Below are 144,179 nucleotides of genomic sequence, written 5' to 3' on the forward strand. Positions count from 1 at the left end.
TCAACTTGAACAGTCCTCTGAACTTATCATCCTGATCCAGAATGTCTCGCCTCAACGGTCCACTAAACGTAGCATCCACTACATCAACTACTACACCACCAAGAGTCCGGCAGTCTCCTGATGACTCGCAGAGCATACAGTTCGAAACGTCGAGTTAAACCAACTGGCTCTTCTCAGAACCACACAACTCAAAAAGAGAGTTCATTCACATAGTGTCACCGCAAACCTCCAATTCATTGAAATATAATGTTCTGTATCTTGCCAAAAGAATCATTAACATGATTTTAATCAACCCACTAGATACAAAAAAAATAGTTAGTGAAGTAACTTTCATTATTGTACTTTTTTTTTTTACATTATAATTTTAATTTTACTGAAAATTCTGCAAACAAGACAATACATACCTTCCCTCTATTTCAAAATGATTGAGAATGTCGTGTCGATAATTCGAAACTGTAATTAGACAACTTAGTTTGTTATATCTGTGCCAACGAACGGTAACAATTAATTACAATTTGGACTTATAAAACACTCAGTGCACTGTTTGTTTAGTATAATGTACATGGCTATTGTTAAGATGGAATTTTGCGTCGGGGTGATGCAAATCAAACTAGGTTTTGCCCTTCACCGACGTATAAACACTGTATACTCAGTGTCTTACCTCCATAGTGAAAGTTGGAAAAAATCACTCGGGCGGGACTCGAACCCAAGACCTCCTGCTTTCTAATGCAGGTGTTTTACCACTCGACCACCGAGCTAACGGGATCGGTTGGCTGGTTCGAATCTGATGTACATAGCAGCGGGTACCGCATAAACTATTTGTAAGATGGAATTAAGATGCAGATAAGACATCTGCAATAGAAAGCAGGAGGTCGTGGGTTCGAGTCCCACCGAGGGATTTTTTCCAACTTTCACTCGGGAGGTAAGACACTGAGTATACAGTGTTTATACGTTGGTGAAGGGCACAACCTTGTTTGATTGTTAATGTACATGGCCTTAATAACATATGTATAATCAATTTTAACCAATGTGATATGTGTACGCGGGAAATGTGTGTGAATGACACTTAAGTACAATACTACACCTATAGTAACTTGGTTCACAATTTGTTGAGAAGGGGGGTGTTGAGGCGGTAGGAAGTTTCTCTGTAATAGGCACGGGCAGTATACAAGTGATGAAAGTTTGGGTTGCGCCCGAACTACTTGGCTATACGCCCTTTTGATCTCAGGCTGTGCTTCGTGGTCAAATAGTTATGTGTCGATGTGGCTGGATGCTAGAGGTGCCTTAACATGCCAGCGGCTCGACCAGGTTGTAGCCGCGTCCTTCGCAATTCAGCATACCAGCTGCGAGTAAGTATGGATAGCCTCCCGAACTATCATTACTATTATATTACCCATAAACAAAACATTTGCCTGAATCCACTTCCCTTCAAAATATGTTTATTATTAACCTCGTTGGTGTCCTTTCAGGGCCACCATTATGAGCCTGCTATCTTGCTAGAGACAAAATACGACAACAAAATTAAAGCAGCCAAGAGCACATTGCGAAATTTCTGTTGTAAACAATTTTGACGTCAATATTTGAGGCCAGAGAGCGAGACGTGAAATTTTGTTTAACGCGTATAATGACGTCAATATTTGCGATTTGCGATGTCTTTTGTTTGATTCATGAATTTATTTGTTTAACTTAAGGTGTAATCGAATTGGTTATGATACAACAGGAAATACTTCAACGCCATGTCATCAAAATAGGTTTTCATTCTTTATTGTAAGCATTGTAAATTGCCCCGATGGCTGAGATCCCGCTAGCAAACAAATTCATCATGTCATCGGCTGTTACATCGTTATCTGCCGCGTGTTGGCGGGAATTGCTACTGGCTCTGGCATATTCGCAGGCGGGCTTCACCGCCGACAGCGCCCTCCTACATAATCGCTCTGTTTCATGAGGAGGGATTGTACCATCGCCGCGACGATTATAAGCTTCACCCCAATGGACGGCAGCCGGCACGACATTCAACAGGCTGGTGACCAGGCGTATTCCCTCCGGGGTCACCGAGTTCTTTTCGGGTGGTTTGCGGTATGGCGTTGGGTCTTGCGAGTGTGACCGATCGTCGTCCCCGGCTTCCACTAGCTCCCCATCCACGGCCATTATCTCAACACTCGCTCCTCCTCCCTGTAAGGCCTCCACCGCCACTTTCGTTTTGTATCCCTCTAAAGGCCGTAGTACCTCACAATTCCCGCTTTTTACTGTCTTAGCAGATACTATGGTCCTCGTGATACCCTCTCTGCGTCTTAATATTACTTCTGCGCCGCCACCCATCAGAGCTTCTACCGAAATGCACCTGGTTCTTCCCAATTTATATTCTAAATCTATCTCCCATAATTGCCCCCTCTCAACTCTCTGACGAAGAGTCATGTTTCGCACTCCAGCAAAGAAACAGCTTAATTTATACAATAATGACTGTACTAAAGTATTGTGGCGAACCGGAGCGAGTGGGGCAGTCCTATCAAATCCTGGCTGTGGCCGACTTGATAATGACGGTGATTTAGTTATTCCCGTAAAAGATGTTATTTGCTGTTCTTGAACGTGGGGCAACGGTGCATTATCGGAGCGTCAGAAGCTTCGGCAACCAGTGAGGCTATGAAAGAGAAAGTAACAAGACAAAATGTTCGTCTTTATCAGAGGTGGCAACAAGTCATTTTTTGCAAGTCCAAGTCAAGTCACAAGTCATTGTTTGCAAGTCCAAGTCAAGTCACAAGTCATTAGGTTGCGTCACAAGTCAAGTCACAAGTCATTTGGTCGAAACACAAGTCAAGTCACAAGTATCTTTGTCCAAGAACACGTCAAGTTGCACATTATTTTGTACAGCTGTAATAAGCTAAAAGATTTAACCTGGCGTCAACTTACGAGTTATTTTGAACATGCCTCCTTAATTCCCCTTTTTCAATGTGTTGCAATTACTATTCTTGTAGTTTATCACATATCTGTCGGATATTAGCCCTTTGTATACTTTAATAAATTTACTTTACATTGTAGAAATAAATGTTGAGATGACCGTGAAAAAAAGACTTCACTCACTGGATTAAATGAAGTATACTAACACTTTATTGTTCAATTTTCATGTATACTAAACGCCTACCAATGGGTTAGGCTATCCGGTATTTTACATGCAATTGACAAAGGCCTGCTTTCTTTTCATGAAAGGTTCCTTTCAAAGTTTGTTCAACCAATACATTAAGCAAGAGACAATTGGTCATTGCTGTAGTTTGTTGTGACAGTCTTATTGAAAACTTTTGAAACTAGTGGGAACTATTCATTTTACTGGATTTAGTCACTGAGGTCTATTTTCTGGAATGAAACAGCTAATTAAAAGTATAATAGCTTAATTCAAGTGTATTGGGTCGCTCGAGTAGCGTCTGCCTTGGGTTGGTAACAAGTCATTTTTTGCAATCCCAAGCCAAGTCACAAGTCATTGTTTGCAAGTCCAAGTCAAGTCACAAGTCAAAGCTTGTATTTACAAGTCAAGTCACAAGTCACAAAAATAGCGACTCGAGTCCGACTCGAGTCCAAGTCACATGACTCGAGCCAGCAACTCTGGTCTTTATACATATTGGATATGCATTTAAGAAGATAAAACAGAACTGTACTTCGCCAAATGACTTCATTTAAGTCAGGGGATAAAACCATTTAAGTAAGGGCATAATTATTGAATAATCCATACCAGTTGCCCCCCCCCCACCACCACCACCAACCGAAAGAAGGACCAAAACTCAACCAAAATCCAAGTCTAATCCCAAATCCGGATCCAAGCCCAACCTCAAACGATCCAAACCCTATAACCGACTCTAATCCGAACCCCAACCATTATACAAAGCCTGAACCCAAACCCAAACCCAAACCCATATCAAAACCCAACCAATTCCCGATCAGAACCCTATAACCGCGTCTGCAACCCAAAGCCAAAACAAAGCCCAAACTAATTAAAGCTCAAAATCAAAGTGAAACCAAACCAAAATCCAAACCCGACAAACGCGCAATGTATTATTAAAATATGGGAAAAAATAAGAGGCCATCATCACTTTTCGACCGTTGATTAAGCAGATTTTAGAGAGAATTAATTGACAACTTAAGCAGGTATTATATTTGCATTAGAACAGACACCTAGAGTTCCATTTGTGTTTATGAACGATGTATAAAGATAGCATTTTGTGGTCCCATAGAGCAGCCATGTATTGTCTCTATCTATCTAAATGACTGACTGGGCAGTGCTGTTATATAGGACGACCAGGTTGACCAGATGCTTGAAAAGACTATTTCATGACTAACCAGTTATTAGTCCATCAGCCAGTCACTCCCTTCTTCAACGTCCAATGGTACAAGTGTCTTGTACCACTTCGAATTGCTCTATCTGTAAAACAAAAAGAGGATAATAAAGACAGCATTATTCTCACCTGCCATATCATAACGAGGAATAACTCCCACCTTTGACTTTTCAAGCTATATACATCATGTTAAAGCACACATCTTAAGCTTTCCAGTGATACCAAATGCATTTCTGTAGCTTAGTTTAATCCAGAGATATGCCACAGGAACTTCAACAGTGTCCTGCCGAACCTCGTCGACCTCGTTTTGAAGAAAGAAACGGCTTTCAAAAAAATATGCATTGCATCGCAAACGGCAGCAGAAAAAACATTCTTCAGTTTTTTTTACTTTGGGGGGTAAATTTTTCCCCAACAAATATGCACTGTAAATCTTCGTAATCAAGAAAACAAAATGACCGAAATCGATTTTGACATGATATTTCAAGAATCTGACTTCAGGTGACGATTACTCAAAACGAGGTTTTGGGGGACATTTTTCAAATGTTGACACAGCAGATCATGTTCCAAGGATTATTGAACTCTCTTGGATAATTTTTGACCCCAATTTTTTCTGTAATGTTCAATTTTTAGGAAATGGACTCCTGTGAGTGCCATTAAACAATATCATTTTATATACCCTTTGAAACTTAATTTACGCTGCTTTTATCGCAGCTGGTGATATGGATATTTTCAATTACCGATAAAGTACCGATTTTAGATGTTTTAAAGGTTAATTGTTTTAGACTTGGTTCTCCAGGTTTAAAGCTTTGTTACGGAATGCAAACTACGCGATGTCCCCACAAATTGAACCCCGAGAGCGCCCTCTTTTCGTGCACACTAACGTTACATTCAACGAAAAAAACGTATAACGTGAGACCTTACTTTTCTCATTGAAACGGTTTCCGACTTAAATGATATTTATACATCGCACATCCTTTACCATTTTTCAGTGAAGACAAGTTTACAATTACTCGGCAAAACTGAAAAATTATCCCCTAAACTGTCGCCTGTTTTGAATTTGTGACCCAATACTTTCGTACTACACGACACGGAAAAACAAAAAAATGCATCAAATACTCTCTGTTTTTTTGCGCTAAGGTTTGCAAAAGTGACTTTGATTGCCTAAAATTCCTGTCCCCGTGGAAAGAAAAATTTATCAAAGTATTTCGAGCGTGATGTTGACCGATACTTCAGTGGGTCAAACTGCGACTGCAAACATCCATGTTTGCTGATTATCAGTATTTCATATTTTGAGTGCGCATGCGCGCAAACTAAATGAGCGGCTGAAACATACGTGTCCCAGCTGTTGTATAACAAAACACTGCATTCGAATTGACCAATCACAACGTTATTCCTGATTTTGGAATGAAATGACGTCACGATTTAGTAAAGTCGACTCCGATTGGCTGGCGCGCGGCTTGCATAAATTTGAATGTCAGGAGATGGCAATGGCAGATGTTCGATCGGAGATAGATGGGGCTCCGTGGAGAACGGGTGATACTCAGACTAATTTTGCACTCGCACTTGTTCAGATTCGAACGCATCCATAAAGACAAAAAGACTGAATTTTCGTTGAATTAAAACGGGATTGAAGACAATCGATCAATTCAGACGAAAATGAATGAACGACCTAGAAGTGTATGAACACTGTTCGAAATTGGCCAGGAAACCTAGTATGCAACCTATTAAATTAAATGTCTGAGCCTCCAGTTATCCTACATCATGCGTACGTGCGAATGTACTAGCAATGTTATATCGAAACACGTCATTATTGTTTTTTGCCAGAACACCTTTTTATGAAAACCATCGACCTGTGGCCCGAGCATTCAGGTTTCTTTTATAGCCTGGGATTTTCCAGATTTCTTTGATGCACTTCTTTGTAAACATGTTCTTTGGGGGGATTTTCCAGGATGTGACTCAAAAAAAAAACCGTTTGGGAAAACGTTATCTCCCATTTTGGTCTTGTATAAACTCTTCGAACAAATCGTTACAGTTTTCACGAAGAGACAATTTTGGCAAAAATCAATATATTTTGGAAATTCTTTTTTGGGCCGAAATCAATTAAGTGTATTGCAACGGTCATCTTGGCGAATTTATTTTCCAAAATCAGATGAAAAAAAAGATGACATCATTGAGATCATGAGAATCAATAAAGGGAAAATTTCACCCAAGTCGTATTTTCAGTTTTCACGAAAAGACAATTGTAGCAAAAATGCACGTTGTTCTATGGGGACAAAATAACGCGCGTGTGCGATTTTGAGTTTTCACGTAGAGACAATTTTCGAGCTCGCGCAAGCAAAACGACGCGTGCGGGCAAAACGAAAGGCGTGTGGGATTTTGAGTTTTCACTAAGAGACAATTTGTGCGAGTTTGCGTGGCGGAGAGTTTGAGTTTTCACGAAGAGACATTGCAAATTTCCCGGCAAAACCAATCGCCTGTGGATTTTGAGTTTTCACGAAGAGACAATTGACTATGAACGTTAATTGCTCCACAATTAATTGGTCTATTGACTCGCAATTGATACAATGTGTAAGTGTGAGATTTCAGCTTACTATCGGTATAAAACAATAATCAACATGTCCTCTAAAAGTAGGCGAAATCTTCAGTTTAAAAGGGGTTCAACTTTAAAGTCGATTTTCTCAAAACTATGTTTCAACGCCCGGTGGCCACAATTGTCTCTTCGTGAAAACTCTGACGAAATATTTACATAATAACCTGGTTTTGTTTCACTGAAAGTTCTGTTCATCAAAGTTCCAAAAGCCCTTGATTTTGTTTTCTCTTCATTTAATAGAAAGTTGAATACCCCGTGCTCCCGACAAAACAACTATTAAATTCGATTTTAGGTGTTTGCAGCACTCTGCAGAAAAAAAATGTTTTCATTTTGCGCTTAGATTAGCCCACCCTACGCTGGACCAACTATTGTCTGGCCGTCCGCCAAACAATAATTGTAATTTTGGGACGAAATAATTACATAACTAAATAACCCTTAGTGGATTTTTAAGCTCTGGCAGGAGCTTCTACGTGTCACTTGGTGGTCGGTTGGTCGGTCTGTCTGTCCCGAAAATTAACCAAAAGTATGGTGTTCCATAATGTGTCATCGGCATCGCATTTTTCGGCGTCGCATTTCCAATTTCTGGCAAAGATCAGTTTCAAAGATGTATTTCATGCCGTACGTCCAAATTTTACCAAATTGCCTACAATTCAATTTTTCAATTCAATTCACTTTATTTTCCACATAAAAAAAAGACACAACAGAGTTAAATGTATACAAAATATGTGGATGGGGATCCCTAAAAAGCAATGCTTGTCGAGTAGAGATCCCCAGTTACAATCATACAAAAATATAAAAGCTACACACAAAAACAACACATAAGGACATAACACCCGACACGAATATGGGAATAACATGCAGCTGCAACCCCGTGAAAGAAAGAATCAATTAATTACTTAAATAATTTTCCAATAATTTATTTTTGTATTTGCGCTTAAAGAGCAAGAGACTGGAGATATTTTTTTCAGGGAAAAATCAATCGAGCTCCACAGCTTGGGACCCTCATGCTTCACAGTTGCCCTAGAGATTGCAGTACGTGCGTGAGACCGATGAAATTCATTAAACTGTCTTGTAAAATAAAGGTGCGTATCATGATTTTTTGAAAAACATAGAACAAATCGATTTGGGTAAACTGTCAGTGTTAAGTTGATGCATGAATGAGCCCAGCTGAAGGGAGTAAATGTCATGAACTTTTAGAGTATAGTATGCCTACAAATATTGTTGGACAACAACAACAAAGAACTTATATAATGATGACGTCATCCAACCGGAACATATTATAAGGAGATTTGTAAATAATAAATGCTTTGCATATTTCAATTAAAAATCCATTGTTCGGTACCTATTTGGATCATCGTTGCCAAATAAAAGTAGTTTAATTCGGTTAGACGAGCAAATGCCTGTGTGGAAGGTAATTCTGTCCCCCGGTAAAAGTGTCCGGGTGGACAGAATTACCTAGGTAAAAGTGTCCTCCCTGGCCCTTTAATTCTGTCCCCCTCTAGGTAATTCTGTCCCCCAAGGTTTTTTGTCCCCCTCTTTTGAAACCCGGAAGGTTATTGTTTTCATGAATTCACTCTACAAGGTATACATTTTGGGCTTTTAGTCTGTTCTTCATGAATATAAAAATATTTAATTTGGTCTATTAGATGATACTGAACACAATGTTTCGATTTGGAGTACGGTGAAATCGATCGCGATTCTACCGCGATAGGTAAACACAGCGGTGATGCATGGCGATGGCCCTCGTCTCACTGATAGTATAGATACAACGTCTACTTTGATTGGTTTGTGTTCCCATCATAGCGCGTAACGAAATTTCCTATTGGACGAATTTCCATTGAAGAGGGAGACGCTAATTATGCACACATACATGTGATAATCACTGCCCCAATTTTGCAGCATGTACTGGCGCGTGCGACACGCTGCTGCTCTCAGTACATACTGTACGGAGACACATTTTTATATCAGGGGGACACTTTCACCGTTTGGCAGGGGGACATTTTTACCTGGAGGGGGACAAATCTACCTAGGTAAAAGTGTCCCCCGGACACATTTACCGGGTCACGAGCCGGTAAATGTGTCTGGGGGACACATTTACCAGGGGGGGGGGGGCACAGAATTACCCGTCACACCTGCATTCCTAATCACCACAATAGGACCGGACATAACACTCTTGTCATTGCACCTCTAAAAAAAAACACGTTCTTGAATCAATCCCTAAGTTCAAGTTATCTAGGTTCGGCCCAGGGCAACGTAAAGTCACCGCCATGTCTAAAGAATGATCCGCCAGTTAATGCCGAGGGTTCTCTTTGAGAAATTCAAAGGTTATTCAAAAGCTGAACATCGTGACATTGAATACTATTTTCAGGGAACCAGACGGTTCCGTAACGATAGGATAGCATCAAGTCGCGTTACGGCTGCCGTAACGATAACCAGTGCTGCGTTTTCTTTTTTCTATCCCTAATATTGTTTTGCCTCGGGAAAAAAAATAAGCGTTTGTGGACCACTAACAAACATTAAAAAAAAAAGTAAAAACCACAAAAACACCCCCCAAAGAAAATAAAAATACTTCATTAATTTCAGAACATTTTGCCCGCATGCAAAATTGCCAACTAAATATCCACTGCCAAATGAAAAACATATTTCATGCAATATGTTGAGTACGACAGAAATAACCTCAGAAGGTCAGTCTTTCACATAGTTTTGAGGGAAAGCACAGGACACTGTGAAAGTGACAGTCAGTGACACTAGGCATGCACACGAATGACAGTGATCATGGTGATGTCGACAGTCACGACAGCTCACACAGTTTCCTTATTTCTCTCTGATAATAACTAAAATTGACGACACTCGGTACGTGCTTCCTTTTTTCATTATTGTCCAACTCATCGCTTTTTTGAAAACAAATTGCCCGTGATTAAGCTTTCTCTACGAAAAGTAGGCCCTAAATGTTACTGACAACAAAACTGTTGTCTGCTTACCTTCTGCCATCTTTAGAAATACATCACCAGCCAAACAGCCCCTTGACGTCGTTCGCCGTTTTCACTAACGTTTGCCAACATCATTGGCGCAACACTGTGAAACGCACCCCATGCATTTTGTAACGAAGACAAATGTAAACCTGCTGTTCGTATCGCTCAACAGTGATCGTGTCACGGGCGATGTTATTGAACAGCTACTCTGTCATACTAAGCCCTGAGAAACTGACCAGCCATAAGTGTATATCAGATACTTACGGTTTCGACAACGATGTCTTTACGATTGCCTCGTATATCTTTACAGATGGTTCCGAGACGTATTGGAACTACACGTATTTGTGAGCAGAGATTGAAAACCGTACTATTCAAATCCACACGTACACACGACTTTCATCCTTGCGCCAGAGAAAAGGGCTCAGGGAAATATAAAATTGTGTTCGTTGTGCTAACCCATTCGATTTTTTTTATTGATACATTTCAACTCGACATGTTTTTCTCCGAGCACAACACCTGGTGTTTGTGGTTTTTTTTATTTTGTCTCTCTTTTTCATGACTTCTGCAACCCTCTGGGTGTTTGGCTTTTCCGCTTAACCCTGAAAGGGCCGGGCCGCATCTTGTGATACCAAAAACATAAAAATCGGACAACAGGTTGCCGCGCAGCGAAAAATTCACGGTTGAACGCATGTACGATGTTGCAAGACACACTTGCGTCAACGAGGGAATTTCCCACTGCATGACGCCATTGCGCATAACAAAGGTATGGTGGCTTTAAAGGGACATCACACATATATATATTGACGCCAATATTCACGCCAATATTCACGACATGGCCTCCATGTCGCAAATATTTGCGCCAATATTGACGCCAATATTCATGACATGGACCCAAGTCGCAAATGTTGACGCCAATATTGACGCCAATATTCACGACATATGTTCCAAGTTGCAAATATTGACGCCAATATTGACGCCAATATTCACGACATGGCCTCTTCTTTTCAAAAGGCCTTTTCTTTTCAAAAACCATTGCCTCGACTGTAGTCTTGTTCCCAAGACTGGATTTGGATTACGATACCCTAAAGCACAGCCGGCGTCATATGAAAATCAGACTCTTATGAAAATTGGACTCATTTTTCCAATATATTGGTAAAACCCTCTCACGTGACTGGTTCCTCTCCTAGTTATCTATGAGCATGCGCAATACCACCAAAGAGTCCATATTTCATAAAACCTAATTTCACGCTATGCAGCAAAGTCACATGGTGGAGGGCGCTATCGACAACATGTGTTTAAACGTAATGGACACCATTTGCAAACATATAAAACATAAAAATGTCAAAATATCAAAGCATATCCCACTTGCTGTCTTGTGCAGTAAAGATCCGTCTCAAGAGAGCAAAAGCATTAGTGATTTCATCTTACTGACCATCCCATCCCAAACTCCATTATATTTCCTCGCACAAACATCTTCCCTCTTTTCTTCAAACTATTTCCTGAAAAGCACGTGAAAAAATTTTTCTGATTTTCTTTTGCACAAAATCAAGGTATTAATGTAACTTTCCAAAATGTCTGCATGTTTTCTAACTAGTGACTACATGTTTGCTTGGCCGGTTTTAAAAACTATGTTTTAGACCGGCCGGTTGGAATCTAGATGATCAAAAAAATCGTAACTTTTCCGTCCAAAAGTAAAACCAAGTCAAAAATAAATTTCCAAAGATTTTCTTCAACAATTGTACTTCATGTTTCTCGAAACACCCCTCTAGCTTTTTTTTATTGTAAATTTATTATCTTCTCGTGTGTATGTCAAAAACAGCTCCTTTTATGGAGACTGGCCCGCATGTCGCGCGTACTGCGCGGTGTGGCGCAGAACGCTGTGCTGGCGTAGTGTGAATTTCGGACTATCAAACACGGTACGGACTCATTGGAGTAGTTGCGCATGCCTACGTGAGGATTGTGAACATTCAACCAATAAAAATGGTACTGGCCCGGATTTCATAGGAGTCCAGATTTTATGTGACACTGGAAAGTGTTTAAGATCAGCCAGCCGTTCTTTATCAACCGTTTAAAACCGGCCACGCGATGGGCTCTCGATCAATAGGAAACCGTAAAATGTCTTAGGTGTTTAGGAATTGCGAAAAAGACACACACTTGTTCACGTTATCTGTTTACATTTTCATTGGAAAAGCGTTGAGACATAAACCACATCCCCCATCCAATGAAATGAAAATATATCTTTGTTTGTCCCTGGTATATTCAACAGAATCTCAAGAAAAGAGAACATTTGGTAGAAAAGTTCATTCCCTCAAATTGAACCAATAACAGTGTTTTATTATGTACTGCTCATTAAAAAAAATATAATACACATTTTATGGAGCCTCAGAAACTCTCAAAAGAGATTTGACACGATTCGCAAACGGAAACTTATTCTTACTAATTTTGATAACACAAACATAACCCAATCCCTAAATTTAATAGAAATTAAATTTCAAACTAATATTTGAAGAAAAAAATTATAAAAAGAGAAAGTCAACTTGAACAGTCCTCTGAACTGGCTTGAACAGTCCTCTGAACTTATCATCCTGTTCCAGAATGTCTCGCCTCAACGGTCCACTAAACGCAGCATCCACTACTGTCACATCAACTACTACACCACCAAGAGTCCGGCAGTCTCCTGATGACTCGCAGAGCATACTGTGCGAAACGTCGAGTTAAACCAACTGGTTATTCTCAGAGCCACACAACTCGGAAAGAGATTTCATTCACATGGTGTCACCGCAAACCTCCGATTCATTGAAATATAATGTTCTGGTTCTTGTCAAAAGAAACATGTACATGATTTTAATCAACCCACTATATACAAGAAGTTAGTTAGTGAAATTACTTTCATTATTGTACTTTTTTTACAGATTTACATTTTACTGAAAATTCTGCAAACAAGACAATTCATACTTTCTATTTCTATTTCAAAATGATTTAGAATGTCGTGTCGGTAATTGAATCGCAACTGTAATTACATAACTGAGATTGTTATATATCTGTGCCAACGAACGGTAACAATAAATTACGATTTGGACTTATAAAACACTCAGAGCACTGTTTGTTTAATATAATGTACTTGGCCGTGAACAAATATGGATAATCAATTTTACCCAATGTGATACGCGAGAAATGTGTGTGAATGACACTTATGTACAATACTACACATGTAGTAACTTGATTCACATTTTGTTGAGGGGGATGTTAGGGCGATACTTGGTTTCGCAGTCAGGAGGCACGGGCATTACACCAGTGATCAAGTTCTGGGCTGCACCCGAAACTACTAGCCTACACCCTTTCGATTTCAGGCTGTGTGTCGTGGTCATTATATGGATTGATGTGGCTGGCTGCCAGAGGTGCAATAAAACATGCCAGTGGCTCGACCAAGTTGTAGCCGTGTCCTTCGCAATTCAGCTTCTCAGCTGCAAGTAAGGATGATGAGCCTCACAGATTAGTATCAGTGTTATTGTAACCCATGAAAAAGACATTAAACACATTTTTAAGGAAAATGAATTCAAATTTTGAATCCACTTCCCTTAAAAATATGTTTAATATTAACCTCGTGTGTGTCCTTTCGGGACCAACATATCAGCCTGCGACAAGAGACACCATGCGACAACAAAATAAAAGTGAATAAGAGCAAATTGCGAAATTTCTGTGGCAAACAATTTTGACGTAAGTATTTGCGATGTGCGATGTCCCTTGCTTGATTTATGAACGAAAGTGTTTAGTTTTTATTTTATTTGATTCACTTAAGGTTTAATTGCTTGTGAAACATCAGGAAATACTTGAACGCTATGCCATCAAAATGGGTTTTCATTCTTTCTTGACAGCATTGTAAATTGACACGCAGGCCGAGAACACGCTATTCACCAAATTCGCCACATCATCGGCTGTTACATCGTTGTCTGCCTTGTGTTGGCGGGGATCGCTACTGGCTCTGGCATAGTCGCAGGCGGGCTTCACCACCGACAGCGCCCTCCTACCCAATCGTTCTGTTTCATGAGGAGGGATTGTACCATCGCTGCGACGATTATAAGCTTCACCCCAATCCACGGCAGCCGGCACGACATTCAACAGGCTGGTGAGCAGGTGTAGTCCCTCCGGGGTAACCGAGTTCTTTTCGGGTGGTTTGCGGTATGGCGTTGGGTCTTGCGAGTGTGACCGATCGTCGTCCCCGGCTTCCACGAGCTCCCCATCCACGGCCATTATCTCAACACCCGCTCCTCCTCCCCGTAAGGCCTCCACCGTTACTTTCGTTTTGTATCCCCCTAAAGGCTGTAGTACCTCACGACCCCCACTTTTCACTGTCTTAGCAGATACTATGGTCCTCGTGATACCCTCTCTACGTCTTAATATTACTTCTGCGCCGCCACCCATCAGAGCTTCTACCGAAATGCACCTGGTTCTTCCCAATTTATATTCTAAATCTATCTCCCATAATTGCCCCCTCTCAACTCTCTGACGAAGAGTCATGTTTAGCACTCCAGCAAAGAAACAGCTTAATTTATACAATAATGACTATCCTAAAGTACTGTGGTAGACCGGAGCGAGTGGGGCAGTCCTATCAAATCCTGGCTGTGGCCGACTTGATAATGGCGGGGATTTAGTTATCCCGTAAAAGATGTTATTTGCTGTTCTTGAACGTGGGGCAACGGTGCTTTATCGGAGCATCTTCGGCAACCAGTGAGGCTATGAAAGAGAAAGTAACAAGACAAAATGTTCGTCTTTATACACATTAGATATGCATTTAAGAAGATAAAACAGAACTGTGCTTCGAGATACAAAATGACTTCATTTACGACAGGGGATAAAACCATTTAAGTAAGGGCATAATTATTGAATCATCCATACCAGTTGCCCCCCCCCCCCCCACCACCAACTGAAAGAAGGACCCAAACTCAACCCAAATCCAAATCTAATCCCAAACCCGGATCCAAGCCCAACCTCAAACGATCTAAACCCTATAACCGACTCTAATCCGAACCCAAACCATACCAAAGCCTGAACCTGAACCCAAACCCAAACCCAAACCTAAACCCTGGGGCCAATTTCATAGAGCTGCTTAAGCACAAAATTTGCTTAAGCACAAAAAACGTCTTGCTTAATAAAATCAGGTTACCAGCCAAAACTCCATGCGATTGTTATGCTAAGTAAACAACAGCTAAATACCAGTCACAAGCAATGTACATCACATGGAGTTTTGGCCGGTAACCTAATTTTATTAAGCAATGTTTTTCGTACTTAAACAAATTTTCTGCTTAAGCAGCTCTATGAAATTGGGCCCAGATCTAAACCCAGCCAATTCCCGATCAGAACCCTATAACTGCGTCTGCAACCCAAAGCCAAAACAAAACCCAAACTAAATAAAGCTCAAAATCAAAGTGAAACCAAACCAAAATCCAAACCCGACAAACGCGCAATGTATTATTAAAATATGGGAAAAAATACGAGGCCATCATCACTTTTCGACCATTGATTAAGCAGATTTTACAGAGAATTAATTGACAACTTAAGCAGGTATTATATTTGCATTAGAACAGACACCTAGAGTTCCATTTGTGTTTATGAACGATGTATAAAGATAGCATTTTGTGGTCCCATAGAGCAGCCATGTATTGTCTCTATCTATCTAAATGACTGACTGGGCAGCGCTGTCATATAGGATTAACAGGTTGATAAGATGCTTGAAAAGACTATTTCATGACTAACCAGTTATTAGGTCATCAATCAGTCACTCCCTCCTTCAACGTCCAACGAAAAAATTCAAGTGTCTTAAACCACTTCAAATTGCTCTGTATAAAACAAAAAGAGGATAATAAAGACAACACAATTCTTACCTGCCATATCGAAATGAGGAATAACCCCCAACTTTGACTTTTCAAGCTATATACATCATGTTAAAGCACAAATCTTAAGCTTTCCAGTGATACCAAATGTATTTCTGTAGCTTAGTTTAATCCAAAGATATGCAACAGGAACTTCAACAGTGTCCTGCCGAACCTCGTCGACCTCGTTTTGAAAAAAGAAACGGCTTTGAAAAAAATATGCATTGCACTGCCAACGGCAGCCAAAAAAAACCATTCTTCCGTTTTTTTAACTTTTTTCGGTATATTTTTCCCCAACAAAAATGCACATTGTAAATCTTCGATACCTTGGCTAATCAAGAAAACAAAATAACCAAAATCTATTTTTAACATGATTTTTCACGAGTCGGACTTCAGGTACCTATCACTCAAAGCGAGGTTTTGGGGAGACATTCCTCAATTTTTGACACAAGCAGATCATGTTCCAAGGATTACTGAACTCTTTGGATTATTTTTGACCCCAATTTTTTCTGTAATGTTTTTATAGGAAATATAGGCTCCTGTCAGTGCCATTAAACAAATATCATTTTACATGCCCTTTGAAACTCAATTCACGCTGCTTTTATCGCACCTGGTGATATGGATATTTTCAATTACCGATAAGGTACCGATTTTACATTTTTTAAAGGTTAATTGTTTTAGACTTGGTTCTCCAGGTTTAAAGCTTTGTTACGGAATGCAAACCACACGGTGTCCCAAAAAACCTGAACCTCAAAGCGTCTCTTTTCACAGCTGTTAAAAAGGGAATAGCAAACATTTATACATATTTTCACAAGTGTATTTCATTAGAGTTTCAACAACGAGAAGAGAAAAAAACGTCACTCAATATTTATTTAGGTGTTGCCAATTAAGAAACCCCAGTTTTTATTTTGCCACAGTCTTAATTGTAATTTTGCAATGATGGTATTTTTTTCCTTTGGTAAGAAATGGTGGTCCTGAAACAGACGTTTACAGTGACGATCTGCCCTCTACTTGGTTGCCTCTTCATTGATGCAAGTTTTAGCCCTTGTTTGTTTTTGGTTTTTGGGTTTTTTCGCGACAGTCAAGTTATAACTCAACAAGTCTTGAACAGAGTAACTTATGTTTTCGGTATGTTTACGCTTAATCATAATGTTTTATAAAGTTGTGAAATAGAGGAATACTTGGAGACACAAAAAATACCTTGATTTCCAGAACTATGTTGATTGGTTTGGGTTTCAGATACCGATGGCAGACATTGGAACCTAGTTGATATCAGGGTCCCGGAAAACATGGGGATAAATGAAGTTATTGCATTGGAAACAATTGTAATGTTTGTAAGACTTTTTGTTCCATCAAACACAAGAACGAACGCAGAGCTTGTGAAGATGTGAAGATAGCTAAACAAGTTAAAAATGTAGAAACCATGTTTTTTATTCTGCGTTCCAAGGCAATTTCAGGATAAACTATTGGTGAGGCATTCTGGCATAATAAGATGGAACTGGGCCTTAGTAGAGAAAAATGCAAAATAAATGGAGGTGATTGTTTTTTCGATTTTCAGATTTCTTCATATTTGGAATATTTGATAACTCTACCACATATACTTTATAGAAATAGTATACAAATCGTGGAATAAAACATAATTTTAAAGAAAGCAATTTGCATCTGTCATATTCACAAACAAAACTTGAAATGCCTTTTTTTTTCAGTCGTTTAGTTTTGGACATGTCGAAAAATGTGACATATAAACAGCCATAACTTGTCAACTGACGTTCGATTGAAGTGCAACAAACAGTATTGTAAAGAGAATATAATTATCTGTCCTAACACCTGCAAACTGTTGTTTCGACCTCTGCCCAGTTCTGTGTCCTTTTACCAGAGCGTCTGACGTTTATTCAATTGTATTATTTTTGACTCAATTAACTAGCATAAGATCCGCTACTGTTGTGCTGTATCAAGGTGTATACAAACACAGTGAAGGTTGCTTACCTGAGTTGATGATGATATTTTGAGACGGAGTTTGATGTCTAAATGTCTACAGTGCTCGGTCGTAACATTCAATAGACGTACCAGTTTGTGTTGTCTCCTGGTATTCGTGATCACAGCACATAATTATTGTCGATTTGCTATTGAACAGCAATGGGTAATGATAAAAAACGCAGTTAAAACGCAAACACTCACTGCAAAATGTATTAGTTCAAAGTCGAAAGTGCATGTGATAAGGTAGCCTTGACCAATGCTGTCAAGCCAAGCTTTTTCCCTGAACTGTCCGTCAGCCGTTGCTGTCAAGCCAAGCTTTCAGTTTCAGTTCCCTGAACTGTCCGGCAGCCGTTTTACCCTACTTGTCACGGCAACGTACGCCGCTCGCAGCCCCCGGCCCCTGGCTAGCTAGCTCCGCTTGCGAATTGCCTGTACTGCGCGCGCGATATGCTCCTAACACAAATCCGCACACGGACGTACGTACACGTACATGTACAGAACATGTACATGTACAGTATACAGTAACCATGCCGTGGGAGTCACACGGAAGACAGCCTTGACGCAACCGTTTCTGCTCATTATGATAATAAGTATGCGCTATGGTAAATAGTCTTCTCTCATTGGATAATGGCTGACGATAAAATAAATATTCATCACTACTGCGTGAAGTCGAAGGGTCAATAAACTTTGTACACGTGCGTGTGGTTTGTGTTGTTTGCGCAGTAAAAGCTAGCTCAGTAGCTGTCAAACTTGTACTGTACATTTAGTTGTGGGTGTATCCTTGGTTAAAGCAGTGGCCTTGATTCCTTTGCGACTTAGGGAGTCCAACTGATCTTTCATTAAGGCGGTGAGGGGTGAAATTACGAGGGCTATGCAAAAACTACTCTCGTCCACGTTCGCTCCTCCTTGTCGTGCTTGTTGCAGGCCGAGCTGCCAAAGAAATTCACAGCAGTACGGCGCTGCTTGAAAAATCGCTGATTTACCGAACCCGGTCGGCAAATTGACGAAGACATCGTGTCCTTGAAGAAAGTATTGAAGTGCAGTCCGTTGTTCAGGACGAAAATCGTCAATTTGTAGCTTATCGGCCGCAGAATTGAGACATCCATTTAGGCTTACTTCTGAAACCTCCATTTTGTTCGGTTACTGCAGCACGACAATGTGTACACACGTACACATGTACATGTACTGTACATTATGTACAGTATGTACATGTATAATACAACGCATCACACACACATCGTTCGTTCAACACGCGCACGCACAAGACGAAGCGAAGTAACATGAATATGCATGTTTGGGTCAAAGTGCACGGGCTGTGATTGGCTATCGTGTAAAATATGTGCATCAGAAATTTTCGGCCGATATTGGCCGAAAACGTAAAGAAACACATAAGAAATTGGCGACGGTTGCGTCAAGGCTGTCTTTCGCCTCGACTGCGACTGCGTATTGGTTACTGCATGGGGTGCACGTAGTACGTACGTACGTAGGTACTGTATACGTACCGGCAAAGCGCGCGGCGTACGTGTGCCGTGACAAGTACAGTACAGGCAAGCGGAGCTAGCCAGGGGGCTGCTAGCGGCGTACGTTGCCGTGACAAGTAGGGTAAAACGGCTGCCGGACAGTTCAGGGAAAAAGCTTGGCTTGACAGCATTGGTCAAGGCTAGTGATAAGGCCAAGTACCAAAACAAAAACAAATTGTCTTTTGCCACTCATCTGGACTTTTTAGAAAATAAAATAAGGCGGGCGGTGTTTCCCTTATTTCTAAGGTGTCTGATTTTCCAAGATGGCGGATAAATTCTTCCATTTTCTCGACTTTTATCATGTTTTATATTTGAATGTGAAAGTTACTTGACCTATACGCTCTATCTTGAAACGTCAGAATCGTCCGGGGTAGGAACAATACTAACAATAAGGGGGACGTCCCATTGGTCCGAAGCCCCATTGGTCCGACGTCCGATTGGTCCGACGTCCCATTGGTCCGACGAAACATAATACTGTGTAGTTCCACTAGTTCAGGTTGACTGACCCTAACCCTAACCCTAACCCTCACTCTAACCATAACCCTAATCCTACGGGGCGTCGGACTAATGGGACTTCGGACAATTGGACTTCGGACCAATGGGACTTCGGACCAATTGGACTTGGAACCAATGGGACGTCGGACCAATGAGACGTCGGACCACTGAGACGTCGGACCAATGGGACGTCGGACCAATGGGACGTCGGACCTATGGGACGTCGGACCAATGGGACGTCGGACCTATGGGACGTCGGACCAATGGGACGTCGGACCAATGGAACGTCGGACCTATGGGACGTCGGACCAATGGGACGTCGGACCAATGGGACGTCGGACAATGGTACTTCGGACTATAGAGACGTCTCCGACCAAAATAACCACCTTTTTCCTAACAATATAATTACGCCTCAAAGCACGAACTGTATGCATACACAGCCGTGTGGTTTGCTTGTTTCCCAGCAATAATAATAATAGTATTTGGGAATCATAATATGTGCCCCGGCGTGCCTGACATTAACCCAGAACCTGGTGCCTTGCCTTATTTGACATTTTTATTTCCAGATCAATAACTTATAAGAGAAAAAGACTTAGTGTACATTGTACCTCATATTTTCCGATATATATTTCGGTGACTCGCTGCTCGGTCTCAAAATTAACCCTTTGACTCGTGACTTTGACTCGGACTCGACCTGCATGACTCGGGCCCCGGACTCGCACTCGGACTCGCACTCGACGTTCGGTGACTCGAATACAAGTCTGACATAGCCTAACGCCAGAACGCAGTTAGATTTTGTTCATGGTAAGTTGATTGCTATTTTTATTGAGTACAGAAGATGGTACGGAAATTTTTCGTGTCTGCTACGACAAGAAAGCCCCGATAGGAAGTGGAATTTGCCACCAACATTCGGATGGGTCTGTGCATCGACACCGTCTTCTCGGCGATAACTGTGCCGCCTGAGTGCAGTCGACCCATCGCGACCATGGATTTCCATGAAGGAAACGAAAAGGTCCGAGGAATGGAAGTGCTGATGTGCATACAGCCTATAGTAAAAATTTTAATAGGCAATAAGTTTTTGCTCATATTTTTTTTATTTAAAGCTTTAAGAAATTCGTATATTCCATGATATAATTGAATGTAAGCCTAAATCTTTCTTCAATTTTCCTTCACGGGGGGGGGGGGCAATTTATTCTTTCATACAACCTATCATTAACTCATCATAATGCGCATTGGTGCAACGTATCGTGTGAAGATTAATCAGAAATAGAGCATTTTGGTCTGGGAACAAATTAGGCAGTATTAGATTAGTGATATCTTAGCATTTCTTTCTTCGGCTATGCGGCTTGTCCTGTCAACTGGCGGTAGGGGCACTGTACCTACTTCTCTGCCTGACGTCAACACGGCCGCCTTCTTTTAAAGGGATCCTGCGATTTCAGGACGTAGTGCCCCTTTAACTGCGGCGCTTCGGTGATGACCACTTATCCGTTCACTAAATCCTGTAAAGAAAACGCAGACGTAACACAGAATTCTGCTTCTTACTCGACAGCTGTATTGAAAAAAATGGTAACATACGCGTTGGCCGTTTTTCATTTAATGTCCCATTGGAAACTGTTACAATTCTAACAAAATTATAATTCGATTTAAAAATTCATTTCTTAGGATGCCAAACTCACTGCCTCTTTTGCTGTTTAACTTTTTCAACTATGAAAATTAATCAGATAGTCGTCGTTTTCCGTTGCAGTAAATTACTGAGCCGGCTGGCCTGCTCCGGCCCCCTCCGTACCCGTTTGTCTTGTCGGGGGACCACAAAAATAAATAGTAACTGAGCTGAAAGTTCAACTGATTAATTGTTATGCACCCTACTTCAGATTTTGAGCAGTTGTGTTGCTTCAAACGAAAACAAAACACATAAAGCAAATTAGTGATCCTATGTACCTTGAAGGTTATAGTGTCATTCTGAAGGGTGTTGAGTTGCAGGTATTTAACCACTGAGTGCAGACGACTTTGACGCATGAATCAACTTTCAACCAATGCACTAATTAGGTTCTAGAGGTCAAATTGAATACGCGTCCAAATCGAAACTACCAATCGAGTTTATGGTCGAGTTCTTCCGGCAAACAAACGTCATTCGGTCAAACGTCACAAGCAATTTTGTAAAATATTAGGGGGGAAATAACATTTTCTCGAGAAGCCTTCTTATTGTGAAAGCAATACATTTTATGTTTGGGTGTCATGTTAAAAAAATTACCGAATGGCGCCCGAATGGGCGTGATCTTTTATGCAAAAATATGCAAGTGTTTTCAAATAGTGCAATGCTAAAATACTCGAGTTGCATGAATACAAAATATGCCCGTGTTAACTGTCCACGAACCAACGCACCCACCCACCAACCAACATAACCAGCTCAACCCCACGGCGTGTTTCACACCCACTGTGGAGGGAAGAAAAATAAGTTAAGAACAATCTTCCGGTCCCCCCCCCCTCCATTTGTTTCCTTTGTTATTGATTTCATGAATCCTTCAAGAGAATTAGATAAGTATCCGATACAGTACATCATCGATTTACAAATATAATCGGGGGGGGGGGGCGGGGGAGCTTCTATCTCCCCACCTCCAACTCTCATTTCGGTTGGTTTTACTTTATCGTACTGAATATAAATAGCAGGATACTGGATATCACTCCGACCGTTGTTTTTTCTTCCCAGCGAAATCGGGTAAAAGACTGAACTTAATATGCCCTCCATACACAAGATAACGGGTACTTGAATGCACAGCGTGGCCTCATTAGGGAGATAAAGTTGGAAGGTTACTGGTAGTTCTTTTTTTAAGAGTCCCGCACTGAATACAGACCCTAGCACAACAAAAATAATCCTGAAATTGAGGTTGGATTTGAGCGAGAATCATGTTTACTTGCTTTTGTTATGTCCATGCCCATTGCAAAGCAACAAACTGTTTTTCTTTTCACTGATATATCGTCAAAGGAGAAAATAAATTTAAGTCGCTCAGTTTTTCAAGAAAAATGTTGAAGCTTAAAAGGGACAAGCAATGATACTTTACCAAAGAAAAAAATAATATGACTGCATGGCGTATACGGAATTTTGGCTTCTGACTAGCGCCCCATAAACAAAGACATTGACAACACCTGGAACATCCAACATAGGGCATGACAGCTCAGTTAGTAGAGCACCGGAACGGTAATCCAGAGGTCGCAGCTTCAAACCCTCTCTGGTTAATTTCGTTGCTGAGTTTTTTTTAAATTAAATCAAAAATATAAAGTTAAGAAACATTTCAAAAGTCGAGTTCATGTTTCCCTATTCATAGCCTGCATGGTAAATTAAAGCGTATGAAAGCAAATTACAAACCTGTTTTATGTTTAAATACTGTTGAGTGCATTTTGCACTATTTACAATACAATGTACTCACAACCCTCGTAGGTGATCAGAACATACATCACATCAATGCTTGAGTGACCCTCTGTCACTTTCTGTTCAATGTTTTAGAGGTTAACCATTGACTCTATGTGATTTTTTTCTCCAAAGGTTATCACCCTAAAAGCAGTCCCGAAGACAATTTGGAGCAACAATCCTTCCATTCCGTTGCAAACAGAGTGACTTTCTGTTCCAATTTCATCCCAAATTTCGCAGAAATATAAGTTCATAGACCTTTTAAAGCTGAAACTCTTCATTTCTACCACCCCTTATGGTGCAAGGGCATCAAAAGTCCCTAATAGGAAAAGACATTACAAATCGTCGTGTAATACCAATATCGGACATTTTGGGGGTAGCCACATCATAAAAAGTGGCGGTGAATGTTTAAGGACTAGTCTACATCGCATTTATACAGGGATTATTATCTTCAGTCCTTCCAGGCGGTGTCAAGCAGCTCCAGGTCCAAGTTAGCTTCATCCTGTCCGGACTTCCGGAAGCTAATCACTGCAGATGGAACCGGAGATTTGTCGCGACCTCCTCTCTTCCTCTGAAATGTTGGCGTCAGCGAATGACGGATCTTCCAGAGGTTCCCTCCGCCGCTCTTTCCGTCGACAGAAACGGTCGGCGTAGTCACTCGAAGTGCTACGCTCGCGGAGGCTTCTTTTGTCCGTTGACTGGGCCGGGGCCGGTCGACCGCTTTTTGCTTCCCTCCAGTGATTGCTCCCGCCATTGGGTCGTTTTTTGCTGGGATGCATGCAGCTGGCTCCTTCAGATTTCCTTCGGTTTCTTTCCCTTCTCTAACCTTACTCGCTTGAGCCTTTAAGGTGACAATTCCTTGCGTGTCATCAGCCTCAGCATTCTTATCGCTTTTTGTGTTCTCTTTCGACCGAAGAGCAATCTTAGTCTCCTCACGTAAAGTAACCTTCTGGCCCCGAACCCCACTTAAATCTCCCTCAGATGTTGAGACAAGAGTTTGGTTCCCAGCTTCGGTTTTCTCTCGACGTTCTCCCCTGTTGCTTGCGGGACTTGTCACTGCTTTCTGAAACCTGTCCTCTGGATGCTTCTCCAATGAGTCCTCTGCTTGAGCTTCTGAGCTAGCACGACTTTCTGCCTTATCATCCGAACTTGAACCTTTGCCAAGCTTTAGAGTGCATCCTGACGTCTTACCCACGTCTGTTTTCCCCTCCGATTCCGCTTCCAACTCTCCTTCCTCTTCAAAATGAGCCGACGTTACTCTGATCTGAATTCCCTCATCCACGGAAAACTGCACCGGGGCCAGGTCCTGGCCAGCATGCAGAGACTTCCTTACAGATTTCAGAATTTGGACTACGCCTTTCTTCATCATCGTCTGCGCGGCCACATTGAGACCAACTTTGGCCTTGGACATCGAGGCGTCGCCCATTCCGCCCTTGAGGTAGTCGGTGATGAAGGATTGCAAACCCTCCTCCGTGGCAGCTTTGCCGACCTCCTTCAGCGCCTCGGCCAGCTGCTCTTTGGTGGACTGGGGCACTGATTTCTCCTCGTCCAGCGCCTTCAGCACGGCGTCCGTCCACGCCTTCAAGGCTGCCTTCTTCCCGCGAGTTTCCATGTCCTTCTTGACGTCGTCAACCGTTGAGGCTTCGACAATCTCTTTGCAGACCTCCGCCGCGGCGGTAATGCCGACCTCGGCCAACGAATCGATTAAGTCGACCAACATTTTGACCTCGATAGATTCCCCGAATAAAGGTTATGAAATCGGTTTGTGTAGATCTGTTTCACACAATCTGCGGAATGCCAGGCAAAACAAAACGGGGAAAAAAAATATTTTCAAACTGTTGGCGAGGTATACGTGTGCCGTGGCAAAGTACACTCATGCTATCATTATGAATGGTTAATAACCAAGCTAACCTATTCCCGACGAAAAAGTTTTGGGTAAAAAGGTCGGATACTTTTTTACCTGCCAAATTTAGATTGTCAGGGATTTGCATGAAATTTCAAAGCAGAATATCTCGAGTATGTCTCCTTGGAAAGCAAAGTAACACGTGTCTGAAACGTTAGTTATCTATTCTTCCATAGTGTATTAATGTATAGGATACCGGCATACCCCTCTCTTGGTTTAATCCAACAAGCAAACTCTGAACTTACCGTCGAGAACTCTCCTGCTCTGCGATGAACGTTCCTGGTCTGCATTTAACGACAGTCGAGATTACTTGAGAGTCAAAAGTGATGGTAATAATCAGACGATTCCAATATATCAACAACCTATTTGACAAACATGAAACCAACAATTGAATGGGATGATACAGGTTCTTTTACGTCATGCCAGATACAATTGAGCTCGAGTCATCAACAGCACTTGACAGCGTACCTTGAACTCGCGACATTTACGGATCTATCTCTTGGATACCTGTATTTCGAAATACTACAACGGGGAGAAACAGTTAACTGAGATCAAAAGTGTCAACATGGTTCAGACTTAATAGGCCTACCTTGTTTTAAAGAAAAGAACATAGAAAACCTTTTCTGAACTTCAGCCTATTCTTGATGAAATATGACTCCTTTTTAAGTTTAAACTTGCCGGCATTAGACAAAGCGGCGAAAACGGGAGGCGACTGGAGTGGGAGACCACACATGCAAGTGGCAAAGCCACGAGCAAGGGCGGATCCAGAACACAATTTTTTTTGGGGGGCCCCAATTTCTTTTTGGATTCTAGATGCTCTGTGGTGCGATCTGAGGCAATTTCTGACCACTTTAACCAATGTTTTTTTGAGGAAAAGATGGTGGTGTACTCATTGCCTGCCTTTATTGCGATGTCACATAAAAAAATTAAAAAATGGTTTCGTTTTTTTTGGGGGGGGGGGGCATGGCCCCCTTTGGCCCCCCCCCCCCCTGGATCCGCCCTTGGCCACGAGGGCCTTTTCCAACTTGTCAAGAAATACTTATGTTTTTTCTTTACCAAAGGTAGCAAAATTCCAACCAATCATCAGCCTTTTACCCGGACGCGTCAACGCGCCCAGATGCTTGCACAAAATTTAAAAACAAGAAATGCGAGTCCCGTTTTCCACGATCGCGAGATCGTGACCGCGTAATCGTTCTAACATTATTTTACTTATAAAAGTATTTCAAGAAATTATTTGAGTGTATGAACTTATTTTTCATCTGAACTTACAGTTAGTTGCTCACGTTTTTCTTACTCATCCTTCTTTCACAAATGGAAGCGACTAGGCAAAATCCGCGTTGTGATTGGTTAACCATTCAGCACTCTTCTTATGTGCATAAAATATGTATAATTCAACAAAATCAAGTTGGAAAAGGCCTCGTGGCTTCGCCACTCATGCGTGCTGACTCGTAATATTTGCTCCAGTCGCTTCGGGTTTTCGCAGCTCCGCCGCTCTAAGCCACGATGGCCTTGGCGAAAGGCTAGCTATATCGGGAAAAGGAGGCCCTCTTTAAATACCCTCCCCCTCTCCCGCAAATTGAGCCCCACACGTCACTGCTCAACATGCATATGCATGCACACAAAATTTGTGTGCATGCATATGCATGTTGAGCAGTGACGTGTGGGGCTCAATTTGCGGGAGAGGGGGAGGGTATTTAAAGAGGGCCTCCACAAATCAGTGTTGGAGCAAAGGCTTTGACCCTCAAGGCCAAGGCCAAGGCCAAGGCTTTGACCCTCAAGGCCAAGGCCAAGGCCAAGGCTTTGACCCTCAAGCCTCGAGGCCAAGGCCAAGGCTTAACCCTCAAGGCCAAGGCCAAGGCCAAGGCCCTGTTTTATGAAATGACCACTGATATAGAACTAATTATAGTCACATGAGTGACACATCATCACGCAAGGGCGGATCCAGAACACAATTTGGGGGGGGGGGGGGGCAGCAAAGAAATTTTGGTTCCCCCAAACAAAGTGGGTCAAAAATTACGGCTTGGGCTTCTAGGCCCGCTTAAGGGCCCCCAAAAAATTTTGGATTCGAGATGCTCTGTGGTGCGATTTGAGGCAATTTCTGACCATTTTAACCGATGTTTTTTTAGGAAAAGATGGTGATGTACTCATTGCCTCCCTTTATTACGACGTCATATTAAAAAAAATGGTTTCGGTTTTTTTTTTTGGGGGGGGGGGGGGGACATGGCCCCTTTTGGCCCCCCTGGATCCGCCCTTATCATCACGAATTGCTCGTTACGAAGAACAACATTTCTTTAATTGCAATCAACATGCTCGCATAGGCCTACGCCGTTTTATGACTTCACTGTATCTATTAAAGTATAAGTTCAGGTCTTCAATATGGTTCAACTAAACAAAATAATGATTTACTTCTATATTGACACACAATTTTCCCAAGTGTAACAAAAGGGGGATCCAAGAAACTGATTTGGGAAATTTTTATTTGCTGGCCCAACATGGTCAGAAATATCAGCATTATCTCAAACAGATACATGCAAATCTTTAGCACTTATCAGGGAGACATATACAACCAATCAGATCTATTCCATAGTTATATGCAATTAAAGTGATCATCTCATTAGCCCCACAAGGGTACGGAATATTGTTGCAGCAAATCTACTACAATGGTAACAACATGTGATGCTATAAAAGTGGAAGTGTGCCCAACACACAAATCTATTTGGTGCTTCCCTCCTCCATCGTAATACGATTAAAATGGTAACAGCAAAATTTCGAACAGATTTATCTGGAAAATGCAAAAATCTTTGGGCCTTGAAGAGCCTTGACTCAAAATTGCAAGGCCCTGAACCCTCAAGGCCAAGGCCAAGGCCAAGGCTTTTGCCCTCAAGCCTCGAGGCCAAGGCCAAGGCCCTAAAATCCACCCTTAAGGCAGCCTTAAAGCCAAGGCCCAGCATCAAGGCACTACATCACTGACACAAATATTGTGGTCAGAAAACGTAAACAACAATTGATGCACAGTAAGGCACTATCTTAAAATGTCATCTTAATCATATGAAAAAGTGAACAAATATAACTGAAATTTAGTGGTTTTAAAACCTACAAGCTCTACCTGTACTCGATGGGCCAATTGCTAAACGGCAACGGAGCATACAAACTTGCAACAAATTTCACAGAGCTGCTGCAAACACAAAATTTACTTACACTATAGCGGGATCGCGGGGCACCGCTAGCTGGTCAGTGCGCCCTCAATTGACGTATTTTTGAGAAGGGTCTCATACTCTCATTGCATGCACTACAGTCAGATTTCGAAATGCAAACATCATTTGCAGTGTTTTCATAGAAATAATGTAATATTGAACTATTGAAAGTCTCAAAGAAACAAATTCGCCAAAAAAAAAGCAAAACTAAAAACAAAACAAAAACCTTCATTTTCCCGTGCCAACTGTGAATTCAGAGGACAGTGAAAACGGTGCATATATGCCAATTAAGGACCTCCGATCGCCATTCTCTGAACGACCGCATTAATTTTTAGGCCTTTTACAAAACCAGTGACACAGACAGAGGACAGAGACAGCCAGCGTGGGATCTTTTAATATAGGGTAAGCACGGTTGTCTGGTGGAACAAGGTAACCAGCTAAAAAGTAATGTGATGAATTTACTCACGACTAGCTGGCGCTCAGCTGTTTTTCTTTCATAGAAGATCAATTACTTAATATTTGTGCTCATGCATCAATACTAGGCCATTTACTAGTCTTGAAAAAATCATATCAAATCATATCATTCCACACTAAAACACAGGCAAACCTTTAACACAAATTACATGGGAAACATGAGTTGTAGTACTGGAAAATTAAATGCAGAGCAAACTTTATTATGCACGTACATGACTGTCTGATCATTCTTCAATTTACTCTAATTTAAGGCTAAAATGCATAAATCTTCGGAATGTGACTATGTACATACAACTTCCTTGTTAAAAATATACCACTTGTTAATTAAACTGATTGAATACACCGATAGCAAAATTCAAACATTAAAGCAATTCCGTTACAAATACCCAATCACCTTAACAAATAACAATACATTCAAGTACTAAATTCATGGCTGCACTCAACAACAATACAGTTATTATTAATGGACACTATTTTTTTTTAACAACTTCCAATTAATTACCGATACTTGCTATTGTACTGTACATAATTACTTAGTGGTTATACTTTTAAAATTAATACATGGGTCACAGTAAAGCTATTATACGGTACAGCCTGCATTGTAATTCAAAAATATAGGTCTAACTAATGTACTTCTTTTCTGTGGAAAGGCGGCGCAATTCTGATAATGGGAGTTTTTTAGTATCTTGAAATATCTCGATCCATTAAGCCCCGCCCACTGCTCACGTGGGCGAACCCAGTTCGTTAGTGTGACGTCAGTTCAGTTTAAACCACACCCACTGGCCATTAAGTAGCAATGGAACCACTGGAACCGGAAGCTAACGCAACTTGAGTGTTTATCCAATGAGCGCTAGTAATCAGTGGTGCGCGCGCGTGTATGACGTTTTTACTAACGAAAAAAAAAACCCAGATGCAGCAACTCTCCACTACATGTACCCGGTTCGTTAATGTGACGTAACGTCAGTTTAAACCACGCCCACTGCTCGTTAAGTAGCAATGGAACCACTGGAACCGGAAGTTAACGCAATTTGAGCGTTTATCCAATGGGCGCTAGTATCCAGTGGTGCGCGCGCGTGTACGTGTATGACGAAAGTCACGAAGTCACTAACGAACCGGACAGCACCGCATATTCCACGCAGGCGAACACCACGGGGCGGCTGCGGCTTAGAATAAATCGGTCTAAATATGCTCTTGAGCTGAACCAAACTGTATGTGTTGAAGAACTGAAATGAGGTGAGCAGATTATCTTACACCGTTAAGAATATTGTTGGCTTATTTTCCCTAACGAAATGAAAATGTTTTTAAAATGGCTTTATTTTGAAAACGAAGATGCCCAATGTGGTACAATTAATCCACAAAATAATTACACAACAGTTGTATAAATACACACTTGAATCATTTTTGAAATTGGAATACAAATTAATATCCAGTCACAGTACATTGTAATATCTAAAACAAACAAAAATCTAAGATAATATCAACATTAGTAGCTCGATCAGCTTATAAAACCTATATCAACGCCAAAACAACCTACATATACAGTATACACTCTTTGGGTTAAAGCTACAATATATACGGAGGAGTAGTATGTGGCAGCATTATACAGAATATTAGCATAATAATTATAGATTAAACGAATACACAGTTTAGTACTTTCCTAAACAAAATCAAGCACTAAGAATTCTACACTACACAAGTTCAGCTGAATGTTTGTAAAGTAATCACTTGAACAATTTCTTGCCAAAAGAACCAATCACATAAAAAAAAAAAAAAAAAAAAAATGATTTCCACAGGATTTGAAGCTGTGATCTCTATATTACGATACCGTGGATTTTAAGAAGTAACTAGTTAATACAAAGCTACAAACTGTAATATCTAACTTTACTGTATTTCATGAAACAGATATACACTGCAGCTTTTTTGACATTAGCTTCGAAAAAAAAAAAGATAACTGAAGCAAATCTAATATGTAAAACGCATTTCCACAAAAATATGTGATTACAAAAAAATAACGTGGAATGCTGTTAAACACTGTACATCTCGCCACATTTTTCCTATATGGCATATTCATTTTCCTTTTCCAATTCATCACTTTGTTGAACACCACTGAATTAAATGACGAGAATTTCGCTCATTTGTCCAAATAACTCCTGTTGTTTTTTTCTGACTGACATCAACGATACGGTAAACACAAAAGGGGCATGTGGGCCATGTCTCAATATGGTAAAAGCTGTCTTGGAGACAAAGTACATGTAGCTGAATTTTGCAGGACTTCTTCATATTTTTTTTAACTTCAAATCATATGGGTTCCTACAATGTCCAATAACAATTCTCACCTAATGCCTACAGAATATTTACTTTGGATAATGTAGAATGAGAATTCCATTTTAAGCATCCGTGTATACATTCAAGAATAAACACCTGACTTATGAAGATAATGGGAACCACAAGATTCTGTGATCAATACTGTAGTGCATACGTGGACACATACAAATGGAAACATATTGGTGTACATTTTTTACGCCCCAATTTGGTCATCGGTCTCGCCATTATGTTGGACCTGTCCCAGCTTGGACCAAAGTAGATCGTTCAAGTAGGGCAGGCCTAACTTGGGTTGGGCACTGCCAAGAATAGGAGTTTGCTCGTAAATGTCTTAAACCCCAGTACATTATTTGCCAGACTTGTTTGCATGGAATGTGAGATAAAAACAGATTGAGACCAAACAGTGCAGTTGACAGGTGGTCATGATGACGATGGTGGTGATGATGATGATAGTGATGATGACGATGATTATGATAACGATATTGATAATACAAGTTTTAATCATGACGATTTGTTTTTTGGGTGTGCAAAGCAAAGAAATCCGCGTGTTGGATCTCATAATATTCAATCACTCATTCCTCCTCCATTGCTACCCGAAAAAAATCCCAGAAACACAATGCCCATTCAAGAGAAGTATTGCAGCTGCATCCAGTCCCCAGAAGTCCAGTCACGTGTCAATCAAAAGGCATCAGGTCCCAAGTCGAGCTTTTGAAATGAACAAGCTATTCAAAGGAACTATGATTAAGGCAGTCCTTTCTTACCCTCCATTCCTTGTCACTTGTGACTAGACTTGTGAGTGGACTAGACTCTATGACACCTTTATAGGTGCAAAGAGTCCTGCATTAAGCTTTGCAAACAAATCATTTCCTACATTGCCTCTAAGATGCGGCACCTCTACGGGAGCCATATTTTCCTTATTATCGGCACCAACTGTGCGTATTTTAGACAATAGACATGGATCGATTACTGGTCTGCGGTATGCGATTCGTAGGTCTGCCTAAAATTGACTGGCCTTTGTCCAGGGGTGCTAAATGTTCTTGAATATGTACATGCCATTGTTGGATAAATCAAAAGCCTTTGACTCCCAAAATGGGGGGATTGTGTTGGCTCTGTAATTAACAGAGCCACAGGTCTATGCAGTAGAACACCTCTCTGAGGAACAACCAAGGAATTAATCCATATTAATATTTTTTTCTACACTGGATCCACATTGAACTGTAGGCTATATGAGCAAGGATATTACTCATTATTCATTCTTGCATTGAGACACACTCTGTGTAATATAAGGCTCTACCTTAAAGATATAGTCCATCATTTGTAATTTGTGCATTTTGTTCGTTTGAAGCAACAAAAGTGTTCAAAATCTAATGAAGGATACTGAACAACTAACCTGATGAAGTTTCAGCTCAGCTTCAGCTGTATATTCCGAGAAAAACAGCATTCTAGGATCTCAATTTCAAATCAAAAGTTGCTGAATCATGTTTTGAATTGTTTTGAATTGCAGCTATACACGATGTTGCGCACTGATCCGACAAATTATAGCAACCGCGCGCGTGTGCTTCGCCGAATAACAAAACAAACTACTAATTTAAATTTCCTAGGGTGCGTCTTAAGACGCACCGTTGGAAAGGCCTTTCGTTGATTACTCTAAAATGACAGCTTACCAGAAAGAATAATTTCACAGTGAGTTTAGTCCACTTACCATCTTTCAACCAAGTATGTTTTTCAACAATAATTACGCCAGTTACTTTTCGGATGGCGGCAAATGATGGACTATAGCTTTAAGGAACCCACTCGAGTGGCTACATACAGCTTGTGAGTGCAGCATCTCTTTCAACCAAACTATGCAAAGTGGAAATGACTAAATATAACCGGTAAAGTGGTGTTCCTAGTTTCTTACAGTGGGGTTCTACTGCATGTGTGACCCTTCTATCCTTCACAGCCTAAGCCATGCTGAAGACCCTGACCGAGTGGTAGTTGGCCATGACCATCATGCCCTTGTTGTTGAAGCCGATGCCCTGGGGCATGTATTGCTTGTCGGAGACGCACTTGATGTGCTTGCCCCGGTTGGTGAAGTGGTGGATCTGGCCGGTGTTGATGTAGCCAAGGTAGCCCGACACGTAGATCTCGTCGCTGGCGTGGTCCACGGCCACACCAGCAGGCTTCATCTTCTCGCCGTCGAAGGTGGTGTCGATGGCAAAGGCCTCGTTGCCCTTGACGCCGAAGGGGTCCACGGCTATCACACGGCCTTCGTCAGCATTGGTGATCAGAACCAGGTTCTTGTTGGTGACGGCGATAAACTCGGGCTTGATGCTGATCTGGACCAGTCGCTCCACCTTGCCATCGTTGGGGCTGTGGATGCTGACAACCTGACGGGTGAAGTCACCTGGAGAAAGTACGGGGAAGCAAAACAAAGAGTTGGATGATGGATTTTATCTCAATAGATTTGAGCAAGCCTATTCACATCGGCTCTACTGTCACAGAGAATTGTTTTAATTCCATCTAACTAAGCCAATTGATTCCATACTCATTTAGAGTTCAAATCATTCATAATGAACAAAGAAAGCCTATGTGAATACTGTCGGGTAGAAGGGGGGAATTGGGTCTTCCACAGTGTCTGTCCCGACAGTATACGGCTTATGATGGAAGTAAGCCAGATGATCTACCTTTGTGGTGTTAGTGAGAATCATGTTGGTTCAGACCAAAACACTGGACAAAGACTTCGGATACACTCTGTCATATTGACGGCCAGATTAAATATGGGAATCCCCATGCGACAAGGAAGCCTATAGTTAATTGCCTTTGCCAGAAGGAGCAGGGGTTTACTCTGACATACAATAACTGCAACTATATAACGACTTGTCAGGTAAAGGAGACTTTTAATGTGCAAAAGGCAAATCCCAAGTTGAGTAGATAAACAACTGAACAGAGACAGACTAAAAAGAGACAGAGTGAACAGACCGCGACTCGAGAAGACGCAATCATCATTACTGGCGCTCAAGTAAAATTGCTGATGTGAGTGACATCGATTTTTCAGGTGCATTGTCAAAGTCAAATCCCATCACTGTAGATACCTGAACCACACATATTTTGGCCCAGTTGAAGTTAGAGTTTCATCATTTTGCCACAAAGCCAGGTCCTATCCAGTCTGTTGGAGTTCGCTCTCAGATGGCGTCAACTTTTTTTGCTGATAAATTTCTGTTTAACATCAGGAATATAATGTTGATATCATTTGTGGGCACCCCTACATGTGGAAGCCTAGCTGGACCTAGACAGTGGTGTATCCAGCGGGGGGTGGGGGGGGGGGGAGATAGCTTGCTAAAAAGTTTGATACTACTTGACTTAGACCTGCTGGCTCCCATGCATTAATTCTTGGAGAATGGAATATATTTTCCTAATTAAATGGACTAAAAACAAAGAGCTATGATACATGTATTGAGCCAATATATCAATTCAATGTCTCCAGCGGGTGCACTGGCCATCAAGTTTTTCCGCTACTGCTCACTTACCAATGTAGATCCTGTCTTCCTTGTCAATGGCCACACAGCGTGGATCCACCACAACTCCTGTGTCAGTAGGAGCCACGGGGAACTGCAAGACCTGCTTGCGGTCAGCATTGTACACGGTGCCGAAGCCAGAACGGTCGATAACCACCAGGCGGTTCTTGGAGTCCGAAGCGACATTGCGTGCTAGAATGAGAGATTGGGAATGTCAACTGATCACGTACAGTAAAAGTTTTGCAGAAGGGTAAATATGCTGGTTTTCACATCATCCCCGCTGAACAAGGCAGCATTCCGAAACTAGGATCCAATGACAAAATACAGGAGCATGTAGTTGGCAAGCTAACAAACTTTCACCATCCCTTCTATGTTAAATATGAACATATTAAACTGGAAAAATTCCAATAATTTCATTTTCTAAATTGTGATACTTGTGATTTGACTCGACCACAACTTGGATATCCTTTCAGGTCCTGGACAGTGGTGATTTTGGAGGATTCAGGAAGGTTCCTTGCAACTGTTGATGCATTTAAATGCCATTAAGATAGAGCTTTAAAGACCCCAGAGACACTCACCACTGGAGGCCGGGATGCTGATTTTGGGCTTTCCCTCTGCTGAGAAGACGGCCACACGGTTGTTGTTACGATCAGCCACGGCAATATCCCCGTTCGGGCAGGCGGCGATGCCACGGGCCCACTTGAACTCCCCTTCCCCGGTGCCCTCCTTGCCAAACTGCATGTGCAGGTCCCACTCGCCCTTCTTGACCACCTGACCCAGGGTGACCTGGTCGGTGGCCTCTTTTGCCATGCCGGTGAACTTCAGGAAGGACAGCTTCTGGTGCACCTGTTAAGTTTCCAAAATGTGAGTTGAACCGTTAGTCCCTGTACCACTCAAAACTTCCCCCAAACTGCCCTCCCTGAAGCACCCAAAATCCAGAGTTTATTGTAACAAATCACTGAATTTTGTGACTCGAGTTGAGTCATATTGGGTCAAAAATTCAAGTTGAGTCGAGTCACAGTGTGTGGTCGAGTCGAGTCAAATTTATACTCCAGTCAATTGTAAGGTCACTGATATTTGAACACCATCTAATAAATTAAGGAATGGAAGAAGGAACACAAGGCACCAGTTTATTATGAAGATCCAAAGACTTAAAATGCTGCGTGGTACCCAATGGACAGCTTCTGTCGGACATTTCTTCCAAAGATCTACTAACAGCTAGTTCACAAGAAGTGAAACTTCGGTTTCCTGTCTGGTTTGCCTTCGGGGCTGGAATAATTTATACCTGACAACTTCAAAACCAAATTGCAACATACGAAACTGCTCCTTTATAGAAACATATCTAATTATTTTTGAATGCAGGACATAAATTTCAAGTGTGCGCCACATTATAAAACAACGAGGTGGGAATCCATGATGCTGTGTATATTTGTAGGTGATAAGCGGCCACAACTTGATGGTAACACAAAGTACACAAACATGAATAACTTTTTACCTTAAGTCACTGCAAATATATTTCGCACGTACAGTTTTGGGACTCGAGGGTTATTAGCCTTCTACTCAAGTCGAGTCGAGTCTTCTGATGAGGGACTCGAGTCAAGTCGAGTGCTTGCAGTGACTCAAATCGAGTCGAGGTCCGTTGGGACTCAAGTCGAGTCACCAAAAGTTGTGACTCGAGTCGAGTCATTACAACTCTGCCCAAATCACCTCAGCACTTAATGGCTCTTTATGGATTCGTCAGGGGATAAATACAATGCAATACAATGTTGCACAGCTCCTAATGTGTTCACCCTAACATTCATGACATTGCCAGATGCAACAGACTGCAACAGGTGTAAAAAAAGTCTTTCGGACCTTATTGCATTGAGCCATTAACACTGATGCATCAACTGCGAATTCTGAGACAATGGGAGCTGGTCCAATTAATCAATGATTTGAAACTGATTTTGAAGGTGTGGACGAAACAGGAACACTTTCACCCCTTTATACATGTAGGGGTAGGGATGGAGGTCATTTGCTGAGATGTTGCAACGGCAGCTCTTACGAAAAAAAGTTGAAAAGGATCTTTATTGGATCCTTACAGGATCCTACCAGGGGCGTCAATCGCTTCTCAAATGTGCGTGTGGGGGGGGGGTCATACCTTGATCAGAACTAATGCGAGTGCAAAGTGCGAAGCCCTAATGGCGGGGGCTTCAGGGCCCGCTTACTAAAATTGATTCTAGACACTCTCTGTGGTGTGATCTGAGGCAATTTCTGAGGATTTTGTAGGATTTTTCTGATAGAATTCCTGAAAGACTTCTTGTACATGGGGTAGGTGGGCCCTAAGGTTACATGTACCTGAGGAGGTGACTTCTCGGTCAAATTCTGCAGGTCCCTCTCCACCGTGGGGTGCAGGGAGAGGAAGTCCGGGTCAGTGGCCGTCTCAATGGCGTTGCGGGCAACCTCCAGGGAGTGACGGGCTTTGCCGATGAAGCTGGACACGTGCTGCTCGCTCTGCTGCATGGTCTGGGCCCGCTGCTTCTCAATGTGGTCAATCTCATCCAGCAGCATCTGCAGGGAGGCAAGGCATGAGACCGTTGCTCTTTCATAGGATTGCCAGAATTTTAGACGTTTTACTATTTAAACCCTAGGCATAAGTGGTTCATAAGAGTTAACTGCCAGGAGGGTAACATTGGACTGGAATCAATAATGACTAACGACTCTCTTTTTTTGAAGACCAGAATTTTATACCCAAGGTTCCTTTTCTGCATTAATACGATCTCATTTTAATACCTTTTCCTTTCGTTTCAGCTCAGAAATCTTGGAAGCCACCAACTCCTGGACACTCTTCCTTGCATCGCCGGCGTTGATCTTCAGATCATTCTTCACAGTGTTCAAGGACTTCTGAACCTGTTGGAATTCTGCTACCACCTACAAATCAGCAAGTAAATAATTCATTCAGATTAAAAAGAATCAATTCCATCTCTTCAATATTTGTTATATTAGATTTTGCTTTCAACAACTTACATATAATGGTACATTCACAGTTCACACTAGAGCTGTCCGTTTCTTACTAATTTAGTGCGGTATTCGATTATTCGAACTGTTTTTAACCAAATATTTGATATATTCAAACCAGATTGATAGTCAAGTTAACATTTGCCAGCTGCCTCTGCATGCCACACCTGCACGTCAAATTTTGCACGCAAAACGTGCAATCGATGTTATGGGCCACAGGAGTGTTTCGTAGTAAGTTTTCAACCTTCTAAAAGCATGGGAACAATGACCCAATGTAGACAATGTCATAAAAATGTTGCATCTGACAATAAAATGCAGCAACTGTACAGTTACAATAACATCACAGTCATGTGTGTGTACAACTGTACATGCGTAATTTTTATCTTTGACTGTTCGAACATGTTGAACCAGCCATATGAACATTCGGTTGATCAAATATTTGAGTATTTCGTATATATTTTCGGGACAGCCCTACATGTAGTTCACTGCACACAGTGCAATGTGCTCTCCAATAGCTTGCGAGAAAAAGTCTTGAGACTGCTTGATCAAAACTCACACCATGTACATAGGAGTCCTACATAACATGTAAGGACCCAGCCTGTACTAGGAAGAATATATCATTACGAAATAGCAAGATATACATGAATTACAAAAACCCTGCATACAATCACATCATTGTCAAAATCAACAAGTCACTACATCTGTTTAGCATGTTTGATCCTCCAACATCCACCACTTGTTGCAGAAAACAATTACAGCACACTCTATTTTAAGGTCTCCCGCAACCGCCCTGCCTATTGCTCACTGTTGCTGCCTGAAACCTCCCTGCCTATTGATCATCGAGCACACTACGGCTTAATTAATTCTTCAGTGAATAAACACAATTTTATGCAATGTAGGCTGGATAAAAATACAGTGACTGGCCTCTTGTCCACCTCTGCAAAATACTCATAAACCTGTGGATGGATTCTGAGAGATCTGGGCGCATTCAGGCCATATACATTGTATACGGTTCACACCTCTGAATTGTTTACTCACCTCCTCAGTCTTGGGCAAAAAGTCCCTCATGCTCTGCCTGCGTCGGTTAGCCGCCTCCCTGATGCTCACAGATTCGTGCTGGGGACGAGCGTGGCCCAAGAAGGCACACTCCAGGCAGATCAGCTCGCTGCAGGTCTCGCAGAAGCAGCGAATCTTCTCCCCGGGATGGCTGTCACACTCGGGGGCCTTCTTGCGGGCGGGGCTCTTCAGCTCAATCTTGCCCGTGCGTAGCTCATCCAGGGATGCGATGACGTGGTTCTTGATCATGGCGAAGCGCTTGTGGGCCTCTACGCAACCTTGGCAGAGGAAGTGGTCGCAATCCATGCAGCGGGCCACAGATTCCTTGTTCTCGTCGCAGCCGCCACACTCCAGCTTCTTCCCCTTGGCGCCCAGGAGCTGGTCATGGAGGACCATCTCCTCTACCACGCCGCTCAGATGGAAGTTGGACTTGAGTCCAGCAATGCCGCCGATGGGAAGCTCCGTCTCATCGCCGCAGACCGGGCAGGGGATGCGGGTGTTCTTGGGGTACTTCATGTTGCGGTACTTGAGCAGGCAGTCCTCGCAGAAGGTGTGGACGCAGTCCATGATCTTGGGCTTGAAGTAGAAGTTCTGGCACAGGCCGCATTTCAGCGACTCCTTGCTGATCTTGTTCAGCACGGTGCTGGCGGCGTTCTTGAACAAGGAAGTCATGTTGGCAGTAATGTCTTCCTCAGACTTTCACGACAATCTGTCAAGTCAGAAAAAAGTAATGGGCTTGTCACGTTTGAATGATTATTGCATGACAACAAAGCAAGCTCGAAAAGGTCTCGGAAGCTGCGGCCCAACTGTAGACCTGCTGTAGCCTATAAGTCATGTGTAAAGTCTGTTCTTGTATGCACAACCACTCATGTGGTTGTGACTGTCAATTGAAAAGGATTTCCATTATTTTGTTGAACGTCAGTTGGTGCATTGAGCGTTTTATAGCATATGTTTAGCACCCAATTTGTGTGCAGTACAGTGCTAGCCCAAATGTGAAATGAGTGACCTCGTGACCCAATTTTCCAGGACTGCAATAAATTGGTAGCTGGTCAGTAGTGGAGACATTTGTTACTAACCATGCTAACCAACGGAGAAACGTGATCATTTCTAGAGGCGGAGCTGCTTTCCGCAGCTAAAAATTGTGATTAAAACTCTAGAATTTCCTAAATTCGTGTACAATTTGACAGCAAAAATGTTTTATTACAATTTACAGGAATTCGCTCTTTTCACACTCTGCCATTGGGCATGCACAGCCTCGATCTGGCAACTTTACACAATAAAAATAGCCGGTTTAGTGATCTGAACCCCGACACGGGAATCACTAAACCTGCTATATTTAATGTATAAAGCTGCCAGATCGAGGCTCTGCATGCCCATGGCGGAAGTGTGAAAAGAGCGAATACCATAGAGGGATGAGCCAAATACATGTACAAATGGCTTGGGTAGAAAGAGGACAAATAGCGAAACCTCCCCATTTATAACTTTATAAAAAAAAATACTGGACTCAAGGTTTTAGTACAGAAAAGGCTCTTGTCCTTTTTTATGTGTAAAAGAAGTACATACATCAATGCACCATTCTACATGTGCAATTGCCACAATCAACATTACATCTTAAGTTGACACAAATGTATTTTTTTTATGTGTAACTCAGACTCTGGGGGGGGGGGGGGGCTGGCTGACAGTTCACCAGAAACTGTTTCTTGAATATACAAAGGTCTGAATTGGAACTCAAAATGCACAATGGTAATAACACACAACATAACAGACCACTCTAACAATGACTAAAGCAGTACATACATGTACATGTAGCACAACTACAAAAATGCTTTAGTAGTTTTTCATAAACGGCTTGGGCTGCTCCTAGTCCAAGGCACGTCACGTACACGTACATTGTACGTGACCCTCATGGAGTTGCCAAAATGTAACAAGAGGCTGCATTCATATCCTGCCTGTGTCATGCTCCTTTTGGGCAATTTGTGAAAAATGCTCTCCACAAGCTCCTCAACATATTCAAATATCTTCTGCCAACAAATTTCAATTTTTGAAAAAGACACGCACTTCTTTTTTCTATTTTGGACGGTTTCAACCAAAATGCGCTTTTATTTTGGTTCGATTTAATGCCCATCACTAAAAAGATATGTCTGACGTATGATCGGGCAGCAAATATTTTAACATTTGTAGAGTAATTATTCCATAACTAAATGTGGGTGGATTTTTGTTTTTGTTCAATGACTAATTCAAAAATGAATAATTTTTGTATTGCTAGAAAAAAACTTGGGATGAAACCCAAATGTAGTATGGAGAGAGTAACTCTAAACTGAACTCGAGGAAAGACACGAAACTTCAACACATGCCTCCACACTCCATAGAGTACCATAAATTAAACCTCAGACATATGATGTAAGGAGCTACTCCAGGAAACCACAGGTAAACAACAGGTGTTTATAACAGAGCAAGACGCAGGGGTCAAATACATGAAACTATAAATCACAATTATAATGCTTGTATGTCAGCAGCTCTTAAGGGATAGGAAAGGGCTCATATTCAATTTCCTTGTTAAGTTCGCAAAGTGCAGACTCGGCAAGAACTCAACACCTGCGTGCTCATGAATTTTTTTCATATGAATGCAGTTTGAAACATGATGTTTTATGCACTGGCAACACACTGGCGACAGATTTACATGCGAGTTAAAAGGAAGATAGGCCTATACATGTACAACATTTGCAAATATCAAAAAACAAAATGATCCAATTATGCCCGACTGGATTGTTAGGGAATGACAGTCTTAGGCATCCTGTAAAATAATGGCTACTGTTGCGCTGACATTTTCAAGAAAAATATCTTTTTTCTAACGCTGGTCGGCCGACCAGCTTTGGAGAAAAATGGCTTTAAAAAAATGCTCCTAATTTGTCACATTTAGTTATTCCGCATTTTCTTTGCAATTGATTACACACCTGTGAAGGGGTACAAGCCTGTTAGACCGATTCTCTGACCTTACAATTCCCCAAAGTCTATAAAACGCTCTGTTTCATCTTAAGTGGGGTCAGGGAACCAGACTACAAGAACATGTTTTTTGGGTTTTTTTTATTTTCCAGCATCTCCAAACCCGAAATGTGAAGCAAGTCATTTCAACAATATTTGCTATAACATACTAATCCTCCAAATCCATTTATTTCTGAAAACTGCAGCAAAAGCAAATGTTGTACATTAATTCCCTTAAGTCTTTTAAACTTTACTGGCAAATAAATGTCCGAGACATCACTTTTCATTTATAAGGGGGGGGGGGGGGCATTCAATACCCACCACCTTACACCATGGAAAGGATTGATGCAGGAAAATAAATTTATCAACAGGTACATGTACATGTATAGATACATGTTAAAAATTACATCCCCAAATCACAAGATTATTGTCAAATTTTAAAAAGCACATGCAGACATAAACGCTTTTAATGAACCTGCAATTCCATTAGACAGATCTACACGAGTGCTCTTGACAAGACATTGCATGATTAGTAACAAAATTATCCAGGCAAGATCAAGTACATCTTCATAAATAATGCAAAACCACTTTCAGATGATGATTTTATCATGGATGGACATACATGTATGATGTTGATCATGGGCGTTATTCACAAGTCAGCCATATTGAATTGAAAGTGAGGTGAAATTTAAACTTTGGCACTTGCGAAGAGAAATTAAACCAACTTAATTTCTAATAAATTCCAGTCTGCTTCAATGAATAATTTTAAAATTTCAAATTAAACATTCCTAATGTTTAAGCCAGATTAAAAAAGATGACAGTAAAATGAGGCTGCGTTGTGCCTGCATAAACAGTCTGGCACCATTCCATTCAACAGTTAACAATTAATGAAATACATTCAGGGAACTTGAAAAAAAAATGGCCAACTCGTGAACAAGGCCCATCATCTGTCATCTAGCTGTCTAGTCTGGCTAGTTTAGGCTAAGCAAGTGGGTAAGGAATTGTTACAGGGACAGGAAAAAAGGCACTGTACATTTACTTAGATTTGTTTAAGAATGGTTAGATTTTTACTTGTTGCTTTTAAACTAAATTAAAGAGTGCAACAAGCAGTTGAATGGGACAACTGAAAAACCTACATGTATTAATTAATAAAAAAGACAGGCATCGTATCATTATATGGTTCATCATCAAAAATTCAACATGGCATCCCCTAGGCCTTATACACTAAACTTGCATGTACAGGCAGGCCTACATTCTTTCTGATTTACTCATCATCTGGTTTACATTGGTGTGGTTACCACCCAAAAGGATGACTGATTTCTTTTGCTTAATTACAATAATGACAATTTACTAGTACAGATAGTATGAATCATCGGATCATCATGATCATCATCATCCACGTAAATGCAATTCTGGTTCAAGAAAAGAACAGCGCACTGTACATTTTCCTCTAAACACTTCCACTCAGCATGGCAGGGGCTACTAGTACCAGTACTGGTATTAAAACATACTACTCATTAACTATAGGAATTATTTTCCTCCACCATGTCCACGGTCTTGCCTTCGATCTCCACACACATGACATTTTTTTCTAGGCATGCTAGGGCTATCTTTTTGTCTTTGCTTGTTATGGGTTTATAATGTTGTAACGTAAGTGTATCTAGTCATGTGGAGAGAAATGAAATAATAATAATAACTGCATTTTATAGTCACGTCATGGAGTGTTTATTTTTTTTATAGTGCCTAATCATTCATACATGATGAACATGCCACTGATTGCCACAGCATAATCTGATTGTGATCTCCCGATTCTAAACTTAAAAATTACATACCACCAAATTCTTCAGCGTATTCCCTCTCGATGGTTAACAGTTAAACAATCTGCATAACAATTGCCTCAGAACAAGCTCAGAGAATGGTAATATCACCTGGGAGAAGAACGCTAAGCTTTCGTCTATTTTAACAAGATGTCGGCGGCACTGTGTGTGGTGCGCCGGTGTGCCACGATAATACACGTACACCTGTTCGTCTCTCTCCGATACCTCTCTTCTGATTGGCCAAGCGCTTAAGTGCCAAGCGCCCAAACAGTAAACGGCCGTCGGTTTTGGATAAAGCATTTTTTTGCGCTGAATGAATGGAATGTGCGGAATGCACGCGCTAAAGTCTGTTCAATGAATGACCTTTGAACGCCCACCGACTTACTGAAATAATATTACTGACAATAGACAGACAGTTCATAAAATTACGGTTTTAAAATACAAATGTAGTATCAGATTTTTTTAATATATAAACAATACGCTGAGCTTTCTTCATTTTCATTCATGATTTTATCTGCAGTACAGGCGAGGACTCAAGGGCTTAACGTGCTCACTCGACAAAGTGTAAAATGGTCTGTGGTGCGTTTATTAAAAGAGCAAACTATTGCTTCAGTTATTTGGGCAAAACGTAAAATCATCGGTCCACGGTACGACAGCACAAGCCAACTCCTCGGACCATGCGAAAAAAGCAAATCCAACTCCAACAATTTATAAAGATCTAAAATGAAGATTTCATCAGGCAAATGTGACTTTTTTTTTGGTCAGCTGACGGCACAAAAGTTTACCGTTTTTGTGGAACAAAAGTACACAACTTTCAAAGATTGTGTATTTTTATAGGGCCTATAATTTCCGTAGACGGATAGGCTCAAAAAAAAGCGACCAAATACATGACGAATTTCGAGCTTAATTCCCTCTAGCTCTGCTGGCCTTGGACAAGTTTCAGTATGCGCGACTGAGGGGACGTCCCCCTCCTTCTCCCTCTTTTGTTCCCGGACTTTTGAGATGTCTTTAGGGACATCGATCGATCGTGCACGGGTGGGAGACAGATCTGGCCCATTCCCGTCAACGGACGATGACAAGTGACCCAAAAGCCCGCCAAATCATCCTATATAGTCATCGGAAGTGACCCTGGGATGTACCCGCCCGTCCCAGGTACCGTCGTCTATTCCCTTTTGTCAAATGTATTGACTTTAGTCCTATACAATTGTTTATTCTACAAGAAGCATTGCCGACTTCTATTCAACCTTTGAACGAATGTATCAGAGTACATGAACATTATACGATTTGAGGCTTTGCATGGTGGGGTATCGGTATCGTTTCGGTTTGCGGTAACACCATGTGGTAATAACTACTGCTTAGAAGATATTAGTTCCGAGAAGAACTTGTCCTGCTTATTATCAACTTTGCTAAGTATTTTTTGTTCTGTTTAGAACAGTCCTGCTGTAAGTTCTAAAAGAACTTGTCTTTGGTCTCAACGTTTCGACTAGCCTGCTCTAGTCATCGTCAGGAGACTAGCCTGCTCTAGTCAGGAGACTAGCCTGCTCTCTCTCTCGTCAGGAGACTAGCCTGCTCTAGTCATCGTCAGTCTCCTGACGATGACTAGAGCAGGCTAGTCGAAACGTTGAGACCAAAGACAAGTTCGTTTAGAACTTACAGCAGGACTGTTCTAAACAGAACAAAAACTACTTAGCAAAGTTGATAATAAGCAGGACAAATTCTTCTCAGAACTAATATCTTCTAAGCAGTAGTTATTACCACATGGTGTTACCGCAAACCGAAACGATACGTGTACATTCATTTCACACGATCGATTTGTTCATGCTTGTGTAATTACAATGCATAGCAGAGATCGGCTGGTTTTGTGTACGATCTACTTCGTAAATCGTATTCCATTTCATGGCAACTACGCGTGTGCGAAACAATTGTTTGCGATGATCAAAACATTCTATAAAGGAATTATTCTTAGTATTGTGCAGAGTTTCGGGTAGGTTCATGAAAGTTGAATTCCAACCAGCTACGGTACAATTTTTTCCTATCATCACAATTTACACAATATTGTGAGAAAAGTCAAGTTACATGCAAGTCGTAATCAACAGTAAAGGCATTGATGATGAGACTGAGTTGGCAACAGTCAAACCGCGTTTAATACAAGTCTGCCAATTAATTCTCCTGTTAGCACGAACGGCTTTTTATTTCTGTACCGTGGTACGTTCCGACTTCCTAAAATTCGGGGGAAAAATCTAGACAAAAGAGTGAAACTAGGGACTCCATAATTCCAAACAAATGTATGTCTTCACTTTTAAGTATGCCTAGTAGTTTCTCTTTGAAAAAAATATATCAGCCGAATAAAAAAATAATATATCGATCTGAAACCGCGATGGGATGGGCCTTGAATAGGAAATCACGAACAACTTCCTGAACAGTTCAAAGGAAGTAATACAGTGTGCTGGAATGGCATGCACGGTTATCAATCATTGTTTCAAGTTGCTATTCGAGTTTCCCCAGGGAAAAAAATATTTCGTTTTTCATTTTTTTTTTTTTAAGATTGTACACTTTTTTTAAACGCATTGGGTAGACATGACATAGGCATCTCACAAAAAGCCTCCCACGATTAGTTATGGGATAATTAGTTTACAAATTAATTACCAATTAGGCTTCCTTTTTGGAGGCCGCCTGGATTTTTTTTATTATTTTTTTTTTTGAAAAATGCAGTAAAAAAACACCGAACAAGTCCACAAATTCATGGAAAAAAATTGTAGACCAATACAAGTCTAAATATGTTCAGTTCTCTTGTCCAACTTGTCTTTCATTTTAAAAGCGTTTTTGAACAGTGGAAACACCAACAATTGCAGGAAATTTTTAAATGGCAGCCATCTTGAAACAAATAAAAAAATAAAAAATAAAAAGCCCCGCTTCCTCCTTTTTTTTTTCGAAAACCCGGACGAGAAACATGTGTTTTTTTTATTCGGCCTAATAATGCGGCCTGACAACAAATCCAGAGATATCTCTGAATACATGTAAACCTGGTTTGGGGGGGGGGGGTTATTCATTGGTATACATGTACATGTATACAGATTTACGGTAGCACTGCCGTCCATGGGACAAATATCTTTTATGGGTATGTGAGTGTGAGGTTCTAAAAAGAACCCGGGCTCTTATCTTTTCGGACAGTATGCTCTGCCCGTCGTCATGAGACTGAAGGGATTCCAACGGTGAAGGGGTGAGTGTTATGTATAGTGAGACTGGAAGCAATGAAGCCAGTTTTTTCCCCGGTTCTTTTCAGAACCTCATAAACTTATACAATTAAAAGAGATTTATCACATCATCTTAGTGCTACTTTCACCATGCTAACCTTTAAAGGGAAGATACAACATTTGCAAACATCAAAAAACGAAATGATCAAATTATCACGAAATATCTTATTGGATTGTTAGGGAATGACAGTCTAAAAGCATCCTGTAAAGTTGTGGCTCCTGGTGTGCTGACGTTTTCAAGAAAAACTGTATTTTTCCAACGCTGGTCGGCCGACCAGCGTTGGAGAAAACTGGCCTTTTTCAAAAAGTGCTCCTACTTTTTTATATTTAGTTCGTCTGCATTTTCTTTGCAATTGAAAATACACACATGTGAAGACTAAAACCCTGCTAGACTGATTCTCTGATCTTACAATTCCCCAAAGTCTATAAATTTGTCCGTTTTATCGTAAGTGGGCTCAGGGAACCAGACTACAATAATATGATTGGTTTTCCCAGCATCTACGAACCGAAAACGTGAAACAAGTCAGTGTAACAATATTTTCTATAACATACTAATCCTCCAAATCCATGTATTTCTGAAAATTGCAGCAAAAGCAAATGTTGTACATTTTTTTAATCTTATCTTCATAAAGTATCATCAGTATTGAGTCGATGAGTCCTAGTATGATGAAACTTATGCTCGCACTATATTTTCACGCAATATAATATAACTGCGATTGTAGTGTTCACATCAGATCAACTTTACTATATAAATCCGATTCTTTATATTGCCTTTAATAGCTGCAAAGTAATTGAAGAGAAATACGCAAGCTCATAGTACATGGACTTTGATCGAAGCACAGTAGGGCCTATACATGCGAAAAACATGTACTGCTGCATATCATTTTGGAAGTAGCATTTGCAAGATTGTCATTAGCAAATCACGGTTGACACCTTTTTTCAGAGATACAAACTTTACAAAGTGGAGTTTAGACCTACCCATTGTTTCCTTTTGTTTTATAATATGGTATAACCATAGAGTGACTTTCAGCAAAAATCCACTACATGAACAAGTCAGAAATACGCTTTTAGACGAAACATTGGCTGGAAACCCGTTTCTAGCCACTTGTACATGTAGCACTCAGCGCTAGGTTATTGGCCCCCTGGCCCCTCGATGTTATTCGCGGGAAAAGTTGTTATTGCTTGTTCACTGGACAAAAACACGGCTGTTCGTGCACGTAGGTCGTCCCGTACGATTGAATTGAAACCTGGGGGAGCTCTCAGTCATTGTCGCTGCATGATATCCCATTCAAAGATACAGGACAAAGCACAATGCGCAAACCAAAGGATTAAAAGTTCAGATGTTACCGATTGCATGCCGTGAGTAGGCCTACCATTTGCTATCATAGTGTGCTTCACGACAACAGGTCTTTGTACAATATCAGTCTCATGTTAAAAGTCAGTAAAGGCTGCCAATATGGTTTATCAGGCCGGTGTTTATCCCCAGTTTCAGCAGCATGAAACGACTGGTTTTTTTTTTGTATTCTCCCTGGACAGGATGCTATCCATCGCAGGTTACTTCCCAGCTAATGCCGGTACCGTACTCCTGGGTGGAAAGGCAGCAGGCTTGCCTAAGGACACAACCGATCAAGTCGACTCTCGTCGGACTGCAACAAATCATTCCAGTCTCCCATGGCTGTCCTGATCTCGGCTGAGGAGGCTAGCCCAGTATCACGACGCAGCTGGTCCACGTAGGTTAGCGTCTGCCCACCTTGAGAGGCTACTCCATGAGTGGTTCCCACAAGATGAGTTGGCTTGCAGCTATCTCTGGATGCCGAACGCAGTGACCAGCCAATCGCAGACGCCTAGTTCTGATAGTTGTAAGACTAAGAGATTCTTGGCAGGTTGCCATAGAGCACCTCATTCCCGACTTTGTCTCTCCAACTCGGTCTATAGAGCCATCCTCAGCATGCGAGTATAGCAGCCATCGAGTCGAGCATCTTGCTTTGTGTTCTATGGCCAGCAGCGAATCCAAACCCCTGACCCTCTGATCACGAGTCACAAACCTTAACCACTAGGCGCAGGCCACACTCCCCACACACTTTAAAACCCTCCACTTAGTCGTGAAGATACTAAATGAACGTACAGTGGGACTTTTTTCCTGGTTACAACGGGACCTCAAACATTATGTGTGTAATGTAAACAAACAATAGGAAGTTATTAAAGACCAGATGAAAGATTTCGAAAGAAAAAAAACATACTGAAGGATCTGAGAGAAAAAAAATACTGCCGATTTTTTTAAAACCATTTCCTTGTCAAGGCATTGTGCGGCGCTGACCCAATAGCAGTCACAGAACTACTTTCGTTGTCTTCGTATCACCATCAACAGCGCAAATTTATTGAGGTCAAGTCCACAGAAGCACAGGTCACACCATCCATTGAAGTGTGTTTATTTTATTTTTTCTGGCTATATCCCCAAAGTGGTTTTGGAGGGGGAAACTATGCCGCGAACGTGCGACAGTACAGTGCAACCTGCAAGCAAAGTCAAGGCCACGTACGCATGGTATGCGAAGCCTCTACATGGGTAGCCCTATTTGACGAGAAACACAACTCTGTATTAAGTGACGAGTGACAGGTTGTAGGCCTATATTACTATTGTATTTGTCATGGTATATTATTACCAAGTACTGGTTATTGTGTTGTTTCTTCACGGCTGAGATAGAGTACAGTATTTGAATGACTAAACCTATGATTTAATAACTCGTCATTTTGACAGGTCATGGGAATGGAATGCGAGGCTCATTGTGTTTTGTCAAATTTGTGGACAAGCTCTGAAGACTCCGTGGTTTGTGCAGTAAAATGCTTCAGGCTAAGTTCAGCTAAGTGGGCGGGACTTCAAATTTAATATATAGGCCTATGTTGTGTTAATAATGATATACTTCAAGTGTTATTTTTGCACAATAATTTAATGTAATGATCTGAATTGGATGTGCCTGTCTCACTGGGTTTTTTTTCTTTACTGCACAGTTTTCTGTTGCAGTGACATTTAATGCTTTCACGATATGGAAAGAGGTCTTTTTGTATTGTCAAGGTTTCCTTTACGGCCGGGGTGGTATAAAAAAGGTCTAATTTTGTCATGAACATAATCGATTTCTTCAATTGACTGCACTTTTAAGCAAAAAATATTCAGACGTGAAATAGTTTGATTTCCAGCAATCAATATCAAACAAATAAAACTTACGTGATTTAAAATGTTTTATCGATATTTGTTTCAAAATAATATACAATGTACTAAACAATAATGGAAAATAATCCGTCGAATATCTTAATGGATTTAAGCATCATTTTGCTCAGAACATTTTTGGCCAACGGTAATGCCCCTATATCTTATAAAACTCATAATACATGTATATAATTATTACATGTCTGTTATTTACATTAAATACAGATCCCAGTATGATCCGTGGCCGTTTTTCATTACCGTTCTCTAAAATATGTATAAAGTGGAAGGCCTATGATCACCGTGAGACACGAGTTCGGAAACTGGGAATCGACCCCAGCTTTTTCAAAGAATTGATCAAAATAGTTATTTGCATAAAAGTAATACAATTATTGATTTAAACTCTATGATCATGCCGACTTAACAAGACAAGATAATGTAACATTTCTGTATTGAAAGAAACTTCAATTTACTTTGATTCGCCGACTAAAGAAGATTGTAAAGAAATGCACCACCGTCTTCAGAACATTTATTCAGATAGGCGAAATTGCGTAAAACAATTGACAAAATTTGGATGGAATTTATAAACAAATACGTGATAGAACAAATTGAAGCACGGTTTTGTGAATAGGAATGTCAAATGACAGAATCATTCACAAAAACATATCTGCTTTATGGAGACGATAGAAGTGCATATTATTTAGGGGTACGACCGAAACAAAAACATCCTACGTCGATCTTTATTTATGGCTCTTCGATCATAAACCAGTCTTCAAGTTGACCAAAGCTCAAACTGCAATTGCGGAGAGCGCAAGTTGTTCCACTGGCTGTGTACGCGCATGGAGGAATAAGTCCTCCACGGTACGGGTATGTACACATTTTGTACATGTACTGTACATGTACATTTGTGTACACTACCCTCACGACATGCATCCCGGGCCACAGATGGGTGCAGCACGGGCTGCATGAGCGTCCTAGCTTTCAGACCCTGACGACCGGAACCTACATGTACTTCTCTACCTCACTGCAAAATTACCCATCTTCCTAACATCCGCCCCCAATTTGACCGATACCCAAATACTCCAATCTGCAGTACTTACCCGGTAAAAGGTCCCACGGAAAGCTGATTTTGACTTCAAAGTAAGCAGAGCAATTCAGTATTTCCACCTACCCAGTACAATATCTGCAACGATAGCCCTCCCCTTGATGCACAAACGGACAAATATCTATACAAGAGTATAATCCCCTTTTCAAATGACGCGACCGGAATGAATGGGCGTTTTCAAAAGCTTTAACGGCAGTGTGGAGACTGGTTCCGCGACACGGGGTTTTCGTAATAAGATGCACAAACACCGAGGATGAGGCCTAGACCTTGAGTAGACGCGTGGTGCCTATCGGACCGTGGTCGATGTCCAAAGTACATGTACATGATTGTACATGATATGCAGGCTACACGCATACAGCGTTAGTAAATGCATTATTCATAAACCTTACTCTCAAATAAAATATGTTGTAAAAGAACTACTTTGTATAATGTTGTATACGTTGGCCTTTGTTGGAAGGGATCATGGCTATAATAATTATTGCACATCAAAATTCAGAGTAAGAGAAATCTGGACAGCATTAGGCGCGCGCATGATTACGTACGTAATACCGAATGCAAACACGCTACCGGCAGAAATTAAGTTGATACCGGCATGTTACCGGTAACAAAAATGAATGTATAGGTGCGTACAAGGCACGGTACGAGTCTAATTTAGCTGTTAATATGGAATTGTAATCGATGATGGCGCCTTCAAACAAAATTTAAAATGAAAAAAAAGAAGAATGTGACATTATGCAAATATGGGTGGCATAGGTATAAATGATCTGCTGTTAACCCAACCGTTTTCGATACATGAAACAGTCGTTAAGGTCGAGGGAAAGTTTCGAAACCCGCTGATGATTGTCATCACTAATAATTCTGCATGGGGTGGGTGATTGCATTAGATGTTGTTTTGAAGACTAACTGCAAAAAGGATTTCTTTTGTTACTCGGTACGTTTTTTTTAATTTTCGTTTCGATTCATGATTCATCGATCCCAAAAACAATTTAGTCAAAGACATTATACGACTGCAGTTTTAGTCCAGTGATTGCAATTATATTAGTCTCATGATAATAACAAGAACTTAATACGAAAAAAAGTTCAAAACTATCATGATTAATTATTTTTAGGTATACGACAGGGGAGCGAAAGTTGTATTTCCCAAACGGTTCCGGCGGGATCGAAAGAGCGCCCCCTCTGCGACATGCGTCAACTTTCACGAACGCACTAAATGAATAAACACTACATGATGTCATTTCTTTCTGGTCATAGCGCCTGAGTCCAACTGAAATTTCAAACAGAGTAGCCCTACAGCGCCACCAAGTGTCAGATAATATAGCACAGGTAATGTGGGGGGGGGGGGGGAGTTCTTCGACTTGTACTGATACGTTCCACCGCACCATTCAAGGGCAGTGGTGAAATAAGGAACCGCATATGCCTTGCAAACACTTCGAAACATAGCCTACACTTCAAAATTTAGCTTGCTACACTTCCACACTGACCGCCAAATGGAGGCGATTGCACAGTATTGAGTGAGCAGAAGAAGCAGAAAACCTTCAGCCTCGATTACGCCCGTCTTCACTGTCACCAACATATCATTGGGCGCGGTGACCTCTTCTGTGAGGTCATTGGATACATTTTGTGTGGGCGGGACTACGTCACGTGCGGTCCACATTACTGTTTATGTATAGATCCGTGAACGAGACGCCACAATATTTACAATGTACATGTATTCATACACAGCAACGTTCCGTCATTATTATCTCTGAAAACAAATTACAGTATAGACGTTCGTATTTTTCCATCGATTTCTTCCAATTTCGATATTGTAAGTGGAAGGACTCCAACCAGGATTTCGAACACGTCGAAAGACCAGAGAATATAAACGAACCGTGGCTATATATGTACATTTACATGTATATAGCCACGTTCATGGGTCGAGTTTATATGGCCAGTGCTAGTGACGCCTGTGGTCCCTTCCTAAGTTGTTGTGAAAGAGATTACACGTCAGCATCACCGGACGAGTGAATTAAGTTAGATTACGTTAAAGTAATTGAAACCTTACCCAGGTGTTACTGGTTAAAATAATACTCTGGTAAGAGAGAAGATTCCAAGTAAGAATGAACAGATACAGTTCATCTATACAAAAAATGTTTTAATATGATAATTGAAGTCATTTACTTGCCGCCCCTTTGTGATGTGGTAATAAAAGGTGAATGGGGGAGCCATTAAATGGACTTCCTATTAGGTCAGTTGATTTCCGACTGGTGCACAAGCCTTCTTGGAGATATGACGGACACAATAGGATAACTCCATTTCGAATTGGGAAATGTTATCTGCTCAAAATGATGCGATGCGATGCGAGGGTGCAGCCTAGCCTACACCAACTCGGGACTTGATCGCGGCCCTCCACTCGACCCTCTCCAGCATTAGGGTCCTCAGATCCCCTGTGTCACTGAGACCAACGTCCCGTCGCAGCGTGTCGATATATGTGGCTCGTCTCCGCCCCCTCCTGGCAGTTCCATGAGTCAGCTCCCACAGGATGGTGTTGTGGGCTGCTAGCTCCGGGTGGCGGATGCAATGGCCTGCCAGAGCCATCCTCCTCTCCCTGATCTTGTCTGAGATGTGTGGAAGGCCTCCATAAAGGTCGATGTTCCTGATGTGGTCTCTCCAGGAGACATTCAGAGCCATGCGCAGCATCCTGGTGTAGACGCCATCAAGCGATTTCTCCTGCTCAAAATAGCGCCCACTGCATCTAAAAAGGCCGATTAACCATGTCGCACTTGTCTACAAATGTTAATGTTGCGGTCACATGATGTGGACTTTCAGCAAACTGTCCTATTCCACATGGTATGTGGATATGTACCTGTGCATCTCTTGAAACTTTGGTGGTTTAGAGTTGTCGCTAATTACTCTAGATGGTCAAAAACCACGAGAAAGATGCTTGGGAGCTTTTGAAACATGCGAGCTGTAGATCGTGGGACACTTGACGGAAAACTCATCAGGATAATGTTGCGACAAAAAAAAACACAACCCTGCGATTCTTGCTAAAAATACCATGCTACCAAACAATCCAATCTACACAATACCCATTGCAAGAAAAGGTTTATATCTCGAAAACCATATCTCGAAAAGGTTTACTAACCAAAACTTCCTAGGCATTTTTTTGCTAGGATGCAAACTCAATCCTGCAAAATCGTCAAACTGCCTCCGTTTAAAAATTGCACACAGCCTAAATCCTGTAAAATCCTCTGTTATTTCTTGAATGTGGTCCTGCCTCAATCCTGCACAATCCTCCAGCAATCACTGTTAATATGTTGAACAATCACTGTCAATATGTTGAGGCAGAGCCAGTGACATCCTGGAGCAGTGCAGAGGATTTCAAGTACAATATAGGCCTACATTTATGCACGGCTGAGCATATAAACAACACAAGGTTCAGCCCAAGTCCTTGATGCAGGCATCCTGCAAAATCAGCCACACATTTGTGCCATATAGCCTCAATCCTGAAAAATCCTCCATTTTGGAAAGAGGATTTTTCAGGATTTGAAAAGGTTAGGGTTAATGTTGAACCATGGGAGGTTTGAACGCTCGTACCTTGGGAAACTCGTACATTGACAACTCCTACCTTGGACAACTCATGTCTTGATCAACTCGTATCTTCATTTAAGACAACTCATACCATATAAAATATATGGAAAGTACAGAATGTGCGTGACTTCTTTGTATGTGACGGTTCGACTTGACTTACGCGTGACGGTACAAATCGTCTTAACTGAAGGTATGACTAGGTGAAGGTTTGAGCTGTCCAAGGTACGAGTTGGTATAATGAAGTCGAGTTGAAGGTACCAGTTGTCCAAGGTACGAGTTGGCATAATGAAGTCAAGTTGAAGGTACGAGTTGTCCAAGGTATGAGATGTCCAAGGTACGAGTTGCCCAAGGTACGAGATAACCTGTTTCCGTTTGAACCAATCCGCCATATCACCCACAAATGCTGTTATGAAATGGAGACAGTTGCATGATTGATTATTTTATTTGAAGGGCCCTGCAATCTTAACCTCCCACTAACAAATAAAATTAAGAGTAAAAATACACAATTCATGGCATTAAAAGTGTACAGATTCTCGATCTCCCTGATTGTAAAACTGTAGCCCCAGGAGACCGCTACAGATTTGAAGTCTTTTGTCCAATGTTCAGACATCGTATTCATTAAGATGGTTCAGGGATGAAGTCCAGCCCACCACCAGTCAAAAGTGAATGGCAAGTCCAGGAATAGGTAACAGTGGATGAACAATAACAAAGGAATGCCTTCGTCAAAGCTTATTTTAACCCTAACTTCCTGGCATGATTTACTAGGAACCATACCCATCCTGGCAAATTCTAACACCATATGGGAAACTGCACACATATGTTTCTGACTTTGTTTCTGGAGGTGTGCCAACCCAATGTAAAAGACTGTCAGTTTAGGGGTACTGTACCCATCCTGACAGATTCCAACATTGCCTTCCGTTGGGGTTTGATGGGTTGAGTTCTGTTAGGGTTAATAGCTTTTGAACTGAATTGGGACTGGAGGACTTATGATGGACTTGCAGGGTCTTGTGATGGACTCGACAACATCCCTGGGATGGTCCTGGAATCCTGGCATCCACACACAGCTCTCAGGTACCGTCAAATTCAACAATTATTAAATGGTAGAGCTGGCATTCAAACTGGCACTAATATTCTGAGATGTATGGTAAAGAGAGTTTTTTGCCAGATCAGGATATCCAAAGATCATCACTTGGAAAGTAGGATGTAACTCCTCGAAGCAAATATGTCAATACTAATTTATCAACCCCAAAGCTCTTTTCTTCTCTTCGTAACAGGGAAAAGACTCCTTGATAATCACAGCACTATGGTGATCAGATCCTCGTCTAGAAAAACTGTCTGGCAACGCTATCCCAGAATGGAGGTGAAATCCCATTGTTTTTCTGGATCTGTCAGCTCTTTTAGAAAGGACGTCAGTTTTTTAGAGGTAGTTTCACTGAACATCAGTCCAACCGATATCAGCGCTTTCCCAAGGTATTATATGCGGTACAACTCCACATGAATACAGTATTTCAGTTGCTCATCACTGGAAACATCAGGGTTTAGCATAAAGGCCCGTCATGACTTTTTCAATGAAGTATTTCTGCGAGTCGGGGTCGCTGGGGTTCCGCGGGATGGGCAGCATCTTGGCTTTGCTCTTGCTGCACTGCGTCACCCGCGCCGACAGCTCCTCCGCGCTGTAGCCCAAGAGGTGCTTGAGGTCGCAGACAAACTTATAGACGAAGCGCTTGCCATGGACTTTGGCAATCATGTCTCCGTCATAGTAATACCTGCGAAGAGACATTAAAGGTATCACTATTAACCTCCGAAGATGTGAATTTGATATTGAGTTTTGTTTCCCCCGCAGACGTTATTTCGTAAGAGTGCTGTTTTGGGGGTTTGCGAGAAATGCTTCACAAGCTTACTCAGGTGGGACTCGAACCCAAGAACTCCTGCTGGAAGAACGTCGCAGCCTGACACCACTTTATTCTTCATATACTAGCGCAATAAAGGTAAGTCAATGCAAAAATGTGGAAAAGACATCAATGTGAGACTAAGAATGTGGGACATTTCCAAGTTTGTTAACAAATACTTAGCAAGTTTTTTTTTGGACTCTCCACAGACTTTAAACACAACTGCTGAAGTGGCGTTTGGATACTTCATTCTTTCCCTCCTGCTTTAGTGCAGACTTCTTACCAGTTGGCCACTGAGCTTGCCAGGGTCAGCTGGTCATTTCGAATCTGATATAGCAATAGGTACCGCAATCTATCACTTATTTCCCATGAGGGAGCTCTGCGTGCATCTCCGTATTGTACAAGATTTAAAATTGGAATCTCGCTAGCACATTTGTGTCTGCGCGTTGTGGTAGCACCGTATTCATTGACTATTTTTCTAACTTTTGATTAGCTCAACTGAGGGTGCAACAGTGCGATTGCGAACTTTCACTGACGGTGTTATTTCCCGCAGTATTATTTGTTGGTGGAGGTAGGTGGTGGTTGGGGGTGGGGGTGGAGGGCAAAGTCCTGTTCCATGTGTTTACCTGAGGGCCCTGCTTAACTTCTCGTAGTTCATTTGGGGTTTGTTCTTCCGTTCTCCCCATTTCTGAGCCACAAGCTCCGAGTCCAGCAGCTTGAACTCCCCCTGGGTGCCCACCCAGGAGATGCAGTGGATCATATTGGGATCTGTCAGCATCTCCAACAGGAACTGCCATAACTGAATCTGACCGTTATTCCCTGCAAATAGAGAAAGGGTGTGCTGAAGTGACCATTCAGTCTAACTCCCAATATTGTTGATGTACCCTAACGTGGCGCGGCCCCTAACGTGGCGCACTTTTATTTTTCCCCTGTAGCGTCTAGCTAGAGCAAAAGTTTTAACTGAAATTTCACAGAAAGTGAAAATTCATCAAGTTCTAAACACTCCCGTTCATAAATCGCGAGTTTATTTACCCATTACAAAGTTAAAAGAAAAAATTATTTTGGCTTGATTTTCCGATTTTATTTTCAAGTGCAAAGTGAACCTTTTGAAGATGCCCTGAAAAATAAGAAAATAATTTTCTGACAAACATCTGGCTGGGTTTGTAAGTAAAGATAATAATGATTTATCAGAATTTATCAAGTTTACAGAAATTCTTAAATGTTAATTTGGAATTTTCTGAGATTTATTCAAGTGCGCCACGTTAGGGAACACTCCGCCAATTTGTGCCCAATTTCCGGACGCGACCGTTTTTGCATTTCGGATTAAATTTTATGAAACCAAAATTGTTCACAGAGGTTAAATAGCAAGTATTAAAAAGGTAAAAGTACCAGTATTTCACTGCATGAATTTGAGGTTTATCAACAAAGAGGTTTGGCAACACTACACGAGGAAAGTTGGGTAGGCTTCGAAGTGCGCCACATTAGGGAACACGACTATACCTTTTTTTTTCGCAAGGAATCTTCATCATGTGTTTTCAAAATGCTGGGGCTGTGCATCGGAACCGGGTACCTGGGCACCTGACCGCTGGTGTCCAGATTTGTGGATCGGGTACCCTTAAGGCCAAAAAAAAAAGTCTCCGGTTTCTGGTATGCGCGCGCGTCGCCGTAGCCATGCGCGTCGGCAAAATGAAAAAGTTTTTTTTTTAATGAAAGATGATGTCTCAAAACCGTTTAAGTCACTGGTTTGACTGGAATCCTGCTGCAGCACAATTTTAACGTGTTTTTAGATTGGGTTCTGGTCGAGAATAAGCTTTATGTGGCCTCTTTGGACTCCCATATTTATTTGCACTAAGTTTAGTCGGGCACCATTTGCAGTCATCATCAGACATTTGAAGCAAAAAAATCAGGTAAAAAAAAAAAAAAGCCGCATCGCCGCACCACTTTTTGGGCAAGCTCCACACCAGAAACCGGAGACTTTTTTTTTTGGCCTAACCAACTTTATCAATTACCACCTTAGCAGTTACTTCTCAGACAATGGAAAAGAATGGTTTTGATTGTCATTCCTGGGGAATTTTCAGTGAAAACCACGCTACATGGGAAAACATAGTTCACCACTGTCAGGGTTCAGAGCACTGTATGAAACGTAACTCCTAGAGTTTTCCCCAATGTTTCCCTGAGAAATTTCCAGAGTTCCCTGAGATATATATTTTTTTCTCTTGAACGAGGTTGCTGGGAAGTCAAGGGGTGGTTGCAGCAAAGCAACTAAGATTCTGATAATTCACAGGTAACTTGTCAACAAGCAATGGCCTCCTTCCTCCCCTTTATAGCCATCCTGTCCCAACCAAGTTTTCCCTAATTTCGTTTGTGGTTTTCTAAAATTCCCTGAGTTTTCCCCCCGACTGGAAAAATGGAAACTCATTTTCAAGGTTTTCTCTGCTTTACAGAGTGGCTGGAAAAGCTGTAGTGCAGAGATCCAAGAAATCCACATGTTTTATACTGATCTCTGATAAATGGAGGATCCTGCAAAACCCTCCCAAACCTCCTGGGGGAATGTAGGAGGACCTGTAAGGGTGATGGTTGATGACTGACCTGTTCTGTTCCCGTGTGAGTTCAGCTTGTCCTCGGAGCCAAACGCCGTGATGCGCAGATCCCGTTCGGGTACCTTCATACCACAAGTGTCCTGGTCTGCATTGAAAGAGGTATGAGCATGACAATATCAGTTTCTCTACACACAAAATATGTGTGTGCTGGTAGACTACGTTTAAGACCAGCAGTGGGTCTGGATGTCTACTGAAAAGATATGAAGGTTTGCGTAGTGACCATAAACGTAACGATCCTCGCCAATGTCACTGAAGAGTCCCAGACAGCAATACTTTGTCTGTGATATCTGAGATGTTAGGGATCATGATTGTGTCAGCGCGCTGATGGTTGTGAAGTTTCCAAATCTTTTTTTCCCCTGCACTGTTGACTCGTTTGTGCATTGAGTCCACTTTAAGTAGCATCTGCTAACTCTAATCCTAACACTCGTCGGCTACTGCCACCGAGGCATTTCCTTTTTGCTTTAGGATCTTTGTAATCCCTACAGGATGTGTCGGAAATTGACTGACACTTCTATATATGCATTCCATTAGTGCTTTCAGTAGCAATTATATAACCGACATACAGATCCTTGTCATTTGATTGGCGGAACTCGCATCACGTGACATTTGTTATTGCTCCCATTCACGCCACCGCTCAAAAAGTACTATCCGCCCATGGGGAATGGGAAATACTATTCAACAGTTAGGATCATGACGCGGTATTTGTGTGCAAATGTATGCTGGTATGCGCGTTCAGCGTTGCGCGTAGCGTGAATTGTTCCAAAGAGGGGGCGCTACAGCGCTGGGGTGGTTTCAAAGACAGAAATACATTTTCCTCCAGTTTTTTATTGAAATAAAAGTTCAAATATATATCAAATGACAAGGATCTATATGTCAGTTATATAAAACAAATATTGAGTGGCTTTGAATTGCTCGGTAAAATCTGGCCTTTTCCATTTCACTCGGCTTCGCCTCGTGAAATGGAAAAGTCCAGATTTTACCTTGCGATAATATTCCTCCCATTCCACGCTGAGCCACTCAATATTTGTATACTGTTTCACACCTGGCATCTGCCATCTTGAGCATAATACCAGTTTTGCATTACAATAGTGTGACTGATTTGAGCAGGGTGCAATATTTTGCAGTACATCGTTGGACTGATTTTCTACACAAACATGTTTCCATTCCACGGTGTGATTGGCAAAATTGAATCTGGTTCATTTTTTTTTGACAAATAAACCACAAACACAATGCCAATCGTATGGTCATATGGGAGGTAGTTTGCATCATCTTTGATATCTCCAGATAACATGTTTCCGTATGTTTGCAGTTTGGGTCTCATCAGCAATGCTCTCTTTGTCTCTTGCGACGAAAATGGAAACTAGGCCTAGATGTTGGGGTTGCACTGCATGAAAGGAAATCTCAGTTGTGGGTTGCAGAGGTTGTAAGAAGAACTGGCGGGAAACCGAAAGTCCTCAGCCTCGTGACAATGAGCAAAAGCATACCGTCCCGAAAACTTCATGTTTCACAGTCCTCCTGATTTGAAAATCACAGGCGTGTGGAAAAGGCCACACCTGGATTTTTCTAGATGTGTGATTTTTCTAGGCATGTGATTTTTCTAGGCGTGGTATTCTGTGGTCCTAGTTGGGACTAAACAATCTGGTATTTTTTTTATAATAGTCCTCTTGGTTTTTTTTAAATTTATTTACCAACATACTTTTTTTCTCCCAAATGATGAAGTATAAAGGCCTAATTATGCCATAAAGGTGTGCGGTATAGAAGGATTCAGGTGTGCGATTATTCCCACTTCTCGGGAAGCTTTTAGGCGTGCCATAGCATGGGGGTGCGATCGCAGGCCTCAAATCAGAAGCACTGGTTTCAGAAAGTATCCTCTGCCTATCTCCTCGGCAGAGCATGCACTCTGAAACTTTAAGTTTGCAAACCAGTCTTCTCAGAACCACACAGAAGAGATTCCTCTCATATGACGCAACTGCAAACTTGCTTTTATTAGATGTTGACTGGATACTCTGCAAATTGACAGGCAATGTCCCCAACGTACGATGCCCTAGAGTTAGCCATGTCACCCTGGACATAAAAGGACTGACTCACTGAAACTAACAGATCAACGGACTTCGTGCACAAGCAGCAGGTGGAGCTCTGTAAGGTACTAGTACACGTGCACATATGTGAAGCACACATGACTTAATTGATTTGGAAGGTGCACACACCTATAGCATCTTCACATGAGCATCAGGCGCTATCGCCCATGGGTTTAAATGTCCCTCCTTGTTGTCTCCCCCCCCCCCAAAAAAAAATCCCTTTATAACTGCTGAGGGGGTACTAGTGCATGGAATCCATATAAAAAAAAAAACTCACTCTTTTTCAGAAGGCCCAAATGAAACCACATGAGCTCCCCTAACTGCCTGGGCAAGCCAGAGACGAATTCTTGCTTGGTCAATGAGCATAGCTTATGCCCGTCGATGTGCAGGTGTAACGGCAGGGTCGAGTGGTCCCTCTTGAACTCCTGGCACACCCAGTCCAGCCAGTGCAGGGTTTGGTCTTTGCTCCAGTTTTTGGGCTCTGCACAGGTATGATACGAACTGCATGACATCTGTGGCAATGTCAACCACAATCTTCGGAATTTTGGCGTAGGACTGTGCATTGGAACTGGGGTACCCGAGCTGGGGTCCGGGTACCCGATAGCCCAGGTTGGAGTCACTGATCTCTATATAAAGACTGGATAGCTAATAAAGAGCCGCACAATGAATGAATTTGACGCCATATTGGTGAGACCGGCTGGTGATCTACAAAGGACAAGTTGCCGTCTTTATAGACAGCATGATTTCTTTTGTTACGTCAAGGTTCACTTGACTTATATTTTGACCACCCCCACTGACCAAGGTTTACTACAATTTTTCTAACGTCGTGGTTACTTTTAAAATGCCGCAAATTACTTTTTCGGCGTTTTTGAAATAATAATCACTACGGAAATGTGTCCCTTTTAGAACATCATATGTGGACGTGACCAAAATGCGCGTAAATTGTTGATATAGAACGTTCGTATTATACGCGGCCATCTTCGTGAGACCGGGGGCGAATTGGTCAATATGCAAAGTCTACTGTGTGAATGTTGTATGCATATCCGCTATCCAGTGTTTATATAGAGATCAGTGGTTGGAGTCCGTTGTGTACACGTAACGGAGTCCAGGGTATGAATCCCTCCTGCCATAGCGAAAAAAATTATAACACATTTTTTGTATATTTTTACCTGACGAAGGAAGCTGAAATTTCGCTTACATATTCCTTGTGTCCATAATTGTGCCTGCGCTGGGTTTAAAAAAGGCAAATATGTCCGTGGGTGGCGTGTTTACCGAAAATATACCGTAATTCCACGCTTTCGTTGAAAACATTTTCAGTACGAACTCCCCGTGTGAAGATTACGCATGCGCATGCACACCTAGCACGCTGCCGCCATGGCAGCAAACGGCACGCGCGTGTACGTCTTCACGCAGAGAGTTCGTACTGAAAATGTTTTCAACGAAAGCGTAGAACTTGCGGCTTATTTTCGGTAAACACAAGCTGCCCGCGGACATATTTGCCTTTTCTAAACCCAGCGCAGGCACGATTCTGGACGCAAGGAACATGTAAGTGAAATTTCAGCTTCCTCCATCAGGTAAAAATATGAAAAAAATGTGTTATAATTTTTTTGCGCAATGGTGGAAGAATTTATACCCTGGACGTCAGTCGTGTAATGCAATAAAGACGTCGTCCAACCTGGGCTAGGGTACCCGAGTACCTGACTGTTGATGTCAGGAATCGGTTCTAGATTACATGGGATCGGGTACCCGTAACCAACTTTACAAATAACTTGGTTTCTTCTGAGACGATGAAATGAACAGTTGTGAAGGTCATTTTGGGGGAATTTTCAACATGGAAGCCAGGCTACATGGGAAAACACAACATCTATCATGTTTGTGACGCTCGCGAAAAGTTGCAGTTTTCAACATTTTGCTAATGAGCTCACTGTACAGACTTGTTATCTTGCTGCATGGACACACCGATGTAGCATTGTTATTGTACGGACCTTTATGACAAATCTAAACAGCAGCTTCCGAGATTTTAATTTTGGGGTGGGTTTCTATAAGGCCCCAAAAAAAATAAGTCGGTCTCTGGTCAGCGCGCGTGTCGATTTTAATCATGCGCGTCAATCTTTTTTTTTTTCCAAAATATTCCGCGGTAGCTCCAACAGCGCCCTCTATTTCCGCACCTCCTAAATTTTTTTTTACCAAAGAGCACCAAGGAATGGGAAATTGCACCAAGGCAAATGATCGAGAGCACCAAGGCAAATTATGGAGGACACCAATGTACATGAGGACACCAAAAAAAGGCAAAATAGTACCCCACCTTCTCTGTACAATCCAAGCTTGAAGAAGAAAAAAAAAAGCAAAAAAAAAAAAAGCCGCGTCGCCACATCATTTCCGGAACTTTGGTCTGACCAATTTACTGGTAAATGCATGTATGTATCCCTATTTTGCAAGTCCCCCCACTTTTTACAGGGGGGGGGGGGGATATCATATCGTTTGTCCCCCACACTTTTTTCGTCTCCCTCCAAAAAAAATGTACCCTACATATGATTCTATAGCTCAGAATAGCTGATTCAATTACTACAAACTTAAAAACCATGTTTAAAGTATGATCTTTTGCTTACAAATATGGGTTAAAGTGGTCAGAAATTGCCTCAGATCGAACCACAGAGCGTCTAGAATCCAAAACATTTTCGGGGCCCTTCAATGGGTCCCGAACCCCACGCCGTTAGGGCTCTGCACTCACATTAGTTCCGATCAACGAATGTCCACTCCCCCCCTCACTTTTGAAAAGTGATTGACGCCCTTCGTGGTGGACAATGAGAATTCTTACCTTCTGGTATTCCCAGTCTTTCTTGTTCTTCCTTGTAGCTGTTGCAAACCATCCATCTACACTTGGAGGTATCTGGGACTTCTGTGACTGTTAACAAAGAGAAAAACAACCTCTGTACAGACTGATTCAGTGATCTCAGTTATACAGCGTGTCCCAAAAAAAATGTCCCTCTGATAGACTGCTTAATTAATTCCAAAATCAGGTATTATTCTCAATTTATTGTTCAGATTAAGAAAGCCCATTTCATTTTGTAACTTCTGTGAAAATGTCATTGGTCTCGCTTCATTGGTTTTGAATACACAGTCTATTATGTAACAGCAGTGCTTTTCAGCCCATTCCAAGTTTGCAGGTGGAAGGATGTGCAGGAGGACAATAAAGGTTTACAAGCTGGACATTGAAGAACAAACCATAAGTGGAGCACACCCTGTGAAAGCAAACACGACCAGTGGAACTGAACTTTGATTAGTTTTCATTTAAAAAAAGTAAATGAACTGGACTTTAGTTACTTAATAACAAAACAAGAACACAGTTGTTGAAATAAAAGTAAGGCATGGAATAAGGTATGGTATGTCTGTAGTGTGCATTTCTTTTTATCAAACTTGGAATGGGCCGGAAAGCACTGCTGTTACATAAAAGCCTGTGTATTCAAAACCAATGAAGCGAGACCTTTGAAATTTTCACAGGAACTACAAAATTAAGTGGGCTTTCTAAATATGTAAACTTAATTGAGTATAAAACTTGATTTTGGTAATTATGCTGTGGTCTATGAGAGGGACATTTTTTTGGGACACGCTGTACAGCCAAGAGAGTGGTATTGTTACGCCCCAACTATGGCAATTGTCCAACTATAGTTGGGACTGTGGGAAGTGTGGCCTAGTGGTTAGGGTTCGTGACTCATGACCAGAGGGTCAGGGATTCGAACCAAGCTGTGGGTCACATGTTGTGTCCTTGGGCAAGCCACTTCACCCCCACTTGCCCCTCTCCAACCAGGAATATAAATGGGTACCGGTGTCATATGAAAATTGAACTCCTATGAAAATTGGGCTCCTTTTCCCTGTTATTGGTTAATCCCTCGCACGTGACCAGTCACTCTCCTAATTATCATTACTTACGCATGCGCAGCGCAATTCTACCAAAGAATCCATATTTCATTTTGAAAATCCAACTTCTATGTAAGTTAGACTTCTTTACCCTGTTATTGGTTAATCCCTTGCACGTGACCAGTTAACTCTCCTTAGTATCATAGAGGAGTCAGGTTGGGGAGTCAGGTTGGCGTAGCGGTACTTTCCTCGCCTTCCACCGCTGTGACCCGGGTTCGAATCCCGCCTGGGCCAATATGTGGATTGGGTTTTCAGTCCCTGCCTGATTCCGTGGGTTTTCCCCAGAATATTCTTCTGGGCTTTTCCTCCCACCTCTAAAACTGTAACTTCTTCTCATTGTCTTCTCTCCATTTATCCATCCTGTTATTGGCGCTTGCGCTGTTGGATGTGGCTGAAATAAAATCAAAATCATTCAATACTACCGAAGAATCCATATTTCATGGAGTCGGATATTCACGCTACACCAGCTTCAGCCGGGGAGTAACCTGCGATGGACTGGCATCCCATCCAGGGGGAGTAGAAATATTCTCAGATGTTTCATGCTACTGAAACTAAGAGACAAACGCCGACCTGATGGGCCACATCGGTTGTGACAGACTTTACTTTTTTTTTTACTAGTTGGGACTGTCCCAGCAATAGTTGGTGCATTCCTAAATCCCAACTATAGATGGGAAGATGCTAAATGTACATGTAGTTGGAAGGATGCCATAATTGAGGCGTAACAGCACCACAATTGCACGTAGGTTGTACACACCCACGTGATGATAATAATAATAATTGTGCTGATATATAGCGCTTTCCATCGTATCAACAATCTCAAAGCGCTTTACAATTATTACCCATTTCATCAGGGCATGGGACAACGTGGCAGCCGATATCAGCGCTCAATCGGTCCTCGACCCTCACAGGTACCCATTTATGAACCTTGGTGGAGAGAGGTAAGTGTAGTTAAGTGTCTTGCCCAAGGGCACAAACACTCTGTTCCTGGTAGGGTTCGAACCCATGCACCTTCGTACGTGAGTCAAACTCCGTAACCACAGGACCATGGCGTTCTAGGCCGTGGTGCCATGTGACGCCATTTGATGTTCCTTTGACCCAATGGACTCCATGCTCAACTACCCCCTCAACGGTTGCAAAGGGAGAGTTGGGGGAGACCACTGGGAGTGATATCCGAACGCATTACTGCCGGCGCCTGACACACACAGATATACACAACAGGTTTGTGTGGATTTTAGAATGAAATAAGTCATGCGACCAATATACACGCAGGCAGTGTGTCTCTCCCCCGACTGGGGCTCTGGAAAGTGCTGAGTCCAAACAGAGATTCAACTATCATTCAGAGAATGGCGTACTGATATTGTGGTAGTTAGTTACACAAATTAAATACAGTAAACTCCGGCTAAACTGACATCGTACAACTCGTCAAATCGCTCAAGTCGGCCGTCTGACTAAAGTCCTGATTGTCCGTAATGCATTTCCATTGAATTTTTTATTTCTAAGTCGGCTTTTATAAGTCGCCATTTTGCTCAAGTCGTCGTGTTACTCTCGGTCCCCTTTCCATTAAAAGCATTACAAAATCCTTTGTGTAAGTCAGCATTAAACAAATCACGCATTGGCATTAACTTCCTGCACTGCGGTTGGCAAAGTGTCGAGTGAAAAGTGGTTTTCGCACGGCCCGTGATCGCTGCATGCATCGGTGTCGAAAAAGGGTGTCCTACTGCATACATCGCATATGCATCGTGAGCATATCAATACCAGTACTCCCTCTAGGCTTTACGCATGCGCTCTGTCCATTTTGGGGGTCGTCTTATTGAATGACTACTGCTGCAGACAATGCGTGCGTGGTATATACCGGACCACGCACGCATTTAATTCGTTACTGTGCACGTACATATGTATCGTGGTCTTCACTATCAGTACCCCAAACGTAACCCTAACCCCAAACGTGATGATCGATACAATTCGAGGATTAATTTGCTGGATTCAACTCAAGCATTAAGGAGATAATCCAGGGTAAATCAAAGCCAATTAGTGCAATGAATCATGTGTGCAAAAGACCTTTCATGTAAGTCGGCAAAATGACGAATAACAGCAGATATCGGTATTCGCGTAAGTCGTCACAAATTCTCGGGTCCCGAGAGTGCCGATTTAGCCGGAGTTTACTGTACTTTGAACTCATGGACTTTTGCAGACACAGGACAATCATGACTAAATGAATGAAATACAAGCACATGTCATAAAATCATCATTTCAGAAACCCATTGGAATTGTTATAATGCAATTTTTGTTTCAATGGATAAAAGTTATCTATTGGTTATAGCTATGATGAGAAACAAATTATCAGTGTAAGAGTACCTTGAGGATTATTATCTACAACTTCAATGGTAATTGGCTTGATGACGTCAACTATGTTCAACCTTGGTTTCATTCCTGCAAAATAGAAAATAAATAAATAAAAAAGTCACACGATGAGCGGAATTCAGCACCGATTTCAAAATAGTTGTCTTTACTTTTTTTTCTGCATCTACTGGCCAAATAAGATTTCAAACAAAGTCTATACACAGGGTGTTAAAAAAAGAGAGGGAAACCGAGCTTATTTTGTTGATTTCTCGGGTATGACTAATTATTTAGGAAAATGGTAACCACCATCTGTTACATAACCATGTCTTCTTTTTCTTGACATCCCGAACTCCATTTTAACGTCCCGGATGACTGAGCACCAAGTGATGTAACTGACATGCCAAAAATGGCCTTGTACCACATGCACCACAAGACCAATTGACATCAGAGAGAGAGAGAATATCACAGCCATGAGAACCAGGGCAGAGATTTGCATTGAAAGGAATGGGGGAGCATGTTAAATGACATTGGGGTTAAAGGGGACAGTGATAAACCTTGGTATTTTTTAGCAATGACTTTGATAATGTACGTCCTGGATTTTGTTATTTTCAACATGTTGAAAACTGTCAATTGGTCTTGTGGTGCATGTGGTACAAGGCCATTTCTGGCATGTCAGTTACATCACTTGGTGCTCAGTCATCCGTGACAGTAAAATGGAGTTCTTGGTGTCAAGAAAAAGAAGACATGGTTATGTAACGGATGGTGGTTACCATTTTCCTAAATGATTAGTCATACCCGAGAAATCAACAAAATAAGCTTGGTTTCCCTTTTTTTTTGAAACACCCTGTATAGACTGATTGTCAGAGATCAAGAGCCAACATATCCGATGGTTAGCCCCAAGCTCAGGATGGATCAGGATCGTATCCCTATAGCAGCTTTGCAATGGACACTACCTGGAAGGAGGAAACCAGGAAGACCAAAAACTACCTGGCGAAGAACAGTAATGGCAGAACTTGCTGAGATGAATCTAACCTCGGGAGAGGCACAGTACATCGCAAAGGACAGGACCAAGTGGAGAGAGATCACTGTGGCCTTATGACCCACTAGGGTTGAAGAGGACTAAGTAGGTACTAAGTACTCTTTTCTGGTGAATTTAGCGAAAAGAACCACAACAAGCACTTTTGCCAGCCCCCTTCCCCAACCACACAACTTCACGAAGCGCAGCGACGCGTCGCAAACAGAGTAACGAGGTGTAACATGTCGCAACTTGCAATGCATCGTATGATCCATTTCACGAAACTTGACGATGGCTTAAATAAGTCGCAAGTTATGACGTGTCCAGTGGTCATTGCAAAATCAGAGAGTCCTTTTTTTCAGCCAGTTTTATGCCATAAAAAAATACATAAACGAGAATATAATACCCAGACAATTTGTTAAAATTTGTAAATAAATACATAAAACAGTCACCAAGTTGTGCTATAAATACACCTACGACGCGGCGCACTTACCTCGTGTTTTGTGAAATGGATCGCAGGACCATCGCAGCTGCGACTTATCGTAGGGATATCTTGGGATATGACACGTTGCAGTGCTGCGATGCATCGTTAAGTTATGGGTTTCACGAAATGGAATGCAGGTCTGCTAGTGCAATTCAGTTTATTAATAGACTTGTTAAAGGACTTGAGAACTAGTACGGCATTCGTTCGTTACCTTGAGAAGAGTTGACCTCCACACTGAACTGCAAGATCCCTTCAGCATTTATGCCTTGCTCCACTAAACTCTTGTCCTCCTCCATCTGTGTTCAATGGGATTCAGAGAAAATGACCATTATGGCCTGTTTGACATTAACACCAAATCCTCCGACCAACAGAATTAGTATTAGTTATTTCTGGTTATGAAATCAAGGATTTCCTCAAAAGGGCCCTATGGGCAATTCCACGGTTACTCACGTTACATTTTCGTAATGTGAGTAACCAATTTTGTGCGTCTTGTTTATCATACATTAACACATTTTTCTGGATGTCATCTTTGGTGCTTAGGTAGGTCTAGGTCTACTCTATCTACCATGGGGATAACAGTTATTAAACCTTTTCAGTGAGGTAATTACAGCCCAAGGAAACTCAAAAGTACTTCAAAAATGTAACGTGAGTAACCGTGGAATTGCCCCTATGGACTCTGTGCGCCAACGGAAGAGGGCGCCCTTTTACCTAGCAACGACGTCCCATGGGCGCGACATTTAGCTGGTTGACGCGCACCATTCCTTGTGTGTGCCGCACATACACCAGGGGATTTGTACTGTGTACACGCAGTGGTAAGGCCACGCGTCGCGGCAACATGAACTTTCTTTGCCAGTGAGGGGGTACTTGTGAACGGAGTGGATAGGCACTGTACAATGTAGCTAGTAAGCCTATATGTCACTTCGTGGTTGGTCGGTAGGTCCGTCACCAGAAAATTGACCAAAAACAAGCCCCCTGAGTTTCCCATAAAATACCGTATAATTACCAATCGACCGAATATTGACCAAATGCAATGCCGTCGTCAGTAAATGCACTCTTGGCGATACTTTTCATAACACGCATGCGCATCTATTTTGTATATGAAGTGAGACATGCCGGAACCAGACTAGAGCTTACTCTGCACTCCGCCAGTTCATATCTTACCAGTCTTTCGTTCTGCAGGTATATCTCATGGTCCATGAGATTGCACTGCAACCTCTGCATCAGGGCTTTCTTGAGGCTAGTCAGTGGCTCGGCAATGTCCATCATGTGGATGATGATGCTCTGGGATTGAGGTTGAGGTTGAGGTTGAGATTGCTTCGGGAGTTCTGCACTGCTGCAGTTAACCACACAAGTGTTACACAAAAACTTTTCATAAATTCAAATTTAGCACTTGTAGCAGGGTTCGACTTTAGCGGTAGCCCGCTAGCCAAATGCTAGTCAAAACAGTGGCGGGCTAGTCAAACTATTCCTTAAGTAGCCCGGCTGGCGAGTCAAAAATTATTGGGCTACGGCAAAGATGAAAAGACAGGAAGAAATAGATCATTCAATTCAGAAAAGCAAAAATGGAACAATCTGTGTCTAAGTTTATTAACTGTTGAGGGTTAAATTATTAGATCTGTTTATTTAAAACACTGACACGAAAAGTGACGATTGCCTCAGGATACAGGTTTTAGATGTATGCACATTGTTGTTGATGAGACACTCTATATAAGGAAAACAAGCAGGCTAGTGAAAATGCCTGCAGGCTACAATGTAGTTAAAGGGAATGTACATCATTGGCTTTTGCTGTAATTTTCAGAAATGAACTATTTGAGGGGTTAGTATAATAGATCAAATATTGTTCCACTGACATGTTTGAAGTTTTGTGATCGAAAATGCTGGAAAAACCAAGAAAAACGAAAATATTCAAGTAGTCTGGTTCCCCGTCTCCACTAAAGATGAAATGGATCAATTTATAGATGCCGGAACTTTGTAAGGTAATAGAACCAGTCTAGCTGGCCTGCACCCGTTCATGAACATGTAACCAATAGCAAACAAAATTTGACTGAAAAAATGGTAAATTTGGAGTAGTAGTTAAAAAAATAGTTAGGTTTTTCCAACGGTGGTCGGCCGACCACAGTTGGAAATTTATACAAAATGTCATTTTTTTTTGAAAATGACTTCACACCAGGTGCCATAATTTTACAGGATGCTTTAGACTGGCATTTACCAACATCCTAGTAACGTATTTTGTAAAAAAAAATGTAGTTTTGTTTTTCGATGTTTGCAAATGTTGTATATTCCCTTTAAGAGTCTGTTTCAGTAGCCCAGCTGGCTAGTAAAAAAAAAAGTTTATGGTCGAACACTGCTTGTATAACATTGTACTATAGGCCTACTGAATTTACTCCTTGAAAAAACAATGCATAAAACCATAGAGTGCTTTTGGGGCGGTTTGGGGCGGTATAAGGAGTAACAGGCAGAGCGCTTTGGGGCAGTACATACATGTACATGTAGTGGGTCAAAAATAAAGCAAGACAAAAATTGGTTGTTCCAACTATTTTTTTTTCTTATTTTTTCTTTTCATGTTAGGCCAAAAAAAAAAATAAGTCGGTCTCTGGTCATGCGCGTCAATCTTTTTTTTTCTCCAAAATGTTCCCCGGTAGCTCCAACAGCGCCCTCTATTGCTGCACCTCCTCAATTATTTTTTTACCAAAGAGCACCAAGGAATGGGAAATTGCACCAAGGCAAATGATCGAGAGCACCAAGGCAAATTATGGAGGACACCAATGTACATGAGGACACCAAAAAAGCAAACTAGTACCCCACCTTGTCTGTACAATCCAAGCTTGAAGAAAAGAAAAAAAAGCAAAACAAAAACAAAAAAGCCGCATCCCGGAACTTTGGTCTGACCAGAGACCGAATATTTTTTTTGGCCTTATATCCAACAAAAACTTTGTTATTGCTTACCAGGCATATTATACAAATGTTGAATGCTTCGAGTGGTGTAGTAAAAGTAGCCTCCCGAGGTGATCCATGGATCACCTCGGGAGGCTAGTTTTACTGCACCACGAGCTAAAGCATTCGATATTTGTTTCACAACATATCTCCCACTGTGAGAGATGGGCAGAGATGGGCACTCCGTTCCTGTTATAAACACAGGCTCGTCACCTTTTCTGTTTTTTGATGCAACCTACATGTAGTTTCAAAATCTGATAGAAAGGGTGACGGCTCCAAAAGCATCAGCAAAAGGAGTTGCTCAAAAAATGAAATAATCCATCTGTCATCTTGGAAAATCCACCATTCCGAATAGACACAATGGGAAGAAGACAATTCCTTCCTTTTTTAGAAATAAATCCAGACGAGAAACTCCCTTTCTTTTTCTTTTACTTGGCCTTTTTATAGCAACTGTCTTACCCAGGAAAAACAACTTGTGATGGTGGAGAATCTTGTGATGTCTTTCTCTTTTTACTCTTATGATCCATCGTTTTTTTCCTGTAAAACAAAAATGAAAGAGCGCCCAATTGGTAAAAATGAGAGGATAAGTTTGGAAGACCTTGTTTTAATGTTTTTATTTTTGGGGGGGGGGGGTCAGAATTTTTTTTCTAATTGCAGGGCTGCCAAATTTGAGTAGGGGCTGAGAATGAAAATTTGGCGATGGAACTTTATTACTTCTAGAAGTAGAAGGCTCCGTTAGCCTTCTACTAGCATGGTGAATTTTTGGGGCTCAGTACGCTATGGCTTTTGGAAATGCACTTTGATAGACGAAATTTCTTTGTCTGGAATTCCAATTTCTGAAACACAAATCCACCAAAACATTGCCATGGTTGATCCATAACTCTGAAATGTTTTAGAACCATTGACATTTGGATCATGGGACAATTTTTTGAGTGGAAAATAAATCTGAGTTTTTACTCACCAGCCTCGCATTTCCGATCCAACAAATACATGGGTCATGTTCATGGTGTTTACGTATGTTGCGCGTGCACTGATCTTCGCGAGACCTCAGCATGTCAACAGTCCACCAAAAGTCGTAACGATTCAGCTCAGCGTATTCATTTCAGTGCACCAAAATGACGTATTACTATTATGTACTGTTGTGCGATGCGATTTCAAAGCCCCTCCATCCCAAATGGTCGAGCCACATGTAGAGTTGACCCGCTGAGGTCACGCGAAGATCAGCGCAGGGACAACATTTGCAATTTCGTTAGGAAATACTTAGAAAATTGTCTTAACTCTCCATAGAATAATAGTACACAACCCACTTCAGTTAAGTGGCGTCAGGTTGCAACATTCTTCCCTAAATTAAGTTTAGCTTAGCTAAATTAAGCTTAGCTTCCGAGATCATTTTGAGGTCATTGGGAATTACTCGGAAAAATACTTATTTGGAAAAAATGGTGCAACCTGACGCCACTTTTTTCTTCATATATCATCTCAATGAAGGTCATTCATTGGGACTGAGAAGTGAGAAGCATTTCCAATTTTGTTAGGAAATAGGCCCTAAGTAAAAAAAAATTTACACTGTCCAGAGACTTTGTACACAATCGCGGAAGTGGCGTCAGGTCCAACAGTTTTTCCAAATGAGTGATGGCCATATATGGAATTATTTCCCTAATGTCGAATTCATTAGTAATGAATTCACCGAAAACGACAACAAACAATGCAAACCAAAACTCCCATGCCGAATCAACATGTAGGCCTTATAGGCCTACAATGGCGAATGAACAATGTCAATGATGAATGAATTACTGTCTTTCAGAGTGTGAAATATATCTGAAAACATGCTAATAGGCTAAGTATATTCTTGGTCACCTCGATCACTCGTTCCTGTTGCTTTTGAAGGGATTTCGTCACAGGAAGAGCAAAAACCTGGGGTGAACTCTGCATCAATTCACGCGAGTCTCACGATTGACAAACGGAAGAAAAACAAGTCCGGGCAATTTTTTACCGGATGTGCTGATATCTATAATTTTATTCTCCTAAATGTTAATGTAATATTTTTTAAATTAAGCGGTAAGAAAAGATAAAATTTATATTAAATTAAAACAATATTTTTGGGATTTTTTTTAAACAGCAAAGGTGTTTTGAAAAAGAACAAGATAATAATTTGTTTATAATGATGTTAAGGCCTCAAATGCCGCCATCTTTGACTGTGCAGACAAAAAAAAAATTGAGACGGCAAGACTTTTATTTATTTTTGCAAAAAGAACGAGTATAAAACTTTGTAGAATTACATGACCGTTTGCATTCCATTTTGAGGTACAACTATAGAATGCAGGGCCACTTTACTCTACATCCGCGCCTCCGTACGGCTGCGTGGAGGCGTGGAACCGCAGTCGACCTACCTCTGAAAATCGATCGTGGAGTCGTGGAGCCGCAGAAAATTGCGCCCTCTATCGGTGCGCGTCTCTGCGACTCCGCGACTCCGCGCCTCCACCACTGAGAGACAGTGCCCCGTCGCCCTCCCCCCCCTTCCTAATTGGCCCGCCCAATTAAAGTGACTCTGCGACTCCCCGACTCCGCGCCTCCGCGACTCCAGACAGTGCCCCGTCGCCCTCCCCCCCCCCTTCCTAATTGGCCCGCCCAATTAAAGTGACTCTGCGACTCCCCGACCCCGCGCCTCCGCGACTCCAGACAGTGCCCCGTCGCCCTCCCCCCCCTTCCTAATTGGCCCGCCCATTTAAAGTGACTCTGCGACTCCCCGACTCCGCGCCTCCGCGACTCCAGACAGTGCCCCGTCGCCCTCCCCCCCCTTCCTAATTGGCCCGCCCAATTAAAGTGACTCTGCGACTCCCCGACTCCGCGCCTCCGCGACTCCAGACAGTGCCCCGTCGCCCTCCCCCCCCTTCCTAATTGGCCCGCCCATTTAAAGTGACTCTGCGACTCCCCGACTCCGCGCCTCCGCGACTCCAGACAGTGCCCTGTCGCCCTCCCCCCCTTCCTAATTGGCCCGCCCATTTAAATTGGATATGGATGCTTCGTTCTCAAAAAGATTCCGCCGAGAATTGCGCCCTCTATCGGTACGCGTCTCTGCGACTCCGCGACTCCGCGCCTCCGCCACTCCAGTGCCCCGCGTCTCTGCGATTCTGCGACTCCAAGACTCCGCGCCTCCGCCGCTCCAGACAGTGCCCCCAACACATTTACAAGCACGCCCTCCCTTCCGATCCTTCATGAGAAGCTTTGAAGACAAGTGCAGTGCATTCCTTCGCTGTACTTAGCACTTTTTTGCAGGTTTGCATATCTATTACTCCTATTCCATCCACGCCTCCAGGCAAAATAAAAAACCTTGCTTCGGCGTGGCCCTGCATTCTATAGTTGCTCCCATTTTGAAAATGAATTTAGGGCTATTAGGTAAGTTCTTTTCTCTTCTTAGTGTTGAACGCGCATCATTTTTCTTACCAACGCAACGTTTATCTTTCTTGAGCCAACTCGCCCCACTATTTAGCACAGTGTGTGATAGTGGGGCGAGTTGGTTAAGAAGACGTATTAACGTTAACACAATAAGCAACTCGCCCCTATTACATGCACATAATGCCCGGCTGGCCCAGCAGCCGATTTCACGCAACCTTATGCAATGGCACAACTCTGCTTGGGCCACATTTGCGTAAGTTGCGCAACATTTCAGGCTGCGCAACATTTCACTTATGATAGTGTGTAAGTTCACGACTTGCGCAGTAGATTATGGGGTAACTTGCGCAATCATTTTATGTGGCGTAAGTTGTGGCGTAGCGACTGAAAATGACATATTTTACCAGCAAATCTGGACCGTCGTAGAGCCCGTTATTGCACAACTTAAAAAGCTTGATACAAGACACTCACAACTTTATGTTTGAAGACAATGAATTTCTATTTTACTCGTATTTTTCGTAACATAATTTTTAGAGTTGCCAAACGATTCCAAAGAAAGTGGGACAAAATCATTTTCAAAATGGCGGGCTGAGGTGATCCAACGACTGTTTCGCGAAAGAACAAATTCACACACAAACAGCCGTTGTAAATGCTGTTTTTATCCTCATCCAAGATGTTTAAATTATGATAGTGGATATTTTGCCGGAGGTAATGACGGCAAACTAACGATTACTAAAGGTTTGCCGGCGGCAATCCATATCAACAGAGGGCGCTGTACTCTTTAAAATAGGGCTGAATTATAAGATGTATTAAATTCCCATCAAAAGTTGTGTAGCACGTTTGGTGTAATGGTTAAGCAAAGGCTCTAGTAAGCGGGATGACTCGCGTTCGATTCCGACCGCACCACATTTTCAAGTTTTTTTTTTCATCCCCAAATAAATAAGAATATTCTTCTTTTATTATTTTAACATGTCTCAAACATTTTTTGCAGAGTATTACATTTTCTTTTTCAGATTTGTGGCTCTGGAGGATTTTTTTTAAAAGGGAAATAAAGTCCGAAATTATAAAATGGTCTGAATCCCATCTTGTGAATACGAGGTAACAACGATAATTTTGGCATGGAACCAGACTAAAACTTGTCACCGGAAAATGTTTAAGTACAAAAAAACAGTAACTGCGCATGTTCAGTGCATATCCGGCAAACTAACGTTTACTAAAGGTTTGCCGTCTCCGGCAAAATATACACTGCCTTAAATTATTTAAAACGTTGCACAACTATGCCAAGTTGCGTGAAATCGATCGTAAGTTTATTGCACAGCTGCTCGCACAAAAGTTGGAGCATCCAAAACATGATCATGATGGGGTCGTAAAAAAAATTCAAAAGTTTGCATTTACTTCAAAACAAGAACTTGACTTGATTTCGTTGGAACCCAGTGATGATTTTGCACAATTGTAACAAACTGTTTGTCTCTCAAAATGTTTGTCTCCCGAAATCGCAAATCAGGATGTGCACACAGGCATTGGATTTGCGAAAAGGCTAAATAGAAACTAAAATGCCTACCGAGATTTTTTCACAACTCCCCATATAGTTTTGAAGCAAAGTCAGAAAGGGACGAAAAACTGATTATGTACCACATCACTGAACGCAGTTAAGTTTTGCTTTAGGCCTAATGCCTTTGTGTTTACTTTTCTAATTTTTCAGAGACGTTTGGACAGAACTTTCCAGAGGTGAGTAACTGTTAGTGATTGCAATGGAATGTAACTGTTTATAACTGTGTAATTCTTGTAGCTTGGGAAACCCCAGACTGGGACCTTGAGTGTAATAATAATAATAATAATTTCGGAGTCCTATATAGCATGCGTATCTACCAACAATTAGGTATTCAAGGCACTGGTAATTATGTCTATTATTAAAGACAGGTAAATGAAGTTTATGAGAAATATGAGACCCATTATGTAGCACCTTATAAGGGTTGACAAGGTGCTACGGCGCATATTGCAGCCACTGCCAGAAACACCAGGGCAAACCCCTTCTCTTAGCGATAAGTGCTACTGGGTTCTTTAACGTGCATTACCTACACACCAGACCTGCGGCTTTACGTCCCATCCGAAGGACGAAGCAATGATGGTAAAGTGCCTTGCTCATGAGCACAAGCACCATGTTCTCAAGGTCAGGATTCGAACCCATGTACCACGGCACACGAGTCAAACACTGTAACCGTTGGACCACAGCACCCCACAAAAAACATGCAGAACTAATTCAAGCCAAGTTTACTCAGTCTTTGGCTCACAGAACTCTCTAAAGTTTGATGAGGCAAAGACTAGAATGTCAGTTTTTTATTTATGAACGGAACTTGTAAAACATAAGAGGTGGCCTAAATGACACGATGACCAAGTCTGCTACTGTTGATTTCTCCAAATCTTCAGGAAAGTGATGGCACCTTGGATTGCATTAGCATGGCGCTGACCTGCGCCTTCAACAAACGAGGCACCCTACTGGCTGTGGGCTGCAACGACGGTCGGGTGGTCATCTGGGACTTCCTGACCCGGGGCATTGCTAAGATCATCAGCGCACACGTCCACCCGGTCTGCTCAGTGAGGTCAGTTTAGTGGATCACTCCAAAGACTGGGACAGAGCGAAGGTCTTTCCTCCACAATTTGGCACTTATGTTCAAATGAAGGATACACACTGCCTCAATTCTTGAAAATCCTCCAACCGCCCTGCCTCTCAAAATCCATTCATTTCAATCCTCGAAAATCATCCTCTTTTTAAGTTAAGATTTGAGGCTTTGCATGGTGGAGATACTAAATAATGAAAGGTTTGCAGAAACAACATGCGCGAATAATTTCTCAATTAAGATAATGGTTCTGAAAAGAACCAGAGGTATAAACTTCACGTTCTGGTCAGTACATGTATGCTCTGACCATCTCCAGGAAAGTACCTAAACTCTAAGATTTGGCACTTATGTTCAAATGAAGGATACACACTGCCTCATCTTTTTCAAACAGCATTCAGCCTCAATCCTCCAAAATCAACCGATTACTGAATGTCCATGTACCCTCATAATCCTCCACAATCCTCCAAAATTGACTGTTGCATTCAGCCTCAATCCTCCAAAATCCTCCAAAACCGCCTGGATGATTTTAGAGGATTGAGGAAGGTTGAGGTTCTTTGGTCGATAATTTTAATCAGTATGAATAAGTGATTTAGTAATGTTGTACATCTGTTTTAGCTGGAGTCGGAATGGCCACAAGCTGCTGAGTGCTTCCACAGACAACATGATCTCTATCTGGGACGTGATGAGCAGCGATTGTGACCAGCGGTACCGGTTCCCGTCGCCGGTGCTCAAAGTTCAGTTTCATCCACGGAACGAGTGAGTAGCAAATCCAATCTACTGTCCATTGAGGAAATAAACATCGCAAAATAAAAAAGGCCACACTCACTGGAAGGGTCATAATTTTGAATCTGATCGTCTTACAGTGACGTCATTTATATAAACCCATATGTGATGCGATCAAGCTACATCAGTGTTTCCCCTGGCTAATGAACTGAGGGAGGTGGTAAAAATTCAAAATGATGATTGAAACTAAATTTACGCAGTCGGGCAACCTGACAAGAACGTAGTCTCACGAAAATGTGCGATGATTCCATCTACATGTACACATTGAAATTGTGAGTTCTTGATATCAAGAAAAATGCTCATAAAGTGCACAAACTGAACATCTGTCGATTAGTATTCCTTTGATTATTGCACATCTTCACAGCGAGGTGGTGATATTGGCAGAAATTGAGCAAGGTGGTCACTGAAAGTAGCGAGGTGGGCCGCCTCACGTTTGAATGGGCAGGGGAAACACTGAGCTACATGAGTCGTTTGTAGACCCTGGTCAAGTTTTGTTTTATTACAGATTTTAAAAAGAGCACAATTTCAGCATTACTGCTGTGAAAACCACATGCTGATACCATCTTTAGTTCAAAAATTATGGAAGTTGGAACACCAAGAGATGTGATGAAGTGATGTGATGAAGTGGCCCTATTTTGGCCTGTATCTCCAAATAAAACGTCCAGACAAATGACTCATTTAGCTTGATTGCATCACATATGGGGAATTTTGTCACTAACATTTTGATACCCCGTTTGCTACCAAAGACTGCAAATAGTCCAAGATTGACAACAGTTTATGAAAAAGGATGCAGTTTGAAAAGTAATTCCTTGGTCCCTATGGACTGCACAGTGCCCATACAGAGCGCAGCGCATTCAATTTCACATGCTCCCATGCATGCAAGCACTGTGTGATCGATATTTCCTGCTGTTCGTTTCGGGCAATGTCACATTGTCACGCAGCAATTTCCACTCGACTTGCGTATTTTAGCTTGACTCGCGTACTCTAATAGCATCAATTAACACACGAGTATACAGCGTTTAAACGTCGGTGAAGGGCAAAACCTAATTTGATTTATATCACCCCGACGCAAAATTCCATCTTATAATAGTTTATGCGGTACCCGCTTCTATGTACATCAGATTCGAACCAGCCCACCGATCCCGTTAGCCCGGTGGTCGTGTGGTAAGACATCTGCACTAGAAAGCAGGAGGTCGTGGGTTCCAGTCCCACCCGAGTGATTTTTTCCAACTTTCACTCGGGAGGTAACACACTGAGTATACAGTGTTTAAACGTCGGTGAAGGGCAAAACCTAATTTGATTTATATCACCCCGACGCAAAATTTCATCTTGTAATAGCAACAATTATATTCTGTTGCTTTGTAGAGCAAAGATCCTGGTGTGTCCCATGAAGCACGCACCGATCATCCTCAACATCGACGGCAGTTACTCAGTCGTACCGACAGATGATGATGTAAGTTGTTTGGTTACGTTTGAGAGCAGTACAATGTACTCACCAAAGTGTGATGTCACCTCCCCAGCAGAGATGAAACGTTTCCGATTTTAATCGGAAATCCGACTTTTTGAATTTTCCAACGAAATTTTCAATTTTCTTACAATGTGTCCCAGAAAATTTGATTTTGTAACGATTTTTTCACAAAATGTTATTTTATTTCAATCATAATTTCGAAGAAATGTCGATGAAAAGTCGATGGAAATGGCACGTTAAAATCATCGCGAATGTAGTTTTAATCTCTTTCACCAGTCGTTATTGGAGTGTTTCAACGGTAGAAACACAGGCCATAACACTGATCGGAGCCTTTTCCGGCTGGACAAAAGGTTTAACATTGACAGGTGACATGGAAAAATCACTGTGTCGCACGTGCGTGCATATGTATTGTACGCAATGGTGCCAACGCACGTACCTCACCGTACCGTCCGCTATAGCACATGGCCGTTCGGGAACGGGTAGCCTTGTGAACGATCCAGTGGATAAAATCATTATGTTGTGCGATTTTCGGAGGTTTCTGATTTAGTTGTACAAAATGCAATGCTTTAAAAATCATGATGATTATCTCGAGGATAGCGCAGAGAGCATTAGCGAAACATTTCACTGGCATTTGTTGAAAGAGAAAGACGACAATGCCTGATTTTTCCCCACGTACGAATGCAAGTGGAGTAGTGGAGTTGTGTGGTTGAATCATGGACATGATTGAAGCACCATGAACGGTGCCCTTGTCTTTCGGACTTTTTCCTCGACTTTCTCAAGTAAGAAGTGAACTTCTTTGTTGATGATTCCATTACTCTAAACGTAATACATCCTACTTTAAAAAGTAAATAAGTTTTACTCACTAAATTTGTTGTTGTTGCTCTCTGGTATATCCTTGGTACATTGGAAAGTCAATAGTAGTCACGTTCATAGTGATACACCCTGAAACACTGCCCTGCACACAGGGGAATTCCGCACTTTTTGCAGAAAATACCAGTGTCAGTGCTGCGCCCTCTTGCAAGAACTCGAATGAAACAAATAAATACAGGTCGTACCTGAATGAAAATGATACTATTAGAAAGAGCGAGAGGGCCCCCTTGTGATAGCATGCTTACTCTACCTCGTACACGTACGAGGTTTGGCAATTATAAGTACGAACATTATTTCGTACATGTACGAGGTTGGCAATTTCAAATTAACAAATATACCTTGTGCATGTACGACTTTGGCGCTGAAAGAGTTAATACAGTGAAATCTCGATAAGTCAAACCTCAATGGAACAGGTTCAAAATTTGACTTAAGCAGAGTTTTGAGTTGAGCAGGGTTGTATATCATTGTTATACTACTGAAGGCAATGGGTTCTTTATTTGACTTAACAGTTGTCTTGAGTTATCAGAGTTTGACTTGTTGAGATTTCACTGTATTTTGGTGTTATTTTGAAACAAAAATGTACACTTTTCCAAACAAACATTAACCCTAACCATCCGCAACCCATCAAAATCCAACCGTATGTTTTGTAGGAATCTGTTGGAGTGAGTAGTGCACTACTAAACGGGTTACGCCTTAAATACGTGGGGTCAGGCATACATGTATCACCATAATCAGAGTCTAACAGTTTGGGTGTAGAGTTTACCATATGGTGTTGGAATTGTCAAGAGTAAGGAAGGCTCCTAGTAAGTCACTGTAGGGGTTGGGTTAACCTAAATGAGTGAATTGTTTTAGACATCACAGCAAGTTGATCTTTTTTGGTTTTCCTTTTCCAGTTTGATCTTAATATTGTGGCATCATTCGACAGAAGAGGGCAATACATCTACACGGGCAATGCTAAAGGGAAGGTAAGTGTTTTTTAGCAACTGAATTCAGGATTTTCTATGACTTTACTTCCTAGGAAGGTATAGCAGTCACACTTGATGCTTGATGATAATTGATTGACTAAAAAGTTTACAGAGAGAGGCAATTGCTGTAAAGTGTCTTGCCCAAGAACACTAGCACCATGTTCCCCTGTCAGGGTTTGAACCACTGATCTCTATGACTAGATAGTCGATTCCCATACACCAGTCACATAGTTGAACTTGCATTTTGACCAGTTCGCCCCCGATCTTCCAAAAATGGCCGCCAGTTAACGTTCTGAACGTTCTGCGCACATACAGCGTGCGCTGTATCAAGATTTGACTTGCATTTTGATCACATAAACATGTATTATGATGTTCGAAAGGACAAGTGTCCGTCATGATTATATTTCCAAACGTCACAAAAAGTGAACTGCGGTATTCAAAAAGTGAACCGCGACGTTTGAAAAACTGTGACCCGTGGCCAGTGGTGACGGTGGACAAAAGGTAAAACAGGTGGACCACGATGAATCACAACTGCCTGAGATGGCAACTTGTCCCTTATTTAAAACACCAACCGGTCTCCCCAGTATGGCCTAAAAGGATTTCTTTACACTTCTCTGTACACTATTCAGTCTTCATATAGAGATCAGAGGTTGAACCCACATACCATCGCACATGAGTCACACACCGTAACCATTGGACCACACGCTCTATAACGGTGTGCTAGAGTATGAGCTAATATACATGCATTCTTAGTGAAACAACCCTCATATCTTATTTCAGGATTAAAGCCATATCGTTTTTTTTTCCTTCATGATGCACAGGTTCTCGTCGTGTCCACTGAAAATCTGAAATTAGCCGCGTCCTTCAAAGTAACGACCGGCACTAGCAATACCACGGCCATCAAATCCATAGAGTTTGCTAGACGTGGCAAGTAAGTCAGTTTGTGGATGACTGTATGCTGTTCTGCAAAAAAAAAATGAGTAACCCCTGGTTCAGACAGGCGTTCCAGAGTCGCGCCGAACCAAATAGATTAGGAGCGACTCCAGCTCGACCGTATTAGAATTTTGGTTTCAGACAGGCGAACTTAATACATTGGAGTATTGTGTACAAACCAACAAACACGGGATCTTAGCAACAAGCCGGCATTGTGCAGCGTCGATGTATGGTCTGTGTGCGTGTTCCTTCACTACGCTAACGCCTGGCAGTGTAGAATACGTAATCGACGCTGATTGAGAGCGTACTGCGCGAAGTGCACAGGTATCGAAGAAGACAGCTAGCACGTACGCCATGTGCGCTCACGTTATCTCTTGCACGTCACGCCGCGCCACGCATGAACAATTTGCATTTCAAGACTGCACCGTGCCTGTACAACATGGATACTGGAAGTCTCGGTTTTCCACTTTAAAAAAATGGATCTTGTGTTGTATTGGGCGACAGTGGGACGTACATTTATTGTAACTTTTTGCTCTGTAACACGACATAGAAATCTCGTGTTTGAAAGGATTAAATCTGCAAAAAAGAAAACCTTATTTTTGAAGGTCACTACTTATTTACATACATTTAAATACATTTGCATTGAGTTCAGCTCATGACTAGAGCGACGTCTGAAACCAAGTCACTCCTGAGTTGTTCTGAATGACTCCGACCGTTGATCTTTCGCCATCTGGCGCGTCTAGTCGCTCCTATTTGTTTCAGACGTCGAACCTTTCATGTACTTAATTTAAATCTTGCCTTTAATTTGGATCGGCGCGACTCTAGCACGCCTGTCTGAACCAAGGGTTAAACATATCGCAGGGTCGTAGGGACTATATGCAGACTCTTGCCTAGTGCACACCAGTGTTGTAGTTTAGTCACTTGAGTCGAGTCGGAGTCCAAGTCTCGAGTTGCTTGGGTTGAGTCCGAGTCTTGAGTCACTTGGTTTAAGTCCACGTCCGAGTTATGAGTCATTCTAATCAAGTCCGAGTCCAAGTCTGGGTCACATTTGTACGAAATGGATATTCATGGACATCTGAGGTGCAAGGATTCTTGGTAGTTATTGATCAAATGTCACATGCTTTTCCCTTGATTGCCACATGATGAGCACATGTTGACAACATGTCTGTCACATGCTTATCACATGCTCCTTGTAGGTGAGGTCTTATCATATACTGATCATATGTCACATGCTTTTTCCTGATTGGCATATGATGAGCACATGACTACATGTCTGTCACATGCTTATCACATGCTCCTTTTATGTGAGGTCTTGTCACACTCCTTCTAGGTGAGGTCTCGACACACACTGATCATATGTCACTTGCTTTTCCCTTGAGTGCCATATGGTGAGCACATGTTGACTACATGTCTGTCACATGCTTATCACATGCTCCTTCTAGGTGAGGTCTTATCATATACTGATCACATGTCACATGCTTTTCCCTTGATTGCCATATGGTGAGCACGTGTTGACTACATGTCTGTCACATGCTTATCACATGTTCCTTCTAGGTGAGATCTTATCATATACTGAGCATATGTCACATGCTTTTTCCTGATTGCCACATGATGAGCACATGTTGACTACATGTCTGTCACATGCTTATCACATGCTCCTTTTATGTGAGGTCTTGTCACACTCCTTCTAGGTGAGGTCTTCACACACACTGATCATATGTCACAATCTTTTCCCTTGATTGCCATATGGTGAGCACATGTTGACTACCTGTCTGTCACATGCTTATCACATGCTCCTTCTAGGTGAATTTTATCACATACTGATCATATGTCACATGCTTTTCACTTGATTGCCATATGGTAGCACAAGTTGACCCCCTTGTTTATCACACGATTACCACGATGATCGCATGTATGTCACATGTTCTTTTGCACAGCTGTTTCCTAGTCAACACAGCCGACCGCATCATCCGTGTCTATGAGAGTGGGGAGGTACTGGCCTGTGGTAAAGACGGGGAGCCGGAACCCATACAGAAGCTGCAAGATCTGGTCAACAGAACACCCTGGAAGAAATGCTGCTTCTCGGGGGATGGAGAATACATCGTTGCTGGTAAATGTGGTGTTTTTGTTGCTGGACTATAGGGCCAGCCTGTAACCACTTGTCCTATACACAAGGATGAACACCTGTACTGAGCTCTAGTACAAAATGCCCTGAGCGGACTTACCTTATTTGGTTGGCCGCGTGATAACGGGCCTTAATACCCGTTGGCATGTTTAGCGCAAATGTTCCAGGTGTGCCATTTGTCGTTTTTTGTGCATGACATCTAAAATGGAAATATTCATAAAACTTTCAGCAAAACCACTCCTTATGTAAGATAAAGTTGTACCAAAATTGTTTAAAAAAATACATACTTCAAGATATAACAGATGGTATTGTGCAGTTTTTGTCGTCATGGATGAAGTATTTACCCGGGAAATAAACGTCAAATGTGACACCTTTTTCGAAGAGAACGCCGTTTACCAAAATCTCGGTTTTTAATTAGGCTTTCATCAAAAAGTTTCTGAGAGATGTGGTCCAGAATTGATAAAACAAATGCGACATTTCATTGTTCATTTTAAAGCTAAAGATATTGTGCTCTGTGTTAATATGGTTATGTAGAGACAACTTATCAGAATGTAATAGTAAAAGCTGAAAACGTAGGATCATGAATATTCAAAAATATACTTAGCTGGCTTGACAGAATTCGACACCAGATCAAGCGCAGAGCCCTGCAAATTTGAAAGCTGCCGCGCGCAGTGAAGCGGTTAAGCTGTCTGGGTCTTTTTGTCTGCTTTTGTCTGTCATGTCTGTTGATAGAATTTGACTAGTCAGAGTGTTTGCTTGAAATATGATCCTACTGTTTGTGACTAGTCTATGTAAAAGGCATGGAAGTGGATGGAATTTTTGACTGTCTGTGACTGTTTAACCCTAAAGGGGCCGGGTTATTTTGACCATCTCTCAGCCGGGGGGGGGGGGGGGGGGGATTCCGCCCCCCCCTAAGATCTCGGCCATCGAGTGACGAACATTTTTGAAACTCAGCACATGCATAGAGCAACTCTTCCTTAACATGCCCAAGAAATTTCATGACTATAGGTCAAAGGGTTTCGGAATTATGGCTTATTAATTATTCATATGTATGAATGGAAATTCTGCTCGGTGTACACGACGTATATGCGAAAATTCAGTTTTCACGGCGCGTAGCGCCGGAAAATTTTTCGCTACGGGCCAACCCGTGGTCCGATTTTTATGTTTTTGGTATCAAAAGATGCGCAAAGCTCGAGGCTAAAAAGTCATAACAGCTCGGGTCGCGAAAAAAATTTTTTTAGAAGCTATCGCGGAAAATGTTGAGGGGGGGGGCGGATTCCGCCCCCCCCCGGCCCCTTTAGGGTTAAACAGTAGGAGGGTTAATGTTAAGCACAGAACCACAGACCCGTGTGTTACTGCCAGCCATAGTCAAGTCAATCAAACGCGGCTATTCTCTCTTTCCAGGGTCAGCCAGGCAGCACGCCCTCTACATCTGGGAGAAGAAATACGGCAACCTGGTGAAAATCCTGCACGGCACCAGGGGAGAGCTGCTATTGGATGTGGTCTGGCATCCAGTCCGGCCAATCATAGCGTCCGTCTCAAGCGGTGTTGTCTCCGTCTGGGCCCAGAACCAAGTGGTGAGTAATTAAGGGCTGTTTTGATTGGAGAAATAGTCTTCATTCTTGACAACATGTTATATTTTGGTCTGAATATTATCACATGGGTAAAAATGTGAAAAGCAAGCAATATCTTTTGAAATCAGAAATTAAGTTATTACTGTTGGACTGTGTTGTGCAGGAAAACTGGAGTGCTTATGCCCCAGACTTTAAGGAGTTAGACGAGAATGTGGAATACGATGAACGAGAGAGTGAATTTGACATCGAAGATGAGGACAAGTCGGTGGAGGATCCTGTGGGTAAGGCGCTAATATAGAATAGTGTTGTAGTGAAGTCCATCACAAGTCACACAAGTCCATCACAAGTCCATCAAATGTCCATCCTGAAGCCCGGTTCATACTCGGCGTGAAAGCGAAAGCGAACGCGAATTTGTGACGTCGTGTCAAGTATTTGCGCTGCGAATTTGTAAAAGTTGAGCACATTTCAACTCGGGCTAATTTCGCAGCGAACGTGTCATGAAATCAAATTCGCTTCGCATTCGCATTCGCGTGGAGAATGAACCGGGCTTAAGTCCTCACAAGTTCATCATAGGTCCATCACAACTCCATCACAAGTCCATCACAAGTCCATCACAAGTCCATGACAAAAGTCTGTCACAAGTCCGTCACAAGTCCATCACAAGTCCATCACAAGTCCATCACAAGTCCATGACAAAAGTCTGTCACAAGTCCGTCACAAGTCCATCACAAGTCCATCACAAGTCCATCACAAGTCCATGACAAAAGTCCATCACAAGTCCATCACAAGTCCATCACAAGTCCGTCACAAGTCCATGACAAAAGTCTGTCACAAGTCCATCACAAGTCCATCACAAGTCCATCACAAGTCCGTCACAAGTCCATCACAAGTCCATCACAAGTCCATCACAAGTCCATCACAAGTCCATCACAAGTCCATGACAAAAGTCCATCACAAGTCCATCACAAGTCCATCACAAGTCCGTCACAAGTCCATGACAAAAGTCTGTCACAAGTCCATCACAAGTCCATCACAAGTCTGTCACAAGTCCATCACAAGTCCATCACAAGTCCATCACAAGTCCATCACAAGTCCGTCACAAGTCCATGACAAAAGTCCGTCACAAGTCCGTCACAAGTCCGTCACAAGTCCATCACAAGTCCATCACAAGTCCATCACAAGTCCGTCACAAGTCCATGACAAAAGTCCATCACAAGTCCGTCACAAGTCCATGACAAAAGTCCGTCACATGTCCATCACAAGTCCATCACAAGTCCATCACAAGTCCATCACATGTCCATCACAAGTCCATCACAAGTCCATCACAAGTCCATCACATGTCCATCACAAGTCCATGACAAAAGTCCGTCACAAGTCCGTCACAGTCCTCACAAGTCCATCACAAGTCCATCACAAGTCCATGACAAAAGTCTGTCACAAGTCCGTCACAAGTCCATCACAAGTCCATCACAAGTCCATGACAAAAGTCCATCACAAGTCCATCACAAGTCCATCACAAGTCCATGACAAAAGTCTGTCACAAGTCTGTCACAAGTCCATCACAAGTCCATCGCAAGTCCATGACAAAAGTCCATCACAAGTCCATCACAAGTCCATCGCAAGTCCATGACAAAAGTCCGTCACAAGTCCGTCACAGTCCTCACAAGTCCATCACAAGTCCATCACAAGTCCATGACAAAAGTCTGTCACAAGTCCGTCACAAGTCCATCACAAGTCCATCACAAGTCCATGACAAAAGTCCATCACAAGTCCATCACAAGTCCATGACAAAAGTCTGTCACAAGTCCGTCACAAGTCCATCACAAGTCCATCACAAGTCCATGACAAAAGTCCATCACAAGTCCATCACAAGTCCATCACAAGTCCATGACAAAAGTCTGTCACAAGTCTGTCACAAGTCCATCACAAGTCCATCGCAAGTCCATGACAAAAGTCCATCACAAGTCCATCACAAGTCCATCGCAAGTCCATGACAAAAGTCCGTCACAGTCCTCACAAGTCCATCACAAGTCCATCACAAGTCCGTCACAAGTCCATGACAAAAGTCCGTCACAAGTCCGTCACAAGTCCATCACAAGTCCATCACAAGTCCATGACAAAAGTCCATCACAAGTCCATCACAAGTCCATCACAAGTCCATGACAAAAGTCTGTCACAAGTCTGTCACAAGTCCATCACAAGTCCATCACAAGTCCATGACAAAAGTCCATCACAAGTCCATCACAAGTCCATCACATGTCCATCACAAGTCCATCACAAGTCCATCACATGTCCATCACATGTCCATCACGAGTCCATCACAAGTCCATCACAAGTCCATCACAAGTCCATCACATGTCCATCACAAGTCCATCACATGTCCATCACAAGTCCATCACAAGTCCATCACTTGTCCATCACAAGTCCATCACATGTCCATTACAAGTCCATCACAAGTCCATCACTTGTCCATCACAAGTCCATCACATGTCCATCACATGTCCATCACAAGTCCATCACAAGTCCATCACAAGTCCATCACATGTCCATCACAAGTCCAATGAGACGGCGCTTAGTTGCTGTACTGATGACTGTCGTTGAATCACCTTCTCTTGTTTCTTTCAGATATTGCTGTGGAAGATGAAGAGGTAGACGTTCTTGCTGTTGAACCAATCGCTGCTTTCCTCAGCAGGTGGGTGTTCTTTTTGGTAAAATTCACAATTCAACACCAAATTCAACGAAAATCAACACTATATGCCAGAGTTGTAACCAAGTCATTCTCTCCAAGGCAAGTCCCAAGTCAAACTTTAGCAGGTCAAGTAAAGTCTCAAGTCAATTTTTTTCCCAGTATAGTCAAGTCTCGAGTCAATCGTTCACAAGTCAAGTCAAGTCCCAAGTCAATTTTGTTCAAGTCAAGTCAAGTCTCGAGTCATTTTTTTTAAATATTAAATGCACATACTACGTACGGGAACCAGTTTTTGTGTTCGACGACGGAGCCAGAGTAGAGATGGGAATGGGGTTTATCAACGCGTGCATCATGTAAGGAGATAAAAAAAAAATATCATACTTTTCAAACATCTTTTCTCAAACACCTTATTTGTCTCTAAAGATTCTAAAAACGCGTTTTGATATAATATTTTCAAACTTGTTCCATCATGTTGAATGTTTGAAGGACGTCTGACAAAATGTCCTTCCAAACGTTTTCGTTTAATGCATGATGTGAATTTTTTTTTTTTTATGGTGGATTGGGGGTAGCAGCCGTTTTCCAGTCGTTTAAAGCATGAGTCCATCATTTGCAGCTATCCAAAAAAGTAACTGGCGTAATTATTGTTGAAAAACATACTTGGTTGAAAGATAGTAAGGGGACTAAACTCCCTGTGAAATTATCCTTTCTGGCAAGCTGTCATTTTGAAGAAATCAACGAAAGAAGGCATTTCCAACGGTGCGTCTTAAGAAGCACCGTAGGAAAATTTAAATTAGTAGTTCGTTTTGTTATTCGGCGCAGCGCGCACAAGCATTGGAACGACGCACAGGCGCGCGCGCGCGGTTGCTATAATTCCTCGGATCAGTGCGCGACATCGCGTAAAGCTGCAATTCAAAACAATTCGAAATATGATTTAGCAACTTTTGATTTGAAATTGAGATCCTAGAATGCTGTTTTTCTTGGAATATAAAGCTGAAGCTGAGCTGAAACTTCATCAAGTAAGTTGTTCAGTATCCTTCATTAGATTTTGAACACTTTTGTTGCTTCAAACGAACAAAATGCACTAATTACAAATGATGGACTGTAGCTTTAAACCCTAGGTGCATTGAGCACGCTTACGGTAAACCACTCAATGTGTACCTGTAGCCTATGGTCTCTATGGAATGACCGCACTATAACAACGGATGGTACTCGGACTACGCACGACACAAACTTGTACGCATAGTGCTAGTCGTGTACATGACGTGTGGCAGGCTCAGGATGCCCAGCTATCGCGTGCTGGTTGCTTATTCGCTATGTATATCTGCATTCTTTTCAACCGATTATGCTAGTGCGCACAAACGCCCAGCGGTTTGTGTTTTTTGTAACTTTAAGAAACGTGTTAATGTCAGCAAGTCAAATATATTCGAGTCAAGTCAAGTCTCAAGTCATATTTTTTCAAGTCAAGTCAAGTCTCGAGTCATTTTTCCCCAAGTCAATTCAAGTCTCAAGTAAAAAAAATAGTGACTTGAGTCCGACTCAAGTCCAACTCAAGTCCGACTCAAGTCCGAGTCAGCGACTCGAGTCAACAACACTGCTATATGCTATCCTTTGCCACTCTACCCGAGCTGAACTGTTGAACATTGTTAGAAATAAACTTCATTTTGATAAAATAAGCTAGAAAATGGTATGTACACGTTTCATTTGTGGTATTTGGAGTGCCAGGGCCTAGTGCTCTGGTGCATTGAATTCGTGGTCTGCGAGTAAGGCCAAAAAAAAAAATTACTCGGTCTCTGGTCAGCGCGCGCGTCAACTTTAATCATGCGTGTCAACCTTTTTTTTTCTTCAAATTAACACGGAAGCTGCAACAGCGCCCCACTATTGCCGCCCCGCCTCAAATTTGTGTACCAAGGAATGGGGAAATTGCACCAAGGCAAATGATAAAGGGCACCAAGGCAAATTATGGAGGACACAAATGTATAATGAGGACACAAAAAAGCAAAATAGTACCCACCTTGTCTGTACAATTCAAGCTTGGAAAAAAAAAAAAGCCACCAAAAAAAAAAATGCGTCGCCGCATCAATTCCGGAACTTCGGTCTGACCAGAGACCGATTATTTTTTTCTTTTGGCCTATTAAAGCCAGTTCAGTATTTCAATGGTCATTCGGGATAACTTCGCTGACGTGATGTTACGCGATGTTACTGCTGGTAATTTATAGGCAAGCGTCGTGCACACGCGTTCATGCGCCTTCAAAACGTTCAATTATCCCGAGTGACCCGTGTCCCATATCATTGTGCACATGCACAGTTGAAATACCAAACAGGCTTATTCTGCAGGTTTTGGGTTCAAGCCCAGCCTGGGCTATGACACTTCTACGCTTGCAGTGGGCAAGTTTACCCATCCCAACCCTATTCATACCGTGACGAAATTAGATTGTCTTGTCTTGTTTCAGTGTGAGGGGCTGGTTCTTCCACACTTTCCTCTGTAGCCCACACCTCGAGTGGCCTGTGGCCTTGTGATAACTGATTTGCATAAAATAAAATAAAACAAATCTGGAATTCGTTTTTAACCTTAACTCCATAGGCCTTTTTGCTAGGATGTAGCCTCAATCCTGCTAATTCCTCCAATTGGCCCCATGGAAAAATAGCATATAGCCTCAATCCTGCAAATTCTTCCGTTATTTCTTGAATATGGTCCATGGAGGGGTGACCACTGCCTGAATCCTGCAAAATCCTCCAGCTATGACTGTCAATAGACTGAGGCAGAGGCAGTGACATCCTGGAGCAGTACGGAGGTTGTCAAGTATAATCAAGGACTAAATTTATGCACGGCTGAGCATAAACAACACAAGGTCCGGCCCAAGACCTTGACACAGTGCATACTCCGAAATCAGCAACGCACTTTTGCCATGTAACCTCAATCCTGCAAATTCCTCCAATTTGCAAAAAGGATTTTGGAGGATTCAGGGCGGTTAGGGTTAAATTTGGCATTGAGATATTCCATGGAGTTGCTCAATATGTGCCTCACTTTTGCAACCCTAGTTGTAAATGTCTTCATTACTATCACAACTTTATCACACCGCTTGTCCAACACTTCAACTATCCTTTTTAACCATACTTCGGCGTGTTGAGAACCTGTCTGCTAACACTATCTGCACACTATTGCCACACACACCACTGTAGCCACGTGAAATGATTGCATTAGGCCCCCAAAAAAAGTCTCCGGTTTCTGGTATGGAGCTTGCCCAAAAAGTGGTGCGGCGACGTGGCTTTTTTTTTTTTTTACCTGATTTTTTTGCTTCAAATGTCGGCTGATGACTGCAAATGGTGCCCGACTAAACTTAGTGCTAATATACGGGAGTCCAGAGAGGCCACAAAAAGCTTATTCTCGACCATAACCCAATCTAAAAACACGTTAAAATTGTGCAGCAGCAGGATTCCAGTCAAACCAGTGAGTTTGGCGGTTTTGAGACATCATCTTTCATTGAAAAAAAAACTTTTTCTTTTTGCCGACGCGCATGACTACGGCGACGCGCGCGCATACCAGAAACCGGAGATTTTTTGTTTGTGCCTTACTGTGTGTTTTTTTGGATTTTGTTTCCAGTGATGAGGAGGCAGAAGATGAGAGGGCCTTGCTGTATCTCCCCATCTCTCCGGAAGTAGACGAACCAGAGGAACCCACCTGGGCACCCACGATAGACCCTGTAAGTTCAGCCATTCAGACTTGGGTTTTGCTATAAATGCAGCTTCCAAAGTGTACATGTACATTAGGCTAAATTATTACGAATGATTCAATAAAACTTCATAAATACCTGAGATAGTTTACCCATTCCTATTGGTCGAGAGCTCGTCATGTGGGTGGTTTTCAACCGATGGTAAAACACTGCTGCATTCTGCGCCACATCTTGCAGTGCACTGGCTAGGGTCCTGGACGCTAATGGCCCGTTTAAAACTGGCCAAGCACATTCATATGTATTCCCATATAAATAATCCATTTATTTGACGATTAACCACTTCGTGCCGGGTTTATTCTTGCCAAACATTTCGAAATTTTCAGAAGGCAATATTTCCCGGCCAGCTTCTGATATATAGCCAAACACCTCAAATACTGATTCGCAAGAGTAATTTCAACAGTTCTTGCACGATATTTCTTGCTGAAACCTCATATGTTTCAATACTCTGCGCACTGGAGCGTAAATTATACAATAGGCTGCGCACAATGGCGCACACAACGGTCAGCACACGGTCCACCTCCCCATACTACATGGATTGTGTGTGTGTACAAAAGGCACAAGGGATTAGCGTGTTTAGATGTCACCCAGAGGCGAGTGGAGGCAATCTTGACGTCTTAATCTGTCAGCTGTGCCTGTGCACAAAAACAGTCAGTGCATGTTATCACGCACAGCCTCTGGTGCAAAATGGTTAAATAAAAAAAAATTCAGTACTTTATGTACATGTACCGTAATTTTCGGAATATAAGCCGCGGCTTATACATTGAATTTGCCCATGAAAATGTTTACTGCAGCTTATACACAGGGCGGTTTATACGCCGAGACTTGAAGAATAAAAATGACATTTACATGTGTATTTAATGTACTGGTACAAGAAGAGATGTGTTGCTGAAATAATTATCAATTAAGAAAGTCATTAACAAACCGAAAGCACGTCCCACAAAAAGGTACTGAGCGGTAAAAAGTACGACTAGTGAAAGCTGTCCCTTGGACATCGACAACCGGCCGTACGTACGTGATGCTGCATATGCTGCATGCATGCTGAATGGATTCCCCATGGACCACACCATTTGTGGTAATAAAGGGGTGCACTTTCTTGGGAACAATAATTACCAATATTTCCCCTGTTTAAAAAAAGAAAAAAGACAACTAATACTTTTTATGGAGTTTGAAACATTTCTTTATTTGATAATCAGTTGTTCAACGTCACAATATAATTTTTTTTCTTGAAATGTATTCAAGAAACGATGTAAAACTCAAAACAGGGGTGAAATCACCCCTTACGAAATTAATGGATTCGTCCATAAAAATCTCAGCATCGTGTTACGATCCAAACTTGAATTTGACGTTACTACTCGTTAGTAATCACAACAATTTGATAAGTTTTGCTGTAAAAACGGACTTGTTTATCCTTTAGGACAAAACAACTCAGCATCTGTTGCCACAAAGCAGGATTTGTAGCGCTCCAGTCAGACAACACATGGTGGGTTGCATACTCTCTCAAGTGCTGGGGGAAAATGTTGTCAGTCGCCGGCACAGGCTCACTGACGAGCCAGCCGGCAGCAATTCCCGTTTTTTATTTCTCATCATCAATTTCCATATTTGTTTGTAAGAGTAATCGACTGTAAATGATTTGACATAACTTATGTGGCCCTTTTATAGCTTTCGTAGTGTAAATGGAACTGGTTCAGAGCATTTTGACTAGAATTTAGAGGCCTTACAAAATTGAACCGCTGCGGTTGGTGCGGCTTATACGCCGGTGCGGCTTATACGCCGACTTCAAATCTTAATTTGCAGATTTTTGCGTGCTGCGGCTTATACGCCGCGCGGCTTATATTCCGAAAATTACGGTAGGTATAAAGCTTTCTTTGCCAACCTGTGGTTGGAGTCTAACATTGCAAAAAGAAAGAAAAGTTATTAATGTTTCCAAATATATCATTGGATTGATGAAAATTCAAAAGAAGTAACAAACGCTACCACACGCCTAAGTTTAACAAAAATTCACTTCAACTTCACTCCTTTAATTCTGTTGTGTGTCTTTGTATGAAGACGGATGAGCCACCACAGGCCGAGACACAGAAACGAGCAGCACCGAAGGAATCCGCCCTGCTGTCACCGAAGAAGAAGAAAGTCAAAGTGTTAGATATTGAACTGCACGGCGAAGCTGCTGATGGTAAGTATGGGATTCGTAAAAGTAATAAACAGACAAACCAAACCTTTTTTTAATTTTAAAAGCCGGTACAGACTTCGCTCGTACCCCCCACCCTGCAAACAGGGCACTGGGAAGGGCTGATGAGCTTCACAGAATCTTGTCAAGGAAGTGGGGATGGCATTCTGGGTAATTTATCATGACCTATGTATAAAGCATCTGGCTGCAGCTATTTAAGACCGCAGTTAGCCAATGTGCGCAAATGCTATCCGAAAACCTTCTCATAGAAATGCACACATTCTATGTACTTTTTTTTTCAAATTTCTTTTTATGATGTGCTGTGCAGTTCTGTAGTAGACTTGATAGGCTTCAGGGAAATAAGGAGGCGGATTTACCTTACAAACACGTGAGTGAATATGGTAGAAATGAAACAGGTTTCGTCAGCTATGTGGACATGCCTGTATTTGTGGAGTATATTGCTATTCTCCTACTTCTTTTCTACAGAAATCCACCCTCTCCTGTCCAACAAAAGCGACGGCAAGACAAAACGGCGAGGGCCACCCCCCGGGAAACAGAGGGGCGGCCAGGACGGGAGACGTGGCAAATCAAAACATCGCAACAGACACCAGGATGATTAGGAAGGAGCTTCTTAAGGCCAAAAAAAAAAAGTCTTCGGTTTCTGGTATGCGCGCGCGTCGCCGTAGCCATGCGCGTCGGCAAAATGAAAAAGTTTTTTTTTCAATGAAAGATGATGCCTCAAAACCGCCAAACTCACTGGTTTGACTGGAATCCTGTTGCTGCACAATTTTTACGTGTTTTTAGATTGGGTTATGGTCGAGAATAAGCTTTATGTGGCCTCTCTGGACTCCCATATATTTGCACTAAGTTTAGTCGGGCACCATTTGCAGTCATCAGCACACATTTGAAGCAAAAAATCAGGTAAAAAAAAAAAAAAAGCCGCGTCGCCGCACCACTTTTTGGGCAAGCTCCATACCATAAACCGGAGACTTTTTTTTTTTGGCCTAACCATCTGTTAACTGCCGAGACATATATGCTTGGAGCACAACTGAATCCCCCCCCCCCCCCCCCCCCCCGCCCCCATGGCCGGGAATTCTGTCTGCAGTTTACCACCGTTAGTTTGCCTGCAACTTTGTTGTCTCAGCCCCCATGCCAACCCTCCTGGACCTAGGAGGCAAAAGTTTACAATTGTGATGCGATCAAGCTACATGAATCGTCGTCGGGAATTTTCATCTGGAGATACAGGCAAAAATAGGGCCACTTCATCACATCACTTCATCACATCTCTTGGTGTTCCGACTTTCATAATTTTTGAACAGAAGATGGTATCAGCATGTGGTTTTCACAGCAGTAATGCTGAGATTGTGCTCTTTTCAAATCTGTAACAAACAAAATTTGACTGGGGTCTACAAACGACTCATTTAGCTTGATCGCATCACAATTGTTGGTATAAGATCACATGCTATGTGTGTGCCATTCCATTGCTTGGGGGTGTCTAATGCCCAGAAAATCCTCAACAGCACCCCCCCCCCCCCAAGCGTACTGAACGGTATCAATCCATTTAGCCCTGCACCGGCCATGACGCTTAACTTGACCAATCACAGCCATGATTTACGCCCATGCGTGCACAAAGGTCCCATATGTGTGTACGTGCAGAGTGTAGCTGGACCATGCAGCATGGCATTCAGTTGGCACATTTGTAGTTCCCCATGTGCGCAGTGGATGGGGCTTAATTGAGGGGTCTATATCTTTGTTATATTTTCACCAAGGAACAAAATGAGGTCCACACTTGTGACAAAATAATGACCTGAAGAGAAAAAGGTGAATTTAAGGTAAATTTCAAACGCCGGGGTAAAAATCAAGTCTTAAAAAGTTGCCCTCGTGAAATTATTATCCGGTCCGTTCACAATTACCCCCTCACCGTCGAAGAAAGTACAGTTGGGGTGACCGAACGACGCCATCTTGCGTGACTGCATTATTTTCCCGCGAAGCGCGGCCACTGCGTGTACATAGTACAAATCCCCTGGTTTCCGTGCGTCACACACAAGGAACGGTGTGCGCACGTCAACCAGCGAAATGTACATGTCCCGCCCATGGGACGTCGTTGCTGGGTAAAAGTGCACCCTCTCTTGTTGGTGCAAGGAGCCCATAGCCCCTACAGTCTTACTCTTACTGCGTAAAAAATTCATGTAAATGTTCATGTACATAATACTTCTTTGTAAATTTTTGTAAATAATCTTAGAAGTTACATTTGCAGTTAATACTGAAAAGGGAAAAAAAGGCAACATACATATACACAACAGGATCTTAACCCTCTTATGCAAACATACATTCAGTTATTCTGTGCCAAGTTGTCCTTGCAGTCAAAAACAATCAAGTGACTGTTTTCAACCTGTAAGAATTCCCAGCCCACATAAAGCAGGATTGACTGCCTTGGACTGATTAAGTAACTTGATACAGCTATGCTTTGACCTCGGGTGAGTGATAGAGCAGCTGTGACCACAACTTGCCTGCTTTGTCTGTTGACCCAGTTTGACTAGTCACAGTGCTTGCTTGACATATGACCTGACTGCTGGTGACTAGCCTTTGTTAAAAGTATAGCAGGGGAAGTGGAATTGAATTTTGACTGTCCCAGACTGCTTAAATATTTAACCCAAAATACCGAGTGTTCACTATTATGCAACTTTTCCTCGGATCAGCTGATTTCCTCGTTTTTCACTTCACACTTATGTTATTGAAAATAGAAAAAACACTGTATAAAGTCTTGTAATGCTTAGGATTTCCCTTTTGTTTGTTACTTCCCAGTGTCATGCCTGCGTATTGCAGTCACACCATACAGGCAACTATGCCATGAAACCTGTACATGTACATGCGCAGGGGAATATTCTCTATAGTCCTGTTCTTAAAAGGGAATAAATGTGTGCTCGGGGAGATGTTAAACAGTCTGTTTAAGACCAGGGGCCAATTTCATAGAGCTGCTTAAGCACAAAATTTGCTTAAGCACTAAAAAATCTTGCTTAATATAATCAGGTTACCGGCCAAAACTCCACTCGATTGTTATGCTAAGTAAACAACAGCTAAATACCAGTCACAAGCAATGTACATCGCATGGAGTTTTGGCGGGTTACGTGATTTTACTAAGCATTGTTTTTTCTTGCTTAAGCAAATTTTGTGCTTAAGCAGCTCTATGAAATTGGGCCCTGCAGTTGGAGTCTGAATGCTGGGCGAGGGTAATTATCAGCATCCAGACTCCAACTGGTCTTAAACATAGTGTTCAATACCGACCAAGCACATATTTATTTCCATTCATAAATACCTTTTCGGTGAAAAAACATTTACAATGTAAACTGTTCGGTCCAAAAGTCAACGGTCAACAAAACACCCCTCTTCTAGCTACATGTATACAATGGTAACGCCCTCTGGTAAACAACTCCTTATATGGAGATTGACGCCGTACTGCATGATGTGGCGCACAGCGCAGATGTACCAGTGTAGTGTAAATTTAGGACTATGAAATACCGACTCACTGGTAGTACTGCGAATGCCTACGCGAGGATTGTGAACGTTCAACCAATAAAACGGTACTGGTACTGGCACCTGATTTCATAGGAGTCCATATTATATGCGACACTGGAAAACTGTTTAAGACCAGCCATCCATCAACCGTTTAAAACCGAACACGTGACGGGCTCTCAACCAATAGGAATGGGTAAACTGTCTTAGGTATTTAGAATATATTTTGTTCAGTGGACTTTATAATAAAGATTGTAACCAAAAAGGGATGTCTCATCATTTTTCATAAAATTCGGAGGAATTGATATTTTGCACAAAATGAGTTCCAATGTAGAGTTTGTTTCATGGACCTTTTAGTTTGAATTCTAAGTGTAGCAAGAAACGAGACATCTCGTAGATGTATTCACATCCTTATTAATGTGTTCTTGTTCTCCATGATTATCAGCAGTGTCCCATGTAGAGCTTACCATCCTACTGTTGATCAGAAACAATGTGTGTGTGATTGCTAGACTCCTCTGCTTCCAGTTTGTAACTTTGGGTAATAAATCAGATTGTATGCATGGCTCCAGTTTGTAACTTTTTTGTTTGCTGTATCATTTATTGATGGACTCTGTGCACAAGTACCCCCTCAATGGTTACACTGGGAGAGTTCAGGGGACCACAGGAGAGGACATTTGAATAATTTGCCGACGGCGTCTGATGCTTGTGCATCAGCATTATGAGACTGTGCACATTCGTAATGAATTTGGTCGTGTGTACTTCGCGCAGTAGGTGTATCCCTCCCACCTGCTTTAGAATGGGGTCACAGATAAAACTAAACCGTGCTTATTATTAGCGCATGTCACACAAGCTCCCAATGCGCTGTACTAGTCACTATTACCCCTGCTCATTGGGCCAATGAAGCATTCCAATGACCGTCTCAGCTCCTTGGGAGTATACAGCTCAATGCTGCCATATCATTAGTCTTGGCCCAAGACCCTAGTGATCGATAGTGGATGTTGCATAGTGCGCCCTCTAATGGCACAATTAGACCAGTGGGCCCACTGGATCTTATGGATCTATAAACAGCTTTGTTCAAATTTATACAGACGGTCTTATTTAAATAAAATGGCCCTGCCCCCATTGCTACGAAATGATCAAGACGTTAGTGTGAGAAAGTTAAAAAAAAAAAATTATGCAAGGGGGCTACACAACAATGCAACTATTGCTCTTGATCACTGACGTCTTGGGCTAAGACCAGTCTACCATATCACAAGCAGCTAGAATCAACCACAATATACATGTACATGTACCATCTCTGCCCTCACACTGTGAGGGCAGAGATGGTACATGTATATTGTGGTTCAGGTACCCATTTACTCCTGGGTGGAGAGAAGCAATGCGTGACAAAGTGCCTTGCCCAAGGGCACACGCACTATAACCCCAGGCAGGACTCGAACCCACAACCTGCAGCTAATTACCCGAAGACCACAAATGTAATGCTCTAGACCACGAGGCCACAGCACTTGCACTATTGGTGCCATTTACTCTTGGTATATAAAGTCTGTTGACAATTTAAAATACAGGTACATAAATGTCGTAGCAATCTAGATGCTCAAAGGATCGGGACGCAAATGACAAACAAACGTTGGCAAAACAGAAAGAAATAAAGATGTTGTAAATGTTATACAGCTAGGTTTTTATTTATGTACAAATGGCCATTTAGTTACAAAAATACAAACCTTTTTACACATTAAGCAAATCTCAACCGTCAATAAATACATGTAAGTTACATATCAAACTGTTCCACATGACGTCATTATAAGTGGCAGGCATGGTTCTTAACCCAAATTCGTCAAGGGTGAATACTTTTTGGAGACCTGAACTCAAACTATAGGATATTTTGTTGTTGAAAGTTTATGGTTTGGATTTTGGGTCTGTGTAAGTGCTTGGTAGATCACTCCACAGAAAATGCCTGAACGCCTTTTTATCCATGGTTCATCCAAAACATGTAACTTTTCTAGCTGAACCCTCTTATTGTGTCCACCACATCTCCAAAAGGCCAACGAAATAGACTGATCCATTCAGACCCGCACCTTGACTCCCCGCACCCTGACCAATCACAGTCATGATTTTAATGTCCGACATGTCTGCAGGTATAGGCCTTTTCTCACTTTCTCACTAGACAAATTTGAGGGTTGACGCAGGGTTGAAAACATGCGAGGTTTCACACTTGAAAAATGTCAACCCAGCGCCAACCCTGCGTCAACCCAGAGATTGATTTCTCCCCGGGTTGAACTCAACCCTGCTCCAGGCCAGGATTGAAATTTTCAACCAGAGTTGAAACTCTTTTCAGGGATTAAAACAGTAGTAACTGAGCGAAATAAGCTCAGTTTGACGAAACAAGTATGAAACGACGCGGGGTTGAAAAATCAAAAACTCAATCTGGGGTGGCACTGGGCTGGCCCAAGGTTGAGTTCAACCTGGGTTGAGAGGCTCTAGTGTGAAAAGGTCTTATGAGTGGGCTTAGTCGATCGGTCCAATAGTGGGGCTCAATGACTTCAATCCTGGTTAACACTTTCCCACATGCAGTTCAGTTTCTGCTCCACGTAATAGTCGAACACGCGGCATTTTCTACACGTTTTAATTCCGCAGCGGTAGCTGACCGTCTTCCCTGCCGAATCCCTCCCGCGGCAGTATTTGAGCCCGCACGGGTACCAGCCGATGCAGATCGGTAACCGGCAGACGCACGCGGCACCCGTATCTTTGGTCTCGTCGCAGCGGGAGGTTGTGAACAGCGGGAAGCTGTGAGTGGCTTCCAGCCGAGACGTGTAGGTGAGATTGTTTCCTGGTCAAAGAAAAATGGAAAAACAGTAAGAAAGGTTGGGAGAGCTGGGGGAGACCACTTGGAGGGACATTTGAATGCATCACCAACGACGCTGGCCGCTCACGCGAAGACGCTATTGTTTTGTGCACATTCAGAATTAACCCTACCCCTCCAGGGTATTTTGGCTAGAAACCCTGCCTAACGCAGCAACATGCATCACTTGTCTAAAATGACAAGCCTGCCCAGTGCAGCAAGATCCATCAGGTCAAAAGTCTCAAGGCAAAACTGCCTCAGAGTCTGTGGTCACCGAATGCAGCAGGATACAACTGTGGCATTATTCAATGGAATTAGCTCTCATTGTTTTAGAAGCGGCCATTCATGCACTGGTGCTGATGGCTTCATGCATCAACAGGCTTTTCCACCTGATGCACTGTGTTGCGTCTGGCAGGGTTAAATAAGTTGAGAGTACTGTAGTTTGCGCTATACGTGCCAAAACCAGTACGCGTACCGTATGTGTCCTGTCCACTTCGCCCTCCAAAGTGGTATAAAAGCGCCCTCTCTTGTTCCCGCACAGAGCCAATACACTCTGGCGTCAAGGTATATTCACCTGCAGCCCAGGCCTTCAAATCCGAGTCCCTGGTGAAGATACGACCTTTGGCCTCAGAGCAGACGTTGAAGACCCAGGGGCTGAACCGTGAGGCCTGGCCCAGGTCCACCCCTAGGTTCATGATCAGTCGCTCCTCCCCTTTGTCCTCCTCTGGGTTCCGTATCGTGCCGGGGTTTTTCTGTCGAGTTCAGAGAAGGAAAGATGGTAAAATAAATGACTGGTGTTCCAATAAGCCAGTTCAGTATCTCGATGAAGTAGTCCATGTCAAAGGTCATTCGGGATAAAATTGCTGATGTGATGATATGCGATGTTACGCGGACACCCATTCTGCTTGTAATTAACACGCGAGCGTCGTGCGCCCGGCTCCGCGCGCGTTCATGCGCCTTTGATTAGTGTCGATTATCCAGAATGACCTGTGACACATATCATTGTGCGCATGCGCAATTCTAGCAAGCTGAATCTTTCGGAAGATGGGAATAAACACATGGAAAGTTTGACATCTCAATAAAAAACAATTTGAGTGACTACATGTACATGTGTTCTGTAAAAGATTGACTGTTAGAGTCCACTGGAACCCCTCCAGAACCTAATCAATGCAAGTCAACGAATAAAGTTAGCCTGGGAAAGAATGTTGCAACCTGACGCTACATCAGCGGTTGTGTACAAAGTCTATGGAAAGTCAAGAAAATTGTCTTAGTATTTATTAACAAAACTGGAAATGTTTCTCAGTCCCAGATTCATGTCTTAACATCATTTTTGCAATTACTGACCTTCTTTGAGATGATATATGAAGAAAAAAGCAGCGTCAGGTTGCAACATTCTTTCCTTAGCGTGTTTGAAACCTCAGACGCGTGTCAATGTGTATCTGACTGTCTAATGTGGTAATTTGGTACATGTACCAGCTCTACCCTCACTTTCAGCAGAGCAAGGTATTCCACATTACATCTGCTGGAACATTTCTGGTTATTACCATTGTTCGTACATAAACATACATTTATAACACCTCGCCCACAGATTCTGTGTCTTGATTGGCCGAGAGCGAGTCACATGTTACTTTCTAATTTTGCTATCTTTCTGTGCACGGCCAAAAGTACTATACCCGTAGCAACCAAAGTACTATACCATTAGCAACCAAAGTACTATTTCCACGGCGCGGTATTTGTGTGCAAATGGATGCTGGTGTGCGTGTTGCGTGTACTGTTCCAAAGAGAGCGCGCCGCAGACTTGGGTACATACATTTCGTGAAGGGGTAGTTTGGAAGAGAGAAATACATTTTCCACCAATTTTGTATTGAAATTGAAGTTTATTTCAACTGTGTTCAGATTTAAATAATTTAAAATATTAAAATCAAGCAGAATCTGTGGGTGAAGTGTTATAAAACAAATATTGGATGCTTTATCTCGTGGTAAAGTAAAACTAGCCTCCCTCGGTGATCCATGGACCATTCTATTTTCCCGAGGCGAATAGAATGTCCATGGATCACCTCGGGAGGCTAGTTTTACTACACCACTCGAAGCATTCAATATTTGTATAATATCTTCAACTCACAGAACAATCTCTGTTTTCTACACACAGTTAATTAGGCCGAGGGAATGAAAGTCATAAAATACCGTCCTGCTGATTTTGAAAAACAATGAGGCTTTTTTTCATTATTCATTATTCTGAAGCACTAACCAGAATCAGGTAAAATCACACTGATAGGTATAATGTAAACAGCTCTTTATATGCAGTATACATGTACACATAAAATGTTCGGATGGCAAATTGCATGATGTCACTACGTAGACATTAAGAAAGTGTTTGGGAAAACGGCCACAGGCAGTCGTTGGTATCATGCAGTGCTAGTGCTGGTAACCGTGCGCTAAACATGTACATTGAATGCACGTATTGTATACGTACCGCGTGTTCACCGTACTCTGTACGCATGGGCAGATTGGGTTTCGCGCAAATGTGGTACACAGAATACGACTATTCTGCGTTAAATCATGAAAAAATTTGGCAGCACCTTTAAGCACATGCGGGCGGTGGACGGTATTCTATGACTTTCATTCCCTCGGCCTTAACTGCTGCGATATGGGACATGTTTTTTGGTCCGACAGGCTTTACCTGTCGTAGTTTGGACATTGCATCTGCCGAGATAAACTCCGACTTGATGAACTTGAAGATGAAGCACATCGTTTGGTACTGGCTCTCGTCTGCTCTCTCCTCCTCCCCGAGAACAATCATCTTAAAAATCTGCACTTCCTGAAAAAAAAAAATCAATATACACTAGTATAATCATGTTTCTCTGTGTTTAAACTTAAATTTTATGGTACAACTACTAGTGCTATAAACGTCCGGTTATAACTGGCCCAACTAACTTATGTTTACATGAACTGCATCATCTCAAGCCTCACACTAAACAGTACAAACTAAGATTCTTTCAATGTTTGTTTGATGAAAGTCGAATGCAGTATTTTTGGCGATCGTGTAGTGTAGGGCCCCTATTTTGTTTTGATCAAATTAGATTGAAAAATGTTTTTATTGCTCAAAAATCACCTTTACAATCAAAAGCAGACTTTACCTAATTCTAGTGACACTTTTTTTTTGCAATTTTGAACAGTTTCTTGGGGTAGAAATCACGATTTTCCTGCGCGGTATGTTCCTTGCTCATGGTACATCGCGCAGTGACTGCCATCATTATTTTCGGGTTGTGTGCTGTCGCTGCACTGTCATCGTCATTTTACCCCCAAATTTCCCTCAAAAAATCAAAACTCTTGCCCGGAAAAAAATTCCGTACTACTGGGCCACCACTTTTTTCAATTGATTTTCAAGGGCAAAAAGTTGCATCCTTTTTGGTTATTCCCTAATCCCTCTACTTTCCCTATTCTCACCCTCTCCTTTCCTTTATTGTGGAGATGCCAGTAGGTGCTTTCAAAGGTATTTTTGTCAAGTATTTTGCGTGATTTTTGTGGTGAACTTTGAAATTGTGACACTGACAATACTTCCTTAGTGGGACGCTAGTACGACAGACCAACATCTGAAATGTCAAAAAAGGAGTTCTACTAGCGCCCCAGTTAGTGGGACTACATTTTTCCTAATTTTTTTTTTTCGCGTTACCGAGGCTTCCTGGATTCCTCTTGGGGTGAAATCACAAGGTGAGGTGAAAATTGATGTGTTTGGCGGCATGCAGGTAAGTGGTGATCCAGTATGGAATTTTTTCCTATGCATGAAATCATCTAGCCCCACTAGTGTGGCCGTCGGTATGCTGCGCTGAACCTACATGTAAGGCCACACACCGTGGTACCGCGCGCTACTGAGGACGAAGTTTTCATAAAATTCAGGGCAGTTTCTTACATTCTCAGTTTCTTACTTTCTTATGGTTGTATTCTATGATGTCTCACCTATCACTTCTGGGATGCTTAGGTCTAATGATGTTCCATTTTCCGAGATATTCTTCAATCTTTCTGGAGCCCATATGCACTCGTGAAACGTCTGGTGGTGGCAGCCATTTTGAATGTGACAAGAGATGACCTCAAGCTGTGACGTCGCGTTTATGCAAATTGCTTGTCGAGCGCGCGAGGGCGCGAGTTGCAAATGCGACGGCTGTTTCCTGTGCCGTAGATCCTGAATAGAGATCGGTGCACGTGGCCCCCTGACGATAAATGCATGGTACAGGAAACAGCCGTCGCATTTGCAACTCGCGCCCTTGCGCGCTCGACAAGCAATTTGCATACACGGTGTGTGGCCTTAGGTTCAGCGCAGCATACCGACGGCCACACTAGTGGGGCTAGAAATCATCTTACTCTTACTACTAAAAAATACTAGCTGCTTAGCACTTAGGCCCTAAAGTTAAACAAATGTATTCCCACGTTTTCATGTTTCACATGGCAGTGGATACAAAAAGCTGAAAATAAAAGTGAAAAATGGGCATAGTTCAGTCAGCCATGTCAGCTATTTAAACTTTTTTTTTTTCCAATTGGGCATGTTGGGCAATGTTGGGGGGGGGGGGAAGGGGCGGGGGTATTTAAACCTGTTATTTTTGTTATTGTTAAATCGTACACAATTGAATAATAGTTACAGAAAACAATCACTCAGCAAACTTGCAAAATACACATGAAATCATTGCAAAATACATTCATGAAATCATATTCAGTCCAAAAAATTGAGCAATAGTACATAATACGGACAGCTTACCGATTTAAAATCGATCAACATGCTCAACAATGTTCCATCCAATTTCTGAAATTTCAAAGAGATTGTGTTCTCCGCTGGGTTCCCGTGTAACGACTCCTGGATCAAATCACCGCCTTTGTTTTTCACATTGATGACAAGCTGACATGATACTATACTGATACAAGTAAGTGTGACAAAAAGTTGGGCAAGAATAACTGGACAAGAAAACCTCAACTCCGAAAATTGGTTTTGACGCAATTCCTTTTTCTTCCGGACGGACGCCATCTTGTTTTGATCATACCTAGAAATAATTGCCTATAGAGGGCGTATTTTCAAGTCGTAACATTTTACCACTAGGGATGTAAATTGTCTTAACCCAAATCTTTTGAAAAAGAAACAGGAACTATGTACTTTTTCTTGTAAAAGTCAATTTAATTATTATAAAAGAAATGCTTCATTCAAAATATCCCTGTAGTTACGTTTAATTTGTCCTGAAAAATTACTAACATGTTATGGACCTACAAAAGCACCACCCTCGGTGATAATGGAATAACCACAGTTGCACGGTCTCTTTGCAATAACCATCTACGAAGGTGCACCGTTCTCGTCCTGAGCTAAGGCCTAATCCGGCGACGTGTACCCTTTCTGGATACCATCCAAATTTGCTTTTTGCATCAAACCGTAGTTGAATATCTCTAGTGTCAGAAATGGCCTCCACTTCTGAGCTTGCTTGCGTCTACAGCGCCCTGATCCTTCACGATGATGAAGTCCCCATCACGGTAAGTTGGTTGCAACACATGTGTATTACAAAACCACACTGCAAGGAGGGGGGGGGGGGGGGGGCAGTTTGGTGGATAACACCCGTGAAAGGGGGGGGGGGGGGGCAGTTTTTCAGGTTTGTAGGATAACACCAGTGAGGGGGAGGGGGGGGCACTTTGGAGGATAACACCAGTGAAGGGGGGGGGAGGGGAGCGGAGCAACTATAGAATGCAGGGCCACGCCGAAGCAAGGTTTTTTATTTTGCCTGGAGGCGTGGATGGAATAGGAGTAATAGATATGCAAACCTGCAAAAAGTGCTAAGTACAGCGAAGGAAGCTTCTCATGAAGGATCGGAAGGGAGGGCGTGCTTGTAAATGTGTTGGGGGCACTGTCTGGAGTGGCGGAGGCGCGGAGTCTTGGAGTCGCAGAATCGCGGAGACGCGGGGCACTGGAGTGGCCGCAGTGGCGGAGGCGCGGAGTCGCGGAGTCGCAGAGACGCGCGCCGATAGAGGGCGCAATTCTCGGCGGAATTTTTTTGAGAACGAAGCATCCATATCCATTTTAAATGGGCGCGCAAATTAGGAAGGGAGGAGGGCGACGGGGCACTGTCTGGAGTGGCGGAGGCGCGGAGTCTTGGAGTCGCAGAATCGCTTTAAATGGGCGCGCAAATTAGGAAGGGAGGAGGGCGACGGGGCACTGTCTGGAGTGGCGGAGGCGCGGAGTCTTGGAGTCGCAGAATCGCGGAGACGCGGGGCACTGGAGTGGCGGCGGAGGCGCGGAGTCGCGGAGTCGCAGAGACGCGCACCGACAGAGGGCGCAATTCTCGCGGCTCCACGACTCCACGATCGATTTTCGGAGGTAGGTCGACTGCGGTTCCACGCCTCCACGCAGCCGTACGGAGGCGCGGATGTAGAGTAAAGTGGCCCTGCATTCTATAGTTGTACCAGGGGAGCACTTTGGAGGATAACACCAGTGAAGGGGGGGAGCACTTTGGAGGATAACACCCGTGAAGGGGGGGGGGGGTAGTTTAGAGGATAACAGGCACAATTGCAAAATACCCCGCCACTCGATCTATCCACCTCATAACCGGCTACGAGGTCACGGTTGGTTGACCTCAATAAACATCATCAGCGCTACTTGTATGTCATGTATGTACATGTACTATGCGTCATGCTTCATTGCACTCCCACTTCGTAACCGCGTAGCCGCCAACAGGGTACAGTCGGCTCCCGTTATAACGAGGTCCGATGGACTTTCACAATACTGTCGTTATAGCCGGAACCTCGCTAAAACCGGAGCGCAGTTTTCCCCATTCGTTGTGCACAAGGTACGGTACAAGTGCGTGCGTGTTTTAATCGTGTAACGCACGTCCGAAGACATGAAAAGATGGTCATTTGTTGGTATGTTCGTCTGTTAATAATGTATATTAAATATTTAACTGATGGTGATGAATAAATGAAATAAATAAAATACCTTTGAGGGAACATTGTTCAATATTTGAGGACCTGAATCCGGAGGAAAAGGCATCATCGCTGAGAAGAATCAGGCAAGTAGGTCACTCGCACAAATCGTGCCGAGTGACATTTTGCTTTCATTTTGCATTTGCTGGAATCGGGCAAGAGAGGGCGCCAATACATGCATTACTTCCGGGTTTTAATGACTCCTGATCCTTAGATGCCTTTTGGTTGTTGACTTTTTGGAACAGTTGGGTATTATTTTTTCTGAAGGGATTCTTTGAAATTGTAATTATTTCGGTTAACTATAGCGCACATTCGTGCCAAGTGACATTTTGCTTTCGTTTTGCATTTGCTGGAATCGGGCAAGAGAGGGCGCTAATATTACTTCAGGGTTTAAGTGTCTCCATGTGTAATTTCGCAGCAATTGGTGATTATTGTTCGTCGGGAGGGATTCTTTTAAGATAATAATAATAAATAAACAAAAGTAATAATTTTGGATTAAAATTTGTACAATGTATATGTGGTGGGGCGTTTGAAGATCTTGGAAACCTGTTTTCATTGGGATTGTTTTTTCGGCGGGGCCGGAGGGGTTCTTAATTTGTTTAAGATTTTATTTTTTTATTCGTTCGGATTCTTTTTTGGGGGTGGGAACCACGGTATGTTTTAAACTTTATTTTTTGAAGACAGACTGAATTATCTCTTTTTGGAAGTTGTGGTGGCTCTGAAAAGAGCCGTTTGTTTTGTGATGCTGTGTTCTTTACTTCGTATTTTTTTTTATAGCCACAAGCCAACAATTATAGGGAGCAATTACGCACCCGATGTTCGGGCGGTAGTACTAAAGGCTATTCCTTACAAATACAATGTTGACACTTAACTCCTGAGCGCCCCCTATTGTTAGTTTGTAATAATATAGAAACGTGGTACCGCAGTCGTAAGCAAACTTCAAACCTGGTCACGCTAAGGGAAACCGCAGCGGGGGATTAGCGACTACCAGCGGTCCACTGTGCCGATTATCACAGTCCCATTGAATTTATTTATAAAGATCGGTGAGATGAAATAACGTTGGGTTGAAGTCTTTACAAAGGTACATTGATGGGTGAAGCTTAAAGGGAATATACATCATTTGCTTTTGCTGTAATTTTCAGAAATGGATGGAATTGGGGGGTTGGAAATATATGGCAAATATAGTTACACTGACTTTTTCGAGGTTTTGGGTTCGAAAATGCTATAAAAACCAAGAAAAAACAATCATTTTCCTGTAGTCTGGTTCCCTGACTCCATTTAAGAAGAAACACAGCAGTTTACATATATTGGTGAATTGTAAGGTCAGGGAACCAGTCTAGCTGGCTTGTACCCGTTCATAGGTGTGTAATCGATTGCAAATAAGTGCGATGGTCAACTGGGGCCAGTATTTGAAAAAAGCCAGCTTTTTCCAACGCTGATCGGCCGATCAGCGTTGGAAATTGATACAAAAATACCACTTTTCTTGAAAATGACAGTATACCAGGTGCCATGATTGTACAGGATGCTTTACACTGTCATTCACTTACAGTCCAGCAAGGTATTTCAAAACGATTTGGTAGTTTTATTTTTTGATGTTTGCAAATGTTGTATTTTCCCTTTAAGTGTGTTGCTTGAATTGGAAGACGGGAGCATGATACCCGTTTCGGGACAAAAGGTCTGTCGTTGACAAGCTGCAATGCCCGTAGTTTTGAAAAGATGTCGCTGTAAATGGGTTGAGAACAATGCTTTTCCTCGCATTGGGTCAGCCAAAATCGTCGTAATATCCGAAGTCTCGTTATGTCCGTGCACGTAATAACCAAATATTTCCCCATAGTAATGTACACAAATTGATCGGGACTGGGAGAATGTGCTCGTTACATCCGGGTTATCGTTATGACCGAGCTCGTTATAACGGGAGTCGACTGTAGTTGGTTTGGACTTAGAATTTTTCAGCAACTCCCATTCCTTTTGTGTTGCTTCGTTCTCAAATAATGGACCCCCACTCAGTATCCACGTAGCTGGCATGGACTTGATTTGTTTCTTTTCCAGCTAGCCATGGGGCTCTGCTTTCAAAGAGCCCAATAGTTCTAGGGGTAAGTTGAGATATAACATCCACAACCGCCAAAGTACCAGTAGCATCTGAAATTCTGAATACTACATTCTGTCAAAATCTTTTGTTTCCCCCATAGGCCGACAAAATCAGCAATCTGATCAAAGCTGCCGGTGTGAGCGTGGAGCCGTTCTGGCCAGGCCTGTTTGCCAAGACCCTGGAGGGGCAAGACATCAAGAGTCTCCTGGCCAACGTGGGCAGCCCATCAGCCGGACCCGCGGTGGGCGGAGGCGCTGCCCCTGCCCAGGAAGCTGCTGGTAAGACCCACGAGGCCGATTGCATGGACCTGCTCTACACAGAAATATACATAGTCTTGGCCCAAGGCGCTAATGATCGATACTGGATGGTGCATAGTGCGCCCTCTAATGGCACAACAATTAGACCAGCGGGCCTACTCGCACTAACGTCTTGGCCATTTCGTATCAGCGGTTTAAGTTTTTCTTTATTTTCTACGTATGCTTTTCTACGGAACCAATCAGCAATCAAGAAATAGTTCAAAGGCACTCTCAACGGTTGTAACCACGTACGGTGACGGTGACCCAGCATCATATCGCTTTCCTAGGGAACAATCAGCGATCGAGAAGTAGTTCAAAGGTTCGCCTTACGGTTGTAAACATTCGCGACGCAGTGATACGGGGCGCCAAGGCGCGACTACTGCGGCAAATGGGAACCGCTGTTTTGTTCAAACTTATACAGACGGTCTAATTTACATAAAATGGCCACACCCCCATTGCTACGAAATAACCAAAACGTCAGTGGGAGAACGTAAAAATCAATTTTGTAAGTGGCAACATTGCAGCTATCGCTCTACAGTTAACCCTTACTCTCTGAGGGTAGTTTACTGCATGTCAGTTGGTTATGCCAATGCCCTCCAGCTGCAGTTTTTTGGCAGATAACAAGTCTTAACAGTGAAGGCTCCAATTGGCAGGAGTTGGAGGCCCTGGAGGGTGCCTGATACTGACCAGCTGGGGGCACTCACTTTGTTATCAGAGGACTCTCATTGTTCTCTGTGGCATGTATTGGAGTGCCTGTCCAGTTACCCTTGAAATGACATGGCAGATATTGGAGGGCCATGCAAAAAACATAGGAGATTTTCTTGAGGCACATATTGGCATGCATTGGAGGGTCAAGTAGGGTAAGGGTTAAAGCATACATTGTAGCTGCATCAAGTTACATAGACAGTCACAGCCCGGCAATCCTGCTTTTTGTACACTGGGAGCTCTTAAATGATGAAACAGTCGTTTGACTTAACCCTAACCCTGCCAGACGCATCACAGTGCAGCAGGTGGAAAAGTCTGGTGCACTTTGATTGAAAATGCTACCAACACCAGTGCATAAACCGGCCACTTCTGAGACACTGAGGGCTAGTCTCATAGAACAATGCCAGAGTTGTATCCTGCTGCGTTGGGGGACCACAGACTCTGAGGCAGTTTGGCCTTGAGACTTTTGACCTGATGGATCTTGCTACACTGGGCAGGCTTGTCATTTTGACAAGTGTTGCATGTTGCTGCGTTTGGCAGGGTTTCAAGCCAATATACCCTGGAGGGTTAGAGTTAAAGGACAACTTGGCACAGAATGTATGTTTACAACATGTACTACATTCATTTATAATTTAGAGATTTGAGTGTGCGTGTGTGTGGTTTTTTTTCTATTCAGCTGACGAGAAGAAAGAGGAGAAGAAAGAAGAAGAAGAGGAGGAATCTGATGATGACATGGGATTCGGTGAGTAGCCCCACCCCTTCAGCGTTGTGATTGAGTCCATCACAAGTCCTCACAAGACTTGTACGCCATCAGCCTGGGGGTTTGGTCGGTATCAAATGAGGGGAAAAATGCTGATTGCAATTTTTGGCAAGGTATGCACCCCTGTAGTTGGAAAATATGCGATAGCATTGCAGCGGTTCCAACATTTTGGGTGCAATCACTGTTAAAAACAAGTGGCAGCCAAAACATGCGTGTTACCACATTTAATTGATCCAGTTACAAGCGTATTGGCAGCCATTTTGAAAAAAAAAATAAAATTGATCAGGCCAAAAAAAAAAATAAGGCGGTCTCTGGTCAGCGCGCGCTTCGATTTTAATCATGTGCGTCAATCTTTTTTTTTTTCCCAAAATGTTCCGCGGTAGCTCCAACAGTGCCCTCTATTTCCGCACCTCCTCAATTTTTTTTTACCAAAGAACAAGGAATGGGAAATTGCACCAAGGCAAATGATCGAGAGCACCAAGGCAAATTATGGAGGACACCAATGTACATGAGGACCCCAAAAAAGCAAAATAGTACCCCACCTTGTCTGTACAATCCAAGCTTGAAGAAAAAAAAAAAGAAAAAACGCGTGGCCGCATCAATTCCGGAACTTTGGTCTGACCAAAGACCGAATATATTTTCTTTTGGCCTAACACTAAAAAAAAAAATGCCAACGCTCACACTACAAAGCTATCACACATTTCCCACTATAGATGTGCATACCTTGCCAAAAAAAACGCTATGAGCATTGCTCCTTTTGAGCATTTGATACCGGTGGCCCAATTTGTGTACCGGAGTAAAGCCTATTGTGATTTATTTTCTGATTGAGCGTTAAAGGGAGTATACAACATTTGCAAACATCGAAAAATAAAACTACCACGTTTTTACGAAATACCTTACTAGAATGTTGGTAAATGACAGTCTTAAGCATCCTGTAAAATTATGGCACCTGGTGTGAAGTCATTTTCAAGAAAATGGTATTTTTGTATACATTTCCAACGGTGATCGGCCGACCACCGTTGGAAAAACCTAACTATTTTTCAACTACTGCTCCAACTTTACACTTTCTTCAGTCCAAATTTTGTTTGCTATTGGTTACATGTTCATGAACGGGTGCAGGCCAGCTAGACTGGTTCCCTTACCTTACAATTTTCCGGCATCTATAAATTGATCCATTTTATCTTTAGTGGAGTCAAGGAACCAGACTACTTGAACATTTTTGTTTTTCTTGGTTTTTTCAGCATTTTCGAACACAAAACTTCAAACATGTCAGTGTAACAATATTTGATCTATTATACTAACCCCTCAAATAGTTCATTTCTGAAAATTACAGCAAAAGCCAATGATGTACATTCCCTTTAAAAACGGCATATCCCACATCACAGCAGGCAACAATCGTTTTGTTATATCGTGCCAATGAGTGAAGATGGATTCGCACGTGCTCTGAAGTGGACATTTTTTTAAGTTTTTTGTTATTGAATGAAAAATCTAAATTTTAAGATTGAAAATCTGGATGGGTGGGTCAAAACAATTTCCAAAAACAAAAAATTTAAATTTAAAAACATTAAAAATTTTAAATGGCCCCTTAGTAGTGCTCAAAGTTTCATCATTTTAAATTTGTCATGTAATTTTTCTTTTTATACAGGCTTGTTCGACTAGAATGTTTCTGCAGAGTTGCATCGCCACCCCAATGTCGTCTGCATGCTGCTACCTGCCTGGTCATAATGTGTCAAGCGAGGGGGCTGTTTACAATCTAAACCCACTCAAAGACAGGTGTTGTGATGTAGTGCATGTACATGTAAATGCAATAAAGAGAACATTCTCATTTTAAATGTAACCCGTCGTCTGGATTGATTTTCTTTTGAGGTTTTGTTTTTAATTCTTTGGTAATGTCACTTTAAGGGAACGTTTCAAAAGTCGGAATGTTTGGAATGTTCCATCAGTGAACATCGCCTGTTCCAACTGGGAACATGCCTAGGATTGCCAGGTGTTAAGCCTTGGATGTACATGTACGTGCTCGCTACTCTGGAATGGCCCGCTCCAGTAGGAAACGCGCTGGGAGAGCACAGTGTTCCTGAAAGGAACATAACTTACGGAATGGGTGTATTCCTGCTTTTGAGACGTTCCCTAAGACACATGTACATATGTGTTCCCCATAATATTTTGACTTTCACTCGAAAAAATATAAGCAAATAAATTATGGAAGTGTTTAGAATGGAAAGAAAGGACACAAAAACAGCATTATGACCTCATTTGAAAGGGCGCCCTCTAGCATTACATCAAATGAGGTTTCCTTTGTTTTTAATTTAAAAAACCATCAGCGTCCAAATTTCAGCAAATCACCCCTTGTTATTTTTTTTGTCAACCACAGGAATGCAACTTTTTCTCGGATCAGCTGATTTCCTCTTCTTTTTTAATTCCAGTGTGTGTCATTTAAAATTTAAAAAACACTGTAAAAAGTCTAGGAAAAATTTTAATTTCCTCTTTTTTGTGACTTCCCAGTTGCATGCCTGCATATAACTTTGCAAAGTTTCAAAATTATTACGTCATCAGACCGGAAGTTGCTGTAGGGAGAATTTGAAAAAGATCATTTTTTTATTGTATCATTTGATCCCTGTCTTAAAGACTTTTTATTTCAAATAATGATATCCGTTACAATGTTGACCTTTGGATCTTTAAAGGAAACATGCAGTGGAAATTCAGTGTTGCAACGCTACATACAAGATATTTATACTTTGTTTTCATTGAAAGTGACAAGAAAGTGGTAGTTTTTCAATTGTTAGCAAATCCTGTCATAAATACATGTAAGAGGGCGCGCTATTTTGCTTTTGTCACACAAGTCAAAAGTGCATAATAAACAGTACAAAAGTTCGTCCTTCAAAATTACCAACAAAAAAAGTTCTGAAGAAATAGTGGCCACTACTGCTGTCTAAACAAGCTGTTTAACATGATATACAAGTAAAAAGTGTAACTTACTCCAAGAAAATGAAAAGATGTATATATATTGTACACAAAGCTATGGAGACTACTGTTCTGCTTTGAATGACATTACGCTTTTGCTCATGAATTTGGAAATGTTCATTGGCATAAAAACTAAAATGTTGAAATTTATCCCTTTTACTGCTACAAAGGAGGTGGAAAGTCAGTTACATGGCAAAAAAAAACCTGTTTTAAATGTATATAAGTCATAAAATCCTATTTCTAATCCCATTGCATGATTCCTTTAATGCTGTGACGTCATTAAACAGGTGTTATAAATACATACACTTATATTTTCCATATTTTCATACGTTATTTTAACTTCATTAATGAAACGAACTAAATCAATATTCACTTTCCCTTTTTGGACTAATGACGTCATCAAACTAGAAACAACTTGTACGGGTACATAAAATGTATACATGCACTGAAATTTAATACATTTTTGTTGAAACAGAATCATTGGTTTTACTGGAAAGGTTAGATTTTCATGATCCTTTGTTCTGACAAAATTATTCATTACGTAACTGGGCTGTGTCTAATGAAATAATTGTCGGCCCGACCACTCTGCGTTTGTATCTCAACAAACGCCTTGACCTCTGGTAGCTTTTGTTCCAGTTAAAAACACTGCATTTGAGTGCTCAAGCTGTTTTTCGCAAAATTTGCAAATTTAGCCCCTTGTCAGTCGTGCATGAAAGTGCCAAAATGATCATGGTGTCATTTAAAGTCTAAAAGGTGTATACATCCATACATATGGAGCGATATTCCAAAAACATATACAATTTTTAATTTGGGGGATGTTAAGTGTACATGTATATTTAACAATTGTTGACTGGTGTGATATGGGATATGACGTTCGCCTCGGGTGCTATTCGCCCCGAGGTTATTTGTACCACTGTTGTCCACAGTTACATCTCTACTATTGCTGTACTTTATTTTTAATGAAATCTCGTACTATACTCCACATAACGTTTTTTTCATATGGGGTACTGTGATTTCTAATGACCATTGTCGCTTTTTAACTTAGTTCCCGGTACCCATTTTGACCGTATATACATAAGTGTGTACGTACAACGTGGTAGAGTGTCATCACTGGTTCACCAGTAATGATAGATGAGGAGTCTCTGATTGCGATAGTGATAGCGAATCATTCTGATGTCGTCCATCCACACGATGTGGGTCTCGCTTAGGTAAGGATCAAGAGCGCTGATGCTGAGTCGTACCAAACCATTGGGAGTGGCTTCAAAGATGAACTCTTTGTACCATTTTTCCTCAGCCTTTGTGTCGATCAATACTTTGAAGGGGTACTTACCTCCCTTTCCTTCGTTGAACATTTGACGGAAATTTGACACCTTTAATGGTCTCCTAGTTACTAATCTTCCCCGAAGATCATAAGCGAACAACATATTGACGTTGTGGTCGCCACGCTTTTTTATTATTATCAAATAAATTATTACATAGAATGTAAAGAATGTACATAAAAGTAGATACTGGGCCCTTCTTATGAAGTGCATTTATTAACAATGGAATCTACTTCGAGTTAAAATCCAGCAAGGCAAATGCATACAGTACACACATCAAAGCCAGATCTGGATTGGACCTATTGTCAGTGTTTCTGGGAATTGATGTCGGCCTTTTATTAAGTCTTTATCATCGCAAGTGCAATCTGTTTTACCAGATGTCATCACGGAATTACCAGTAATGATGGATGAGGAGTCTCTTATTACGAAAATCATAGCGAATCATTCTGATTTCGTCCATCCAGAGGGAGACAGTCGTGAGCAGGTCAGAATTAACAGCGGAGAGTCGTACTAGACCAAAGGCAGTGGCTGCAAAGATGAACTCTTTGTACCGTTTTTGTCCCAGGTTGATTGACACCTTGAAGGAGCACTTGCTTCCATTTCCCTCTTTAAAGGTTCGACAGACCTTGTACTCAAGCAATGCATTTTTAGTGACTAATGTTCCACGAAGATCATAAGCGAACATCATACTACGGGTTTCCAAGTGTTCTTGTATTATTATCAAATCACTCACCAAGTATGGAGTGCACAGTCGAACACACGGAAACGATATCTCCTTATGACAATCTCCGGTGTCCAGACTCCAAATGCTAATGACGTACATATCACTATTGGGGTCGGCGCTCAAACCTACGATAACCTTATCCCCAAGTCTGACTTGTGACTTTTGCCCTGGGCATTTTAGTTGATGCAAACACTCTCCGCTCCTCGCATCCCACACGTGAATGTAGTTCTCGGAGTGGGCAGCAGCCAGCAGCTTATTCCGGTAATCTATGTCACACCAGGCGTCGTTCGCTGTCAGATTATCCATTGTAAGCAGGCGTCGTTTTCCGTCTTGGACACCCCACACACACATGTAGCAAGCAAAGAAACTCATCCTCGCATAGGTACTAGCGATGATCAATTCACCGTCAAAGAACAATGACTTGAATCCCAATGGCCAGCATTCTTCCGTCACATGTAGCATCTGCCCTGTCTTTGCATCAAACACACGGACTCTCCCATCCAGACAACCCGCCACCATTACGCCATCTTTGATCTTGATCATTCCCATCGCGTGGGCTACATTCTCACGTATGACACACTGAAGGGTGTCCTTCCGAATGTCAAAGACGTGGACTGTCTCATCGGAAGAACACAGTGCCAGAAGATCCCCATCGACAATAGCATCTTTTGGGAAAGGAGTTGTGAAAGTATCGATATCTGCTAGATCCAATTTCTTGAAATGAGACCAATTTGAAGCCCAGTTTCTATTCAGATGGTAAGCTCTCATGTATACGCCTTTCCACGGCCACCTGCATGTGCCGGTTAAACTCTCTGTGTTGTCATCAGTCACGATCATTTCATTTTGGAAGGTGACGCTGTCGTGACTTGCTTCAGTAGCGCCATCAGGTGCTTGCTCGGAAGGTCCGTAGGAAGCTATCTTGGCCAGGTCTGTGGTGGTGCCGTAGTGCTCCCATCCTGCACGTTGACAGAGAGGGCGCCAAAATAAATCCTGATTGGTTGCGTCGCGTAGCCAACGGCTGCATGATGCCACGTGACACAGATCAGACGCACTAAGGTGTAGGAAAATTGTCTCTATTAAATCATCAGGCACGGCGTACATAGAAGATCCAATCGACGCAACAGAACTGCAGTGAGTCTTGGTGTCACTTTTAGAAATCTGGTTTGTAGCCATCGTAAAAGATGTCTGTAACAAATGAAACTGTCCGTTTATTTTTCAGCGACCAAGGAATCAGCTCAGCTGGTAACCTGTTTACACTTGGCACTTATTTTGTGTGCCTAGACTATTTAGTTGATATATAACGCCTGAAAAACTGTCATCTGATTGGTGATCGCTGATCACGTGTCATTGAATTATTGAACGAACCCGCGGCCAGGCTATCCTGAGTATCACCCGTTATTCACGGAGCCAAGTCTCATGTATAACGTCTGATATGTCTAACCATGCAGATATATGCAAACCGCGCGCCAGCCAATCAGAGTCGATTTTATAAAAAAAAACCGTAACGTCATTTCATTCCCAAATCAGGGCTAATGGTTTGATTGGTCAATTCGAAAGCAGTGTTTTGTAATACAGCAACAGCCGGGCACATATCACGTAACATGATGCAGAGCGCGTGACACAGGTATTTTTAAAATCTATTTCTATGACGCGCAACGGGTGAATGACCAAAGACCCGATATAAAAAAGCGCCCGCTGATTAGTCAAAATGCAGAGGTCAAGATTGTCTTGCATAATTAATCAGCGAATCTGCTCAATTGTAATGGCTTTCGACATGGTCTATTACATGGACTACTGTTCGGCCACACTACAAAAACCAGAAGTTCTATTCCATGGTAAATGGAAGTTCCATTGCACGGTCAAACTGTTAATGGCTCTGAATAATCAGATGAAAGTGATTGATTCAGGTGTTGAATAAAACAAATTAAAAATGTTTCACACTCGTGCAATATAAATAATACTTTCATATTGTGACAATGAAAGCTTCCATTCAACTCGGCTTTTCCAACATTCCATCTGCCACCTCGTTAAATTATTCCTGAAATTATTTTTACCACTGCATTCAAAAGCATTCATTGTTTGCACAATGTTATACCAGGTGATGAATCCGGCTATATATTCCTCTTACAGGAACACCATAGCTATAGGATCAGCTATCAGGTATCAATCATGGCAATAATTTCTGTCGACGTATGTATGAGATAGACAGAAAAGGAATATCAGACCAGGAAACTGCTGGCGTGGAGATTTTGTAATACGGGTATATATATTTCGTCCATGATTATAAGCAGTGGGGTGGTGGAGTTTATTACGTAAGAATGAGATATACACTCACAAAAAGTCATTCGAAACGAACCTTTCAGAAAGGAATGCTGTTCACAGATCTCTTTCACAGATATACGGTAGATAAGTCTAGTGTGATATGCTGATCACGAAAGTAAAGATAGCTGCTATCCCGCAGCTAAAAGCCATTTTGAAACGTACCTTTCAGAAAAGAATGCAGTTCACATATTTCCTTTACAGATCTGCCAGTTAAACCAATCACTCACAGGTCGCAATTCCAGCGATATGTTCAAAATGAACAACAGTTAACTGAAAGGGTACGTAACTGTATAGCTGTGCATAAGCCAGTCACTGCATACGACATGTACAATTCGGAACTGTTTTGTTTACCTGCACGTATACATACGTGAACACTGCGAGTTCAGGTGTATTGCTTCTTGTAGTGGAATAGGCCTATCCCTACATAAAAATAGCTTTAAGGTTAAACGTTCAAGTTGGTACAAAGTGTTCAAGCGATCAGCCTAGGCGCATGCGCATTGTTAAAGTGTGACTCAGTGGAGTAAACTGAGGCACGCTTCAATGAAAAGTATAAGGAATAACTTCGCTTTGAAAATAGTTTCGCTTTGACAGGTTTCGCTGCGTCACGTTCTATTTTTTCAATGTGACAGCTACCTGGCTAAGTCAGAATTATCTGTTGGTCTGGAAACCAGACTTTATTGCCTGTATATGGGCGATTCCAAGCAAACCGAGGCATGACCCCCAAAAATGAAATTCATTCCCGAGCTTGTGTTGTACTTTTAAGCTATTGTTAACATGCACATGTAAGGATCAGGATATAATATTTATTAGCCAATCCTTCATCATTTTCTGTGCAAAAAAATCAGATTACGAAAGGTGGTCTTTGATTGGAAAAAAAATCAACTTTCAATATTCAAAGTTGAAATGGTTGGTTCCTTTTACACAGAACTGGCCTAATTAAAACTATATTATACTTCGATACTTTAAGTTAAGATCTTCTCAAAACAATATCGAATTTGGGACCACGGCTCCTTATATAGAAGTTAGTGTGGGTGTAATGTTGTTGCATCATTACCCAAAAATCAAGTTTTTGATAATGCAGCCAAACGAAATTGATTCTGTATTTGCCATTTCATATTTTCCTTCTTCCCTTAGTAACAACTATTGAATTGATAACAGAAATGTAAATGATACCGAGCGTGGTGTCATCAGGAGGTGTCAAAATTGAAATGTGAGTAACCGGTAATGCGAGTATCCGGTGTAATGCGACTAACCATGTAACTTTCCATGATGATAATGAATACAAATTACGACTTTTGATTAACTGATTGACTGGGTTTTTTAAGAAATAATGTAAGCCCTTAAACAATCTTAATTGATGCAGACTAGTATTTGTAGTACACTAAAATAATTTGCATATAATCGCTTTAGCCCCCCAAAAGTTTATCTAGTCCCCCCCCCCCCAAAAAAAAAACCCACCAAATCTCTCAAAAAAATGTAGAGGTGACGTCACATGCGAACAGTGTCTCCCTCAATAAATAGTCTAGAGAAGGTGGTATGTGTACACTACACTGTAGTTAATAATGTGAATGATTGTAGGATTTTAACAGCGCTCCCCCATTGAAAATATGGTACGAGCCCCCCTCCTCCTATTGATATTTGGAAGCTGAAGTTTCCGGAGAAAACAACCGGTCTACAATTGAGCATACCTCCCTGCAAAAAAATCAGGATCGACCCTCCACCCCCCCCCCCCCCAAAAAAAATATTGGCCCTAGAACCGCGCCTACGAGAACCGTTTGCTGATAGCTGGCATCCCATGACCATGCACATTGCGCAATTCTGTCAACAATATAACATCACGAGGTCTATAGTTACGCCCATATTCTTTCAGTACCGGTACTACCTTCATGCTGTGGTGAAAAACAGGTGCAATCAAGCTCTGGACTGAACCTATTGTCTGTGTAGTTATCATCGTTAGTGCATCCATCTTGACATAGTTATTGGTACTTATATATGGGGCACTACTTTTGTCCACCGTTATTTCCCTGCAATTGTTGTCCTTTGTTTCTATTGAAATCTCATACTCCCTACTAGGATTTCTAACGACCGACGTACTGCAACTGTGCAGTTGTCCCTATTGTTAAATTTGTTCCCGATACGTGCTTTGATTTCAGTATATCCAAGCTAGTAGAGTGTCACCACTGGACTGGTTCACCAGTAATGGTGAATGAGAAGTATCTTATCTCGTAGGTTATATCGAATCAATCTGATTTCGTCCATCCAGATGATGCCAGCATCGCCTAGGTCACGTTTAAAAGTGAGGAGTCGTACCAAACGACTAGAAGAGGCTTCAAAGAGGAACTCTTTGGTCTGTCTTTTATCTGAGTAAATTCTGCTAAAGAAGAACTTACTTCCATTGCCTTCATTGAATGTTGGAATGATAATGAGCTCCTTTAATGGCTTTTTAGTTACGGATCTTCCACGAAGATCATAAGCGAACATCAAATCGTGAACGCGGCCATGTTCTAGTATCATTATCAAATTATTCGTCAAGTACGGATCCCACCTATTTGCACACGGACAGGATATCTCCTTTTGGTACTCTCCCGTGTCCAGATTCCAAATGTGAATAACGCACTTAGCATTGTTGTGGTCGGCGCTAAAACCAACGATAACGTTATCCCCAAGTTTGACAGAACAGGCAATCTCTCTGCACTCTAGTTCATGCAAACACTTTCCGCTCTTCGCGTCCCAAACGCGAATTATGTTATCAGAGTGGACCGCAGCGAGCAGCTTATTCCGGTAATCAAGGGCATAAAATCCACCGTTCCCTGTCGGCTCATCCATTGTAAGCAGGCGTCGTTTTCCGTCTTGGACACCCCACACGTTAATGTAACAAATGTTCCTTCTGCCGATACTGAACCAGTCTTGGGTACTAATAAGGACGACAAATTCACCGTCAAAGAACGATGACTTGATTCGTCGCTGTCGACGTTGCTCCATCACTTGCAGCATCTGTCCTGTTCTTACATCGAATGAACGGATTATCCCATTCGAACAAAACACCACCACAATGGCGTCTTTGATCTTGAGAGCTCCGTTCATGTTGGCTAAATCCTCACGGATAACACACTCAAGGGTGCCCTTCCGAATGTCAAAAACGTGGACTGTCTCATAAGAGGTACACAGTGCCAGGAGATCCCCATCGACCACCAAGTTTTGTGAAAGGAGACTGGGATACATACCGGAATCTAATTCCTTGAAATGAGACAAATTCCTAGTCCAGTTACTATGCAGATGGTAAGCTCTCATGTAGACGCATTTCCACCTGCAAGTGCTAGTTAAACCCGCAGCGTTGCCATCAGTCACGATCCTATCATTCTGGAAGGTGACACCGCGGTCGTGAACCGCTTCACTAGCGCCAGTTCCTTGCTCGGAAGGTCCGTAGGAAGCTATCTTGGCCAGATCTGTGGTGGTGCCGTAGTGCTCCCATCCTCTGCTTTGACAAAGTGTGCGCCAAAGTGAATCCCGATTGGTTGCATCGCGTAGCCAACGGCTGCATGATGCCACGCTACACAGGTCAGACGCATTAAGACGTTGGAAAATTGTCTCTAATAAGTTGGCAGGCACGGCGTACATAGAAGATCCAATCGACGCCACAGAACTGCAGTGACTCTCGCTGTCACTTTCAGAAATTTCGTCGTTAGCCATCGAAGAAGATATCTGTAACAAATGAAACTATTTTTGTTTATTTCATATTGACCAAGAAGTCAGCTCTATAGCTGTTAACCTGTTTTTACTTGACAGCTCATTCGTGTGCCTCGATTTTTTAGTTCTATACAATGCTTGATTAAATCTCCGTCATTTGATTGGTAGGCAGTTGATCACGTGTCATTGAATTATTTGGTCCAAGCCACGGACCGGTAGTCTGAGTATCACCCGTTATCCACTGAGCCAAGTATTTTGTGTAACGTCTGATTATGTCAAAGCATGCATATTTATGCGATCTTGTGCCTCAGCCAATCAGAGTCAACTTTACTTAATCGTGGCGTCATTTTATTCCCCAATCAGGACTATACTCGTGATTAGTCAATTCAAATGCAGTGTTTTGTAATACAACAGCCGGGCGCGTATCGCGTAACATTATAATACACAGCGCGTGACACAGCTTTTTTTTTATCCATGTCTATGACGCGACAACGGGTAAATGACCGAAGCACCGAAGACGCGATATAGAAAGCGCCCGCTGATTGGTCGAAATCTAGAGGTCAGGATGCGGTTGTCTTGCATAATTAATTAACGAATTGCTCAAATGTAATAGACCACGGCTATATCCATTGCTTATTACATACTGACCAGCCGCGCCGCAAAAATAGGCCCTAGAATTTATTTTTATTCAGTGGTAAGTAGAAGTTCCATAACAGGGTGAAACTATACAGCTGGCTCTGAACAATCAGATGATTTTATTTAGGTGTTGTATACAACTAATATTGAATATGTCACATTCGTACCATGGACAGAATGATCTCATTCGGTGAAACAGATTGAATCTTCCAATCAACTTGGCTTCGCCTCCTGGAATCTAACATTCCATCTGTAACCCCATGAATTTAGTTTGACCATTGCACTCACCATTGAGCACAAGCATTCATTCCTGTGTACTGTATTACCAGGTGACTAGTTCGGTTATACTGTGTGAACAGGAACACTCTTAGCTGGGATCACCTTTCATGTATTAGTCCTGCAAGAATTCCTGGCGACTTGCGTACAAGATCATCATGGTGTGAACATTTCATAAGGAAAATAATAATTCGTCAATAATTATAAGCAGTAGGTCGGGGGAGTTAACCACGCTAGAATGAGATACGCTCACCAAAAAAACATTTGAAACATACCTTTCAGAGAAGAATGCAGTTCACAGATCTTCTTTACGGTTATGCCATTTAAAACATCCACTCGCAGGTCGCAATTTCAGTGATATGCTGATCACAATGCACATTTCACTGTAAGGGTACGTAAACTGTAGCTGTGTATAAGGTAAACACTGCATAGCGCATCCGAAATCTGTACTGTTTTTTTCACTTACATGTGAACACTGAGATAGTTCATGTATTATTGCTTGGGTGTAGTTAAATAGTCCCATCCCTGTACATGGTTACAATCGATCCACTCCCTTATTGTCATGCAGAAGCGGGCCATCAGACTTTGCACCCTCTCACAACCACGAGATCATAATTATACTGCACCTCTATTTGCCAAACTTCACACACTAACGATGATGGATATTAAAAAACTTCAAATATGATTTTCATGTTCAGTAAGAAAATCCACTCGCAGGTCGCAATTTCAGTGATATGCTGATCATAATGCACAGTGAACAGTAAGGGTACGTAAACTGTAGCTGTGTATAAGCTAATCACTACATAGCACATGCAACATTCAGTACTGTTTTTGTGAACACTGAGATAGTTCAGGTATTGTTGCTTGGTTGCAGTTAAATAGGCCCTAATAAATCCATATACATGGTTACAATAAATACGCTCCCTTATTGTCATGCAGAAGCGGGCCATATCAGACTTTACACCCTCTCACAACCAGCAATCATACTACACCTCTATTTGCCAAACTTCACACACGAACACTGAAAGATATTAGCAAACTTTAAATAGCATTTTCATGTTCAAGTACACCTTTCTTCTTAGTGTATTTTCGACTTTTTTTTCAATTCTGTGTATGACATTCATAAATATAACACACGTTCTAGAAATAAACTCTATGTCCCATACACTCGCACAACTTTCTCCATGAACACTCTTCGTTCCCATGGTCCTCGTCTTTGGAACAACCGAGACACAGTCTTGAGAACAAAGTCTTCTGTGGGCCGCTTCAAAGCTGGCTTCAAACAATATCTTATCTCCTGTTACGTGTCATAGTCTATTCCCTACTTTTAATTATTTTTTAGCCATTTTCTCTCCATAATACTTCTCCTTGCGAACTTTTCTATCATTACTTTTTTAGATATTCACGTATTGATTTGTCGTTAAGTCTGGCATTATATTTTAATTTTATATATGCTCTGAATAATTTATTTTGCTGTTTTGGTAATTGCGTTTGTCTTGGTTATCTACTCCAACTTGTTCATATATGTTTACAGTCTTATGTATGTGTGCACCAATGCATGATTGTCTTATATACAATTTATTTTCATCATGTATTTTGTTTGGCTATTTGATTGTTTTGTTTGTTTATTTTGCGTAAGATTATAATGAATTTGTTGTCTATCATTCATTTTATTTATTAACTAATTCGTTAATTTTCACTTTCTTGTGTGATTTTTTTCTTCATTATATATTTGTCAGATCAGCTGATTTATCTGTATTAGTTTTAGATTATGTTGTTACCTAAACATTTATGCATGGTTCGATTGTTTTACTAGTTGCACGAGTTATTCATATATGGCATTATCTATTTTGTTTTACCCCTAAGTGTTTCCATTCATTCATTGTGTATTGTATTTATGTTTGTCCGATCGTTAGTCTGTCTCTGTATTTGTTGAGTTGTCATTTCGGTTTTGTTTTGTCAAGGCATCTCCATAAAAAAAAACCGGCTACGGAAGGTGCATCCGTAATTGCCTATTGATGTATTATTTTTATTTCTACAAGTATAATCTTGATATTATTATTTATTAAATCACTTTGTTATGTTGTTTTATACAAAAGAAAATTGTGGCATTATGCAAATAAATGTTGATTGAGTTGAGCTTCGGTCCACAAATTGGGTCACAGGTATTAACGGTCGAAAGGAGCAATGCTCATAGCAATTTATGGCAAGGTATACACTTTAAGAACTGGAAAATGTGTGATAGCTTTGTAGTGAGAGCAGTTGCGGTTTTTTTTGGTGTTATCACTTTTTTTCAAAATGGCCGCTATTATGCTTGAACCGGATAAATTATATGTGGTGACAAGAATGTTTTTGCTGCCAAGTTTTTGGGCCGGGTACCGAGACCCAGAAGAGTTATTGGAAGTCGGTAATAAGGGGCTCATTGAATTAGGGTCATAAGTCCGACTCCTGAAGACTTGGCCATTATCACGTAACTTTTTGTTTTATTTTCTTTCTTTGTTATCGGAGGACAATTGCAAGAATGATTAATTTGTTATACTGAGAGCTTGTACTGTAATCGTTCGAAAATATTTTTTTATAAAGTGCTCGAAAATACAAAATTTAATCCAGCTATATAATGTTTTTATTTCATTGTCTCAAAACTGCATGTACGTGATACGTTCCTCTGCGCATACCTTGTTCAGGCCTGTTCCCTGATCCCAGACTGCGGGGGGGGGGATGTCTTTAAATCATATAGTGGAATTTAATGTATATGCGAGCGCGAAGCCCTGAAGGCGTGGGGTCCGGGTACGCTTAAGAGCCCCAGGAAAAATTTTGATTGCAGTGCTCTGTCTAGTTTATTATTGAGAGTGAGTCAGCCAATGACTCACGTTGGTCGACAGTCAGTTGCGAAAGTCAGTTCATTTGAATACACTGCATTAATTTCGTATGTGTCTGTTTATCTATTTATCTATTTTGTTCTCCACTTCCAAAAAATAATACATGAATGATAGTCAATTACTTATTGGTACTTATTATACTGTGATGAAGAAGGTGCGAGCCAGATCTTGATTTGAGCTTTTTGTCAGTAGTTCTGTAAAACTTAATGTGGATTTTTATTAAAGTCGTGATCATCGCGAGTGATTCCGTTTTGGTCAGGTGCCATCACTGGTTCACCAGTAATGATGGATGAGGAGTGTCTTCTTACGAGTATCATAGCGAAGCACTCTGATTTCGTCCATCCAAATGATTTCAGCATCGCGTAGGTCAGGATCAGCAGCGACGAGCCGTACCAAGCCATTGGGAGTGGCTTCAAAGATGAACTCTTTGTACTGTTTCTCCTCTTGGCCGAATAATAAATTGAAGGAGCACATCCTTCCATTTGCCTTCTTCAAGGTTGAACAGGCCTTGTACTCGATCAATGTATTTTTAGTTACTAATGTTCCACGAAGATCATAAGCGAACATCACGCTAGACACACGGATGTCCAAATGTTCGTGTATTATTATCAAATTATTCACCAAGTACAGATTCGACTTATTGACACACAAAAAGTGTATCTTTATTTGACACTCTCCCGTGTGTAGGCACCAAGTGCTAAGAACGCACATGGTACTGTTGTCGGTGCTCAAACCAACGATGACGTTTTCCCGAGTTTGACGTTTGACCTTTCGCCTGGGCATTTTAGTTGATGCAAACACTCTCCGCTACTTGCATCCCACACGTGAATGTAGTTATCAGAGTGGGCAGCCGCTAGCAGCTTATTCTGGTAATCTATGTCATACCACCCGCCAATCTCTGTCGCATCGTCCATTGTCAGCAGGCGTCGTTTGCCGTCTTGGACACCCCACACGTAAATGTTGCCACTGTCCCTGAAGACCCTCCACCTGTCGTAGGTGCTAGCGATGACCAATTCACCGTCAAAGAACAATGACTGGATATTCCCTGGCCGGCTTTCCTGATCCATCACTCGTAGCGTCTGCCCTGTCCTTGCATCGAACACACGGACACTTCCACTTAGGCAACCCATCACCATTACGCCATCTTTGATCTTAATCATTCCCACCGAGTTTGGTAACTTCTGATGTATAACACACACAGGGGTGTCCTTCCGAATGTCAACGATGTGGACTGTCTCACGAGAGGTGCGCATTGCTAGAAGATCTCCGTCTACAAAAGCATCCAGATAAGGACCAACCTCATCTTTATGTAACTCTAATTCTTTGAAATGAGAGCAATTCGTAGCCCAGTTTCTTTCCAGGTGGTGAGCTCTCATGTAGACGCCTTTCCACCTGCAAGTGCTGGTTAAACCAGCTGTGTTGTCCTCGGTCACATCATTGTTAATAATAATAATAATAATATCGGAGTCTTATATAGCGCACGTATCTACCAACTATTAGGTACTCAAGGCGCTGGAGATATGTCTATTTTTAAAGAAAGGTAAATAAAGTTTATGAGAAATATGAGACCCATTATGTAGCACCTTATAAGGGTTTACAAGGCGCTGCGGCGCACATTGCAGCCACTGCCAGAAACACCGGGGCAAACCCCTTCTCTTAGCGATAAGTGTTACTGGGTTCTTTAACGTGCATTACACAACACACGGGACCTACGGCTTTACGTCCCATCCGAAGGACGAAGCAATAATGGTAAAGTGCCTTGCTCAAGAGCACAAGCACCATGTTCCCACGGTCAGAATTCGAACCCATGTACCACGGCACACGAGTCGAACACCGTAACCATTGGACCACAGCACCCCGTGTGCCTAGATTATTTCATTTTATACAACGCCTGAATAAATCCCCGTCATCTGATTGGTCGGTAGTTGAACACGTGTCATTGAATTATATGACACAAAAGGCCACGCCCGGCCACACCTTCAGAAAATAAAATCTCTTATCCGCGATAAATACACGTATCATTACGCGGACAAACTATTGATCTCTGACCAATCAGATAAAGATGAGTTATTCATTTGTATAAAAATAGAATGAAACCCCTTATGTGAAATGTAAACAAGGAAATGATAATTCGTCATTAATTATAAGTGGTAGGGTGGTGGAGTTTTCCAAGCTAGAATGACATATACTCTCACTGACCTGCTCGATCAGAAATATCTCGGAGCTGCGTGCTCATGACGATCGAGTCACCTTGTTGTAATTTCTGGAAGTAGTGGTTTGAGTACAAACAAAATCAGCTTTTTGACTCCAGTGACCTCATGATGACCTATGATCGCAGTTTTGTCATGTGGCATGCTGGGGCTGGGCAACTGATACTTGACAAAGTTTGGTTGAAATCGGTCACAATAATGTAGGAGCAATAGAGACAATGTCGAATTTTGTTACTAACGGAGAGACATGATGATTTGTTGAGCTGCTATCCCGCAGCTAAAAGCCATTTGAAACGTACCTTTCAGAAAGGAATGCAGTTCACATATCTGTTTTACAGATATACCAGTTAAAACATCCACTCACAGGTCGCAATTCCAGCGATATGCTGATCAAAATGAACAGTTAACTGTAAGGGTACGTAGCTGTATAGCTGTGCATAAGCCAGTCACTGCATACGACATGTACAATTCGGAACTGGTTTTTTTTACCTGCACGTATACGTGAACACTGTGAGTTCAGGTGTATTGCTTCGGTGTTGTGGGAAAGGCCCATCCCTATCTTCAAGGTTAAACTATCAAGTTGATGCAAAGTGTTCAGCGATCAGCTTCTATGAAAAGTATAAGGAATAACCTCGCTTAAAAAAATAGTTTCGCTAAGACAGGTTTTGCTGCGTCACTTTCTATTTGTTTAATGTGATGGATACCTGGCTAACAGAAAAGTCAGAATTATCCGTTGGTCTGGAAACCAGACTTTATTGCATGTATATAGGCGATTCCAAGCAAACAGAGACATGACCCCCCAAAACGAAATTAATTCCTGATCTTGTTTTTTAATTTTAAGTTATTGCTAACACATGTAAGGATCAGGATATATATATTTTTTTTTAATATTTTAATTTTTCTTTTCAATATTGAAATTTTAAATGGTTGGTTCTTTTCACACAGAACTAGCCTAATCAAAACCATATAATACTTCGATACTTTTAAGTTGAGATCTTCTCAAAACAATATCAAATTTTGGACCACGGCTCCTTATATAGCAGCTAGTGCGGGTGTAATCTTGTTGCATCATTTTGGGTATTTAATACGAGTAACCAAAAACAAATCCAGTTTTTGATATTGCAGCTAAATGAAATTGATTTTGTTTGCCATTTCATATTTTCCTTCTTCCCTTAGTGACAACCATTGAATTGATAAAACAAATGTAAATGATACCAAGCATGAATTCATCAGGAGGTGTCTAAAAAATGAAATGCGAGTAACCGGTAATGCGAGTATCCGGTGTAATGCGAGTAACCATGTAACTTTCCATGATGATAATGAATACAAATTATGACTTTTGATTAACTGGGTATTTTAAGAAGTAATGTAAGCCCCTAAACAACCTTAATTGATACAGACTAGTATTTGTAGTACACTAAAATAAATCTGATCAGTATTAGAATCCATAGGGCCTACATCAAAAGTTGCTCATAGTTTGCATATAATCGCGTGGTGTGCAATCAATCTAATGTTGATGTACAAACAGTTAGGGCAAGTTTAAGAGTTGATAAGAGAATATTATCCATCAATATGCATAACTTGCATTTTCAGAGCTATCATAGTGTCATGTTCACGTATCTTTCAGCATGTTCAATAGGCTTGTGCTCGGCACCATCAAACTTGTATGAAAGACAACTTTAAATTGAATTGTAATCTTTTAATTATGTTGATACTTGAAGAACGTTTATTTGATTTAATTGTACAGCCTAGCCATTTGTTTTCATTAGTTGTCTGACAGACAACTTAAAATTGAATTGTAATCTTTTAATTATGTTGATACTTAAAGAATGGTTAATTGATTTAATTGTATAGCCTAGCCATTTGTTTTGTTTGATACAATGATTTAGATTAAATTTGACCTGTCCTGATCAAGATTTGAGTTTTTTTTCCAACCTAATGGACCAAATTGTAATGCGAGTAACCGTAATGCGAGTAACCAAAATTCTTCTTTGGTTATCTTTTATTTCTTTATTTGTTTGATGGCTTTATTTTGGTTTCAGTCCATACGTTTATGGTTGTGCAACTCCATGCAGTTAAGAAGATCTGATCAAAATTGTGGAAGTAAAATTTGTACTTGACCCCAACCAAATTGTTGCACAAATTAGTATCCGTAATGCGAGTAACCAACCTTTCTCGCTGTATAATTTATACCCGATTTGGGTCTTCATTTTTCATTAACCATTTAAGTTAAGAACTATGGTGTCCTGTAAATATATTAATTTGGTGATTGCATTTTCAGTTTCAGCAGCCAACTTTTGGCTGTCCTTTTCGTGTAATGCGAGTAACCGTTTTTTCTTCTTCTAAGAGTGCTATGATCCCGTCATGGTACAAACATTTTGGTTTTACCATCAGGGTGAAGCCTTAGATAGAGGATATATTTATGCAGCATAGAGATAGCTAGTCCAACTACTGCTGAAACCACAGCAATTGGAACATGAAAGGGTGCAAAGTGTATTGTGCGAGTAACCGTGGAATCGCCTGTATACTTTCTCCGAACTGGTGTTGTGCATCGGGTCGGGTTGACCAGGCCAAACCGACCTAAATCATTGTCGATGTAAATTGAATCCGAACTGAAACCGATCTGAACTCCCTCAAACAGACCTGGCCCGACAAAAACCCCGAATATCAGGCTTGGGCAACTGTGTCCGCTTTGTGTGTATGAACTTACCCTCATTTCGTGAAAATCGTTGTCTCTCAGTATAAAACTGAATCATACCGTACAATTAAGGCGCTTACAACATGACCTACTGATGGGCCTACGTGTTATAGATCGTGTGTGATTAGAACGCAATCCATTTTGGTCGTACCGGGGACAGTGACTCTGCAATTAATATTGCACCTGAAGAAATTCTAAACGGTTTTTTTTTGGGGGGGGGGGGGGAGGGTTATTTAGGGTTTTTCCAAAAGGGCTGAAGCGACCTGACCAGAAAATCGCAAACGCAAAACCGAAACCGACCCGACCCATCTCAAATGATGGACAAACCGACCCGAAGTCGGTTTCGGGTCGGGTTGGTTTCGGTTTCGGGTCGGGTTTGCGCAACACTCCTCTGAGCATGACAGCTAGCAATGTCGCCCTCTTGTGTTTGATAAATAATTGGATTTGAAGCACTAGTCTCCATGTGTTTCTATGTCAATGGCCATTGCACGCTGTAGGCGTACACACATTTGAAGCTACGCGCTGGATCCTAATCTCTCAATTCGAATATGCTCATCATCATGTCGGGATCGCCTGGGTAGTGACGACATCACGAGCCAGTCCCCGAGCCCTCTTCCTCCAGTTGTCTCGATCTACCATGCAGGTGCGCAGCTCCTCTGCAGATGCGAGATCAGTGTCCCTCTGGTCCACAAAGGTCAGACTTCTTCTCCCTCTTTAAGGCAGTGACCTGGGTGGGCTCCCACAGTATGGTTGGGTGGGCAGCAGTGGCGTAGCCAGGAATTTTTCAGTGGGTTGGGGGGGGGGGGCTGGAACATTTCATGGGGGACGTCATGTAGATCAATGATATTTTTTTTAGAAACTCAAAATATCAGTGGGGGGGGGGAGGCGACTGGGGAGGGGCGACAAGGTTTCGTGGGGGGCGGGCTGTCGCCTCCCCCCACGGCCCCCCCCCCCCCCCTGTGGCTATGCCACTGTAGGCAACCTATCACTATTACGCCATCTTTGATCTTAATCATTCCCACCGAGTTTCTCAACTTCTGATGTATAACACACACAGGGGTATCATTCCGAATGTCAACGATGTGGACCGTCTCACGAGAGGTGCGCATTGCTAGAAGATCTCCGTCTACAAAAGCATCCACATAAGGATCAACCTCATTTTTATGTAATTCTAATTCTTGGAAATGAGAGCAATTCGTAGCCCAGTTTCTTTCCAGGTGGTAAGCTCTCATGTAGACGCCTTTCCACCTGCAAGTGCTGGTTAAACCAGCTGTGTTGTCCTCGGTCACGTCATTATTGAAGGTGATGCCGCTGTTCTGAACTGCTACTGTAGCGTCAGTTGCTTGCTCTGAAGGTCCGTAAGAAGGTATCTTGGCAAGGTTTACGGTGGTGCCGTAGTACTCCCAACCTTTGCTTTGACAAAGAGGGCGCAAGAGTGAATCCAGATTGGTTGCATCGCGTAGCCAACGGCTGCATGATGCCACATGACACAGGCCAGACGCATTAAGACGTTGAAAATAGTCTCTAATATTTCGTCAGGCACGCTTCACGGGCGCACTCTCGCAAAATGTGGTTCGGCAGCTTTCTATACAAAAACCTCGTTGGCTCGGGGTTTTGTGCGTAAACCTTATCAGTCAGTTGATCACGCTCAATTGAGTTCAACCAAACCGCAAGTCCCATCATAAGGAATACGTTAATACAAGTGTGTCTCGTTTTAGGCGAATGACGTTTTAGGCGAACTGGATTAATGGACCGATCCAGTAAACCCCGCCCACTGCGCACTGGGCAAATTAACACGTGCTCCTATCCAATACCACACTGCATTTTTCACTTTTGTGCGAGCACGTCGGGCATATAAGTCACGGCTGTGATTGGTCAGAACACCATGGGGCGGTGCTTACTGGATCGGTCAACCATAGTCCACCCACACACCGTATACCTTTATTAGAAAAAAAACTCCGTTTATTTCGTTGCATTCCCGATGATCATTATCGTACACCACCATACATTTATCGTGAATTTCATGTCGCGAAAAAAAACGATGTTGTAGAACTTCAATGTCTAGAAAAAAATTGCGATCATCGACAGAGTCGTGAAATAAATTATTTAGTACGTCTTAGTTGTCCCTAGTTCGGACCCAGGGGCGGCGAAACCGGGGTAACACTCTACCCCCCTCCCCCTAAATTTTCCCAAGTGCCCCTCCTGCGGACATAAATGTGCCCCCCTTGAGCATAAAATGTGCTGGCCCCCTCGAGATAAAAACAAAACTGTCTCTAAAATTTCGGATAATTTGTTTTCCCAAAATTGTATAGCCTGAGAGTTCTGATATGAGCGGGGAATATGAAAACAGGAGCCCTAAAACCTCTACAATGGGCCTTGAAAATGAGCACATTATAAATTTCAACCGGAAATACGTCAAGCACCAAGCATTGGAATTTTCAAGGCCGAATTTCTGTCTCTTAACATAGATGACATCATCAGGGGGCCCACTTTGTTGGGGAATGGATAGGTCAATACACAATTTGGTTGAGGACTGTGTTTACCGTGACTGTTTATTCCGCAACAATATTTTAATACACATTGATTGATTGATTGATTGAACCAGTGGCGTAGCCACGGGGGGGGGGGGGGGGGGGGGGGGGGGAGGGGGGATTGGGGGGGGGCGACAGCCCCCATGAAACCTTGTCGCCCCCCAGTGCCCCCCCCCTGACATTTTGAGTTTCTAAAAAAAATTCATTGATCTACATGACGCCCCCCCCCCCCTACATGAAATGTTCCAGCACCCCCCCCCCCCCCCCCCCCCCCCCAGCGCCCCCCACTGAAAAATTCCTGGCTACGCCACTGGATTGAACTGGTTACAGTGAACTGAGTCAAAGAGAACTGGGTGAACCGAAATAGACTAGAATAGAAATAAAACAGAATTGGAATTGAAACAGAATGAGATACTGCTAGTGGAGCAGCACTTATTTACTGGTGGAAACAGGAAGTCTTGAGAATAAGAAATACTTAAGATTAGGGAAACTTAGTCATATCGTGGTTTCCTTGAGTCTCAGAAAAATGACTAGGAATGAGTAATATAGTTCCTTAAAACAATGATCTTGAAAGTAACTTGGTTGTACTAAGAAACTGACCAAAGACTTGTGTGTGGGCAGTGAAGGTCATTTGCTCTGTATAAAAGTATAGGGACTACACATTGCATAGGCACTGTACGGGTGTATGTGTATACAAGGAAAACAATGAGTAATGCATTCAAAAGAATTAATCACTAAAAAGTTCAAAGGAACATTGATAATTAAAGTGTGATAATTAACTGAAAATTAAGACAATTGAGAATTGAGAATTGATAATCTGAAAACGCTACAACTTCATTTAAATATCTGCTCGGTCACCATGGCGTCTGCATATTACATCCCTACTGATGAGATTATGCATGCAGTATATTCCACAAGATACAGAACCAGAATAAAATGGCCGGTTTCGAAGAGCGCTCCAATTTTTGTAAACTTGGTACCAGCCCAGCCCCCCCCCCCCATTTGATTTTACGGAGGCCAAGTGTCCGGTGAAAAAAACCATGTCGACATCAAGTTCAGCACGGATGTGCCCCCCCCCCCCCCCAAAGCTGGATACGCTGCTACACCAATGGAAGATGCCTTTTATTGAGCAAGTGCCCCGGTGATGCGACTGTAACCGGTCAGTCCAAAAATTCAACCCCCAAAAGTGGGTGCAGTACATTTTGTTTTCGTCCTTCACAAATTTATTCAAACAGGCAATTGTTTTCAACTCAAGTTGGTCAGTATGAAACTGTGCCACCCCTCTAAGTAATTCTCGTGGCCAAAATGTAATCGCCCATCGGGATTACGTCATTAGCATTCTATCCGATTCTCATTTCTGACCCGGGCTTGTGCTGAATGCACATTATGCAAATAACGTGTTTAGAAGATTTCCACTCAGACTCCAGCCCTATTGTTACATTCATGCCTCGCTGATCGCCATGGTACAGCGACCTAGCGTGCACGGGCTTTATTTTAAGCTGTTGTTTCGGTGCTGGGCTAGCCCTTCATTACTGTCGTTGTGCTCCTCACGCTCACTGCATGCAACTCATTACACTGTTCAAAATTATCATTTTGGCTCTGTATAAAATTGTTTATTCCAATTGAACGTGCACATTGTGTCCAATTGATATTGTACTATCAAAGACATCGTTACCATTTACTCCAAGATCAACACCAAGAGTGGCAATGTCTTCAAGAGTAGAAAGAGGTACGTTACATGTCTCTGATTAATGCACATGTGTATAAGGTTCTCCTACAAAATCTAGGGCCATTTTAAGTAAGCTTAAGGCCTTTATTTGTGTATAAAGTATAACTTGGGGATAAGCAATAATAAGTGATTAGGGATTCGTTTCACGCGTGCAGTGACATTGCGTTCGCACGTAGAATAAAAACTAATTTGCATAAAATTTCGTCAGACACGTGCAGTGACATAGTGTTCGCACGTACAATAAAAAATGCATAAGAATTCATCTCACACGTGCAGTGACATTGTGTTCGCACGTAAAATATAAAATTTGAATAATATTTCGTCCTACACGTGCAGTGACATTGCGTTCGCACGTAAAATATAAATTTTGAATTATATTCCGTCCTACACGTGCAGTGACATTGTGTTCGCACGCATAATATAAACTTTGCATAGGAATCCATTTCACACGTGCAGTGACATTGCGTTCGCACGTTTAATTTGCATAGAAATTCGAAAGACGCGTGCAGTGACATTGCGTTCGCACGTTTGTAACTAAAATGGGGCGTGGATATAGGCTCCGTTAATCCGAAGCAGTTTAGATATAAAGTTTGAGACTGCAAAAAAGAAGCCACTGGCCGGCCAGGAATTGTTTTCTGGCTGAGCGGATAAATTGCTTCATTTCAAGGCAGTAAAATGCTTTAGTTTTATTTTAGAAAGCTCTGGTAAAAGTAGAGAGCTTCGTCACCTGAAACAGAGAACTCCTTAAATTTCATTGGATGTTAAAAAAAGTTTACATGGAAGATAAATTACAGCAGAATTAAGGTTGAACGAAAATGATTATTTTATTCAAAAATAATGCAATGCCAATAGGAATTTGTCACGTGCAGTGACATTGTGTTCTCACGTGTGTTAATTTGCATATAGGAATTCATAAAATACGTGCAGTGACATTGCGTTCGCACGTTGAGTAAAACATTTGCACAGAAATTCGTCTGAAATGTGCAGTGACATTGTGTTTGCACGTGGGGAGAAAATACAATTTCGAAAGAATTCGTCAGACACGTGCAGTGACATTGTGTTCGCACGTGAGTTAATTTGCATAGGAATTTGATTCGTGCAGTGACATTGCGTTCGCACGTGGAACAGTTGAAGGGTAGCGTTCCAGTGGAAGTTTTTTTCAAATTGTTGTCCCTGAATAATTAAACTCGCTAATTTACACCAGTATTTTCAATGATAAACCTGTGACAGTGTCTCCTTCATTGCCACATTGACTTGCAGGTCATATGTAACTCCCTTTCTGGAGAAGGTTAAAAGACGTTCTCCACCTCAGTCTCAGAAACTAAAAAATAAATTGACACAGTATAAAACCTAGTCAATATTCTGGGCAAAACGTTGGTGCAAGTGATGCAAACAATTAATTAGGTTTTTTTGTAGGTCAAGTTGGGAGGAGTGCAGACGCTGCAGGCGTGCATTATTATGCAGCATTCGCAACGCAAAGCAAAGCAGCTGCTGCATTTGTAGGAGTGTTAGGATAATGTTATAGGCATTTAAATTCGGCGAAATATTCTCATACGCGTTTAGAAACCTCCGCACCGCGTTCTATCGCTTTTCCGTTCGATAATAAGGCATATTCATACGTAATGTTCGGCAAACTCGTGTTTTGGGTTTTTTTTGGCTAGACCGGAGACGGTTTGGTACGAAGACTGTGAAGGGACATGGGAGTTATTTAGTTTTTTTTTCATAATACTATTACGTATGTATTGTCACGTACGTACGTAACTCACGCACGTACTTGAATATTATCACGTACGTAGGTAATACTATCACGTAGGGCCCACGTGATAATTATTACGTACGTAGGGCCCACGTGATAATTATCAAGTACGTATACACGACGTATACTCGTTTAAGGATACACGTATTATCACTTACATATGCAATGCATGTACGTACGTAATATGTACTTATTTATCGGGTATGTACACAATAATAATAATACTAATATTGCGTTAGTACGTAATATTATATTATCACGTACGTATGTGATAAATTAAATGTATCAGGTACGTACGTTGTGATTGTCATATGTATAGTAGTAGGCCCTATATAAGAACTATATGTTCATCTCTTCTTGGTCTTCGTACCCGCGTATCCGCATATCCGCGTACCTGCGTAATCGCGCGATTTCGTGTACCATACTTCGAAGTGATAAAATCTAGGGAACTGTTTAGCAAAGTGCAATGAACAGTGTTAGGGGAAATGAAGCAAACAAAAATTAAGGAGCAAGCATAGCCCGCTGCGAGCATGCGCACATTGAGCCTGCAGGCAGTGCGATGGGGAGTTTTAGAAGTTTTCTAAAAAAAAAGAAATTAGAAAAAAGTATAAAAGTAACACTAACTTAATGCAAACGAAAAGCAGTCTAATGAATAACACTGTCCCCCTAAACTTGAAAGTACTGGTGTATTTATTTTATTTTCGCTATTAAGAAACCTCACTCGCAAATTTAAAGTCGATTTTGTAATTGATTGAGAGTCATTTTGTGATGTTTTATCGATCAACTGGAATGCTGCCCTCTATACGGACATTGGCTGGTACTTTGCCCAACTCAAAACAATAATTAAACAAAGTTAGTAAAACAACTACAGAAAGTGGCAGTGCCTGGTGCGTTGTCCACCAACGACGATATAATTTCTTTCTCATTGTATAAAATGTTTAAGAGCAAACAAGATTCATAAAAGCTAGGCCATCGGCAATTGACAGTGACCATGCCTGGTGCAGTGTCACTTGTAAGGGATACCCTCTGCGGTGCATATTAGTAGGGGATTTCCAAGAGGCCCCTTCCTTCAGAAGAACTTGAACATTAAAACTTAAACCATTTAACAAAAACACGGAAGGACGTTACTACTTAAATAGCCTAACAGAGAAAACTGTTGGTTAATAATTAACACTAATTCCTAAATGAGCTCTCTGTTAAGGTGACATACGCTCTTATAGTAGCACTAAAAGGTCAAAAAATCTGGGATTAACAGCGTCTGTAAAAGCGCCGCATTGTCTATACTTTGCTAGTCTGTGAGCAGTGAGGGCACAGTTGACAGTTGACCATAGTTTAATGATCGTAGTAATATCAAAAGTCATAACTTTGGTTAATTATACTTTGCATAAATTTATATAAAAGACATTTTTATTAAGTATTTAAAGATAAACTTATCTGTGAGTAAAAAAATGCTTACAGAGAGAATGACTTTTGGGGAAAAAACTCAAAAGTAGATTGTATTTTGTTTCATTGTAAATGTTGCATGTTTGATTTTTTGCCTTTGTGTGCATTGCTCTCTGTGTGGTGTGATTCTTTTTAATGGTATCCGTCTGTTGTCTCTGACAATAGACATAATTAAATGTTTTTAAATCAAATTAATCGTTGCGGCTACGAAATTGTCAAATCGTTAAGCAAAATCGAAGCAGATGAATAATACTTGAAATCAGTGTTATTTTTTTCTCAACTGCAATACGTCGGGCAAAAAATGTTTCGGTTTTGAAGCGGCAAGCCTCAAATTGACGAAAATACGAAATCAACTTTAAAATGTTAGGCAGTATTGGAATAAATAATACATGAAATCGGTGTTATTTTTTTACCTTTACTGCAATACCTACCCGGATATTTACTTGACTACGCGTATGACGAAAACTGAAAACAAAATTCAAATCTGTCCAAAATAAATTGTAGCGAAAATCACATCGTAAGCGAATTTTTTTTCCGAAAAAAAAAATCACTCCGCTTTCTACGTGTAGGCCTAGGAAAATGATGAAAATAACGCGAGGAAAACATCACAGCGTAAGTGAGAGTAAAAATACCCGAAATCAGTATTATTTTTCTTGTCACAAAGTAAACAAAAAGGGCTATGGAAATAACAAATCAAAATGACGAAAATAACGGCATAAAAATTAATCATCCGCAAAAACATTGCATTGCCTCAAAAAGTCGGAAAGCGAATTTTGGCAAACGGTGGGAAAATGACGGCAGCAAAAGAAAATGAAATTGGCGAAATTACGAGAAAAAAAATCACACCATAATGAACAAAATATCTGTTTAGAAAATGACTGAATTTCACTTATAAACAGCGGCATTTCAAAAACATCAAAATTGTTGACATTGTCGAGAAGTGCCTTCAAAAAGACATAATTGCCCCCCCCCCCCCACCACCACCAAAAAAAGTACATTGTGAAAGGGTACAACTTATTGGCAACCTGCCATTATCGGCGTCGGCACATGTTCGTGTGCATTATGACAAAAAAAAGATCATGTCTGTTTTTAAAAGTAAATAGTGGAAACATGGGTAGAATCGTTTAGTTTCTATTTGGTAACAAGTGGCCTTATTACAGGTAGGCTTAGACATAATGCTTTGGAATGTTTCACTTCAGTAACAAATGGGCTAGGCCCAGTGTTTTCGTAACCCTGTTCACTTAGGAAAGAGTTGCAGCTTTCATCAAAGAAACTGATGATCTAAAAGCTGAGACTGCATGGATGAGCTAGGCTGCTTTGTCTGGACGAAAATCAACCCTCCAATGCTCCAACGGCCTCATCACACAGAAACTCGAGGAACCGGAAGCAGGGAGTAGGACCGACAGATGAACGGATGACCTGCTTGCTGGGCTACCCATTACTGATTCTTGAGGTTAGTTTACATGTTGGCCTCCTCTTCGCAGGATCAATCAAGTCACAGAACTCATGAAAATGGGCGATCTGACTCTGTTATAATGTTCTTCCACAAACAACGAGTTCTGGTAGCGGGCTTTGCTTTGTGGGGTAAAAATCGATGTTTTCTTTCCCCTTTCTAGCCCTGGCACGAATACAACTCAATAATTCGAATGTTTCCTTTCGTATCCTTTCAGAAAAATGAGGACCACTGACTGGTGAGGAAATTGCTTTACTGAGATTGATGAGCCTGCCTCAAGACATCTTCAGGGCTCCAAAAGCCTCATCAAACAGAAACTCGAGGAACCGGAAGCAGGGAGGAGGACCGACGGATGACCTGCTTGCTGGGCTTCTCATTCCTGATTATTAGGTTAGTATACATTGAGGCCTCCTTTTAACAGGAACAATCAAGTCACAGAACTAATTTAAATGGGCGATCTGACTCTGTAATTATGTTCGTCCACAAATGAGTTCGGGTAGCAGGGCTTTGCTTTGTGGGGTTAATTCAATGTTTTCTTTCCCCTTTCGAGCCCTGGCACGAATACAGCTCAATAATTCAAATGTTTCCTTTCGTTATTTGAATCCTTTCAGCAAAGTGAGGACCACTGACTGATGAAGGAATTGCTGTACTGAGATGAGGATGAGCCTGCCTCAAGACATCGTCAGGGCTCCGACAGCCTCATCAAACAGAAACCCGAGGAACCGGAAGCAGGGAGGAGGACCGACAGATGAACGGATGACCTGCTTGCTGGGCTTCCCATTACTGACTATCTGGTTTGTGTACAAAACAGAAACAATCAAGAACTAATCAAAATGGGCGATCTGGCGCTCTTCTATGTTCGTCCACAAACAACGAGTTCTGGTAGCGGGGCTTTGCTTTGTGGGGTTATTCAATGTTGTCTTTCCCCTTACGAGCCCTGGCACGAATACAGCTCAATAATTCAAATGTTTCCTTTCGTTATTTGAATCCTTTCAGCAAAGTGAGGACCACTGACTGATGAGGGAATTGCTGTACTGAGATGAGGATGAGCCTGCCTCAAGACATCGTCAGGGCTCCGACAGCCTCATCAAACAGAAACCCGAGGAACCGGAAGCAGGGAGGAGGACCGACAGATGAACGGATGACCTGCTTGCTGGGCTTCCCATTACTAACTATCAGGTTTGTGTACATGTAGCCTACTTAAACAGAAACAATCAAGAACTAATCAAAATGGGTGATCTGGCGCTCTTCTATGTTCGTCCACAAACAACGAGTTCTGGTAGCGGGGCTTTGCTTTGTGGGGTTATTCAATGTTGTCTTTCCCCTTTCCAACCCTGGCACGATTACAGCTCAATAAATCACATGTTTTCTTTCGTCATTTGAATCCTTTCAGAAAAATGAGGACCACTGGCTGATGAGGAAATTGCTCTACTGGGATTGATGAGCCTGCCTCAAGACATCGTCAGGGCTCCAAGGGCCTCATCAAACAGAAACTCGAGGAACCGGAAGCAGGGAGGAGGACCGACGGATGACCTGCTTGCTGGGCTTCTCATTCCTGATTATTAGGTTAGTCTACATTGAGGCCTCCTCTTAACAGGAACAATCAAGTCACAGAACTAATTTAAATGGGCGATCTGACTCTGTTATTATGTTCGTCCACAAACGAGTTCTGGTAGCAGGGCTTTGCTTTGTGGGGTTAATTCAATGTATTCTTTCCCCTTTCGAGCCCTGGCATGAATACAGCTCAATAATTCAAATGTTTTCTTTCGTTATTTGAATCCTTTCAGCAAAGTGAGGACCACTGACTGATGAGGGAATTGCTGTACTGAGATGAGGATGAGCCTGCCTCAAGACATCGTCAGGGCTCCGACAGCCTCATCAAACAGAAACCCAAGGAACCGGAAGCAGGGAGGAGGACCGACAGATGAACGGATGACCTGCTTGCTGGGCTTCCAATTACTAATTCTTGAGGTTAGTTTTTAGTTACATGTACCTAAAGAATAAACAGAAACAAGTAATCAAAATGGGTGATCTGGCGCTCTTCTATGTTCTCCCACAAATAAAGAGTGCTGGTAGTGGGGCACTGCTTTGTAGGGTTAACTCGAACATTTCGTTTCCCCCCCCCCCCCTCTTGCTCTACCTTTCAGATATTTCTTAATAATAATTCGGATATTTTCTTTAATTAGTCATTTGAATCTTTTTACAGACATGAGGACCACTGACTGGTGAGGGAATTTCCCTATGATGGATGAGCCTGCCTCAAGCTGCCATGGGAGGACCGACGGTTGACTGACTCTGCCTGCTTGGTTGGCCATTACCGATTCTTGAGGTATGTTTACTTGAAAAGAGACCAGGGATATGTAGGCCTACACTTAAATTTGTTATTCCTTTAATACTATGTCACCTCTTACGATGCTTGATTTCCTCTTTAAATATTAATTCTAAATTTTGCTAGTTTACTCTTATTGTCATGTTATAGAAGATGAGGACCGCCAAGTTTGGATGAGACTGGAAAATTACGAAGCTGCTCTGTCTGGACAAGGATGCCCTCATCAGACACTTTCCAATTTGCGGAATATTGGATCAAAAATCAGACTGCATATTATTTTGCAATATCATAAAACATAAAGTGGCTGAGAAAATGATGAAATTTACGCCAAAAGTAACTGAAATCAGTGTTGTTTTTACCTTTACTGCGATACCTACCCGAAATATTTGACTAAACGCGTGTGACGAAACGTGGAAACAAAAATCAAATCGGTCCAAATTAAATTACAACGAAATTCACATAGTACGTGGAGTTTCTTATCGCAGCACGGCACTCTGTTTCTACAGGTAGCTACTGGAAAATTACGAAAATTACACCGAAAATCAACGCGGCATATAAGTGAAGTGACGAAACATAATTTACACGGCTAAAAAAGCTCGTTAGTAAGAGAAATAATACTTGATATCAGTGTTATTTTTCTCACCTACAAAGTAAAAAAATTTCGATTGCGGAAGAACGAAATCAAAGAGACGAAAATTACGGTAAAAAAGATTAACAGCGGCAGCGAAGGAAATAAATATTTGAAAATCGGTAATTTTCTAAACGTCTAGGCCCTATATGCCATGCAAAAATTTGCTAAGGAAAAATGACCGAAATAATAATAACAACAAAATTTCAAATTATAATCGGCAGCCACTTCCGGTAGGTACTACACTGCTTAAAAAAAGTCGGAAAGCGAATTTTGGTAAACGGTGGGGAAAATGACGGCAGAAAAAAAGGTAAAAAAATGACGGAAATTAATGAAAAACTCCATTATATCGATGTAAAGA

General features: G+C 41.9%; 6 protein-coding genes and 2 long non-coding RNA genes across 16 annotated transcripts in view; 4 read left to right on the top strand and 4 right to left on the bottom strand.

Annotated features, from left to right (window-relative positions):
- Positions 1-32,730: 32,730 nt before the first annotated feature.
- On the bottom strand, positions 32,731-51,132 carry LOC119735397 (E3 ubiquitin-protein ligase TRIM71-like). Of its 3 annotated transcripts, none has more exons than XM_038209096.1 (7): positions 50,948-51,132; positions 38,578-39,304; positions 37,315-37,452; positions 36,880-37,092; positions 35,121-35,388; positions 34,555-34,734; positions 32,731-33,431 (listed from the first exon to the last, which is right to left on the bottom strand). In XM_038209096.1, exons 2-7 carry the CDS (start codon positions 39,265-39,267, stop codon positions 32,989-32,991), a joined length of 1,932 nt encoding a protein of 643 aa, XP_038065024.1. In that variant the 5' UTR covers positions 39,268-39,304; positions 50,948-51,132; the 3' UTR covers positions 32,731-32,988. The 3 variants fall into 3 exon arrangements, with proteins under 3 accessions (XP_038065024.1, XP_038065023.1, XP_038065025.1); XM_038209095.1 differs by lacking the exon at positions 50,948-51,132 and adding an exon at positions 43,410-43,569; XM_038209097.1 differs by lacking the exon at positions 50,948-51,132 and adding an exon at positions 43,506-43,524.
- A 4,559-nt stretch (positions 51,133-55,691) lies between these two features.
- LOC119735778 (GA-binding protein alpha chain-like) lies at positions 55,692-73,783 on the bottom strand. 5 transcript variants are annotated; one of them, XM_038209703.1, is made up of 10 exons: positions 73,635-73,774; positions 72,240-72,317; positions 70,008-70,176; positions 69,058-69,142; positions 67,363-67,437; positions 63,908-63,994; positions 61,367-61,570; positions 59,001-59,096; positions 57,038-57,230; positions 55,692-56,288 (listed from the first exon to the last, which is right to left on the bottom strand). In XM_038209703.1, exons 2-10 carry the CDS (start codon positions 72,305-72,307, stop codon positions 56,054-56,056), a joined length of 1,212 nt encoding a protein of 403 aa, XP_038065631.1. In that variant the 5' UTR covers positions 72,308-72,317; positions 73,635-73,774; the 3' UTR covers positions 55,692-56,053. The 5 variants fall into 5 exon arrangements, with proteins under 5 accessions (XP_038065631.1, XP_038065630.1, XP_038065629.1 ...); XM_038209702.1 differs by having other exon boundaries at positions 70,008-70,179; XM_038209701.1 differs by lacking the exon at positions 73,635-73,774 and adding an exon at positions 72,742-72,826 and having other exon boundaries at positions 70,008-70,179.
- Positions 73,784-73,949: 166 nt separating this feature from the next.
- LOC119735490 (retinoblastoma-binding protein 5-like) lies at positions 73,950-95,767 on the top strand. 2 transcript variants are annotated; one of them, XM_038209195.1, is made up of 15 exons: positions 73,950-74,075; positions 75,148-75,173; positions 76,873-76,898; positions 77,598-77,770; positions 78,404-78,544; positions 79,937-80,024; positions 81,803-81,874; positions 82,696-82,805; positions 84,745-84,917; positions 86,337-86,509; positions 86,670-86,787; positions 89,132-89,198; positions 92,794-92,893; positions 94,970-95,093; positions 95,574-95,767. In XM_038209195.1, exons 2-15 carry the CDS (start codon positions 75,155-75,157, stop codon positions 95,705-95,707), a joined length of 1,518 nt encoding a protein of 505 aa, XP_038065123.1. In that variant the 5' UTR covers positions 73,950-74,075; positions 75,148-75,154; the 3' UTR covers positions 95,708-95,767. The 2 variants fall into 2 exon arrangements, with proteins under 2 accessions (XP_038065123.1, XP_038065122.1); XM_038209194.1 differs by having other exon boundaries at positions 73,950-74,071; positions 75,144-75,173.
- A 4,494-nt stretch (positions 95,768-100,261) lies between these two features.
- LOC119735491 (out at first protein-like) lies at positions 100,262-106,481 on the bottom strand. Its single transcript, XM_038209196.1, has 4 exons — positions 106,190-106,481; positions 104,120-104,257; positions 102,014-102,191; positions 100,262-101,427 (listed from the first exon to the last, which is right to left on the bottom strand). The coding sequence occupies exons 1-4, from the start codon at positions 106,451-106,453 to the stop codon at positions 101,141-101,143; spliced, it is 867 nt and encodes a 288-aa protein (XP_038065124.1). The 5' UTR covers positions 106,454-106,481; the 3' UTR covers positions 100,262-101,140.
- A 234-nt stretch (positions 106,482-106,715) lies between these two features.
- Positions 106,716-114,074, top strand: LOC119735492 (60S acidic ribosomal protein P1-like). The gene is made up of 4 exons (XM_038209198.1): positions 106,716-106,947; positions 110,577-110,754; positions 112,154-112,219; positions 113,883-114,074. Exons 1-4 carry the CDS (start codon positions 106,876-106,878, stop codon positions 113,894-113,896), a joined length of 330 nt encoding a protein of 109 aa, XP_038065126.1. The 5' UTR covers positions 106,716-106,875; the 3' UTR covers positions 113,897-114,074.
- A 7,242-nt stretch (positions 114,075-121,316) lies between these two features.
- Positions 121,317-124,911, bottom strand: LOC119735498. Its single transcript, XM_038209206.1, has 2 exons — positions 124,438-124,911; positions 121,317-123,265 (listed from the first exon to the last, which is right to left on the bottom strand). Exon 2 carries the CDS (start codon positions 123,251-123,253, stop codon positions 121,754-121,756), a length of 1,500 nt encoding a protein of 499 aa, XP_038065134.1. The 5' UTR covers positions 123,254-123,265; positions 124,438-124,911; the 3' UTR covers positions 121,317-121,753.
- Positions 124,912-135,990: 11,079 nt separating this feature from the next.
- LOC119736061 overlaps positions 135,991-144,179 on the top strand; it is a 10,414-nt gene continuing 2,225 nt past the window's right edge. The window contains exon 1 of one of the 2 annotated variants that reach the window (XR_005272266.1): positions 135,991-136,209. This is a non-coding gene — a long non-coding RNA (uncharacterized LOC119736061). Of the gene's footprint in view, positions 136,210-143,102; positions 143,191-144,179 lie in introns of those variants that run through there. The other variant, XR_005272267.1, reaches the window with a different exon arrangement.
- On the top strand, positions 139,999-142,683 carry LOC119736062. Its single transcript, XR_005272268.1, has 4 exons — positions 139,999-140,861; positions 141,079-141,251; positions 142,255-142,427; positions 142,649-142,683. It is a non-coding gene; the product is annotated as an uncharacterized LOC119736062 (long non-coding RNA).

This window comes from Patiria miniata, unplaced genomic scaffold, assembly GCF_015706575.1.
Source record: "Patiria miniata isolate m_02_andy unplaced genomic scaffold, ASM1570657v1 HiC_scaffold_29, whole genome shotgun sequence".
Lineage (NCBI taxonomy): Eukaryota > Metazoa > Echinodermata > Asteroidea > Valvatida > Asterinidae > Patiria > Patiria miniata.

Coding starts and splice junctions, on each gene's coding strand:
- LOC119735397 (XM_038209096.1), bottom strand. CDS start 39,267: ATGACTTCCTTGTTCAAGAACGCCGCCAGCACCGTGCTGAACAAGATC. Junction 37,453..38,577: donor TTTTGCCCAAGACTGAGGAG/GTGAGTAAACAA, acceptor GCTGATTTGTAG/GTGGTAGCAGAATTCCAACA. Junction 37,093..37,314: donor AGCTGAAACGAAAGGAAAAG/GTATTAAAATGA, acceptor GCCTCCCTGCAG/ATGCTGCTGGATGAGATTGA.
- LOC119735778 (XM_038209701.1), bottom strand. CDS start 72,785: ATGAACATGACCCATGTATTTGTTGGATCGGAAATGCGAGGCTG. Junction 72,318..72,741: donor GGATCGGAAATGCGAGGCTG/GTGAGTAAAAAC, acceptor TTTGTTTTACAG/GAAAAAAACGATGGATCATA. Junction 69,143..70,007: donor ACCTGCAGAACGAAAGACTG/GTAAGATATGAA, acceptor CATTGAACACAG/ATGGAGGAGGACAAGAGTTT.
- LOC119735490 (XM_038209195.1), top strand. Junction 76,899..77,597: donor TTGGACAGAACTTTCCAGAG/GTGAGTAACTGT, acceptor CCAAATCTTCAG/GAAAGTGATGGCACCTTGGA. Junction 84,918..86,336: donor TGGAGAATACATCGTTGCTG/GTAAATGTGGTG, acceptor CTCTCTTTCCAG/GGTCAGCCAGGCAGCACGCC.
- LOC119735491 (XM_038209196.1), bottom strand. CDS start 106,453: ATGGCGTCCGTCCGGAAGAAAAAGGAATTGCGTCAAAACCAATTTTCG. Junction 104,258..106,189: donor TGTTGATCGATTTTAAATCG/GTAAGCTGTCCG, acceptor TTTTTTTTTCAG/GAAGTGCAGATTTTTAAGAT. Junction 102,192..104,119: donor CAATGTCCAAACTACGACAG/GTAAAGCCTGTC, acceptor TGAACTCGACAG/AAAAACCCCGGCACGATACG.
- LOC119735492 (XM_038209198.1), top strand. CDS start 106,876: ATGGCCTCCACTTCTGAGCTTGCTTGCGTCTACAGCGCCCTGATCCTT. Junction 106,948..110,576: donor ATGATGAAGTCCCCATCACG/GTAAGTTGGTTG, acceptor TTTCCCCCATAG/GCCGACAAAATCAGCAATCT. Junction 110,755..112,153: donor CCCTGCCCAGGAAGCTGCTG/GTAAGACCCACG, acceptor TTTTCTATTCAG/CTGACGAGAAGAAAGAGGAG.
- LOC119735498 (XM_038209206.1), bottom strand. CDS start 123,253: ATGGCTAACGACGAAATTTCTGAAAGTGACAGCGAGAGTCACTGCAGT.